This window comes from Poecilia mexicana, unplaced genomic scaffold (genome assembly GCF_051168715.1).
Source record: "Poecilia mexicana isolate PSO_F unplaced genomic scaffold, ASM5116871v1 scaffold_12, whole genome shotgun sequence".
Lineage (NCBI taxonomy): Eukaryota > Metazoa > Chordata > Actinopteri > Cyprinodontiformes > Poeciliidae > Poecilia > Poecilia mexicana.
Window position 1 is genome coordinate 1,059,028 of NW_028263381.1, and position 142,784 is coordinate 1,201,811.

At 40.9% G+C, this 142,784-nt stretch overlaps 8 protein-coding genes and 1 long non-coding RNA gene across 19 annotated transcripts; 5 read left to right on the forward strand and 4 right to left on the reverse strand.

The window, feature by feature from the left end:
- Positions 1-7,402: 7,402 nt before the first annotated feature.
- Positions 7,403-18,732, reverse strand: gpat3 (glycerol-3-phosphate acyltransferase 3). Its single transcript, XM_088010710.1, has 13 exons — positions 18,592-18,732; positions 17,682-17,853; positions 17,499-17,565; positions 14,280-14,568; positions 13,899-13,973; positions 12,902-12,991; positions 12,354-12,447; positions 12,171-12,286; positions 10,822-10,877; positions 10,660-10,745; positions 10,454-10,582; positions 8,718-8,797; positions 7,403-8,273 (listed from the first exon to the last, which is right to left on the reverse strand). Exons 2-13 carry the CDS (start codon positions 17,823-17,825, stop codon positions 8,138-8,140), a joined length of 1,362 nt encoding a protein of 453 aa, XP_087866836.1. The 5' UTR covers positions 17,826-17,853; positions 18,592-18,732; the 3' UTR covers positions 7,403-8,137.
- A 1-nt stretch (position 18,733) lies between these two features.
- On the forward strand, positions 18,734-23,756 carry abraxas1 (abraxas 1, BRCA1 A complex subunit). Of its 2 annotated transcripts, none has more exons than XM_088010711.1 (9): positions 18,734-18,856; positions 19,929-20,019; positions 20,209-20,245; positions 20,368-20,434; positions 21,777-21,973; positions 22,047-22,166; positions 22,242-22,326; positions 23,101-23,218; positions 23,292-23,756. In XM_088010711.1, the coding sequence occupies exons 1-9, from the start codon at positions 18,734-18,736 to the stop codon at positions 23,543-23,545; spliced, it is 1,092 nt and encodes a 363-aa protein (XP_087866837.1). In that variant the 3' UTR covers positions 23,546-23,756. The 2 variants fall into 2 exon arrangements, with proteins under 2 accessions (XP_087866837.1, XP_014865738.1); XM_015010252.2 differs by lacking the exon at positions 18,734-18,856 and adding an exon at positions 18,891-19,043.
- Positions 23,757-23,943: 187 nt separating this feature from the next.
- Positions 23,944-25,901, reverse strand: mrps18c (mitochondrial ribosomal protein S18C). The gene is made up of 6 exons (XM_015010253.2): positions 25,745-25,901; positions 25,591-25,637; positions 25,438-25,521; positions 24,490-24,547; positions 24,356-24,415; positions 23,944-24,088 (listed from the first exon to the last, which is right to left on the reverse strand). Exons 1-6 carry the CDS (start codon positions 25,884-25,886, stop codon positions 24,012-24,014), a joined length of 468 nt encoding a protein of 155 aa, XP_014865739.1. The 5' UTR covers positions 25,887-25,901; the 3' UTR covers positions 23,944-24,011.
- helq (helicase, POLQ like) lies at positions 24,036-35,315 on the forward strand. Of its 3 annotated transcripts, none has more exons than XM_088010709.1 (18): positions 24,036-24,136; positions 27,132-27,744; positions 28,046-28,224; positions 28,473-28,673; positions 28,763-28,835; positions 29,082-29,179; positions 29,777-29,875; positions 30,087-30,232; positions 30,315-30,554; positions 31,866-32,007; positions 32,196-32,300; positions 32,697-32,901; positions 33,020-33,177; positions 33,261-33,359; positions 34,375-34,548; positions 34,624-34,737; positions 34,827-34,961; positions 35,127-35,315. In XM_088010709.1, the coding sequence occupies exons 2-18, from the start codon at positions 27,285-27,287 to the stop codon at positions 35,217-35,219; spliced, it is 2,721 nt and encodes a 906-aa protein (XP_087866835.1). In that variant the 5' UTR covers positions 24,036-24,136; positions 27,132-27,284; the 3' UTR covers positions 35,220-35,315. The 3 variants fall into 3 exon arrangements, with proteins under 3 accessions (XP_087866835.1, XP_087866834.1, XP_014865735.2); XM_088010708.1 differs by lacking the exon at positions 24,036-24,136 and adding an exon at positions 26,419-27,019; XM_015010249.2 differs by lacking the exon at positions 24,036-24,136 and adding an exon at positions 26,419-26,947.
- A 6,641-nt stretch (positions 35,316-41,956) lies between these two features.
- LOC106931867 (transcription factor 7-like 2) lies at positions 41,957-66,243 on the forward strand. 7 transcript variants are annotated; one of them, XM_088010715.1, is made up of 13 exons: positions 41,957-42,850; positions 43,005-43,251; positions 43,328-43,397; positions 46,851-46,987; positions 55,074-55,151; positions 57,875-57,992; positions 58,182-58,266; positions 59,293-59,367; positions 62,370-62,492; positions 63,200-63,389; positions 63,830-63,937; positions 64,023-64,071; positions 64,941-66,243. In XM_088010715.1, exons 2-13 carry the CDS (start codon positions 43,078-43,080, stop codon positions 65,432-65,434), a joined length of 1,701 nt encoding a protein of 566 aa, XP_087866841.1. In that variant the 5' UTR covers positions 41,957-42,850; positions 43,005-43,077; the 3' UTR covers positions 65,435-66,243. The 7 variants fall into 7 exon arrangements, with proteins under 7 accessions (XP_087866841.1, XP_087866838.1, XP_087866840.1 ...); XM_088010714.1 differs by having other exon boundaries at positions 41,958-42,906; XM_088010712.1 differs by having other exon boundaries at positions 41,957-43,251.
- A 3,269-nt stretch (positions 66,244-69,512) lies between these two features.
- Positions 69,513-72,565, reverse strand: LOC106931868 (caspase-3-like). Its single transcript, XM_015010244.2, has 4 exons — positions 72,197-72,565; positions 70,941-71,104; positions 70,694-70,808; positions 69,513-70,585 (listed from the first exon to the last, which is right to left on the reverse strand). Exons 1-4 carry the CDS (start codon positions 72,420-72,422, stop codon positions 70,272-70,274), a joined length of 819 nt encoding a protein of 272 aa, XP_014865730.1. The 5' UTR covers positions 72,423-72,565; the 3' UTR covers positions 69,513-70,271.
- A 4,640-nt stretch (positions 72,566-77,205) lies between these two features.
- LOC106931871 (uncharacterized) lies at positions 77,206-83,812 on the forward strand. The gene is made up of 9 exons (XM_015010248.2): positions 77,206-77,497; positions 79,930-80,005; positions 80,086-80,217; positions 80,453-80,576; positions 80,737-80,797; positions 80,870-80,916; positions 80,989-81,064; positions 81,715-81,819; positions 82,361-83,812. Exons 1-9 carry the CDS (start codon positions 77,445-77,447, stop codon positions 82,773-82,775), a joined length of 1,089 nt encoding a protein of 362 aa, XP_014865734.2. The 5' UTR covers positions 77,206-77,444; the 3' UTR covers positions 82,776-83,812.
- Positions 83,813-86,721: 2,909 nt separating this feature from the next.
- atp6v1b2 (ATPase H+ transporting V1 subunit B2) lies at positions 86,722-97,629 on the forward strand. The gene is made up of 14 exons (XM_015010245.2): positions 86,722-86,925; positions 87,872-87,927; positions 88,234-88,332; positions 90,532-90,625; positions 90,713-90,790; positions 90,933-91,072; positions 93,092-93,193; positions 93,781-93,878; positions 93,961-94,084; positions 94,163-94,313; positions 94,389-94,471; positions 94,668-94,772; positions 94,852-94,981; positions 97,359-97,629. Exons 1-14 carry the CDS (start codon positions 86,754-86,756, stop codon positions 97,493-97,495), a joined length of 1,569 nt encoding a protein of 522 aa, XP_014865731.1. The 5' UTR covers positions 86,722-86,753; the 3' UTR covers positions 97,496-97,629.
- Positions 97,630-106,805: 9,176 nt separating this feature from the next.
- LOC148155931 (uncharacterized) lies at positions 106,806-108,032 on the reverse strand. 2 transcript variants are annotated; one of them, XR_015764772.1, is made up of 3 exons: positions 107,878-108,032; positions 107,404-107,572; positions 106,806-106,872 (listed from the first exon to the last, which is right to left on the reverse strand). It is a non-coding gene; the product is annotated as an uncharacterized LOC148155931 (long non-coding RNA). The 2 variants fall into 2 exon arrangements; XR_015764773.1 differs by having other exon boundaries at positions 107,404-107,577; positions 107,878-107,982.
- Positions 108,033-142,784: the final 34,752 nt, after the last annotated feature.

Consider the following 142,784-nt stretch of genomic DNA (forward strand, 5'->3'; position numbering starts at 1 on the left):
GTTTTCCCTGTTCAGTAAAACTAACATTCAGCAGCATTAAAACATCATCCATCAACATTGTCCTGGGGCCCGGGGCCATCCCTGGCAGACAAATTAAAAAGTATTCATTTTGCAAAGAAGCTGCGCAGCGTGCTGCTCCAGTGGACTCGTTTTTTTTTTTTTTTTTTTTTTTTCCTGAATCGCTTCTGAGAGGGAAATTGGAGCCGCTGTTGCTTTTTGCTCTGCTGGAACAGTGTGGAGGCAGAGGAGAGATGAACCTGGTCCCCCGGAGACTGTGATCAGGAGCTACAGGCCATGATGGATGACAGTCAATGTGAACTTGGCAAATATGAACCTGGATTAAAACCTAGCCTGGTAATTTTCTTACAAACTTCTATGGGAGATAAATGCCTCCGCAGCTTTTAATACCACAGCTTCCAGGTATTTTACGGGGCTTGCTTGTTTTTTGTGTGCAACTCATTTCTAAATCTTTCATTAGTACATTTTTATTTTCATCTTTTCATTTTGGATTTTTTGTGGTTTGTCTCAAATTGACTGTGTTGTATACTTTTGGTTAAAATGCTAAAACTGCCATGCTCAGATTGGTTTATGCTGTTTGTTTCTAATAATAATCTCAGACATATTAAAGCACTAGCAGGAGGACATTAGGAGGACGGTCAACAGGAAGTTCTTGTCTGACACATTTCCAAACAGTGAAAAATAATAAAGGGTAAATGCTAAAGAGCTGCAGAAGCACAGTGGATTCTCCCAGATTATTGTTGGTCACCATCTGGCCTCCTATAGCAAAACTTTTTGTTATTTCATCAGGTTTTGCATAAGAAGGCAGCAGGTAATGCAGCATCATGGTTATGCTTTCTGACTCTGCGTGGAAGATAAAGGAGAAATTGTCAAAACACTTTTAATCAAGGAAATTTGAGCAAGTGTCAGCAGCCCCGACACCACTCCGATCTGCAGTGTTGTGGTATAAACTGGCTGAATGGAGATGGATAATTTTCTTCTTCTTCTTCTTCTACCGTCTGTTGGAATCTCACAGATGGCAGTATCATTTACCGCACAGGCTGTCGGTTGGATTCGGGCCAGACATGTTTTTAATACAACTTTGATCATCTGTATCTTTGGCTGCCTGTCCAACGTTGTGGTCTGTCAATAATTAAAAGCTGAATTCAGCCAATAAATTGTTCCGAATGATCCTGTTGATTTTTTTTCAGAAATGATGAAAATGATCTGAGACACAGGGAGAGAAACCAGTTGAAGAGCAGAAAACCCAGTCACTAACACAACGATCTGATTCCACAGATACTGAACCGTACTGCTGCCTGAGACATCTTACATCAGGTATAAACAAAGCCCGAACAGCCAAACATAAACATCCTGACAGAGAAGCGCACATAAAAATGTCATAGTGACATTTTATATTCTCAGTGTTATTTATTTATTTATTTATTTATTTATTTATTTATTTATTTATTCATTCATTCATTCATTCATTCATTCATTCATTCATTCATTCATTCATTCATTTATTTATTTATTTATTTATTTATTTATTTATTACTGTTCTGGTAGATACATGAATGTGCTTTTTTATTTTTTATTTTATTTTGAATCTGGTGTCTTTTGTGTTTTTTGTAGTTTTTCACAGTGTAGATATAAAACTAGCATAAACACATGCTATCAGCACCGACACACAAAGTTTTACTAATGATGGAAAAAAAATTCAAATTTTTATGCACCACTACTACAGTGGAGTCCCAGAACCCAGGAAATTGAACTCTGTGGTTTCTTGAGAGCCCTTCAAATAATGCATATAGCTGCCTATTTTGGTAATAACACCAACTATACCTTAATATGAATTAGTACTCCAATACATCCCACCTGTGGTGGTGTTACAGGAAAAGCAGAATGAACAAACTTCAGGTCGCATATAATGATGGCATGAGGATGCTGCTTAGGGTGCCGCGATGGAGTAGTGCCAGTCAGATGTTTGTGAATGTCAATGTACCAACCTGCGCTGCTGCTCTTCGAAACATTATGCACAGATGTATGTGTAGATTAACAGACTCTGCAAACAGCATCATTCAGACTTTGACCAATCCTGTTCAAAGCTCAGTGAGATTCTTCTCCAGTTTGGCGCTTTAGTTTATATGTCAGTGATTGATTATTTCATTATATATTTTTATTTTTCTTTCTTTTTTCATTGTTCTTGTTTTGTCTGTTTATGGACCATAATTGTGTCTAAATAAAGAGATTGATTGATTGATTGATTGATTGATTGATTGATTGATTGATTGATTGATTGATTGATTGATTGATTGATTGATTGATTGATTGATTGATTGATTGATTGATTGATTGATAAACCGTAGAAACAGCCTTGGAAGCCTTGGGAAGCAGAAGCTAACGTCCACACTCATTCAAGGGAACTGATTGGTGGTCCTGGACTGGCCTTGCAGGCCACCAACAGCATGTCAGGCAGCATCCTGCCTGCGTTTCAGCTCCCTAAGCTCATTGTCTTTAGAATATTTATGTGCCTATAGAATATATAATACTGTCCCTTTACCGAACTTTTGTTGTGAACAGTAAGATGAAGTTGGTATTGGCGCTCAGGCAGCTATTGGGAAAAGTATTTTGGCCCACAATGTTTTTGTGACCATATTTAAAGCATCAGGGGTTTTTTTCCCAAAGGACACACATGGAGCACAACATAACCACCCCAGAAAGTTCACATGGAGACCAGTGCAGGTAGGTATCGGCCACGCTGGCCAGCATGGACGGAGGGGTGAGGAGAAGGCGGAGGAGGCCATGTTTAAAGCTCAACATGTATTGTTCGATGTGACACGCTCAATTTATCATTAGTTGTGAGGGGAGAACGGATGAGTACACTTTCAATTTAGTTCCGCTGCTTTCTCCATTCATCATGCCTCTCATCATCCATCATTTCTGCAGCTTCCCTCCACACTGAACACACTCTCATCAGTTTAATGCAATTAATCTTAATGCTGAGATAATTCCATATTAATGAAGCAGGACTTTTATTTGATTGTTGCTTTGATGAAGTCGTGTCTGCAGCAGCCGCGACAGCATGCGTGTTGCCCAGCGAGCATGAAACTGACAAGGTTTCTCTGTGTTTCCTCCGTGTCATTTCTCTGCTGAGGTTTATGTATATTTCCCAGAGAGCCGGTGACGCTGGCGCCTTCTGTCTTCATACAACAAGTCCTGAGAAATTGGAAAAGTTGCAGCAATAGATAGGAGGTGACCTGGAAACAAAAGCAATCAAGACTCCAGGAGGGAGGGTTGGGGGGGGGGGGGTGTCTGTGGCAGCCATCAAGCTTAAATTCAGCCGTGCTGTCAATAAAAGAAGAAATAGCTTCTGAGGCACGGGGCTGAGGGCAAAGAGGAGTCTGCAATTTCACACCTTCATGTACCTTGCCGGAGGACATTTTTCATGTGCCTTCACTATCTCATTCACTAAAAGCCAGCCAACAGTTTGTAGATGATTCCTGGGATAACAAACAGGAGGAGGACTGAACGTGATTGGAGGAGGAGGTCAGAGACTCACCTCTGCCATCCAATCATTGCATCATTTTTTTTTCAAGACAAGAAAACTGGAATTTAACCACAAATCAATCAGTATTCCACTTGAAGAACTTTCAACTCAATTGAAGCTCAATCAGAGCAAAAGAGATCAATTCTGACCAATTAAAGCCTTTTTGGTTAGAGAATGCAAAGAGAGGCGGGAGGGGGGACACTGCCGGTCTCACGTTTGGCCCTTCTGGTCAGAGGCTGCGTCTGGTCTGAGGTCAGTTTGTGCCACTGGCATATCTCTGTAGCAGAAGTCTGAAAACTGGTGCATAGCACCAGGTGTTTTCATCCGCCTGAATTTTAGTCCATTCCATCATCCTGCAGAATGTGTTCACTTGTTATTTTCATTTTTGCACATTTTAAACCACAAGATGTTGTGGACAAACACTTTAAAAGGGCATCATTATATATTTTCAAGGCACTTAATGTCATTTTATAGCACAAGCAAGTAACCAAGTTATCTTCAGTGGTTATAAAAATGCAGTGTACATAAAACATGACTTTGGAATTTAATGTTTTGGAATTGGGCCTCTGTCTCTTTAAGAAACTCCACTTTCAACATATCATCACAGTAATGGTTCTCCATGATGCCATTAACAACCATTCTTAGGAGCGTTGGACTGAGAACTAGTTTGTATGATCAGATTAGCAGACATGCAGTTCCACCAGATATTTGCTAATTGCTGCTGCTGCTAGTCTGGAGGAGTCGAGCTGGGTCGGCGTAACAGAGGGGTGCTGTGTGAGGCAGACGTTTGGATTGGAGACTTCAGCTCCAGGGAGGAGCTTTGTGGAAAGAGAAAGTGTTTATGCACCCGGAATGGTTGCCATAGAGATTAGAGGATTTCTCAAACATGCATGAAAGAATCAAAGTTTGTTTTTGATGAGGGAATAACATTATAACCTGATGTAAAGCTAAAAAAATGGATTTTATATATTACTCTCCTTTAAATGTTGAGTGAAATGATGGGATGGCATCTAGTGGCACAAACTGGAGACTGCAACCAACAGCTGCAGTCCAAAGCCAGAGTTTGTTGTCAGTAGAAACGGGTATGATGGGTGTGGATGAAGTGGATGAAATGCCTTAGCATGAAATTAGCATTAAATGCAGGTTTGTGTTTAACCTCAGAGTTAAACAGAAGCAGCAGCACAGTGGGCACATCCCAGGACTTGTATTGATCCCTCCCTGCAGCTGCATTGTACCTCCTCAGCATCACATACATTACCACAGAGGCACAGAATAGATGGCAGAACAATGTATTTAAAGGCATTACACTCCAACTAATGGCAAGTCTTAGAGGGAGCCTCAGTCATTTACCCTGTGACCGCTCACTTCCCAGCACAGCACCATTTAAAATGATGTCCTCTGCAGACTACACTCACTTGGATTCAATTTGGAAATGTATTCATATTTACTTAGTGTACCTGCATTGCATTTGTATGGATCAGCCGCGGGTAAGAGTAAAATTGAAACAAATCGAATTAACATATTGGGACAGACGGGGTGGTTGTATGGAGTCCACAGTCGGGGTCACTCCAATGCCTTTTATGATGTCCCTCTGAAATCTATCTGAATCACATTAAATTGGACATAAAGATGTGCAGACACATACATCACAGTAAATGGTGTGGTGCAGCATCGCTCGCCAAGAGTCCCACCTCAACAATCGGGTTATAGAACCGGCTTTAGATCCTATTAATAATTCACAATCTTGTTAGGAGAGAACAAACATTTCTGTTCAAGCAATTTGAGTTGTGGGATTGTTATTACAGGCGGGCGGATGAAGAGGAGGAGGAGAGGCTGTGAAATGTAAGCCTGCTTGTGTGTGGAAGAATAACTCCATGCTATTTCACACTCTCTGCTTTCTTTATTAAAGCGCCGTCACAGTAAACATGTTGCCACCGGCGCTGATCTGCCGCTCTCTTCTGTCTCATCTAGCATCTCCTTCTCACAAGGACACCAACAGGTTTTAGTCCTGTTCAGGGGGACCGACTCGGCAGACATCGCACATCACAGCTGGATCCATCCAACGACACTTTAATGCACAAACACGGCTTTTAAATGGATCAGGTTCTGTTGCCTATTTAATATAAAGCTCTACTGTATTCAGTTTATCAACAGATCTGATAATAATTCTAATTTATCATTCCAATTACTATGAAGTCATGTATCTTGAAAAAATAATTGATGTGTATAAAATATGTCGATTTTTTTTTTACTGTATTGTTCTTTCTCACCAGAAGCAGGTTTGAAGCATTTCAAATCCAGTGCCACCTGATTTATATTTTTTAGTAATAGTATAAAATTCAAGGCAGTTTGATACATAGTCAGATCTGTCCTCTGACCTCTTCTCTGAGTTTTTAAAAAATATCCCATTCTCTGACCTGTAAACAATAAAAAATAAAACAGAATTTAAAACATGATACCGAATGTATTATCATTGACCTTGACAGCGTATTTCATGAAATTTATGGATTTATAACAGCTGTTCAGTCAGGTCTGCAGGAGGCAGGTTTTTCTGCTGTCGTTTCAGTATTTAAGGTTTAAATTCTGTGATTTATTATTATTATTTTTTACAGTACATGTACGGTTTGAAGAGTATTATGATTTATTATTGTCACCATTGTAAGTAGTTTACAGCTCTATTACTGTTTTCTTTTTAAATCACAATATTTTAAATAATTATCTCCATGCTGCATATTGTTTTATCACTACTGTGTTATTTAAATTATTACAATTATTAAAGATGAACTAACTGGCTGTCATAATTAAACTGAATTTAATTTCAAGGTGATTTAACACTCATTGTATGAAGTGTGATTGATATATGTTATATTCAGTCACTGGACAATTACATTGTAAGGAGCTCTAATATTAATGGAGAAAAAACATTTTATGTACCAAGATTTTAATTTAATGTTCTGGGAATACACAGTAAATTGATTTTTTTATGCTGTAAAAATGCTTAGTTGCAACACCCCTGAAAGGAAATATCTCCAGTAGAGGATCCGTTGTTGACAGCGTGAGTTTAGGATTCTTGTGTTTTAGAGGAGCAGAACCTCAGTCAGAATGAACAGATCTCACTGTCCCTTCAGTGTGTTCTGGATTAGAAATCCTCACATTTCTCCAATCAACCGAACTCCTTCACAGACAATGAAAAATCATTTAAAATCATACCGATGTAATTTTTGGTTAAAATATCATACTAAAGGTTTGACTAATCAGAAGCTGCCATTTTAAACTGCTGATATGAGATTGATTTTTAATTTAGGAAATATTTCAAAATCAAGGAGGCTTATATACAATAAGTATAATTCTCATGTTAGTGGTAAGTTTCTAATTGAGCCGTTTAATGTGTCTTAGTAAAAAGGTTTTGTGATGATCGTGTTCAAGTGGAAACTCTGAACTCTTGAGGAAAAACACAGAATTCCTGTTTAATTACTATTTTTAAAATCCTGCTGTTCACTTATTGAGCTACGTAAGAAAAATCTCATCAGTGTTTTACATTTTACACAGTTTGGATTTCTTTAAGAAGCACATAAAGCCTCCTGTTTGTTTTAGATTTAATGGATTTAATCTTTATGTAATTTAAATGTTCAAACTGGTAAATCACTGGTACTGTGTATGCATTTACTGTAAGGTACTTAGTGATTTTTATCTTTGTTTTATAAATAACTTTACTTAATTATGATTATCATTAACATGGTTCTGGTAACATTCTGGTAATCAGAACATTAAAAAAGGTTCCAATATTAAACATTCCACATATTCCAAGTTTGTGAACCAAACATGTAACTATCTGAAAAAAGAAATGTCAATAACTCATCTCTTTCACCTTTATTTTTCCATTTCAATCCCCACAGTTTTATCCTTTCTGCAGTGCAGGCTTAAAATTCCAAAGTATTTGCCATATTTAAAAAGTGTGAAAATCAAAACTATTCTCTTTAATTTGCACAGAAAATCATGAAAAAGGAAAGAAGTCATTTTTAAAAAAATCCACAATCCGTTGGACATTCCTGCAGTTAGGAATCAGTGCTGAAGTACCGTCAAATATGTGACGTTCGCATGAAAATGTAATGTAAAAAGAATCAACCAATGAATGTAGAATCTTTCAGTGAATGATGGATCTTTAAGTTTCTTTTTGTTATAAGAAATATTTTTTTTTTATTTTCTGTTCTATAACTACAGCTCTATAAAAATAACATCCCACATTCTCACAGAAAGAACCGTCGCCGTGGTGACACTGCCTGTAAGAGAAACAGGACAAGTCCTCCAATCCAGGGAGGAGCAAGACAGAAAGACTATGTTATCACACACTGCTCCCTGCTGGTGGATGGACATTACTGCACACACACGCATATACACACACATGCACACACACACACACACACCCCCCACACACACACGCACACAAAGTACATACAAAACATTTAATGAAAACAAAAGCCTGGTGGAATATTAACACATTCCTGTCCAATGGAACAGTCAGCTGGAGCTTCTGATACTTCATCAGTTTCCAAGCTAACAGCTGATCACATGTTCTTCATTGATCCAGCATTATTGATCCTCTCTGGTCTCACTGCATGTTTTTGTGGTTCTGATGTGGTTTTGTCCCACTATGATGTTGCTGTACATCTTCTGCTGCTCCTCCTTCAAGGAATCCCTCACTTTGCATCTCTTCAGTCCTCCATCCCTACAAGAAGCACATTCACAGCCCGATGTTTAGAACCATTCAGCTTAAAATGGCTGCCACCCCACTGTGAAGGTTTGCAGTTCACAAATACATCACATTTACACTGAAAGGGAACTTTCCACATGTGCATCTCTGTTAGCCTCTGTGACCTTCTGACCTTCCTGAGCTCTAGCCACATACGTCTCATGAGCTGGATGATAATAGTCTGTCTTCCTTTGTGAGTCCATCTGTTCACACCAGGTTCTATAAGCTGCTTTATTTCCTGTCTGCTATTCTCTTTCCCTTTATTTCTTGTCATTCAAAACTTTTCAAAACATTTAATCACTTAGACAATTTTCACTAATGCAACTAATGCAACTCATCCCACAGTTGCAGAGTGGGATGAGTTAAGGCCAGAGAATAGATCGGATCTAATGAGTGTGTTGAGCGGAGGCTTGTCCTCACCATGCCAGGTCCAGCAGTCCTCCCTGATGAGCAATGACAGACTTGACTCTGTTGGCAAACTGAGCTGCATCCTCTCCATCCTGCTCACAACACATAAACAGTCAGTCAGAACCAAACACTGCAGCTCAGACCCACAGTAGAAAGAACTGGGCAGGTCTGGATGGAGACTTTCATGTTGGATGATTTTTTGCACAGGAGATGTGGTTTACCCTTAAATCAAGTAAATTCATTGAAATCAGTAAAATTATAATCACACATAGCTGTATGCTTGGATTTCTTATTAAGATATTGCAAAACCTATTTTGTGACTGATGGTGAAAAAGTTCCATCCAATTTTAAAACTCTTTCAAAAGTGGACCAGATAATCATACTTTGTTGATGAGTAACAACAAAGTAATACAATTCGTTTTTGGTTTCTGCATCTCACTCTGAGAAGCAAACATGCAGAGAAATAATTGTGATTGGTTTAGAGATCTCTGCACTGCCTGCATTTGTAATGAGTGTTGTGTATAGTTTAAAGAGACAGTATGATGTATTTTCCAGGCACATAGTGCTATTTTATAGCACCATTAAATGTGTGAAGATGATTTGACAGTTAACTTTAATTGTTATAAAAATGTTACATATATCAAATATGACTTAAAAGAAATGTGACTTTGTAAATTAACACCATGAAATTGGGCCTTTGTCTCTTTAAAAACTCCTGCTCTGCTCCTTTATTAACCTGTTAATGTTTCTACCAGCGTTGCTCTGAGAAGTACAATGCTGGTCTTCTCAGTAGCTCCTACAATGAGCTCAGCAGATGCTCAGTTCCAGCAGCTGTTAACTAATTGCTGCTGGCTAGTTTGAAGGAGTCCACATGCCCACTTGGCTGCTTTGTGATGTGGAAGCATGGAGGCTTGGAAACTACAACTTAGAGGAAGAGCTGCTTCCCTAAGGAGCTAGGTCAGAGTTTTGCACAGCTGAATGGTTGCCATTGGAGATTAAAGGATTTCTCAAACATGTATGAAAAAATCAAGACAACACTCCTGATGAGATATTAACATTATAACAAAAAAGTAAATTTTACATGATGCTGCCCCTTTAAGGCTCGGTGATTAATTTAGCCTGTATTCAAATAGAAATCTGGTTCTTCACAAAAGTTCAGTTTCTTAATACACTCTATGTTACCATGTAGGTTATCATCTGAAATTCACCTCATTCTGAGGTCTATAAACGTTTTTGAAAATGAACATCATTGCAAAAATCTACTTTGCACTCCGCTTCAGACTTGTCACAAAATAACCTGCTAGCACCAAGTCCATTGTTGTTATTTCGAGGCAAAATGAATAAAATTGTGCCAATAAATTCTCTAACATTCTGAAATGTTTAGAAATTATTTTCATCGCAAACCCATGACAACAGGTCTAACAGTGAAACAGTGAAGTTTGTAAGAAATATCTGTGGCTGTGAATCTTCACAGAAGGACAAGACTGCCACCTACAGGTCAAAATGAAATGTACACTAACATGTCCAGGAAAGAATTAGAAGAGTGTTTACCAGCCCTGACATTACATTCATCTGCAACTTTTTCATTCATTATATCTTTATTTAAAAGACACACTATTAGATGAATAATTGTTAATGTCTGCAATGATTTTAAATAGTGAACAAAGGTGTCAGTTAGCATACATGTTCCATTCAGTTTGTGATTGTGCTCACAGCCAGTATGATGTATTGGAAGGAGCATTGAGTACCTGTATGGTCATGGGAGGGAGATACCACACATTGACCACTATGGCCCAGCTGGTCATCATGCGCAGCAGGTAGCTAACCATGTTGTATTTGCTGCTGTTCCAGAAAGCATCCCCGAAGCGACGGTCGTACTGGAACAGACACAAAGCAAACCAATTCACTTCAACCTGAACCGGAGAACCAGGAGAGTCCAACTGGTTGTTTCTACCTTAATAGCTACTGGATAAATGGTTCCTCCGATTTCAAAGCTTCCCTTTTTGAACATCATGACTGAGGTGTTGTTGACACATGTTCCTGTTGGAAACAAAGAGACAGACGTCACTAAACCATGACGATCATCTTTATGTGCAAAGTGACATAAGACTCAGACCTTCAGGAAATATGAGGATGGGAAGTTTGGTCTTTGCAGCGACGTGATGCCTCAGTCTGCAGAGACATGGATGTAAAGCCCCGAGTCATCCTCACAACAATCAAACAATCTTAACATGATTTCAGTAACAAAGCAGATCTCCTCATTGTGAGTTCTCACAGAGCGCCTCGACCTCTGGTTCTTTGGTGGGTTAAATAAATCCTGAATCATCTTTAACAGTGACCACATAGTGTATTCTTCCTGTAGTGTGGTCACAAAGCATGAGGGTGACCAATCATGTGTGAGCTGAACCCTTATGCTGAAGGCATGACTGAGAATGAGTCATCCAGTGTGATAGTCTGAGCTGAACTGGGAGTCTGGGCTGACCGCTGGATCGCATGCAGCTCCTGCAGTCTGTGTTGTCTTCAGTGTGACTTTGAGGTTTTAGTACACTATTGCTTAGCTGCCTTTATCTTTTTTCTAGCTTTGTTTCATGTACTTGCAAGTTTTTATTTTGCCTTCCTTCAATTTCATGTTCTTCTGTTTAGCACTTTGGTCATCAGTTCATTTCAATTCACTTTGTTTATAGGACAAATTCACAACAACTATCACCCCAAGACACTTTACAAAAAAAGTCATTTCAATCCAGTCACACATGCATTCCAATTGATCCTAGTTATCAAACAGTAAGCTCAATTAATTATTCAAAGTGGATTCAAACGTTTCTAAGGAAACCCAGCAGATTGAATTGCAGAATTCATTCCTCCTGGACCAGCAGGGGGCGCTTGAATTATGTTGCTGACTTTACAGCACGAGCACGCATGGAGCAACAGTGGACAGGAAAACTGGCAAATGGACTGTACTTGTATAGCACTTTGTTAAGACTGTCCTTTGGCAAAAAACGCTTCACGTTACATTCAGTCATTCACATGCTGATGGGGGTGAGCTGCTGCTGCATGTGGTCACCACTGCCCTGCAGTAGTCTGACAGAGTCAGCACCAGACCCTCTGACCAACACCAGCAGGTAAGGCAGGTTAAGTGTTTTGCTCAAGAGAGATTAAAGGATTTCTCAAACGTGTATGAAAGAATCAAGGCAACAGTCCTGATAACACTGAATGTTTAACACATAATCTCATCTGACAGAAATTCATACATGTCCTATTCCTTACTCTGAGTGGGAGGGGCTAATGCTAATGCAACAGCTGGACTCAGATTGAGACATCGATTGTCTGCCTTAGTTTTTATGTCACATTGATCTGTAGGACATAAAGTCCATTAGTTGTTCTGGCTCTAGATGCGTTTTTTTTTTAGGAGTTCTTTCTAACTAGTTGTCATAAAACTTCTTATTGTCATGTGAACCTAGTCGTCACCTTCTGGTCACTGTGTTTCGGTCCTTCATCTCCGATCTCTCAAACCAGACGTGGGGGCAGGACCTGACCATGGACTTCTGAAGGATACCCAGCAGACCTCCATGAGTCTGTCCGACCTGTGGACAAGGTGGCATTACAGAAGGAGTCACAGACTCACTGATTTTCCCCAGAAGTAAGACTCACCATGGCGTAGCAGCCATCATTGGCCAGGATCACCACGTCGATGGGGGTGGTGTGGTTCGCAACACATATTCCTCCCTTCTGAGGCCTGTTTTCTCTGCAGAAACACCAGCACACAGGCCAATGTGGAGCTCACAACACTGAGTAGAGCAACAGCAATTCCTAACTTTGGAATTTCCAAATTCAAACTGTGCATAGTTCGTGCAAATTCTTCTAAAGAGCCAGATTATTTTAGTTCCTGGTCTGAAAAAAACATTTTCATCACATCAACAATAAGGCATGGGAAAAGAATATGAGTCTATATGCCTGAATACTATTATTTAGCATCTAGTTTCATTTAATTTTAATAAGAGCATAATACATTTTTATTATTAGGCTGTTATTCTATCAATCATTTCATTTCACAAAATAAGAGAAGAAACTACACGGTTTGAAATCATTTGTTATTTAATGTCTAAGTTTAGACTTTGTTCTTTAAACTCTACATTTTGCAAACAAACAACTTTAAATGAAAAATACAGCAACGTGTTGGAAGTTGGAGTGTGACTGACTTGTTGTGGTAGTGGATGGTAGCAGACAGTCCTCTGGCACAGATCCTGTAGCAGGTCAGGTGGACCAGCTCACTCAGCCAGTTCTTTGCACTGATACGTAGAAAAAACACAGGAGTATTGGGAAGGCTTCAGAATACGCTTTAAAAATAGAACACTGCTATTCAAAGCACTGTGTCAAAATACCCATCACACTTCTGACTTATTGTACATTTTACAGCTCTAAACCTCATTGTATTTTATGTGAGAGACCAACACAAAGCAGATATTTTTACAAATACAAATCTTAGATGAATTGCCAGCAGTTATTTTCAGCCCACATTCCTCTGATACTGGTAAATAAAATGTGAAACCAAATGTGATTTACGTAGTAAGTAAAAAGAGTGTATATGTTTGTGTGTGTGTGTGTGTGTGTGTGTGTGTGTGTGGGTGTGTGTGTGTGTGTGTGTGTGTGTGTGTGTGTGTGTGTGTGTGTGTGTGTGTGTGTGTGCGTGTGTGTGCGTGCGTGTTTGTGTACGAGGTGTTTATATCCTTGTAGGAACCTATTTCTGTCTACAATGTGGGAACCATTGCTCCTTGTGGAGACATTTTCTTGATCCCCATGAGGGGAAATGTTTTTGGGTTAGGGTTTAGGCTTAGGACTAAGGTGGGGAGGGTTAGGGTTTGATATAGGGTTAAGTATGTGACGGTTAGGGTTAGGCAGTAGAAAATAAATCCTTAGATGCACCAACCTGATAGAGATTTGCCCCTATAGGACCTGCAGCTGTATGACAGCAAAATGTGTTTCTACAAAGTATTGAGTCAGTGGGACTAAATTCAAATGCACACCACATTTTTCAAGAATTTATCTGAAAAGAATTTGCTCTTTAGAAATTTGTTTTTAATCACATTTCTATGGTATTTTGTGTCGGTCAGTTGCATAAAATCCAAATAAAATACATTAAAGTATTTTATCATTTTACAAGACACTGAAATGATGTGTTTATTTCTAGTATTTTACCTGCTCTCAGGCAGAAATCCAACCACACATGTTCCAATCACCAGCCAGGAGATACCGGTAGAGGCCAGAGCAATCCTGCAGAAAATCACATAGTCTTCTAACAGATTCATGTTAAACTCCTCACAGATTGAAATTTGTGTTGAAATACTTGTTTTTTTTCTGATTTATAACAGAGAAACCCCTGCAGGTCTGTCAGAGGAGTTTCAGATCATTTGCTCTGACATTAAGCTCCATACCAAATAATAAACCAGAATATATTCCTGTCATGACTCAGACTTTGTGTTTGTTCACTGTCGGCCAGAGGAAGCTGAACTCTTCGCAGCTTCTAGTCTGATGTCTGTCCCAGCCTCTGGGAGGCTGATCTGTGTCACACTGACTGACCTGAAGGGTAAGAGGACGCAGTATCGCACAAACACTCCGAGACCCCAGATGATGGTGAGGCGGAGGCTGATGTAGTAGAAGTTTTGGTTGGTGCGGGTCAGAAGGTTCCAGGAAGCCAACTCCTCTGAGGAAAATCTCTGCGTCACCTGGTCCTCCACAATGCTCTCCAGACCCTTCTTACAGAAATACACACCATCACTCAAACAGAAGGCCCCTGCCGCCTCAGGCCGAGAGCACCGGAGCTGCCACATCTCCTCCTCCATGGACCCCCCCACTCGCTCTATGATCCCTGCAAGACAACCAGCAGAACCAGAGGTAGTTCTACCTTCATGTCACAGCAAGAAAAAGGTCATGGAGTTTTGACTTTAAGTTATTAGATTTTTATGGGAAAGCAAATTGTTTGACATATTTTTTTCATCATCACATGATTAAAATTATTAAAACAAATTTTCATTTCAAAAACTGTTTAAAGCCCAGAGGTGGACTAAAACCTCCACTGAGGTTCAGCAAGACACAAAGTTAAAAAAATAGAAAAATGCAGTAAAGATCCAGTGACACTTGTTTAAGATGCAAAGTTCTTTAAAAATGTCTAAAATCTTTAGACAAATAAAAAAAAAGAAAAAACGCACTAGCTTTTTCTGAAGTTACAGTGGCAGTTATGAACAGATTGATACTGGTTGATTCACCCTGTTAAGAACATCTCATACCAGCTACCAGCAAGACTTTATACTGACAATGCATCAGTTCAGACTCATAATGGGGGTTTTTGCACCTGATATGGCATCCGGTCATTTACATTAGTGCAGAGTCTCAACGGCACTTCAAGGGCCCACTGACTGCAGGGTCCAGTTCCCTTCCAGTTCATGCATGACGACGCTTGTGGTCAGTTTGTGCAGATAAGGCAGTACTTAGAATGCAGTTGTAAATAACATAAAGGGTTGGCTTAGTGACTTTATTTCCTATCACTTACTTTCCATAGTCTACCCACAGTCTATTCTAAGGAATTGTATTTATGGGAAACCAACAAATAACACTGGCATGCAGAGTGCCATGTAGTTTACTCAGTAACTGGAAGCTGCCCAGGTTCTGCGTCTGCAAACCAAACCCAGATCATTTGGACTGATGATGCTTATCTGTCCAAACTGTTACACCAACTGGCAGCTGTTGTGATGTGAGCTTATTTTGCAAAGACAGGCCCTGCTGTCATGTTGGCCAGAAGTCCCATTGTGGGTGTTTCCTGGTTAAATAAAGTTTAAATAACAATAAAAAAAAGTCATTTTATAAAACTACTGGATATTTCTTAGGCTTATTTGTTGTTTTTATGTTGACTTTTGATCACAGAGTAAACCACCAAATACAACAAACTTCACAGCACAGATGTCTGCAGCTTCAGCTCCCTGCATAGTAATACACAGAAAGCTCAATATGAAAACAATAGTTGGTAATTCCTCACACAGCTGTTTGTGTGCTGGGAAAATGAAGATGAAATGAGATTCAGGCAATGTGTAATGTGTAATGTTGACAGCATGTGGAGGATCATGAGGCTGCTGACCTCATGTTTACCCCCACAGGCACAGCCGAGTCTCCCTCAGCTTCCTGTTTTCTTTTTCATATCAGTTTTTCTGAGAACTAATTAAATGAATGGGATGGACAGACCTGAAGCTGAACTGAACAGTTCCAGCCTGGGCATTACGGTGACATCATCACACCTACACACCATGTCCACAAAGGATTGGCTATAACATAAAGCTTTGTGTACTAATAATGTGCTTTTACTTCAGAAGTCAGAGAGTAAATACTTTTCTGTTGTGTAAGTTCAGCAATGTCGTACAGTGGATATTCTCACAAACAGATGGGTGTTCAAGGCTGCAGGTAAGATTAATGATCATCTCTCTGCTTGTTTGTTTTCTCAAACTTATTTCCAAAAATAAATGATCGCCTCAGGCCAGGAGGCAAATGTGAACATTTTTCACATTTCACTACTCAGAAGGAGTGCTTCACTGTGTTTCAGTGTTTCTTGGTGTGTGTGTGTGTGTGCGTGTGTGTGTGTGTGTGTGTGTGTGTGTGTGTGTGTATGTGTGTGTGTGTGCATATGTATGCACACGCACACACACACACAAATTCAGCTTAAACAAACACATGTGTGTTTAAACTGAATTTGATCCCAGTCTGCTCTTTGGCTACCGTTACCCAACCTGCTGTTGCATCATCAACATGAGACGAGCCAGAAGTTTTCCCACACTGAGCGACAACCCCAACATCAGATGGTGCAGCTGACCAATGGGCAGTCCCGATTCTCTCTCATAGCGTCACATGATCTCCATGTGTTAGAAAAACAAATCCTTCCTGCAGCAGAACATTGTGTACTAAAGCCCAAACAAGAATCTGCCAAAGACCGCCTCATGTAGGATCAGCAGCAGAACTTCTCCACATGTTGCAACCAAAGTTTAAGAGTCCCACTGCAGAGGGAAACCTTTTAACCCAGAGCAGAGCTCCTCCTCTAGCGGAGTGATGTTAGAACACAGTGAAGAACGTAACTGAGAACTTCAAACAATCTGTTTTAATAAACTTCAATCTTACACTATTCATTTGTAATATTCATTTAGCGTTATCATTGCTATTTTCAAAATTATTTGTTATTTTAGAACTTACTTATTTTCTCCCTGTATGTCTAGGTATTTTGTTCCATTTTCAATGTAATTTATTTCGTCGATAGAAATTAAAGGTTATTCCTGCTGCTTAGAATTTATGGAATTATTAAGTTTTAATTACATGACCTTTAATATGTAATAAATTGCTTCTTTAATCTGATATAATTTTGTATTGTTTTATCATTATTTTGTGCATTTTTCCAATTATCTTCATGTCTTTGGTTATTTTTAGTGTTTTATTGATATTAATTCTTCACTGGTTCTCTCCTTTTCCCAAGCTTTTTTTTTTATTATTGTTTTTTATCACTGAAGTGAGGTAACTCCTGATTTCTACACTAGTTATTTGGTTCTTTCATCCAAGTCCATTATTATGTGGAGCATATTGTCACAGTCAGCAGGTGACAGGTGGGGGACAGGCCAGTCCATCCCAGCAGGAACATCAAAATCAGACAAGCAGATGTAGAGTCACAAATCAGTCTAACATATATATTTATGACTGAGGTAGAGAATCTGAATATCTCCATAAAAACAAAAACCTGCATAGCTCCTATTGGTGATCAGGACTAACCTGTATGCAGAGGGATTGGGGCGCTGGGCTGCTCCTGCTGGCCCCTCTGGATGCGTAATGTGGCCCACTGCAATACATTAAAGTTTTTTCAGATGATTTTGAACAACACACTGCTGCATGCTTAAACATACACACACAACTTTCTAGTGAGGACTCAAACAGGACTGAGAATAAAAACATTACCTCAAGTATTTTGACCAGAACCTGGATGTAGACTTCAGTTACCCCCAGAGAAAGGCCAAACATGGCAGGAAGCATGATGAAGAACACCACCACGAACATCCACAGCTGGAAAATGATCCCAGCCACATACAAAAGGTTCTCCATCACCGCGGCTCTCAGGTCACCTCATCATCTACAAACCAGTAACCATCCTTCTCAGTCAAACAAGCTAACTGCTGTGACTCATTAATAATCTTTTCTCTCCTCCAGGAGTAATTGGTGCAAACTAGAAATGGTTCTATTTACAAAGAGCTGGCACATCTTAAATGGGAAGCAGAGAGGATAAGTGGGGGAATTACAAGAGGACCAGAGCTAACAATGCTGCAGAATGCAACTAGTGAGGCTAAACTTAGTGTGTCTGCTGACCAGAAGCAGCTGTCCAACGCTAAGGTTACTGCCTGATAACACATGAGGACCTGAGGACTCTAACTGGTCCATTGCTTCTTAAAGCTTAACTTGATGCCCAACTGTTCCTGTAAGTGAGTATGAAAATACCTAAACACACACGCACACATACGCATAACACACACAGAACTACTGCTGTTATTCCTGATTACTGCGACAGAATATATTACACCCCATTTGATTTTAAACTTTTAAGCGTCATTTTAAAGTCATTTTACTATTAATTTAATAAACAGGACCAAAGGAAGGTACGATACAGCTCAAATATGAAATATTATTGTTTCTTTAAATTCAGAAACTTTTGAGGACTCAAAAGCGTCAACTGTACACGTGCATTTACTGTACACTAGTCAATAAAACACAAGAAATAATAAGTTATACATAGTTAGGTAAATGAAAGTCTGACAGCGCAAAAAGTTTAATAAATGACATGCAGTGACCGTCCTGTTGAAAGAAGAGGACTTACTGGGGAAACGTTGCCCAGAACCGCTCCATGATTAAAACAACCGAACCGAATCTGGCAAGCACTGGCAGAAAAAAGCATGTGTGAATGTAGCAGGACAGTGGATGATCCTTCAGCGTCCAGCTGATCTGAGCAGAACCTCTGGATGTGTTTGGTCCACGGAGAGAAGAACGATAATACTTTCCCTTTGGGCGTTATGAAATCTGCAGCACGTCAAGATCAAGAAACCCGGAGTAAGACAACTCCTTGTCTTACATACTCCGGTACGGTAGGTGGCGGCATATAGTATTGTGGCATACCGTTATGTGCATGGAAGTAGAAGAAGAAGAAACAGAAGAAGGCGGCTGTTTGGATTTAATATATAGAGAGGCATAATGTCGGAGCCTAGTGTTCGTATTTCGGGGACTGTTTTAGCTTCTCTCATGTTCCAGCATGTTAACAGCGACTCAGACGTGGTGAGTACGTCTTTTAGAACTTTTACAGTCGTGCTTTCCGAACCCTGCTGACGATGCGATGCTGTTTCTAGTTATGGCAGTTGGCAAAGAGATAGCAAAGTTAATGTATAGTCAGCTGCATTTAAACTGCCCTATTTGAAACTTAGCGTTCTGCGGGGAATGAAATGCACGAGAGCATTCAAAGCTGCCCCGGTGACACTGAAACCCAGTTAACACACCAGACTCTGCTCAAGTATTCTTGAAGTTGAGGAGTAATGCATTTACAAGTAGAAAATGCATACTGAGAAACTGATTAAGTGCATCAGCAAAACTACTGTGCACTGTAAATATATTCGGCATACATTTAGTTTCACAGTGAGATTCAGAGGGTCATTTTTAACTTAAATCTTAGCCCTGTTGTGATAGCAGCACTGGATACAGTGATACTCGTAGTTTGGGCTTTTAAAGCTTTTAAAGGCTTTTAAATTGAGAGGTGTTTTTCATGGTGGAATTACATAACTGTAATTATATATTTTTAAAAAGGGCATAATGAAAGAGACACGTTATAATTTATAGTGATTTTCTTTAATCCACACAGGGTCAAATATACAGTACATTTAACTGTATGTTGCTAAAGGGTCTGGAACATTAACAGTATAAGACGCCTATATTCTAATTTAGTGGGCAGAGCAAGAAAGAACTCTGCAGACAAAAGTTATCTGATCACATAAGAGGAGCAGTTAACATAAACCAGTAGGAGAAATAAGTCTTCCTGCTGTTGCAGCACATCTCTCTATCATGAGTTTTTTTGTTCATAAAACCTTGAGGAGCTACTTCCTGCAGCAGAGAGCAGTGCATGCTGGACTGCAGCCTGATGTCTGCTGTCTGCTCTCTCCTCTCTGCCAGGAAGGTTTGGTTTTGGGAGAAAGCAGCTTCCATGAACAGGTCACCATCAGTGACTCCCAGTCTGACCACATTCACATTGAGGAAATATACAGTGAGTACCCACTAGTGCAGCACCATTATTGAGTCAGGTAGGACTGCTATTTGTCTTGGTGTGTTATATCCACATGTTCTGTATACAGAAAAATTCTGAGAATGTGATCTGAACTCCAAGAAATGTTCAGCTGTGTGTAGAGCTCAGCAGTTGTGTGTCATCAGTGTGTGTAATGTGTTTGTCTGACAGACATCCAGAAGCATGTCGCCTGCCTCAAGCTGAACATGTGAGTCCTGCAGATCAGCCATCAGCACAGTGTTGCTTTTACTATATATGTGTGTGTGTGTGTGTGTGTGTGTGTGTGTGTGTGTGTGTGTGTGTGTGTGTGTGTGTGTGTGTGTGTGTCAGTCTGTACAGCAGCTCTGGGGAGGTGAACCTGGATGTGCTGCAGGAGATGCTTGCAGATAACAAGCAGGTAGGTGAGGGATGGATTCAGCTCACTGTGGAAGGTTTGGTAACATTTCTGTTTTTATATATATATTTTATGTAGCATGATGTGTTTAATGTGTGACAGTTCTAGCACTGTTGCCTTGCAGTGAGAAGGTTTTGGGTTCAAATCTTTCTGCATGGAGTTTGAATGTTCTCCCTGTGGATGCATGGGTTCTCTCTGAGTACTCCAGTTTCCTCACAAAGTCCAAAAACATGACTGTGAGGTTAATTTGGGTGTTTAATATGTGTGGCCTTATCATCTAATGTGTAGCATTCATTTAAGATTGTGTTCTACCTTGTATTACTTACCTTATTATCAGTCTTGCAAAAGTATTTCTACCCTTCTCTGTGTAATTGGCTCATAACGTCCACAACACAAAGCTGATCTCCCTCCTGTCTCAAAATCAATTTTGCCACATATTCTTAGTTGAAGGTCTGACCTTTGACTAGGCCATTCTGCCATTTTTTGGTCTGTCCACAGTCGCTCCATATTCAGATGAATCAGAGTTCTGTGAGGAGTCCAAAGCTTGGGATCTAGTTTTTTATCCTAACCTCCTCCCAGGTCCGTCTGCTGGGTTTCTTAGTCTTTATGATGCTGACTGTTTCCTAAAGAACCTCTGAGCAAACAGAATAGCTGCTTCTGAGATAAAACTGGACACAGCTGCAGTTAATATCTGAAGGTGATTTTATTTTAGGGCATTAAAATAACATACACATGCATGCTGCACCTTTCAATTTTTTCTTTACCAAACCCCACGTTTGCTTTCATTGTTTTTCAGTTTTGTTGGTCTTTCACATTTTGTCCAAATTCTCAGTGTTTAAGAGACAAGAATGTCTTATTATGTCATTTTAAAGTGAGAGTTGACTGTGGGCCTAATGACATTAGCAATGATGGATGTTTTCATGTGTTCATACTCAGCAGGATTGAACACATTACGCATCAGATTTTCACTTCTGATGTTGATACTTAGGATTTTGCCCTGTGTCACTAACACAACACTTGAAAGTAAACTATATAAAACATAAGAATGTTTTATATAGTTCCGATAATGTAGTTAGGTGATATATAAATATTATGTAAAAAAATAAAGGATGACGTCACTCAGAGCACTAAGCATAGAATTTGATTGAATAGATCTGCCTTGTTGATCAGGCATATTGTCACCAATACCTGATCTGAAATTTTTTTCGTTATCGGGACCAGTATAGATATTAATATCACATCAGGTCATCTTTACCAGTGCAGAATGAGCACTCTTTGTGTGATGTAGTGGAATGACAGGTGAGGTGTGAGTGTGTCTCAGTGAAGTAGAGTGTTTGTGGTGCAGGACAGTGTTATCGGCTGGTACCGGCAGCGCCGGCACTCGGAGCAGCACATGACGTTCAGGGAGAAGCTGGTCCATGACAAGCTGAAGAGCGCTCTGAAGAACCCCCACATGATCTTCCTGCTGCTGACGTCCAGTAGGGTGACCCCCACAGACTCCACCCACCGCATGGAGTACTCCGCCTTCACGTCCCGCAGCAGGTGACGCTCGCTCCAGTGGGACAGGTCGGCTCGGTGCGTTTACTCAAGGACTGCTGTCCTCTGCTCTCTACAGGCGCTTCGTGAACATCCCGGTGCTGGTGACCAACCTGGGTCTCCTGGAGCAGCAGGGCTACTGGAAGGTGTCCGCTCCCTGCTCCGCTTCAGGCTATAGCCTCACCATGAACAAACACGGGTAGCTTTGCTCTCATGCCGGCCCAGACGGGTGGCAGCTGTGCTCCTGCTCACAAAGCTCCACCGTCTGTTCCAGGTCCAGGTTCTTCTCCCCCAGTGGGCTGTTGAAGGAGGTGGATGAGATGAACAAGATGAATGACTCTCTGCAGGTGGAGCTGCAGGTGAGGGAGGAGTGAAGGCGCATATAAGGGTTCCTACACGGTCTGGAAGTTGATTTATTTTCCCATTCTGGATTAGTGTGGAGAAATATTTGTATTTCCAGAGTGTGATTCCATCCACACTTCCTTTATTCATTTTTCTCCACCCCATTTTCTTTTTTCTCTGTCATTCCTTACTTCCTAGCTTCTATCTGCTCTCCGCTCCATCTGTCCCATTTTTCTTTTTTCCCATCCATTTCGTACTTTTTTCTTCCCTTTATTCTATTCAGTTTATTTATATAGCAGCAAATCACAACAAATGTCGTCTCAAGGGATTTCACAAAAATTAATTTCAATTAAATCCCCCATACATTCCAATTGATACCAGTTATCAAACAGTTAACAGTTGTACATTGAAGTAGCTTACAAAGTGTCTAATGAGACCCATCAGGTTGCATCAAATCATTGACTTGCAGGATTCACTCCTCCTGGATGAACATGTAGAGACAATCATTTACATCAGGGATGGGCAACTCCTGTTTATTTTACAGAAATCCCTCATACTGAGCATGCATATGGCAACAGTGGAGAGGAAAAACTTCCTTTAACAGGAAGAGACCTCCAGCAGAACCAGATAAACTACACTTTATTCTTCTTTCTTCCCTTCTCCTCCTTACTGTTGTATTTAAAGTTTGAGTTCCTATGCTAATCTGACTGTGAAAGTCTTATGATTTGACATGGTGAGTATATGGGAGCCCTGTGTCTTCAGACTGTCTTGCTGTGTGTGTTTGTGGACAGAAAGCGTGCAGAGAGGTGGAGGAGAGTGAGCGTGCAGTAGAAGCGCTGCAGCTGGAGGTTTCAGCCCTGAGGAAGAGCCTCAGAGAGAAGCAGCAGAGCTCAGAAGGAAAAGTTCCAGGTAAGATCCAGATCCACCAGCAGGTGCTCCTGCTTCAGCTCCAGGCAAGTCCTCACGCTGTCCATTTCCATAGGAACCAGCAGCCCAGTTGAGCCCAGGAACAACCAGCTGCTGCTAAAGGCCGTCAGAGCGCTGCTGGGCTCCTGCCCTCTCTTGCTCACTCAGAGGCTGTCCCTGCAGGCCTGCCCTGTCCCCAGCAGAGACACAATGGCAGCAGACTCAGACAGGGAGCAGGAGCAGCCTGCCCTGCTGCAGGACGGCCGTGGGACGAAGCAGAGGGGCGCGCTGCAGGGCAGGGGCAGGAAACGGAGGAGGAACAACTGCTGACTCAGCAGGGGAAATAAATAAATAAAGCCTAAATAAATGCTAGGCTTAAATTAACTGCAGAAATCAAATATGTAGATATGTTTTATTTGAAAACATTTTTCATTTGAGTATTTTCTAAGTTCTCAAATGAACAAATGTTACAATATGTCATCTGGAGATGGTTCAGAATAATTGTTTTTCGGAATTTATTGGAATAAATTCATATTTATAATGGTGTCTCAGCCATATTTAATATTGACTTCTTCCATGGTTTCTAACTGCAGCTCAACAGGTTCTGCTTGATGGTCTACAGTCTCCTCATTGGTCCAGAACCACTAAACATCCCTCTGAGGACCAGAACGTGGGTCACTCTCCATCACATGTCTCAGCAGGACAAAAAGGGGAAAGGCAGGAAGAGATGGTGGACATTTTTAAGTTTAATACAAACAAAATCAGCTTTTAACTTTACACACTGGGAGCTGATTCTCTAATCCAGATGTTTGATGCTGCAGATCCTGGGATCCTTCATGAACTCGGGGTATTTGTGTGTCACTGGCATGAAACCTGCAGGTGAACAAAAAACCCCGACCTTCAGCAAAATGAGGAAACAATGTGAGTAAAGCAAACTTTCTGGGTATATGAACTAAATCAGAAAATCCATGGAATGAGTTTTATCAGAACACCACAGCAGACCGGATCCATCACACTGCTGACACGCAACCATCAGCTGCTCCTGCTGCCAACCACCTCATCAGATGCTGGCACCATGTCTGTGTGTGTGTTATTCCAACCCACCAGTAACACACTGGGAGAAGCTGAAGTCTAACTCACCTAGTGAGTGAGCCTTCTTTATAGCTTTAGAGATCTCCTTTTGCTTTTTCCCACATAATCCTGGAGGACAGAGAGAGACACTGTGAGTGGCAGCAGCCTTCAACTCTGGAGAAGGCTGAGCAGCCGCAGCTCACCTGTGATGTGTCGGCCGTAGATCCTGCCAGTGTGAGGAGAGACGAACTGAGACAGAAGCTGAGGGAGGACAGGTGGAGATCAGGTTACTGCAGCACAGTACAGCCACTGGATCTTCTTACTAACAGAAGATCCAAGTAGAGTTGGAAATGTGAAACTGACAGGAAACAGAGCCTCAATAAGACAGCCGTCAGTTCAAACAGTATCGAGGGTTTATTTTTATTCCTGGTGACCAATGGATTAAGTTAGGTTTAAAACTTTGAATCCAAACAAACTGGAAGGTAATAAGAAAGGAAACATTCTAACAGAGGAAATAGAAAAAAATAGAACAAACACAAGATGACAGAAATGGGAATCCATGTGAGCAAACTATACAAAACTAGGTGAAAGCAATCTGATTCATGTACAGATGGGCCCAATCTAGAAACCATCAACACCTTTCAAAGAATATGATTGGATGAAAGCAGGATTGAGTTGTAAATCCTAAACTAAATAAATAATGGCTAAACATATAATGGTTTTATTGATGCCATCTAAAAGAATCAGAGGGATAAAACTGCTGAAGGTCTCCATAGTGATAGTGCAGGGATGAGGTCAGTCCAGATTACTGAGAATCTGTCCACTGAGCAAAGAATGCTTCCTTCAGCAAATACAGGTCAACTTAATGAAAGGGCAACATGGATGGATGGTTGGAACTTTTAGCCTCGGCATGAAAGCTGCCAGCTGAGCTAAACACTGGATGATTCTATCATTTATCACACTGCAGGATATAGAAATTGAACTGTTTCTAAACACCAATTATCCTCTAAAGTTATGATTCCACATTTTCTGGCAGGGCTAGAGTTTTTAGAGATGTAGGTTTAGATGAAGGACGTGTGCTCCGGAGGAGCCTGAGAGCCAGCTGTGTGTTCCTGTTTGCAGCTGGAACCATGAGGCGTTCACTGACCCACCTGGATGTTTTTAAAGTCCACAGTGACGTTGCAGAGCATGCAGCCTTTTTTGGACTCTCTGGACAGATTCTCCACTTTTAGAAGCTACACAGAAAGACATCCCGTTATTACAGACTCGTATTGCAGCCACATAACAATCTACCAGTGTCTTACAGCGTCATCTTTCGGCAGGACTTCAGCGGATGTGAGGCTCCTGTGTGCTGCACAGAGAAAACAGCAGCCCGTTCACACTGACAAATGTTCCGTTTCAACAAACAGGCTTTATAGCTTACACCGCGGAAACCAGTTCAGACTGACAGATACTCACATGTGCTCCTAGGGAGATAGAAAATAGCCTTTAGCCTCTGGAGCCCTCTCACGCACAACATTTTGACCTGACACAGGACAGGAAGAAGCTCCGGGACGACGGTAAACGCGGGCAGTGTCACTGTGGTTCCGAGCGACCACATTTCCAGTTTTAATTAAAATTTATAAAGGTAAAAACCTTTTTTTGTTAACATTAAATATAATGGATGTATGTCTTTTTTAATATATATTTTTTATCAATAATTTCCATCAATCGATGACGATGATTGATAGATTATATATGATCTAATTTATAACGGTCCGTGTTTGCTGATCCAAAAAGACAAAATAGAAAACTTCCCCATAGTTACAAAGGTTCAAACAAAAAACACCCTGTGTTAAAAAAAAATTGCAGAGAGAAATTGTATGTGTCTGTAAAACATTTTAAATGAATATCTATAGTAAGTGGGAAATATATTGAAATCGAAATATTTTTAATCACCAAAATCTAACCAGTTACAACCCAAATAAGTTTGATTTACCTTTTAATCTTTAATTAACTATGTTTACGCCACTGGGTTGTCTATCAACACATCAACAACAGCACGATTAGTTTGGCAAAACACCGTCCGTTCTTCCAATAATCATTGTAAGAGAAACATGTTATTTTAGCGGACATATGAAAACGGAAGTGACGACAGATTTTCGTCTGTTTCGCTCTGACGTCAGCAGTTATCAGTTTGAATGTGCTGAGCGGTTGTTGCATTTTATTTATACTTTCAGGCTATAGCTGCACAGTTCCAGTTACTGTCCTTTAACTTTTTAGAAGGGTATTTTTTTAAAATGTTATTGCCGTTTAGTTTGTTGTGGGAACAAAGTGAGAAGTGATTACAGCTAACTGTAGCTGTCTACACCGCATGTTGTAGCGTTCTCAGTTCATGTTAACTAATTTTCCGACAGGCCGGAAGCAGACATTTATTGTCGTGTATGCTCCAGAGTGCCTCAGATGCGTTAGTGACACCGGGCCCAGTCAGGGATGAGCTGCGGGAGGCTCCACGTCAAAATTAAGCGAGTGTGCGCGAGGAAGAGATCCCGAAATGTTTTTAAGACTCACCTGATCCCTGTCCGAAAGCAGGGGAGAGGAGGAGGAAGAGAAGCAGGGTCAACGCCATGCCTCCTTTCCAGGAGGAGCAGCACCACCATGGCAGAACATAGAGCTGTGGAGGTACCGCGGGGTTCTGTGGGATGGACGTGTATTTACTCTACCAGTTATAGCATGGAAACTCGACAAAAACAAGTCAAAGATTTGTTCTGTTTGCACAACAGTTCAATAACATTGGTGACTTGCTTGTTAAAAGTTGTACATTTCTAAGGCCATTTTTACCTCTCTTCTTGTCTTTTGGTGGCAGTACTGCAGCGACAGTGAAGATCTGTTTGGTGAATATGACAGCATCCTGGAGGATACCTCCATCCTCGCAAAGTTGGAGGAAGCAGAACAACATGAAAGACTGCGATCAGAGAACCTGCAGAGTTTCAGGACTCTGCAGCCTCCTGGAGACCCCATGTCCCAGTCCCCCAAGGGCCCACTCACTGACTCGGTGTTCCATGAGCTGGAGGACAAGGTGTTTGAGGACCTGCCACCCAGTCAGCTGCAGTTTCAGGAACAAATCCAAGATCAGGCAAAGAAAAGCAAGATGCAGGTTCAAAACAAAACCTCTACGCCTTCTCACACTGAGGCTGCAGGAGAAACAAACTCTGAGGATGGAAGCAGGAAACACAGCAAGGCAAGGAGGAGTGTGGCAGACCTTCTGAAGAAGACCATGCTGGGGAACGCAGCGACTCCTGTCGGTGTGTCTCGGACAGCGTTGCTGAAGGAGGCGGTTATTTCTGAGGAGATCAGTGTCGCCATGCAGGCTATGGAAAACATATCAGCTGAGACTCCAGACCTCGGGCCATTCTTTGGACTCCCTAGCAAGGTCAAAGAGCTGATGCACAAGCTGAGAGGAATCCAGAAGTTATACGGTGAGAATAGTGTTCATCAAGAGAGTCACTACGGGAACTGTAGCATACTCATACATCACTGAAATACTGACACTTTTCAGTCCCTCTGGTTCATTTTTGCCAGGCAGATGAAGATCTTTGATTTTTCAAAATACTCTTGTAGAGGTTCACATTTCCAGCAGTCTGCAGCAGAAACATATTTATTAAAAGCTGCAAGAGGGATTTCAGGGTGCTACTGAGCTCTATATTTAATGCCTCCAATTAGCTACAAACTTTACAAAATAACATAGCATCTATCAGCTGATCTGCTTTTGTGCATCAGACTGGCAGGAGGCGTGTCTGAACCTGGAGTGTGTTCAGCAGAGGAGGAACCTGATTTACTCTCTTCCTACCAGCGGAGGGAAGACCCTGGTGGCAGAGATCCTCATCCTCAGAGAGCTGCTGTGCAGGAGGAAGGACTGTTTGTTCATCTTACCGTACATATCACTGGTGCAGGAGAAGGTACTTGAACACACCTCCTCATTTCTGGTGAAAATGGCACCTGCCACAGTTCCAGTATACACAGATAAAAAAAGTAAAGACATGAGCTGGTGACTTTTAAGTTGATTTCTTAGTTTCAGTGAACTCTTAATGTAATAAAATCTGACAAATGCTTAAAGAATTAAAGCTCTTGACAGGAGTCAGATTCATCTTAGACTTTTGCTCTTTTTCCCCCAATCTGTGTTTATATCTCCATCGGGCTTTGCCAGGTGCGTGGGCTGGCTACCTTTGGCCTGGAGCTGGACTTCATGGTGGAGGAGTACGCTGGCAGCAAAGGCAAGTTTCCACCGGTGAAGAGAAGAAACAAGAGATCCCTGTACATCGCTACCATAGAGAAGGCCCACAGCCTGGTCAACTCGCTGATAGAAAGCAGCAGGCTGAACCACCTGGGGCTGCTGGTGGTTGATGAGGTGCAAACTCTTCTCAGTTGAGAGGCAGCTGAGGCGAAAGGAAGGAATCAGAGAAAGTTGACTGCAGGGTTTTTCCTGTTTTTTTGCAGCTTCACATGCTGGGTGATGGCAGCAGAGGGGCTGTGATCGAAATGACTCTGGCCAAGGTTCGGTACATGAGCAGTGAGTGGCTTCTTCTGTCAGACATGATCAAGTTAATTAATCCTAGTCCTCACTCGACAAGTGTGTTTTTCTTTGTTTATATTGTTGTTTGCTTTTTTTTTTTTTTTTTTTTCATAACTGCCCCATAATTATAATGCAGTTGATGGAGACTAAATTCAAATTCTTTTTGTCCCCACAAACTTGATGAATGAAGTTGATTCTGATTGTAATCAATAATTGAATCTAAAGTACTCTTCTGTTTTTCAGAAGCAACCCAGATTATTGGAATGAGCGCCACCCTGGGGAACATCAAGGACTTGCAGATGTTTCTGGGGGCAGAAAATTACACAAATGACTTCAGGCCAGTAAGTGAACAGTGTAGAGTCTGAACAATGTCTCCGTCAGATCTCAGGATTGTATGAGTGCGTTTGACTAAAGTCAACTTGCTGTTGGTCTGTCTGACTAACAGCAATTGTCAACAAACCCAGATAACGTGAACCTCTAGAAGCCCGACTCAGCCTTTCTAATCGAGCTTTTAGAGTTTCACGTTGAGCGTGTGGAAGCCTAGCAAGCGGTGAGGCTTTTATACTTGATGTATAGGTTGGTGCAGTGCTTACAGAAAAGAGAGCCTTCATGGAGGGATCATATACAGGTGAAGCTGCTCTGCAGGAACTTCTTCCAAATGGTTCCAAATAGAGCATGTGCGATCTGATCCAAGTTAGAAAAAATGGAGGTTCAGGTAAGTCGTAGTGTCAGTCAGCAGGGTCAGGCCAACCCCAAAAACCTAGTTCAATGTCAACTATAAACCTATCTTAGCCTGTCTTTGCTCTCACTGTTAATGATATAAAAACAATCATCTTAAAATAAACAAACATCCTGTCGCTGGCTCCATGGACAGAAACAGTCAGTTTGGTTCTGTCGAGCAGTCTCTGCATTAGCTCCACTCTGCTGTCTGTTTCCAGGTTCAGCTGAAAGAATATGTCAAACTGAATGACACCATATATGAAGTTGACCCAAAGGAGGAAAACTGCTTCAGATTCTCCAGAATGCTCAACTATAAAGTGAGTTTGGCATTGATCAGATTGTGTGGAATGGGTTGTCATGGAGGAGTTATTTCTGCCATGTGACTGACTGGCAGTCAGCAGCATCATCTATGATGTAGAACAAACCATCCGTGAAGGATTCTCAGTTTTTAGATCAAAGGTAGCAGGACGAGAAGAGCTGTGAGGTCGTCAGTAACGAGGTGAAACCAGATTCTCTCTCATTCTGCAGTACTCCAGCTCCATGCAGAAGATTGACCCAGACCACATCATTGCCCTGGTAACAGAAGTTATCCCTCTGCATTCATGTTTGGTCTTCTGTCCTACGAAGAAAAACTGTGAGAATGTTGCAGGAATGATCTGCAAGTATCTAAAGGAGTGAGTGAACTGCTCCACCTGTTTGTGCCATGCAGCCATGCATCCACTCGCTGCTGCTCAGACTTCCTGCTTCTCCCCTCAGAGACTTTCTGCAGCACCGTGAGGCTGAGAAGGCCGTCCTGCTCCAGGAGCTGAAGGCCAGTGGGAACGGCTCCATGTGCCCGGTGCTGAGGAGGACCGTGCCCTACGGTGTGGCCTATCACCACAGCGGCCTCACCGCCGAGGAGAGGAAGCTGGTGGAGGAGGCCTACTCCAGGGGCGTGCTCTGCCTCCTGGCCTGCACCTCTACCCTGGCAGCAGGAATCAACCTGCCAGCCCGCAGGTCAGATCAGCTTCGCTTCTCTACTTAAACCCTCTACAGCCTCCTGGGCTGCTGCACTCTAACTGACTCGCTTCATCTTGCTGCTCTTTGCACCTCTTCTGTTTTAATTCCATGTTCAGACAAGCACAGTTACCAAAGCAGCTTTTTCTGTTCATGTCCAGAGGCTCACATGGTGTTTCCCAAGGATAGCGCCGTTATAGTGGCAGCAGGTTGGAGCAGCTCTGCTACCTTAGTTCTGCCCTGTTCATCATCCCTTTGGCTGAGGCGTTGCTGGTTTGGACAATTATTCCTGGATTTCAGCAGTAAATCAGCCCAGATTTCCTTAATGTTGGTAGATGGTGATCAACTGATGTTTTCATGTGAAGGCGATCTCATCCAACGAGCTTATCTACCTCAACAAAGATCTACAAACTAGACACTGTCCTCTTCTGCTCTGCAGTGAGAGTTTTGACTGACATGCCCTGATTTTAGGTCACCAGGTCATGTCTACATGTTTGCAGTCACCAAACTGGTGCTACCTCAGCAACGTTTTTGCTATGCTTAGCAACAAATCAGACAAAAAAATTGTTTCGGCAGGTCAGACTTCTTAAATATCAGCAATCGTCAATCAGCCACAAAGCTTCAATCGGTACAGTCATAATTATTTCCTCTGGTTTTGAATGCAGCAGGAAGGATCTTTGTTCTTAGTTTTTTAAATTTTGGTCAGTAGCTGCAATCTGTAACCATGACAATAAACCGTAGTCTATTGGTTTTACAAATGGGAGCCACTGATATGCATCTAAAAATAACACCTGAACTGTGACCCCAAATCGCACAAGAGTCTCTTCCATCCATCATAATGGGGAGGATCATATCCTGTTTCTGCCTGGTTTGCTTCTTCAGTTCTAGAGGAGCTGAAGAAGCAAAGGAAATGGATTAGCAGATATTCCTAACAACTGATGGAGGCAGCAACAAATGTTACTGTGGCATTTTTTCCCTGCTGTCCAGAATTTGAGCTATTACTATGTCATAACAGTCAGGAGACTATCATACAGCAACAGTCTTTAGTCGGAGACTACTGCAGATTTGTTGTGAGACTGACTGCTACCAGGCATCCTTCCTGCCCACAGCATCACCATCCACAGCAATTCCTTGAGTTTATTTAGATTATATGAACTACAACACTTAATTTCCCTTTGGGATGAATAAAGTATTTCAGAATGAAATGTTTGCTTTCTTGCAGAAGGATGGCTCAGTGAACTGTAGTTTCAGTGGCGACTCAAAACTAAACGAAACAATAACAGGAATATTTCTGTGGCTGTCTTCCTGCAGGGTGATCCTGCGCTCCCCTTATGTGGCCACGGAGTTCCTGAAGAGGAGTCAGTACAAACAGATGGTGGGCAGAGCAGGCCGGGCTGGGATCGACACCATCGGGGAGAGCATCCTCATCCTGCAGGAGAAGGACAGGAGCATGGTAACGTCTGACTGCTTTTTATTAGACATGTTCAAACTTATGTAAGGAAATATGGAAGAGCTGAAGCGTCGCCTGCTCTTCAAGTCTATCAACTTGCACTGGAACCTTCATATGCTTAGTATTGTTGCTTCAGTAAATTCTTTATGGTTGCGGAGCTGTAAAACCCAAAATTGTGGTTTTATTTTCAGGCCAAAGAGCTGGTGTGTGCCCCCATGGAGAGCTGCTATAGCAACCTGATGCAGGACGATGAGAAAGGCATCCTCAGTCTGATCCTGTCACTGATTGGATTAAATGTAAGTGTCTCTCCTTTTGTTTCCTGTCTTTTCTTTTCTCTTTTTTTGTCTGCATCTTAACACACACAGTAAAATCACCTTGGTGCAGTTCTGTCTTTTCATTTTTCTTCTAAGGTCTGTTTGTGTTTCTCATCAGCTGTAGTCTTAATGTCAGGAAGATGGGTGTCTGCATGTGAGCAACAGATCCAGAACACAAAGTTCCATCTCTAACCAGACATACACCCAGAGATGTTGGCAATGAAGTTCTGATGACTTTATCTCCATTTAAGACTTTCTTGCTTCTTATTCTATATTTTGACCTGTTTTCCAGTTTGGATTTCTGCGTTCCTTAGAAAAGAGGAAGAGGTTGAGGCTGAGGTTCATGGTGTGTTTGTGAACTGTGTGGTGTTGCTGCAGATCTCCTCGTCGCTGCAGCAGGTGGAGCAGTTCCTGCATAGGACGCTGCTGTTTGTGCAGCAGCAGCAGCTGTGTGTGGAGCGCAGCCTGTGGGACACCGTCCAGCGCTGCGTAGCCACGCTGCAGGAGAAGGAGCTCATCACCATCACAGCAACACACTCCCCATCGCTGCAGGTCACCAGACTGGGCAGGGCAGCGTACAAAGGTAAACCAGACCTGGTCATCAGAAAACCGTTCTGCCTGCATCAGCACACTCTGAGGGGCGCTTAGATACACACACCAGCCAGGTGGACCATCATCTGATGTGTGTCGTTGTCCTGCAGGCTCAGTGGATCTGTCCTACTGCTCTGTTCTGTACAAAGACCTGTTGAAAGGTCTGGAGGGGCTGCAGCTGAGCAGCCACCTGCACCTGGTCTACCTGGTGACCCCCTATGATCTGGTCCCTCAGTGCAACCCTGACTGGATGGTTTACTTCAGACAGGTAGCCAGCCAGCCTCCATCAGATGTCGCTCAGCAGCCGGCCTCAGTGCTTCCTGCTGAGCGACTGCTGCTTCCTGTCTGCAGTTCACCTTGCTGTCTGCTTCAGAGCAGAAGATGTTTGCTGCTGTTGGAGTCCCAGAGAGCTTCGTGGCCCGGAAGGCTGCAGGACAGACGGTCAAGAAGGTAACGGGGGTCAACATGTTACCATGCACTGAACTGAGGATGGTGAATGATGTGAGGCCCCTGGGGGTCCATGATGTCAGAGCAGGAGCAGGTGGTTTAAGCAAAGCCTGTGAGTAGGGAGAGAGGGAGGCCTGGGGATGAGCAGCAGCATTGGAGGGATCTAAAAATATCACATGATAGTGTTAGTTAATGGGAAGACAACAGCTGTCAGATTTGTTTAAATGATGCTCACATAATGTCATAGTTCAGATAAGCTTCCAGGGAAAGAGTGTTAGGAAATGATCCTGAAATGATGAGGATATTTCAGAAGATCCAGTGGATTTGCTTGAATTCAGAATTCTCATCAAACTACTCCTGGAAGAAGGTTGGTGATGAAATTCTGGGGTAAATAATCAATGGTTCACTTATTATGGATCATAGGTTGTATAATAGAAATAGGGATATTGTCAAAGGTACCAACAGAATAAAAACAAGCAATAATTTGACCCATTTAAAGAAAAGGAAGAGGTCGATCTGAAATGTGTGGTTACAGACACACTGCTTTAACTTCTCAGTGAAGTGATGGAAACACCATGGACTCGATCTGAAGTCTGTAGTCTGACTTAGAAAAGTACAGATAATTAATGAGGTTGTAATTGTTGGATTATTTGAGTTTAATCATCTGCTTTCCTGACAGAATGTTAGGAGTAGTCATTAGGAAAAGGAGCAGGATATTCTGGTGTATCCTGTAGAAAATGGGGCACCTCAGGGCAGTGTCTGGAGTCCATTGATATTTGATATAATTTTTTTATTTTTATGAGTCATTGTGGAAAAGAATACAGGACCTCTGTAATCAACTAGGAACAGTGGAAGTAACAAACTTTTTTCAAAAATATGAGAGAGGTAAAGTTTGGATCACGTTACAGTGTCCAAGTCAAAGTAAAGACCTGAGCCTAACTGTGAATCTTTATCCAAAATGAGTGCTTTGCACAGAGGAATGGTGTGTAGCTGTGTTGGCTGCCTGTCTGCGTTGCAGAGCGTGGATCTGGTGGCAGTGAAGCGGATGTACCTGGCTCTGGTCCTCTTCTCCCTGCTGAGGGACACTGACGTGTGGGCCGTGGCCGACCGCTTCCAGCTCACCAGAGGCTTTGTTCAGACTCTGCTCAGCTCCGCCTCAGCCTTCTGCTGCTGCGTGCTGCACTTCACTGAGGTACCACCGCCTCACTGCCACAGCTAGCATGCTAGCACATCATTTGTTTAACATTTGTCTTGGTGATGCGTTCAGGAGCTGGAGGAGTTGTGGCCATTTAAAGCTCTGCTGCTGGAGCTGACCCACCGCCTCAGTTACTGCGTGAAGGCCGAGCTCATCCCTCTGATGGAGGTGGCCGGAGTTTTGGAGGTCAGGACCAGCTGCTGTCTTTGGAGGCCCGCGCCGTTCTGCCACGGCTTTACCTAGAGGCGCTTTGCTGACGTTCTCCTTCTGTGCAGTTCAGAGCAAAGCAGCTGTACAACGCTGGCTACAGGACGCTGAGCCACCTGGCCAACGCCGACCCTGCCGTCCTCTGCAGAACACTGGAGCACCTGTACCAGAAGCAGGCCAACCTGATGGTGGCCTCAGCCAAGGTGAGGGTCCCTGTGGAGCCAGGCTGAGGCTGCTCAGTCTGGAGCAGAGGCCCTCTGCTTCAACGTCAGCCTCAGCTCTGTAAGCTAGGACAGCAACAGGGTGCTGTGTGAAGCTGTGATGGTAACCTGGCTGTGTCTGTCAGATGATGCGTTTCTGTCTTCCAGATGCTCCTGAATGAGAAGGCTGCAGCTCTGCAGGAGGAAGTGGACGAGCTGCTGACCCTGCCTGCAGACCTGCCACCACAGCAGCTTCTCTGAAACACAACGTCTCAATGCTACATTCAACTCTTGGCCTGTTTTTCATAGGGTTTTTTTAATCTTAGGTTTTCTTATTAAAATATTAGGTCATACAAACTCTGCTCTGTGCTTTATAAACTGCTGCAAGAGCTCCCTGAGTGGAGAAATATCCTCCTGTTTCAGGATCATTCGGATGAATTTCAGCTCAGGCTGCTCTCATAAAAGCTAAATATGCAAAAAGAATTAACATATAGCGAGATGCTTTTTGCGGATGATGTGGTCTGCAGCTCTCACTGGAGCGGTTTGCAGCCGAGTGTGAAGCGACCGGGATGAGGGTCAGTGCCTCCAAATCAGAGGCCATGGTCTTGAGCCGGAAAAGGGTAGAGTGCCTTCTCCAGGGCTGGGGGGTGGGGGGTGTCCTGCCCCTATTGAAGGAGTTTAAGTATCTCGGGATCTTGTTCACGAATGAGGAAAAAATAGAGCTGGAGATCGACAGGTGGATTGGTGCATTGTGTCTGCAGTGAAGCGGGCGCTGTACCGGTCTGTTGTGAAGGGAGAGCGGAGTCAAAAAGCGAAGCTCTCAATTTACCAGATGATCTACGTTCCCACCTTCATCTATGGTCATGAGCTTTGGGTCATGACTGAACAAATGAGGCCACTGATACAAGCAGCTGAAATGTTTCCCTCTAGAGTGTCTGGTCTCTCCCTTAGAGATAGGGTGAGAAGCTCGGTCATCCAGGAGGGACTCAGAGTAGAGCTGCTGTCCTTCACATCGAGAGGAACCAGTTGAGGTGGCTCGGGCATCTGGTCAGGATGCCTCCTGGACGCCTCCCTGGTGAGGTGTTCCGGGCACGTCCCACTGGGAGGAGGCCCCGAGGAAGACCCAGGACACGCTGGAGGAACTATGTTTCTCAGCTGGCCTGGGAACGCCTTGGGGTTCCCCCGGAGGAGCTGGAACAAGTGGCTGGGGAGAGGGAAGTCTGGACCTCCCTTCTGAAGCTGCTGCCCCCGCGACCCGACCCCGGATGAAGTGGAAGAAAATGGATGGATGGATGGATGGATGGATATAGTGAGATGAGCTTGTGCATTCTGTGCCTTTCTAGAAGTGATCACAACACATTTTGTCACATTGCAACAATATTAATGTATTTTATGTCAGACCAACACAAATTAGAGAATAATTGTGAAGTGGAAAGATTTATTTCTTGTTTAATCACAATTGCGTCCAGTGTGTATAAACTCAGTATAAATGCAGCTGGTCTCTGATGGCCTCATAGGTTTGCTAGAGCAAACAGCATCATGGAGACAGTGAACCCAGCAGCTCGGGTTCTAACTGAGGGTCTTCCAGAGCTCTGCTCACTCCACCTAGTGGTGGGAACAGGGTGTGACAGCTGGAAACCCACCAAAGTATGCTGGATGAAGGACAATGTTGATCAGAGAAGCCAGCGATGCTAAATCTGGAGGAGCTACAGAGATTCACCGCTCAGGAGTTAAGAGGACCATTCATCACAACACAAAGAATCCTCAGTCTGTTAGTCTCTATTTGTTCTTACCTCAAATCATTATCGAGGCTGAAACTTAGAGGTAAATGAACATTTGGACCTTTTTGTTTTGCATTTTGTAATTTATCTGAAAATGTGCTATATACATAAAATTACCTTACCTTGTGACTGGTTCTGTAGATAGAGCTGCCTTGGATAAAAAGGGTGTCAACGTTAAAGCTTTAATTTATGAATTAAAAAGGGGAGAGGGGGCAGGGTGGAGGATTGCAATTACAATAATGCAATGAGAAGTGGACTAAAAGGTCCAAGATGCGGGGCACAACTAATTTAGTTTACTTCTATACTGAAGATCTTTATAAACAAATTTTTGTTAAATCCCTCAAGACTTTAGATAAGTGTTATGTTTCCTCTTTGTTCCTTTTAACTTCAGTACTTTATAAAGAAGCACCTTCTCTGCACATGGTACCGATTAAATACCCAAATACCAACCAGTTGAACTGTGGCAACTCTTAATGCCAGAGCTACTTTCTACTGCAATTTCAAACCTGGACATTGATTCCATCATTTGATAATTGTATATATTTGTTTTCTTGTCCTTCGCAGCAGGATTTTCTAATTTGTTTCTTTTTGAGTTTCTGAACATGATGCTAAAGCATCAGCAAGCTGCAGTCTTCATTAGGACAAACTTCTGTTGCTCTGCCTTTTAATCTGGCCATTTGGGATTTTCTTCCCGTTGGTATAAAGGGATTGACAAAAATTGAGGACATTGCATGAAATTCAATGTTAGTTAAGGAAAGCACAAAGCAGGAGTGAACAACTGACTCAGCCAGGCAAAGCAGGCGCATTTGATGATTCACTGGATGAGCATCAGCATGTCTTTAATGAAAGTGTGAAACAGCTTTTAGAGTTATTTCCTTTAACTACAGCTGCAGCTGACAGTTGACTAGAACAGCCAAACTTGTTGCCTGAACATAACGTCAAAATGAAACTTGTTGCCATTGGTAACGAAAATCTGTTTTCCCTGGCTCTGGCATCAGCATCACCACGGTGGGAAACAGTCCACTGTGCAGCTTTCAACTGCACAGATTCTGTAGTGATCCTTAGATCTGGAAGAGAAAAAGCAATCCCAGAGTTAGAGCCCATGACCGGCCAGGGGGTGGGGGACGGTCAGAGGCTGGTCCAGCTGTCTTCCTCCAGCAGCAAACTTTCACTACAGCTGTCTATGATCTCACTGCTGGGCCATTTTATTCACATCCAGCCACAGTTTTCTTCACAGATGTAAAAAAAAAAAAAAGCTGCTGCTTAAACCCCCACCAGGAACCAGGAACAACTTCAGAAGGTTTAGAGAAATGAATGTGGCCTTGGATGAACAGTGACACATGAAACTATCTGACCAGGTTTTATCACATCAATTATCTCTACTCAGCAAATAGGAATTGAAAATGCAGGACCAGTTAAAGGAAGCCCGCTGCATGATTCCACTGCTTAGATGCAACGATGGGGGTTTGGAAGGATATACTTGATCCCTCTTGGAGAGGAGATTCCTTCTTATACCAGTTTCTCACATCCCATCCTGTTTTACAGTCGTTCTGCTGCAGAGCTGCTGCTGTGTTTTGGATCATTGCTCTGCAGATGCACCCAGTTTGGGTTCAGTTTTAGCCATTGGACAGATTACCTCAAATCTGACTCTGGAGTGAGATGTGCACAAGAGAACCTCAATGAACTGGGTCAGAATTCCTTTACAACACTCCAACAGACTGTTGGCTGCAAGCTCTCACTTCTCATGCTGGTTTTCAGAAGCTATGGAATCTTGAGGTGAACTTAACATTTTTTCACATTCAGCTTGAGCATTCTGGCTTGATTTAATAATGTGGAGCTGAGGTTGTGTTTACAGCAAAATGAAAAGTAATAAGGAACATATCTAGTTACTGTTGTGAAGAAGAGTTTTCCTCTTTTGACCTGTGCAAAACCAAAATATGCACTGATGGTAAAATGGAGAATTGCATTAAGTATTGACCAAAGCTGGTCAAACATCCAAACAAATGACTGAAGGTAGCAGATGGAGACTGCAAGGACCAACTCAGACATGAACTCTTACCAGGGCCGTGGAAAAAAGACAAGCCACTGGAAAAATCTTACAATAATAATACAGCCAAATTTTATAGCATTTTTTCAGATACTCAAAGACAAGTATGGAGAAGTTCAGCTGATTCTAACAGGCTGTAAGAACTCCCCATCCCAGAATGCTTTGTCTTTACAATAGGCTTTTGTGATTTGTTTTCTGTTCCTCCATGGCTGGATGTCAGAAATCCCTCCCAGTCCTGCCTGTGTTGAATAAAAACACAGTTCCTTCACAAATAAAAAGCAGTTTTATCAGTAGTAACTTCCTCTGACTTCACTTCCAATCTAATTGTTTCCACAGACAGTAGCTTCATTCAGAGTTTCTGCTACACCACCTCTTTACCCCAAACTCAGAAGTGTTCTTTGTTTTCCACTCAGCCAACAAGTATGAAATGCTAAGAGAGGGAGAATTAGCACATCTGGATTCATGACTACACCCCGGGTCTCCAGTTTCACTTCCACCATTAGGAGCAGGAAAAGGGGGTTATGGACCTGAGACCTGCGAACGTTCACGGTTGATTTAGAGGGTTCGGCTTGTGTAACGCCAGAATTCCATCTCATTCCTCAAGGGTCTCTGCAGCCCTGTCTGACAGGCTGGAGGAAAAAAAAACTTTGTGCACATTGAAACAACCATTGTGCTCCGATGCTGCACACACACCAGCAGCTGTGTATATCGGCAGGAGAGGATTATAAAAAGGCTTCAGTGTTTGGCAGAGCTCCAGTCTGTGAAGATCCGTTACCCTGGGAGAGACGGGGAAGAGGCATGGGGTGGCCGCTGCATGTCTGCTCCGTTACAACCTCAGACAAGAGGCGACAGAGTGACCTCTTCATTTCAGACAAAAGGGGGGAAACTCTGTTTGGGCTGTGTGTGTTCAGATGGAGATAAAATTCCTGAATAGAAACCAGAAGGACCAAACAAACAAGCAGAACAACATGACTGGTATCCATGACAACTCCAGATGTTTTCAGCTCCATCATGTTCTGGTTCAAAACACCCACTAAAAGGTTTGGAGGACTTTTGATCAGAGCTTTGCTCCCCTGAATATTGGCCTGTCATCACCATCAAATGTGAGCTCATGTACACCAGGTGGCCCTCCACCCCCCCACACCAACATCATTGCCACTTGTGCCCATCCTGTCTTCCTACCCTGGATAACAGTGGCTCAGTAGGTAGGAGTTCAGCCTGTAACCGGTGGGTTGCTGGTTCAAACGCTCCCTGTCTGACTCATTGTTGTGTTTTTACCTTGTCTGCTGGTGGTGGTCAGAGGGTCCGGTGGTGCTGTGTTGCCTCTGTCAGTGTGTCCCAGGGTAGCTGTGGCTACAGTGTAGCTCACCGCCATCAGTGTGTGAATGAATGACTGAATGTAGTGTGAAGTGCTTCAGAGTCGTCTGGATTAGATCAAGCATTCTACAAGTACATCATTTACCCACCTTTACATACTTCAAATAAGGAACTACCAAAAGTAAAGAGTTACAAAAGATTACATTACATTACATTAAAACAGTTTTTCTAAATCCTGATCTTCAGGGAACACTGCCCTAGAGGAATTCTAGTCAGAATTCTATTAAATGTAACATTTCTATTTATTTAGAGATCAAAGGAAGTGACATGTTTCATTGTTGGAAAATCTAGTTTTATAGATATGCTAACAGTCATAATGAAATGTCTAGGTCAAAGGTGGACAACATCTAAACCATTCGGGACACCAACCAATAAGAAGTGACTTTGAACACCACTTAGTTAGCCAATCAGCTCCTTGGGTCCCATACGTCCTCCTCTGACTTTATACCAATATTTTGAAGCAAAATATTGGAGCATAAATTAAGGTTAAATCTACCCAGAACATCCTATTGTTTTCAGCTGCCAATTATGTTTTTTATATTGAAGATGTCCTGGTAGTACTTTAGACCAGTTTTAACCATATGCTTGTTATTTTTCAGGAAACACCAATTTTTTGTATTTTACTTTTTTTTTATAGTGGTTTCCATTTCTAATTTCAGCAGAAAAAGGGAAAAATAATTATTAAAATCATACTGAATCCTAAAAACCCCCAGATTTTTAAGATCTTCTCATTTTAATAATAATATGTAAACTATAACTGGCAGCAAACTGTGACCTCATTTCGAAATGTAATCTGAGAGAGTCTGAGCTGCACAAAGAGCAAACAGGAGAATGTTCAGGAAGAGAAGAGAGCTAACAAAGAAACACAGAGGGTGAGTTACGAGGTAATGCATCCTAATTGCCGCCAGGATGCTCTCTGCATGGGGCCCCAATTGAATTGTGAGTGGGACCAGTAATGGCTATGTTTATGTGCTCTTTGTCCTGCAGCAGGACATATTTGTGCATCTTGCTGCATGCTGCACCTCCTCAGTGAGGCAGCTCTCAGATATGGGCAGCAGGATGGGCTTATCCGTCTCATTTTGATAAAAAAAAAGACAGCTGTGGAAAAATGTCAGTAAAAACTAAGAAGAAGTGCTGAAACTTTTAAAAAAATCTTTCCTTTGAAGACATAGAGTCTAGCGTCCCTACTACCAACCTAAGTCTTGGAGTTTGGAAATCTTATTGAAAATTCCTAGTTCCACATTCTTGTAGACATTTTTCTACAGATCTTCAGTAAAACGTCTATGCTGACTGAATGAGGGAGCTCCAGCCTTGTGCCTGATGATGTAAAGGAAGTTGTGATTTGAAAATATTTTTTTTCTTTTCACTTTCTGCCTTTCAGGAATTATGAACATACGCTCCCCTGCACCTCATGAATGGTCTCATTTGGCCATACAAACATAGCACTACATTTACCATTTTTTACATTTCCTACATATTCATTCAGACATACAAAAGTTTAGTTGTAAATTACCAAACAATATAAATGGTGTTAATCTTAGATCATATAATCTTAACATTAACCGGTTTTTAAAATGTAATTCTTCTCCCATTGTCTGCAGTAGATGAACTGAGTCATTTCCAAGACAAAATACTTCAACGGTATTCGCAAACATAAATTATGGAAATTTTACAAATGTCAATAACATGCAAAAGAAACATCACTGAAATCAATAACTTCCCTCAGATCAGATCTACCTAAAACATATTCTGCATTATCTGTAGTTGTTATTGTCTTTCCAAATTCCATGAGTGCAAAGTTGTCTATTATTTTCCTGTTCAAAATCTGCTGTTCTCACAGAAAATTATTTTTCTGAATCAAAATATACGTATTTTATTTTTTATTTTTATTTTTTGCAGTATTCGTTTTAGGAAACTTAAAGAAACAAGCCTGCATTTACTGTAGTGACCTGCGTCCTGGTTGGTGTTACTTCAAACTACTTCACAGTCACGTAGGTCATAAGGTCAGAAAAATGTGTAACTGCTGCTTTAAACTCGAAAGGACATTTTTTTTCCCATCTAAACTCCTCCTCTCCTCCTTTCTTTGCCTCCTTCGCAAACAAACAGTACCAACCTGTTGGCCCTGATGTGGGATCAGTTTAGTAATCTGTTCCTCAGCACGTGGAGCCGTGGATCCTTCGCTGTGCTGCTCTCAGATCAGTACCCCTCACCCCTACACTTTTTCCCTCCCCACGCGCGCTCTGATCCGACAGCAGCTCCACTCCGCAGCCTTTTCCTTCCACTTCCACTCCACTTCAGAGACGCCAACCAGGCTGGCTGTTCCTACGCCTCTGCACCCTTAGAACAAGCAATCTGTACGGGAATAAACACGGATTAAATCACTGTTTTGGGGATTATGCTTTTTCCAAATTGGACTACAGATGCGGGAATTTAATCAGAAGGAGCCTCGACTTTTTCCAGTAAAGTAACCGTGCAGCAGAAGTGGACGTAAACTTTTTTGGACTGGGCTCGGTTTTATAATGTCAGGGCTTCTGAGTGTGTTATGAGTGGCTTTTATTATTTTTTTTTTTTTCATTTCTTATGAGAGCTGTGTTTTATATGGACGGTTTTCCAAGTGGAAAAGAGAGAGAGACTTCCACATCTCAGGAATTCGACGCCAGGAACTGAAGGGTCCGTGAACGCCGCAGGTAGCTAGCTAACTTGCTCGAGACTTTTAGGATTGTTTCAATATCTCCTGATAGAGGTGAGAAACATAATAGGCCTAATTGTACTCAAATTAAGGCTCTGAGCTGTTCGGCACACAGCTAACGTGAGCTAAATGCTCTGTGTGAGCTTTTCCAGGGTCGCATTTTGTTTAAACCAACTCGGGTCTAGTTCAGCCTCCACCATTAGCCTCCGCGGCTAACGTCCCAACATGCCGCAGCTGGGCAGAGACGGAGACGACCTGGGGGCTAACGATGAGTTGATCGCCTTCAAAGACGAGGGGGAACAGGAGGAGAAACCCAATGTGTCCTCGGAGCGGGACTTGGATGATGTCAAGTCGTCCCTAGTCAACGAGTCGGAGACCACCAACAGCTCTGACTCGGAGGTGAGTTGAGCAGAGGTCCGTGAATGCTTCCCACTGTGCTCCGGGTGTCTTCATGCTGCTGTGGCTCTGTGTGCAGGCAGACAGGCGCCCCAAGCCGCATCCAGATGTTGAGAGCAGGGCCAGGCACGGCCAGCTGTTTCAGGAAGGTAGGTAGCAGCATAGCATTCCGGACTATGATGCTTCTAGCGGTAAAAATTATATGGGACTTCTTTATCAAAGCAATAGTTTATGCAGAGTCTTAGATCAACAGTTATGAGCTGCAGTTTGAAATTTGAACTAAAACATTGAGGATGCTAATAATTATTTTGGTCATGAATTATTCTATCAATTATTGTGAGGATGAATAATTTAATTGGAAAAAAATGGCCACATTCTGCAGATTTTTAATTTAACTATTTATGCCCATTTACATAAGATCATTCATACATTAAAATATGAAAATAAGCAAATAATGCAATTCATTTTTAAATAACATAATAAACATGTTATTGACCAAAATGCAATAACACTATTCCTTTAGTCAACATTTGATGGTTTGTAGCAAAGGATGCATCTGCAGCTAAAAAATCCTTCTAGCATCAACTCAGACCTTTCTGCTGGTCTGAACATCAATACAAAGTAGTGCTGATATGGTGGTTATCTTTGATTAATAATTCGATAGCAAGTGGTGCTTAATAAAGGAATATTATTTTTACAGAACTTGAAGGTAGGTCAAACAAAAACTGTTACTTGAGGAGTTTTGGGTTGGACAGATGTATAGATTAAGTTTTTTAAATGCAAAATATTTTTGTAAAGGTTTGCTCTTGTTCATTCAGCAAATTGCCTTTTTATGAGTCTCTATATTCAATTATTTAATTACTAAATTGATTGACAATCGCTTCAATACTCAGTTATTCACAATTAATTCAATGAAATGTTTCCGCCCTGAAAAACAAATTTCTCTGCTCACGTCATAGAACTTAGATATTTATACAGAATTTGGGCCTGTGCTTCTGACAGATTATGGGCATGGTTGGAGATGGACCAATAAGAACAGCAGATTGTTCCCTTATCAGCTCAGTGATCTTTGAGATATATTTATATATTTTTTGGTCAAATTTTTCTTTTATTTCAAGGTTATCCCATACAGAAGCAGCATCTCTTCTTCAAGGAGGCCCTTACAAAATCTAAAATTAACATAAACATGAGTTTAAGAACTCCTGCTATTTCCTGCTAACAAATCCCAAGAAAAAAACAAAAAACAAAATTATAGCAAAATCTAGACTTATTTCATATGACTGAGGTGAAACTTTTGTGTTCACAGCCGAACAGATTTTAAAAAGAAACTGGAAGAAGAGTTAAAAGGAAAAGGCATCAGTTCATGGATGAGTTCAGTAGAAATCAGATAAAACTTAGGGACATGCTTTGATAACTAAAAGTTCGCCATCTTGTAATTCCTGTGTTTTCTAACTCTGCAGCTCACTTTCTCGAGCGTTTCAGTCTTTAGAAACAAACTGGCCGGAGCAGTCAGGCTTCAGCACAAACAGGAAATCGGCATCAGCTAGGAAAAGCCTGATTTATACGTCTCTAGCTTACACTTTTCTATTCTTGTTAGGCTTATCCCCTGACATGTGTGACCATTGTACAATACAGAGGTAATGAAAATAGATTTTGCCTTGAGAATCTTTTTGTCATTTTGTTCAGCCCTAAACCTTCTGGGCCATATTGAACCATCAACTCCTGCTGTTGCCACTCTCTAGACATTCCTCCAGAAGAAAGTGTGAATATCCTGATCAATCCAGGTGTAGACAGTCAAAGCTCCGGGGATCGTTGATCATCGACTGATTTTTGAGTGAATTAGAAATGTTGAATGGGTTGCTGCATTTCTGAGGCAGCAAACACACAATTCATTTAAAATTTCTTCCACCTTTCCAGAAGGTTTGAAGTGATTCTACATAAGTGAGCATAGTCATGGTGACAGTCATTACTTTTGGCTGAAACTGACAGCTTAGAAAACATTTTCAGCACAGCATCTCTGGTTAATTCTCAGACATCCAAAACATTAGAAGGAAGCGCTAGCATTTTTGCATTCATTACCTGGAAGGGAAAATGATAATTAAATGTTCATTCATGTTGTCATTGTCATTGAATTTTAGTCCTAATTGACGTTTTTATGTTTTTCTTTTTCAAACATTCATTCTATAGTTAGTCAAACATGTAAATACAATGGTTTACAAAAGTATTCATAGCCTTTGAACTTTTCTATATTTTGTCACATTCCGACCACAAACATCAATATATTTCATTGGAATTTAATGTGAAAGACCAACAGAAAGTAGTGTACAACTGTGAACTGGAAAGAAAATATATGATTCAAGACTTTTTAGTTTAAAATAGGCTTAGGCTATAAAAGGATTTCCCAAGCTTTCAACATCTCACTGTTCAATCCATCATCTGGAAATGGAAAGAGTCTGGAACAACTGAAAGCCACATGAACTTCCAGGCCGAACAAGCAGAGCTCTGATCAGAGGTGCAGCCAAGAGGCTCATGGTGACTCTGGACCAAATGTAGAGATCCACAGCTCATAGGGGGAGTCTGTCCACGGGACAACTATTAGTCATCACTGCACACATGGGGTCTTCATGGAAGAGAGGCAAGGAGAAAGCCATTGTTAAAAGAAAACCATATGAAGTCCCGTTTGCAGTTTACCAGAAGTCATGTTGGACACAGCAAACGTGTGGAAGACAGAGCTTTGGTCAGACCAGACCTAAACTGAACTTTTAGGCCAAATTGCAAAACTTTATGTGTGGAGGAGAACTAACACCGCACATCACTCTGAACACACCATGCCCACTGTCAAATAAGGTGGTGGCGGGATCATGGTCGGCTGTAGCTTCTCTTCAGCAGGATCGGGGAAGATGGTCCAAGTTGATGTACAGATGGATGGAACCAAATAAAGGAAGAAAAAAATGTTGGAGTCTTAGGGCTGGAGACTTTGGTGAAGGTTCAGCTTCCAACACGACAAACACCCTAAACTTAAAGCCAGGGTTACAATGGAATGATTTAACACAAAGCATAGTCATGTGTTAAAACGGCCCAGTCAAAGTCCAATCCTAAACCCAATCCAGAATCTGTGGCAAAATCTGAAAGCTGCTGTTCACAAACGCTCTCACAATGCATCCAGTCTGACTGAGTTTGAGCTGTTTGGCAAAGAATGGGCAAAAATTTCAGATCAAACCCTGAAGGCTAGGAGCTGCAATAGCAGCAGAACCTGGTTCACAGAGGATTGACTCAGGGGGCTGGATACTTCTACACACTGCACTTTTCATTGTTTTTTATTTGTAAGAAATGTTTTGAATTATAATTTAATTTTCTTTCTACTTCACAGTGGTAGACCACTTTGTTGGTCTTTCACCTGAAATCCCAATGAAAAATATTTGTTTGTGGTTGTAATATGAGAAAATATAGAAAAGTTTAAGAGGAATGAATACTTTTGCATGTCACTGTCTGTCCATCAGATATGGAATCAGTGTTTCTGGGTCTAGATTTAATGTTTCCCAGAAGCCCTGTTGAGTTATTGTAGCAGGTTCCCCCAGCTTAAGGCTGATGTTGTTCCTCAGGGCCCCGGAAGCAGCATGACACGGGCCTCTTCCAGCCTTCTCCGTATGTTGGCTATCCCTTCTTTATGATCTCGGACCTTGGGAACCTCTGCAGCCCCTACCTCACTAATGGAGCTCTGGCCCCAACCGGCCGGACGGTAAGTCAGCACCAAACACTGATCGGCATCCTGATGGCCACACTGCTTCATTATGTCTCTTGTTTGGTTGTTTTTTACTATTTGTAGACAATCTCTAAAAAAAACCCATACATTTTCCTTTACAGTTCAGTTAAACACTTTATTCATCCCAAAGGGAAGTTAAAGGCTGTCATGACTCATAAAGGTTCTTCAAAGAGTCGCTGTGCAGGGACAGGATGTCTGCAGCAGGCAGTGTTACAACAACTCTGAAGAGACCTCTGATTGAAGACTGTCAGTCTGACGGCTATCATGACCTGCTACTAGTTCAATATCTGGGCAACAGAGACAATATTCCACAGTGACATATTCTGGATGACAGTGGAAGCTTATTACAATTTTTCTTGATTGTTTACATACATTTTCTGAAAGGACGCTTCATACTCTCAGAACTCAACACGCATATCAAAAACACACACACAAGGGGCAAATCCCTCCAATTCTCCTGCAAGATGAAACTTTACATTCAAAACAATGTTCTGTCTTCTTAAAATTGTATTTTGCTTTCAGATTCACACACAGAGCCTCATATGATTAGACATAAGCACCAGCTGAAGACTGATGTGCTCGGTGTAAAACACTCCATCATAATGACTCAGTGTTACACTTACTGCACATAGTACATGCAAGTGTGTTGTAAAATATTTTAGAATATTGTTTTTATATTCGGAACACACAAATACACAGTAACAAATCTTATGTTTTCCATAAAAACAATTTACACATTGTACATCCCAACCAACACAAGGTTGCACATAATTTACTGTAAACTATAAAAGCAAACTATGCTGCCTCCTCTCTTCTGTTTGGGACTGACCTCACAATGTTGGACAAGCAGTAAAACATCTTGGCATGAAAAGCTACTGCTGCATCTTCCATAGCTTGTAGAAGGACTAGGTGTGTGTGTGACAGGTGTTTGGCCATGTGATGAGCCTGTGCGCATAGTAGGGCAGTTGATTTAGGATTTTGAATGATAGTGTGTTCCTTGTGAAAACAAGAGATTTTCTTCATGAACTTGGTGCCAAATGCAGGAAATTGTGTGTAATGTTTTGAAAAAAAGTGTGATTTACAACTGCAGTTTCAGTGTAAAGTAGGAATTATACTTGCAGAATTAGTTCAAGGGGTTGGTGCATGAGTTACATGTTGTCATTGTGTCTCAAGTATCACTATTTGTGTATAAACAATCAAGAAAAACTGAGATAACCTTAAACTATGTGTGTGAACTTTGTTACGTTTTCACATTAAATCCTCATGAAACACCTGAAGTTTGTGCAGGAAAGGACCTGGAACATGAAGAAGTTTAAGCAGTTTGCAAGGTTCTGTCATGTGTGGATGTTCTGGCATGGCTGTGAAGTCCTCAGGGACCTGCTGGTTAAAAATCTTATCAGAAACCGACGACACTAAAGGGTGGCTCAGGAAGCTGAAACCTGTAGTTGCTGCTTCATATTGCAGGGATATTATATTTTAGCAAACTGAGGCCCAGACACCACCGCCTGCAGGTCTGCTGTGTACAGTATGTGCACTGTGTGTGTGTTTCTGACCTGCCTTGTAATGGTGGCGTGTTAGACAGGCCTGGACACAGCCTGCCTGCATGCCTGCCTCCAGCAGGAATGAGTTCTGATTGCGTCTGATTCTCTGCTGCAGATTAGCTGCTGTAGCTGCCAGGTACCAGGCAGGATTTGCAGAGTGTTGCTCAATTTCCCGTCCCTACAGCGTTTTGGAGGATAAGCTTGGATTAGGGGCCGCTGTCTGATGGTTTAATACATCTCTGCTCTCAGCCATGTTTAAATGTTGCCTCTGTGGAAGTGGGACAAGTTTCAGGATGTTTAATGTGAAGTGTTACAGCAAAGGAAAGTTTGAGTTGATGACCTCAGGGAAAAGTTTAACTGAAGTTGTCAACTCACAGTTAAAGCCACACATGACGCTGCAGCTGAAGCTTTTAGACTCAGAGCTTCAGGCTGTCTTTCTTTTTCCTTTGCGTGTTTGTTTTGGAAGTCTTGCCTGTACTTATTTAAGCCACACACACACACACACACACACACACACACACACACACACACACACACACACACACACACACACACACACACAGGTTAAACACACAGCCCAGCTTCCTCACACAAACACCTGCATTCCTCAGCTTTGTAGCAGCCATCCTTTCTCTTTCTGGCTCATTGTTGTCCGTCACAGAGTCTGAATGGTCTTTAAGCCCTCTGTGTATCCCAGCTGCTGGCTTTATCAGCCCGGTTTCTTTAATTTTTCTTTTAATGTTGGGTGATACTTGCATGTGAACCAACCTTACCCACCAATCTTTTCTACCACCAAAAGGCTCTTTGAGGGCTGTGTATAACAGCAGCCTGTCTACTGTTGGCTACTCTGCTACTTTTTTCTATACCTAGTTTTACAGAAACAAATCTCTAAAGGCCAAAATCAGTCAGGCTTTTTAAATATTGATCAGTCAGAAACCAGTGCATTCCTACTTTAATAACAGCGATCAGTCTGCTATCAATAGCTATTGAAGAAGTACTTGAACGTGTCCTGAATATGTCTAGATATTTGACAGAACATTCCTAAAGACAAAGTCTTGGAAATGTTTTCTATTCGTCTTTATTATTATGAACTGTATTTATATATCACTTTAATAAATTCTTTTTTTATCGACTACATTTTTCTCTCCGTCTTTAACTATCATGGATGTATTACTAAGCTCAGTGTTATGCAGCCATGGGGGATATTTCCCCACTGACAGCTAAACCAGAGGGATGGCTGATTTGCTGCGTGTCAGGACCAGGGCACCAAGCTGGTGGGCCAAGTCACATTCATGACCTTCAGCACATCAGACATCTTTGCCGCCTTGCAGGCTTTTGTGACTTTTTTTCTGTGTGGTGTGTGTCTGGTTGAGGGAGTGTGTCTACTCCAGATAAGGTTTGATTACTAAATTAGTTGATTATTTCAGTAGTGGATTCATTGTTTCCACTACTGGCCTTCAGCTCGGCTGTTTTCTTGGTTCTGGTGTTGGTGATGGACCTTCAGCAGGCCTCTGTGGGACGTGATGACACGCTGTCACTATCATTCATTCACTGAGGCCGTTGTTTCCTCTGAAGGCTACAGTCAGCCTCAGAACCAGAGTTGTTCTGCTGTTTATCAGACCTTCTCAGAGAGGAGTCGCTCTCTGCCTCCTCAGACTGTTGGGAGTGTTTATGGAGGATGAGGAGATGGAGCTGCTATCTCAAGCAGAGTCTTTGTAAACAAACCTCTGCTGGTTGCTCGCTAGCTGAACTATAATACAGACTGTTTATTGTGCTGATGGGTGCAGGCAGGAAGCAGGAGGCGGCGTACAGAGACGACCTGTCTGCTCACTTCGCCCTCCTCCCATAACGCCCCCCGTGCCCCCCGCCTCCTCCCCACAGCGCCGCACGCCCCTGCAGGTCAGGGACTCATCCGACAGGAAGAGCCTCAACACTGAGGGGCGTCTGCTCATGATCCAACCTGTAAACCTGCTCATCACTTAAAATGCCGTCTCTTTAGAAAACATGCTGGTGACATGTGGTCATAGTCACAGGTGGGACAACAGGCGATATGAGTCTTTATTCCAGATAATGTGGCCGAAAGATCATAAACAAAATAACAATAACAATAGAATGTGACCAACAGTAAATGGCTCTGGACTCTCAGTGAAATGATTCCTCCTCATTTTTCCACTCTGACCCCTGTTTTATCTCAGGTCATTGTTGCCTGATGCACACTTCCTTGTTTATGTTGCTTCACCACAGTGACACGCGACTCACACCAGAGCTAACAATGTTCAGCTGTATGTCTGAATTATTTGACATCTGACCTGATCTATGAATCATTTCTTGTTGATAGTTTTTCAATATTCTGCACAGAAAGTAGACGTGGCCGTTACAGCAGCATGATGGGCTGAGTAGTAGGGCTGCACCGATTTATAGTTTTCTGGCCAATCACCAATCTTTAAAAACCTGACCTGCCCATTCCTCCGATTTTGGCCACTACTGATGGTCAAATACAAGATTAACTCATATTTTGGGGACTGTAGCACAAATTGACAAAATCTGGCATATCAAAATCTCAAAATCTCATGGTTTTTGAGCCATAAAAACTGAGATTATTCATCCATCTATTTATTTAATTTTTTATTTAACCCCTCACACCTCCTAAAATATTTTAGGTTAGCAAACATTGTTGAGGGTGAGGACTCTGTAAATCATTGCAGATCCAAAACATAACACAGGCCTATAAAACCCTCTATTATAATAAATGCAGTTTTTATTTGGAGGGCTGCAGATGGAGGTAATGGGAGGATTGACTAAATTTTAGTTTTCTTTTGACTAAGACAAACATTAAACATTTGCTTTTTAGCCAAGTTGAACAAATCAGTCATACAGATTTGGGGGACCCAGGTCAGGATACACTATACTCTTTGCTTGGAATGGAGAGCAAACACAACTGATCCAGGGGCCACACTTTGGATACTCCTCATTTAGGGCCACTTGGTGGCAATCCCAGCCAGAGCTGACTCCCTTCTTCAGCTAGCTCCTCTCATGTTAGTGGTCGAACATCATCTCTAAATCTTTTCAACAGTGACGCCTTCCCAGAGTTTTACAGAGTCATAGATTTGATATAATTTTTTGCTAAAAATGAGAGATTTTAAAATCTGCAAGCATCTGTCCCACTCTGAGCCATGGTAAATTGTCTGTAGTTGTATATGGTCATGTGCATGTTTAGTTTGGTTGTATTTACCCAGAATGCCTCGTCTGTCTCCTGTTTTTGGAGTGGCCACAAAATACTTTATTATTATTATTATTATTATTATTATTATTAGGTCTTGTAGTCAGGTTCGGGTTCAGGTTCCAGAAGAGGTTGCTGCTTCCTGCTGATAAATCTGTGACTTTTTCTGTTTCTGACTCCAGAGACATTTCAGTCACTTTCTGCTCCTGTGTGTGTTTAGATGCTTCCTCTCTGACTTTGGTCTCTGATCCGGTGGCTCAATCCATCTTCAGGAAACACTCCATTAGTGTCTGACCTGATAGACTTGGTCGAGGAAATCATTCTGACACTAGAGTCACAAATTCACTACCTAAGGCAGATCATCAGGATTTTCCAGATTTTTCCCTGAACTCCTATAGCCGTTCTCCGCTGGCCTCTCATTGGTCTGTTGTGGAGAACCTGAGCTGTTTGCTGCTCGTAAGCAGCAGTAATCCCAACAAGTTTCCCCTGAGCTCAGATCCTTACCCGAGGCTCAGTAATGGGTTCATAGTGTGTGTGTTTGAGTGGAGCAGTGTTGTGGTGTTTCCAGCAGCTGGATCCAGTTAGCGCTGATCCTCAGCTTCCTCTGAGCGCTGAAGCAGGGGCCGGGCTACAGACCGGCTGTGTGCAGAGGCCGGTCTTGTTGCTCTGGTGTGGGGGCGATGGGAGGGGGGTCTCGCTCATTCATGCCTAAATGTTTATCTGACGTAGTTCCAGGACTGATGAGACTAACATGGTTTGGTGTTCTTGTTTCGAGTCCTGCCCTCCTAGTCATTAGTCCAGAGATTTGAATTTGATGCTGCTGCCTCAACGGATGACTCAGAAAAGATGGCGCTCTCAACAACATCCTTGAAGGATTTTAGCTTCCTCAACAAGTCCAGTCTGTTGTCCAGATGAACATAGAGGTATTTCTATTCCTCCACTTCTTCTCCCGTGATGGAAATAGGGTTTGATATAACCCTCCATGCCTCCATATGAGATGCATGGAATACTGTGCATTTCTGATCAGAGATTATGCTCTGATGGAAAGCCTTACTTTTTTTTTAAATTAATTCCAATATCTCTATGATGTACTCTCTGTTTAAAGTGCAAAACATCTGCACCTAATGGTTGCCTAATGTTGAGGCGAATCCTGGAGATGATCCATACTAGTGGGCCATCCTGCTCAGTGTTTTAATTGTAGTAACTTAACCAAAACATAACAGCACAGCCCTGCCTCTTTCTCTTTTTTTTGCATTTGTTATTTGAATTGATGACTCAAGTAGCTAAAATCTTCCTCTGTTACTTTCCAACCATGGTGAAAGCTGTTAAAGCATTTTCAGTATCACAAATCAAAAATCCATATCCCAAAATGTATAAATAGCTGAAAGTGTTGGGTTAGAGTCAGAAGGCCTCCCTGCCTTGCTTTGGTTTATCTTCTGTAAGTCAGGGTCAAAGGTCACAGTTGAGAGCCTGTAGGCGTCACTCACAGCTGAAGGAGCACCAAAGGCCTTTCAGCAGACCCATCTCCACCCAGCAGCCTGTTCATCAGGACCATCAGCTCTGAGTTCTTATCTGCAGGCAGCTTCCTGCTGTGGAGGCTCAGCATCGATGAAGGGAGGTTGGGAGGGACAGTGGGGAATGTAAACAAGTGACAAATGAAGAGGAGAGGAGGACACTTAACTGCTTTATCTTGTGTTAGAATCCCAGAGCCAATATTTGCTCGTCTTGAGGCTGGTCATTTAAAGTTCCCATCATGCCTTCTGCCTCTGCTCCCCACAAGTCATCACCTTCCTAAAGTCTGCTTACCTCTGTTACTGGGAAGCCTGACAGACCCTTCCCTTTATGAAGTGGAATAATAATATTCACATGGTTTAACAGATCTGAAAAGTGTGGCTTGCATATACCAATATCTGAGTCATAGTATCGGCCAACAAAGAAAGATGGTGATTAATTGACTTAAAATGTTTTTTTTAAAACAAATTCACACATTTACTGAATTAATTATTAATAAATTAATTTGATAACTCAGCACTAGTGCAGCTCACTTAAATGCATAAACATGTAAAAACAACTTTAATTTGTTCATTCAGTCACACCTAGGGGCAATTTGGAGAGGCCAATTAACCTGACATGTTTTTGGACTGTGGGAGGAAACCGGAGTACCCGTAGAGAACCCACGTATGCACAGGGAGAACATGCAAACTCCATGCAGAAAGACCGGGACCGGAAATTGAACCCAAAACCTTCTTGCTGCAAGACAACAACTCTACCAACTGTGCCACTGTGCAGCCCGTAGAACAGCCAATGTGAAGTAATTAATAAAGAAAGCCTGTAACTGTTGACAGGTTGTCAAAGTAGTCAACAGGTTGACTACTTTGGTCAAACATCTAAAAATAAACTAACAAATATTTCAAATGGTTCAGAAAGTATACTTAGGAATTCTAAATATAATATAAAATAAATAAAGCATAACGTCACTCAGAGCACAAAGCATAGAATTAGACTGAATAGATCTGCCCTTATGTATTGGAGACATTGTCCCTGATGCCCAATTTAGAATTGATTTAGATACAGATGTTAATATGGGATCAGTGCATTTATGACCTGCATGTTTTGGGAGTGTTGCTGCAGCTGTCCTGATAGAGACTGAAGGTTTTTCTATTTTTTTTTGTAAAGCTCAGTCAAAGTGGACGGAGAGCTACTGTGAGCATCAATGGTGCAAGTCCTGCCACAGATTCTCAACTGGATTTAGATCTAGACTTTGACTGAGCCGTTCTAACTCAAGTAATCTTTTTGATCTAAACCATTGCTTTGTAGTAGACCTGCACCGACAGCAATTTCCTGGCTGATTACTGATATTTAAAAAGTGACCTGCTGATTTGTATTTTGACTTCCAATAATGACTTTTTTTTTTTTTTTTTTTTTTTTTTTTGCTTTTTGTTTTTGTCTGAATGTTGCTAAATGTAGCAAGAAAGTTGCTGAGTTAGCAAAAGTGGAGCGACTGCAACATGCAGACATGATCTGGTGGGCCAGTCTGTCACTCAAACTTCTCTCACAGCAGAGTAAAAGAGGGCAGCAGCTGATTGATAGACCTGAGATCAGTAGATAAGATCAGCTTCACATGCAAGTATCTGCCGATCACTCATCTACCAACATTAAGGATATTGGTGCCAATTTATAGTGGTGCACCCCAACTTTGTAGCTCTGTCGGTTAGCCAGCAATGGCTAAAATCGTCTGAATACAAAAGTGCACCATACCTTGACAATAAAACAGCTGATGGCAGCTTCTGTCTCCCCGCAGTACCTGCCTTTTCAGTGGCCTCTCCTCGACATCCCAGGAAGAGCAGCTATCAGAGATTCTGCTGCTCCCACACACCTGGTAAGACTCTCCCTCTCTGCTACACACACACAACTTGTTGGATTTCCCACGTTTTTATGCTGCTATAACAGTAGAGAGGATGTGGAATGTTCAACAAACATCATGCACAAATAAGGTGTTCACTTTATCATTTACTTTAATCCAACATTCCAGTACTTTCTCTCTGCCTGAAGAAGGCAGTGAATCTCCTGACATGAACTGTTTATTTACCAGTGAAGAGAAATGACTGAACTGTCAGCAAAAAATCTTGTAGGTTCAGTGTAACATGACACTGAACAAATGAAAAATATTCAACTATTTTTCATTTTTCCAATCATTTGATATTTCTCTCTCAGACTGCAACCCAACTTCATCTATTATTATTATTATTATTATTATTATTAACTTTTTTCATCCATCCATAGGGCTGTCACGATAACAAATTTTGCTGAGCGATTAGTTGTCTAAAAAATTATTGCGATAAACAATAATATTGACTAATAATGCATGCGATTTCCTGCCATAGATACACTTTATTTTCAAAAGAACACATAACACTGGAACTGATGAACTAAATAAACAAAACAATCAAAAACAAAAATAAAATGGATTCTCAGTCTCCATTAACAAAAAACGTACTTAAATAAAATCTAAACAACATAAAGCCAAAGTGGAAATAAATACTGCATTCAACCAAAAGAGTGCAGATTATAAAGTCTGTATACTATATTGCCCTTCAGTAATCACTAGATTTAGATAAAGAAGATGGGCACATCCGACTACCTAATGCAATAGTTCACATTACACGATTTTTTGCCCCCATTTTGCCCTTATGATAATCTTAGAACGTTCCAAGATTGTCCCTGGTGATTTCCTAACCGATCATCCTGCAGTGTGATTTAGATCTTCGTGGCTCCGATCTAAATCAGGGGTTTTCCCCCGACTGGGAGTTTAACGCAGCCTGTTGAATGTGACAGGTAGCCAATCAGAAAGCCGGATTCTCCTCCAGCTTTCTGAGGGGAAATGGAGGGGAATCCCAAACAGCTGACACAGCGCAACCTGAAGTCCAGCAACATTGGAGATGATATGTGGAAACAACATTAATGTTTATTCAACAAGAATATAGAAATGACAAGGAGAGGAGTCGGAGCCAAATTGCTACCGCAGTTGATAAACCCGGTAGGTTTTCAGCTGTTCTTCGTTAACGTGACATAAAAAGGTTATAATGATTTTCATTCAGTCAGAACTTTACGGTGACTCTAGCCACATGCATCACAGGTAGATTCTAGTAAAACATTGATTAATGCCTGGTTTTAAAATTAGTTAACTGGACTTGTAGCCATTATTTTGTGCCCATGTGACTGGAGACCACACGGCACGACGAACCCTATCATGCGATTAATTGATATATCGTTTATCGTGACAGGCCTATCCATCCATCCATTCATTTTCTAACACCCTTGTCCCTTAGTGGGGTCAGGAGGGTTGCTGGTGCCTATCTCCAGAGAACGTTCCGGGCAAGAGGCTGGGTCACCCTGGACAGGTCACCAGTCTGTCGCAGGGCAACACAGAGACAAACAGGACAAACAACCATACACACGTACACACACACCTGGGGACAATTTAGAGAAACCAATTAACCTGACAGTCATGTTTTTGGACTGTGGGAGGAAGCGGGGATCGAACCCAGAACCTCCTTTCTGCAAGACAAAAGTTCTACCTACTGTGCAGCCAATTGTTATTATTATTATTATTATTATAGTCACAGTTCTGATTAAGAGATTTTTTTCCCATCCAGACGTGTTTTTCTCTATTCCTCTCAGCTATTCCTTCTGATCTCTGCGGTTCACCAGAAACGTCCCACATCCAACATCGGCTCTTAAACCTCGTCCAGATGCAAAACAATATTTCTCAATCAAGTTTAATTAAGAAAAAAAAAAGCAAAATTGGAATTGATACTACTTTTTATGTCCTCTATAAAAAGCTAGTTTTTCTATCATTTGGTTGTTCAGATTGTTTGACAAAGATGAAAAGATCAACCCAGAAATTAGTCTATTTTACAGTTTCACCTGTTTGACTGTAAACCAGGATAGAGTGCAGTTAGTTGACAGAACGATCCACATTCTTCATCAGTGAGCCACTTTTGTTCCTCACTGCTTCATCCTATTTGATGAAGCTTTAGAAAAGTTTCTTCTGTGAAAAACGTTCACACAGCATTTCATGTTTCAGTGAAGTCTGGATGTGTAGTCGGAGCCAGGAGCGATGGGATTGGGATGTGATGAGCTTCACTGACACGAACTGCTTTCACAAGTTCATAATTCATAATCATTATAATCTTCAGCCATTGTTTATGTCCAGAGAATTTAGTTTGACATGTGGAAGTGGCACAGGTCAAATCTTTTTGGGGTGAAAAGATCAGACAATTCAGACTGCAGTGAATAAACAAATTTGAGTCACACTCACCTGATGTGTGTGTGAATGTAATAACTAGACTAATTCCACACAGGTGGATGTTTGACATTAAAAATTAGTTTTGTTGTTACTTCTACCATGTCTGTCAGATGAAATCCGTTTGTGGTTAGTGAAAGGAAATGAGTGTGAAGCAGGTTTTCTGGGCTGCAGCTGTTTTACACTAGCAGCATTAACCTGATCAGTTCCAGATGACGCTGATGGATTGCTGTTGGTGTTTCAGCAACAACCCGCTGAAACACCAACATGCTGAGCTTCCTCTGTCTCGTCTCCAGTCCAACAGCGTCCCTGTGGTGCAGCATCCCCACATGACCCACCTCCGCCCCCTGCTGTCCTACAGTCCAGAGGCCTTCTCCCCTCAGAGGGCGTCTCCTGGCTTCTCTCCTGAGCCTGGTAAGCAGCTGCTGCCTGCTTCCCGCTTCCTGTTGCCTACTTCCTGCATCCCTACTGCCTACTTCTGGTTTCCTGCTTCCTACTTCCTGCTTTCTCGTTCCTGCTTCCTACTTCCTGCTGCCAGCTGGCAGACATCTGCACCAGGTAGTCTCTCCTGTGTGACTCTGATCTGTTCTTCTATTTGGGAAGCAGGAATGTCGAGGAGCCCTCACACTGCCTGTTATCCTGTGTCTCCTGGAGGAATGACTCCCATCCCACACCCACTGGGCTGGCTGTGAGTAACACACACACACACACACACACACACACACACACACACACACACACACACACACACACACACAGGCCTTGTGATCCTGTCGATGTTAATAAAGCATGCCCCAAAGCATAGAATTGGACTGAATAGATCTGCCCTTATGGGTCGAACACATTGTCACTGATACCCAATGCAGAATTGTTTTTTTAAAATATCGGAACTAATACAGATATTAATATTGTATTGGTACGCCTCTATAAACACCATAAAATGTTGTACTGAGTTTCTCTGTGCATGTGGCCCGTCCCTCACTGTACTGCTGGGCGGAACAGAACAGAACCTGTGTGTTCAGCCTGACTGTTAAATGCTCTCTCTGCCCGAATGAACTCATCACTGAGACTGGACGTAGTGAAGCTGGAGTCTGGCAACAGCATTGACACTGCAGAGCAGCGATCACATGGATATGATGTGTTCGCTGATCAGAAACACTTATTATTTTTGTCTTTCTGTTGCCTTTTGGATTCATCCCCAGTGTTTCTACAGTACCCCTGTTTCAGCCGTAGGGGGCTCCACCCCAACACATCCATCTTTATCTCCATTACTGAGAATGTTGAGCACCAACCCACTCTGCTAATTATAGAGGGATTTTAAAAGGTTTCTGGATACATTCAGTTCCTCCATTTAACTGCTGTTATGCTGCCATGTCTTTATCATCACATGCCATCCATACCAGCTTCCACATCCTGCTCCTCCACACCGTGGAGTTCTGTTTCCACTGGACTCGTTAAACCTGTCGGACATGCAGAGATTCCCCAGCAGAGTGTGTTCGTGCAAGCCAACACATCAACCTGCTGCTACCTTGATCTGTGACTCAGTAGTCTGCAGCTGGTTGAACTGTGTGTGTGTGTGTGTGTGTGTGTGTGTGTGTGTGTGTGTGTGTGTGTGTGTGTGTGTGTGTGTGTGTGTGTGTGTGTGTGTGTGTGTGTGTGTGTGTGTGTGTGTGTGTGTGCGCGTGTGTGTGTGTGTGTGTGTTTCTGTCTGCAGGCCGGGACAGCCCATGTATCCCATTGCGGGGGGGTTCTCCCCTGCGGCTCTAGCCATGAATGCCTCCATGTCCAGGTATGAACTGTAAGCTTCTGAATGATGCTGGATTAATCTGTCCTCCTTCTCTTGGTTTGTTTCAGCTTTGTCTCATTAAATCATGTCTGATTGAGAGTAGAGCCCAGTTTCCAGCAGCTTTTACACAAAACCTAGACTTCTATCTCTGCCATTTATCTAGCTGTTTACAATTCCACTAGATCCGATCCAGCAGATTAACTGGATCTGCTGTAGTGTTAAATGTCTGCCACTAGAGGCCAGTCACCGTACATGTTGACAGTACAACATCCACATTGCTGCAAAAGTCAAGTAATGTTTATTCTTTTTTATAAATCATTTTCTGAGAAATAACTACATATTTGGTGCATATCTACTTAGAACAGAGGCTGACTATTGATCTCCAAAGATCTTATTTACCATAAGCACACAGTATGCACTGTACCTTTATTTTTAAACTAATTTTGCTGGTTAAAAAAAAAAGTTGATATTTATAATAACTGGCCCCTGGACTGAATTTTCTAAGATTATTTTGTGTTAAAATGATTGAAAACCATCCGATTGTTTCATAGAGATCTAGATTCAAACTCTCTCAGATGACCACCTGCAGCATTTAATAAAGTTCCATTAAAAATAATAAATAATTATAGGTATGCTGCTAATATAAGTTATGATGCCTTTATTTAATGCTACCTTTTAAGATAAAAAGTACTAGTCCAGGTCTGGTAACTGATCCCCCCACCATCCTCTGGGCAGTTTTCACCACTGGGGTCAGGTCCTTTTGTCCTTTACTGTGTCGTTGCCATAGCGCTCAGCCATACTGAGGCAGGAGTATGAGATGATGTGGGAGGTCTAGTCAGGAGCCTGGTAGCAGCATTTTAAACAAACTGCTGCTGGTCCAGGGACGTTCTGTTGAACATGTGTGGAGTGCATTACAGTAATCCAGATGAAAGCGAACAGAGCTCAGTTTAACAATAGTTTTTCAAATAACAGCAACAGAACTAAACCAGATATCTGACATGATTTCCAAGCTTAAAACCGGAGTCAAAGGTCATCCTAAGATTTTGCCAAAACACCAGGAGGCCCAATGGTCATGCTTTGTCTCTACAAATAGAATTATCAGTAGGAGGTATCTTTATAAGATGACTGTATAAAGACCAGAAGGGAGCAGAAACAATAGTGCCACAATATTACCCTGTGTTCAATCTACAAGTATGAGGACAGCTGGTCAGCTGCATCCCTAACATAATCAGTACAGAACATTTCAATGATATTGCTACAATAATAAACTGAATCCATGAATTTGCCAGATTATTTTCATGTCCAACTTCCTTCCTACCTCTGAGTTGTGATTGTTTCTTCCTGTTTCACATGATTGCACACATTTTGGGGTCAGAAAACTGACACCCATCTCTTAGTGTCAGTTAAGTACACTCTGCAGCAGGTAGCTTAATGAAACATGACCTGCAAAACTGTGGGTAGGTTGAGCCTGCTCAATTAATTCACGTGAACTGAATATTAATTTGCGTTAATCAAATATTTTCCGTCTTTGACCGGTTGTTTTTTTTTAAACGACGGGAAAATTTAAAGCCCATCGGTCATTTGACAGGTTATAATTAACACCCATGACTGGTGCACATGGGCAGACATTATAGACTTAACGCAAAGAGTTCATCGCAGAGGCAACTAAAATCAGTGAATTAAAAAAAATCCTTTCTAAATGTGTCTTTCTGACCAGAGCTGACAGCGTGTTGAAGAGTTATGGACCGGACCCTTTGGCGCATGACTGATTCAGCATTAAATGGCGCGTTTAATTCAAGTCTCTAGTGCATACAGAGCAGAAAAAAACTAAAGAGAATGCAATGTTGTGTTAATCCATTTATGGTTTAAACAGAGGAGCCGGCAGTTTATCTTTAGAAAATGAATAAAGGTGTATTAATAACATTTAATTAGACCGTAACATGCGCAGTGTGCTGCAGAACCAATGTGGACGCGGCTTCGCCGCTGCAAACAATTAAACTTAACTCATCCTGCGGTTTCAATAAAAGGAGCCTTCTTTGTTCGCATTACCCTCCCGCGCCCAGAAGGAGAGCGGCAGACGTAACATTTGTCCGTTTCGTGGAAGCGAAACCACGCAAAAAGATCATCGTAAAAGCACACGTCCGGACCGCACACGGGGTAAAAAAACTTGCTGAGTTCAATTGATTGGTTTGGATCAGACAGATTCTGACTGATGGACTAGCACAGATTTCTCTGCAGATGTGACTAGGAGCAATTTGTGAGGCACTGTGCGTTCAGATCTCAGCTGGTGAAGTGACCGTAATTTAAGTGGAGTCTTTAATTTCATTTATTATAAGTTATTGGGGCCACAGTCAGTGGGTTTTGTCACTATGTAGAAAAAGTTAGATGCGTTCATCTGCTTTATGTGTGATGGGATCTGGTTTCAGTTAAATTAGGTGAATATTAACTAAACCGCATAAAAATGTGGCTAACTAGCCTATATTAATATGATTATCATTTGACGGGTAAAAATAGTACATGACCAATTTTTTTTAATACTGTTGGTAAAGATGATGGAGAACAAAAAAGTCTAGTCCGACCTCTGCTGTCAGCCTGTGTTGCTGGACTCTACATTCCCGTGTTTCTGAATGGAAGAATTTCCTGATGGATGAGTCATCATAAATCCTCAGTACGGCTGGCTTGTTTTGCTGTTAGGACACCATGATGACAACTATCTCCATGGCTTTTATGAGGCAGTTTGCGTAGCTCTGGGCCGGTCCGGTCTGGTCATCAGGCTGAGTCACAGCTAATGAAAGGTTCTTGGTGTTCCAGGTCTGCTTTAGGACAGAGCTGAACCATGAAGTTCTGCCGGTAATACTGGGTTCTAGTTGTGCTCATGTTTATCTATTAATTAGATAATCAAATAACAAAATGCATTATTTAATACTGTTATAATGATGTAGTTTTACCACTGTGTATTGATGAGGTCAGCAGGGTTTGATGGAACGCTGAATGCTTCCTTGCAGTCTGGTGTCGAGTGGCTTCTCACCACGTTTGGTTCCGCCCCCCCAGACGTCGGTTCCCCACCCGGCCATCGTTCCTGCATCAGTGAAGCAGGAGCCTGGAGCCAGTCACAGCCAGCAGCCTGGGTAACAACAACCACACTGTGCAATGTTGGGCTGGGCGGCAAATCCATTTTATCCATCTGTTGAATGTTCCGTTTTTGAAGATTTCATTTTTTAGAATATCTGGATGTTTCCACCAGTGCGTTCATTAGATTTCCATCTTTAAAAGTGATGTCAGCTCACCCAAAGCAGTCATCTTGCTTAACATCTTGTTTGGCGTGTTTTACAGCTTCTATGTATCTCGACTCTGAATTCAGGTCAACCCACAGAAGGAATGTTTAAAATTAAAACCAGTTTTAAAAATATTTTTTAGCCTTTGCAATTTTTTTTCAAACAGGCAGTCTTATGTAAAATTAACTTTTTGAGTTTTCCAACATGTTATAATGTTATTCCCTCATCAAAACACACTTGGAGTGTAGCCTTGGTTCTTTCATTCATGTTGGAAAAAAATTCTCTAGTCTCCATGGCAACCATTCAGCTCTGCCTAGATGGACCTAGCTCTGCCTTTGAGGCTCAGCTCCTCCACAGAGCTGTAGTTTCTAAGATTCCACCTCACAGAGCAGCTCTCCACCTCAACTCCCCCACTCAGCTCCTTAAGACTAGCCACCATCAATTGGCAACCACCTGATGGAACTGCCCTCTAGTGAGTTCATATGAGCTATTTCTCAGTGCAATGCTGTTAAAAACTTTCAAAGGTTTAAGAGGAACCATGTTGTGATGACATCCTGAAGGTGGAGTCCTCTGCTCCCCTGCAGGAAGCCCCCCTCCACCTCCGAGCACGACCAGGAAGAGGAGCGGAAGCCCCACATCAAGAAGCCGCTCAACGCCTTCATGCTCTACATGAGGGAGGAGAGGCCCAAAGTTGTGGCTCAGTGCAAAGTGAAGGAGAGCGCCACCATTAACCAGATCCTGGGCCAGCGGGTCAGTCGCTTTGTTACTAGACATTATCCATAGAAAAAAACGCCTTCAGGTAACCTGTACCAAATGGTCAGGTCATCAGGCTGAGTTACAGCCACACACACACCATTCAGCTGTGTGTGTGTGTGTGTGTGTGTGTGTGTGTGTGTGTGTGTGTGTGTGTGTGTGTGTGTGTGTGTGTGTGTGTGTGTGTGTGTGCGTGTGCGTTTGTTTGTAATACCAGGGGAAACCCTGTTTTTGGGTCGGGGTCAGATTTAGGGCTAAGGTATGAATTGAGTTTTGGTTAGGGTTAGGTATGTGATGTATAGGGTTAGGAAAAGGGTAAAGGTAAGGTTTAGGCTGTAGAAATGAATGGAAGTCAATGGAATGTCCCCACAAAGTTAGCAACACAAACGTGTGTTTGTGTGCTGAATTAATTACCCTCTGTTACCATGTGTTCACAGTGGCATTCGCTGTCAAAAGAGGAACAAGCCAAATATTATGATCTGGCTCGCAAAGAGAGACTGCTGCACTCAAAGCTGTACCCCAACTGGTCAGCCAGAGACAACTATGTGAGTAGACTGACTGACTGCTGAACACACACCATCATTGTTGAACACACACCATCACATCCTCACCTGGCTCATGTCTGTGCAGGGGAAGAAGAAGAAGAGGAAGAGGGTGAAGAGTGAAACTCAGCTGGAAGGTGAGATGACATGTTGCTAGGTTACTCAGTCATTGTATATTGTAGAACATGGCTCTAGAGATCAGATGTCTGTTTTGGGGTTTGTAAGTTGTGAAACTCATGCTGTGTTCTACTGTAGAGACAGGGAGATTAATTTGGATGTGAAACACCTTACTTTTTTGTTTCTATGAAATGATACAGTTTATTTTTCCCCATCTAAAGTCTGGCTGCTTTTAAATCCAAATCAAGTAACAGTCAAACAAAAAGATGAGGTTCTAAACCTGAGTCAGGGAGGCTCCTCATCCAGCATAGCTTCTGTTCCGAAAGCACCAAACCAGAACAGCAGCTGCAGACCTCTCACTTTCCCCAGACATTTATGGGTTTTGTGTTCATGTTAGTGACAGGATATTTGGGACCTCCATCACACAGAAACACATCTACCAGCTATGTACCGCCATAATGTGCTTGTTGTGACCAAGATGATGTGAAATTTATTTCCGGGTTCATCTGTAAAGCTACAAAGGGGCTAAGCATCACCTACGGCAGCCCGATGTGTTCAATCTATCTGCATCAGTCTCCACTCCACCTGTATGCAAACACCCACCGAAAAATCTGTCGTACTCCATTTATCACGTCAATCATTATAAGGATGCTTATTGGTCCCCAGACAAACAATAAAAACCTGAACATTATCATTAATCGCAGCAGACTGGAGTTTTGAACAGGACTGGTATGAATGATGCAGCTTCAGCTCAAACTAAAGCAAGCTACTTCCTGCGTCAGTCATCCAGTTATAAGAGTCATGGAGCTGCTGTAACCTGGATCTGACCTGAGGTTCCAGCTTCACCTCTCTCTCTCACACTCTGTGTGTGTGTGTCTATGTTCCGCAGTTGCTGCAGCAGCAGATGACTTCCCTCCACAGCTAAAGAAACCTCGAGAGGAGACGCCACACACACACACTCCGCTCTCACAAGCTTCACACACACGCCCTCACCTGACGCATACACACACAGTGTCTCATCTGACACACACCCAGCTGTCCCAGGCCAGCCCTGCCTCATCCCTGGACTCCCCGGCGACCCCCACCACGGCGCTGGCCTCGCCCGCCGGCCCGGCTGCCACACACACCGAGCACACACACTCCTCCTACAGCCACAGTGGACACTGCTCCCCCTACGGCGAGCAGCTACAGCCGCTCTCCCTCACCACCAAGCCCCCCCGCATCACCCACTCTGTGGGCCGCAACGCCGTCACCCCAGGGCCCCCCACCCCCTCCTCTACAGACACACCCACCTCCTCCCCCCCCACAGCCTCCTCCAGGAGCTCCCCTCAGCCACTGTCTCACCCCTTCTTCCTTCCCCCTCCCACCTCCTCCCACCGATGATTCGTCTCCTCTGAACAGCCAATCAGCTCAGAGGATCTGAAACATGAAATGTGCCTCTTTCTACATCCTGTAAATAAGCTTTTTTTATTTTATTTTATTTTATTTTATTTTTTTAACTTTTTATAGACTTGTCATATTTTATACCAGTATGAAAAGGACATATTTGGTCAATATTTGACTGCATCTAAAATCTGTATTTTTGATTATTTTTTTGACTATTTCACTTTTTCTACTTTCTTACTAGGAGGAAACAGTTTTTATGTGAAGGTGAGGATTGGCACAAGAGTTTTTCAGAAAAGTTTTTTTTCACTTTGTAGTTCTTCATGTTAAGCTAGTTGATTGTTCTTCATGTTAATAAATTCACACAGAATACAAACATGCTCTCATTGTTTTGGCATTTAGCCAATAAAAAAATCTCTTCAGTTTGGTAAGCCTGACTGCCTAAGAGAGGAAAGATGGCTTTGTGAGGGTGGAGTCTATCAAAGCAAAACAGACTGGATGAACAACCATTGAGATATTAAAGTAACGATGAACCTAACACTTTTTGGATGAACTGGAGAACCCAAGAATCTACTGGTAGAACATTCTAACTATGAACCTGAATCTTAAGTGTTAAACCCAAACTTCTGCTTCTTCTGCCACCAGCTTCGACTGCAGGCCTCTATATAGCATCTGTAAGGATCTAGTTTCTATGGAGACAACCTGTTGTCTATTTCCAGTCTGTTAATTAAATCAGGATGTGGTTAAGCCTGTCATTCATTATAAAGAATAAATCAGTCGTATGATTCATTAAAATAGGCTTAACAATTGTCATGTGCATGTTTCTTTGTTTTCTTTGTCTCTGCCAGAGAGACTGGATGACGAAGGTTTTTCTCTGGAGCGTCGGTCTCAACTCAACCCTACCCTATATGTTTCCTTAGCTTTGTGGGGAGTGAACTTTGACCTCCATTACTAGCCAGGTGCATGACCTCATACCAGGCTGTAGCCCAGTGAGGAGTAGCAGGCCAGACAAAATCTGCTGTGTTTTTGTTGCTAGCTTGCACTTTTTGTTTACAAAAGTCCTGTCAGTTTTCCCCACCTGAGACACTCTGACTCTGAGAAAAATCTGAGTGGCCTAGTAAAAATCTAGACTTAAATTCAGTACATGTATTTTAGTATGATATTTAACACACATATTCAAAAACCTTAAAACATTGCTATAAACAAAGTGGGCCAATGCATGGACAATTATCAAATGTGATGTCCAGATTGGGACAACTAGTTTAGGAGGAAATTAATTTTTCCCATAGAACCTGGTGGTTTTGGGCAGTTTTATTTATTTGTTCATGTTAGCTTTATCCCAAAATTAACATTTGTTTAGCCTAACTTTAAGTGAGACAAATAAAGGAAAATCACAAGAGATCTGTAAGCAGTGAACACCTTTTCACAGCACTGATCTTTTCCTGACAGACCTTAAATGAATTCTTGTTTCAGGTTAAGGAGCGACTCATGCTGTTGTGTAAAATGTCTGGTGTTTCTCATTTATCTGAGCACACTGAAGGAAAGAGACACTTGCGTAATTCAAACAACTCCGGAGCAGAGTCCACATAAGGAAGTAGGTGGAAATAAATGTGTGTTCACAGCTTTCCATGACTGATTTAATTTGGCTCCAGACGAGAGGAGAGCCAGTTCAGATGGATGAAGCCATGGTTGGGTGGAATGAGGCCAGGGACGCGTTTGATAAGGTGAAGCTTGAAATGAAGGCTGGCACTCAGTGGTAATCAGAAGATCACTTCTTCCTCAGGAACCTAAAACCAAGACTTTTCCCTCACAATATTTCCTGGAATCTTCCCAAAAAGTAAAAAATAAAGAATTCTTATGTGGTAGAATCAATCGGAGCTACAGAACAATGTTAGTCATATATTTACAGGAGTTTTAGGATCCTAGCTCAAAATCATCTCTTTTCCTACTGAATATCTATACAATTTGGATAATCTATTTGTTGAACATTTTGAAATGGGTTGAGTAGCTAATGTGAATGTGGAAAAAACTTCATATTCAAATATTCAATTTTATAATTCTGCAATTTATTTCCAGTTGTTTGACTTTGCATAGAGCCAGATAGGGCCTTCTATAAACCATGTGTGGTTCTTCATGAAAGAACAACAGAATCTCTGAAAGATGTTTGGTTGCTGCATTTTTCCAACATGGTTCAGAGGCAAAATTCATTATCATCTTAGACCACATGCTGCTTCATCTTCCCATTCAACAGATGATCAGTGTTATAGATTCCTGGACTCATGGAGCTAAAATCAACTCTTCTTCTGCTCCAACTAACAGCTGGGCTGAGCCAGTCTGGAATCTCACAGACGTTTCTTTTTGAAGTTTCAGGTTGTTGCCATATAAATGCATCACCATCTGAGATCACAGCAGCTGTCTCTCTCTGGGTTCAGGTCTGCACATTCTGCAGAAACAGCTTTGACCAGAGTAAACCTAAATTGCTCTGGATATTAAGAGGTTGTTTTTTTTTCTATCACTTTCACTCAAGTAATTCATATCTAATGGACTTTGAGCACTCTATTTCCCAGAAGTCAGCAGACATTCAGTAATTACTTATGTATTCCCCACATTGCAGTTATTGTTCTACAAGCATAAAAAGTAAGTGCATCCATTTAATATGTTTTTACTCATTAAGCTTTTACTATGTTAGTGTTTAGACCTCCATTAAGCAGTGTAACTTTTCCTGTTTTTAACTGGTCATCTGTGATGTGACTGGAGGGCAGCGCGATGTACTGCACCTGTTACAGTCTAATGATCATCTTCACCTCTCTTTCTGCCACTCAACATGCGACCTGCTCTTCTATTTAGACTTTAATAAGTATACTAACAGAACTTTATCACGTGTTTTGGCTTTCTCGTATGTATTGCAGGAATATGAAATGCGCCACAGAAGTCTGAATCTGACCGAAACATCAAGAGAGTAATTTTGACAGCCTGAATTTTGGGTCGGACTTTTGCTGCAGATCTAAACTCTAGCAAAAGATGTGTCTTTAAATGAGTAATATGATAAAGCATTTAAAGATTAAACACTCTATTACATTCTGCATTTATGATTTGTTAAAACAATTAGAGGAATTGAAGGCTGAGAAAGAAGAGCCACCCTGTTCTAAATGAAATAAATTAGTTTTCAAAAGCTATTGTGTGAGGTAAGTGCCAGATGGCTGACTACTTGGTATAATTACTCTGATTGAGCAGGTGCCTAAATGAAGTAAGTGTGCTTGGTCCGGAAAGAAACTGGTTTTGGGACTTAATACATAACATGTGTGCCAAATCTTTCTGATGTCAATCTACTCTGTCAAATAGAGATGTGAAAATAACTTTGAATGTTGGATAAAGCCTGTTTGATCAGGATTCATAAGAGATGGGAGATGGCCCTCTAGTCTCATCTTCAACAACCTAAAAGTATATTTACATTGATAAGGCTGTTTGACCTATATGAATCCATAATTTTCTGGTTTGCAAATTATTATTATATATTAATCATAGTATTGGGAGCATAAGTCTTAAAAGAGAAAAAGGTGACTCCTCAGGGGAAAAAGCACCAGGTCTTTTCCTTCTTTTAAGAATGATGTCACTGCGACATTTAATACTTCCTTGATTTTAGAAAATACCGTCTCTCTAACACATTATCAACATTCTATCTGAAGAGTAACAATTCAGCTCACTCATTATTTCACCTGAAATGGACTGAAGTTTCCCAAACCTCTGCTGACAAGTTGTGCTGTGTGACACCTCTCTTAGATAATCTTGGGGAAAAAAATGAAATAACAGACACTGAACGCTGCTGGTCATCTGAAATCTCTGCCAGCAGGCTGAACTGTTTCTAAATCACAAAACTTTCAATTTGGGGATTTTCTGAGATAAGTCAGACTCTGGTGGAGGTTTGTCAGTGTTTAAAGTCCAACCCCCAAATATATAGCTCAGTGTGGAGAGGGTTTTGACGAGACAGTAGAAAACAAATTGGAGAAAAAAAGAGTCTGAGCCATAGACTCGTCCAATAAGAATAAATCTCCAAGTTAATGACCCAAGGAAAGAATCCTTCAGGGTTTTGTCCACTTTATTTCTCTAGCTAATGGAATATGACATTGATTTAGGATGACCACACCTTAACTGTATGTGCTACAAGATGAATAGAAAATAGAATAGAATTATTGTTTTCAGTTAGAAAAGTCAGTAAGAAAAGATAATGAAAAATAGAAGTTTTTACATTTTACTTTTAAATATATTACAAGTAAATAACTTTCTCCTAATTAAATATATAATATGTATGTACATGATGTAGGAAGAAAAAACTCAAGGTTTCCTTTACCAATATATAGTTTATATATACAGTTCCCACTTTATCTGTTGTCACCTGTTCCATCCATTTTCTTTACACCCTTGTCCCTTAGTGGGGTCAGGAGGGTTGCCTATCTCCAGCTAATGTTCCAGGCAAGAGGCAGGGTTCACCCTGGACAGGTCACCAGTCTGTCACAGGGCAACACAGACAGGACAAACAGCCATGCACACACACAGACTCACACCTAGGGACAATTTGGAGAGGCCAATTAACCTGACAGTCATGTTTGTGGGAGGAAACCAGAGTACCTGGAGAAAACCCACACATGCACAGGGAGAACATGTAAACTCCATGCAGAAAGACCCCAGGCTGGGAATTGAACCCAGAACCTTCTTGCTGTAAGGCAACAGCGTTACCAACTGCGCCACTGTGCAGCCCCTTGTGATGTTCCTGATCATGCTGATGTTCCTGAAGATGAGCTGAGTCATGTGCTGAGTCAGCATGCAGGAGAACTGCTCGCTAACTTAGTGAAACAATACGTTGTCTAGTATTCTGTGAAACAACCAATGATGTGGCAGATATTGTCTCCGCTTTCCTGTCTTTCTCCATTTCTGCAAACGGGAACACATCTCTGGTCAGTCGTGTCAGAAAGCATGGCATCTCTTTCTTCCCGCCATACTTCCTCCCTTTGGACTCGAAGGTGTAGGCAACCCTGTGGGAGAGTCGGGTCATCAGCCGAGTCAGCTCCAGGTTAGAGTGACCCTCCTCTTCCAATAATGAGCAGAACGTCTGCAGGAAGACTGATCCAGTGAACTTCATGAACGCACCATAACCTGATGGAAAAGACAAAAGATTTCTAAACTGATTCATTTATGTCAGATTTCAATTTTAATAGACATCACTGGTTGCTTCTTTAAGTTGCAGTCTAACTGATTATTCACCTGGTGCTGTGGCGAACATCACAGCTGTATCCACGGGAACAGAAAAATAGTGTGGGAATCTGCTGACTGATGAATCAACCTCCACTCCATCATCCAGAGCGCCTCCCCGGCACGCCTGCATGGGTGGAATGGAGATGCATCAAACCAACCAAGAAAACATCAGTGTGAGAAGAGATGAAGTCTTCTGTAATTCAAATGAAATCGTCACTGTTGTGCTGTTTGTGTGTCACTAAGAATAAAGGCATACCTGTATGAGGAACAGTTTGGTCTTTTTCTCCATGCATTCATTATCAAAGTATGTGAAGACACGAGACAGTTGGACAGGTTTCCCATCCGATCCGAACACGCAGCCCTCCTCCCCGTGAGACGACAGGACAGCCAGGAAGCAGTCCTTCACGGGCCGCCTGCTTTCTGAGGCAACGCAAACAGCCATCATTACAGACATTACTGTCAGTGACTAAGGGAGCAGGTTAAGCAACAAGCTTCATGTGATTGTACACAATGTTAAAAATGCACCTTTCTGTGTAACAGTCACTGAACTGTGTTTAATCAAAGGGGGTGTTGACAGAGAAACAGGCAGCAGGTGTTCGTACACTCCTCTTTCATTCATCTCAATCAATAAAGTTTTATCTATTAGTGATAAAAAGCAATAAACCCAGCCTGAACACAGGTTTTCCTCCTTCTTGGTTCTAATGACACATAGTTTTCTGATTCAGTGTTAGATAATCCCAACTGGAAAACTTGCTTTTCAATCATGTATTATTGTTGTGACGATATTTGACAATGTAGCTGTTATAGGCGACATGTTCTATATGAGTCCTGAAGTTTTTGTCTGATTTGATTTTTTCAATAAGTTGCCAAAAAGAAGACTTTGGTTAAAACGTCCAATCAGGTTCTAAATATTCTGTGGAAAACTTTTTTCTGCTGAGGCCATTAGATAAGACGTTAAGAAGGTTTAATGGAAAACTGACAGATCAGCACATTTCACAGACCTGCTGGTTCAGTTATTCTAGACTGGAGCTCACTAATGCAAAACTTTTTCCAGGATATGTGGAGCTTTGAGCTTCGGGACCTTAAAGTTTAGCTCTAGCTGATCTTTGAAGGGATGGAACCTGAGCCATGGAGAGTGGTTGTTCTCAGACAGCTTTATCAACACATTTCATTTTCTATATAGATATACAGCTCAGAAAAAATTAGAAGATTTCTTGCTAACATGATACAACACTTTTTAGCTCATTTTGGAGAAGCTGCCATGGGAATCATCAGTCAAGGGATAACGGAAACTGAAACTAGGTTTGCAAGGTCCTTCAGGAAAACTGTCTGTGAGTCTGAGAGCTTTGGTATTGGCATGACATCTTTTTTCTTGTAATAGTGAAAAATTTACATGAGTCCAAATAAGAAGGAAAACAAAGAACGCCCATTTGCTCCCTACAGAGTTAAACAAACCCTTCTGGAAATGAATGAATGAATCTGACAGCTCAGAAGTTGACATTGATCTGTTACCTTCAGAGAACAGCTTGTAGATTTCCTTGCTGCTTGGGTCCATGTGAAGTTCCACCTTGTAGCCCAGTTTAGTGAGGATGCGATGGAGCTTCTTAGCGTCACAGTTGGCCCCCGGCCTCCTGCCCAAGGGAACCCCATAGTCAAAGTTTGCCACAGACACCAACACAGCCCTGTTGCACTCCTCTGGTCTGTCCATGACTCCCTTCCACATTGGCATGTAGTTCATGTGAACTTCTGTCTATCAGCTGGGATGTGTGCAGTATCTCTGTTAGACTTTGAGTCTGTGCATAATTCTCCTTTTAAACTCTAGCTCAGCTATAAATCCCTAATTACGCCTCTTTGATAACACACCTTGTTACCTTGTAGGTTGAGTTGTGAAGTCACATGATTTGAAATTTCATTGTTGCAACATTTACTCTTCCGGAAAGCGATTTGCTCCACCCACAGTTGTTATAAATGCTGGGAAGCAGATTCCTGTTTGTTCCATCTGATTAACGTTCATTTAGTCAAAGCGTCATTCAGGTGTAAACGTTCTGATCTGTCAGAACATGTTAGCAATCAGTTTTGAGTGGAATACTGACGTTGATGGAAAAATGAAACAGAGGAATCTCGTTGTTCCAGAATGTCTGTGTCTTTTCTCAGACAGTGAGGCTGAGAAAAGAACACATCAATTTTTCCCATTGTATCCTAAAGAACTCACAGTTCTGAAAGGGTTTCCTTCCTGATAAAGTTCATAGTTACGGTTCTGGTGGTTGTGCTGCTCCTGGGTGAATCTGGGGGCCTCCCTTGGCCCCAAGACGGTGGTCCTGGTCATTATGTCCCAGGGTTCTGGTTCAGTGTGTATGCTGGCCTCTGCCTGGACCTGGCTCAGGGGCCTTTGATGCATTTGTGGATCTTGGGGGATCTTAAGCTGGTGGAAAGGTTTCTACCATCCCATTGCAGATGCTCTCTGCTTTAAGTAGTTCATTATGTTTCTGTTGGTTCACTTATGAATACATTGGAATACGCATAGAAGCTATTTCACTTTTTTTTACAGGTATTTCTTTGGTGTTCTTTTTGGGAGAACCAAACATTTACTGCTGTTACAGCCACACAAATTCAATCACACTACACACAATAGTTCACTCAGTCTCACCACAGTCATATTTGGATTTCTTTAAAATTTAGGATTTAATTTACAGAATGACTGGCTTTTGTTTAGAATGCAACACACTATAACACTGTATTCTAGAATAAGTACACACATTTTAGTTTACACTGTTATATGTTTTGCTTGATTTAACCTTTGTTTTGAGTTACCTGAGTGCTCCAGTCCTTCAGGGGAACAAAGAGGTGGAGAAAGCCTATGGAGACTGCATACTGGTCCACACCGCAGGAAGGGGAGGGGGGATTCTCTAATGTTAGTTTCAGTTAGGTTTTTGTGTGTTCTCCCCTTTGTGTCTTCTATGTGGCCTGATCACCCTGTACTTAAGTTTCCCCCTTGTCTCAGTTAGAGAGGTCTGTTTGTTTGAGTTGGTCTGAATTGAAGTCTGTTACTTTGTCCTCTTTTATGATCCCAACTTTGTCTTTTTTATTATTTACCAGAGTTTCTGTTTTGGGTTAAATAAAAACCAATTCTTTTTTATTTTAAACTTGTGCCTGGCTCAACTTTGACTGCTCAGTCCATCACACTAGGTATGATAGCCAGAAGGAATTGTGGTTCCGAAGGCTTTAGGAATCTTTTCTGTTGACAGATGGTAAGCAATTTTTCCATGTTAAGTACAGCTCCTCTAGATGTGCAGTGCACCATTTTTTCCTCAGATTTAATTTCTTCTGACACCTCTTTTCTTCTTCTTCTTCAAGAAAGAGGTGCTTCTCGTCAGACATGCTGACGAGAAGCATGTCTTCTCTTCAGAACTAGAAGACATGTCCTGACCACACAGGAAATAGGACAATCCAGACAGGTGAGAGGGAATCCCAGGCAGCTTGTAGATCTGTCTTATTGTTCTCAGTAGACTTCAGTTTAGTTTTTATGGATGTACAAGGAAGAAAATCTAATTTTGAAAGTAGAAAAGCAGATTCAGATTTTTGTACAGTAAGTAAAGTAAGATGCACAATGTTTTTTCCTGAAAAGTTGGTAAAACATTGTTTCTGATCACTCAAGGTATAAAGTATTTTTTCACCTGTTTTTTTTGTCAGTGTGTCAAGAATCTAGAAGTTGATGGAATCAAGAAAGTTTGGACATTTATGTCTTAGTATTGGCATTAACTGAAACCTACCTTGAAGGGATTTTGATGAAGTCTATCCTCTGACCATGTGGCAAATCAATGTACTGTTGATAAAAAAGGGAACCATTATAATGAAGTTATTTAAATCTAGAACATTTTCTTGAACTTGTTGGAGCTGGAATAAAAGATGCTGTCTCTTGAAACTACTGGAGATTTACTCTCCAGATTGTAAGGCTTAACATTGATGAAAATCAAGGAAGTGTTATCAGAAGATAACAAAATACTAAAATATGCATGTTTTAATGGACTTTTAACACCTGATGAAACAGACTTTTTAAAACTAATGTGCATTAAGTAACCTCCCTGACCGAAATTACTGATTTATTTTGTGAATTTTACATGGTATTATTGTATTTAATGCTTTAGTATCTATTAATAATTCTGTTCTTTCACATAAATGTCATTTTTGTTCAGTAGGAGATTATTTTCCATTGTTTTGTGCATTGTTTTATAATAAATAATTTGTTTATAATTCTCAGTGAAATTTTGGAATCTTTTAGAATATGTTTCACAAAACAGTTTATTTTTGTATTTCATGGCGACCTGTCCAGGGTGAACGCCGCCTCTCGCCCGGAATGGTAGCTGGAGACCAGCAACCCTCCTGACCCCACTAAGGGACAAGTGTGTATAGAAAATGGATGGATGGATGGATGGATCATAGACATCATATAAGTAGACGCCTCATGGACCCCTGAGTCGTACGTAACAGCGTCCGCCATCTTCTATGTGGCAGCAGGGCGATCGGAGCTCCTTAAGTCCTGTGCTGTGTGAACTTGTTTCAACTGTTTTACGAAACAAACTGGATTCATTAGGATTACTTCCCCAGGTAAGGATGAAAGATCAGAATCACTTGACTTTTCAGCCAGAAATTCGCTTTTAAACAACCGAGAAATATTTCCTATGTAGCTTAATTGGCCCGAAGTAACCGCTGATTGTTAGCTTAGCAGCTAACGTTTTCATACTGTTATCTAATGAGAGAGAGCTGATGAGAAACCGCTGTTAGAGGAGAAGTTCATTAAAAACCAGAGGATTTAGTGAGGAAAGATCAGTCAGGGTCAGAGCTGGAGCTGCTGTTCTTCAGTCTGTTTCCAGCTCAGCTTCACCATGTCGGTATTTAGCTATAAAGATGCTACGAGTCAGAGCCCAACATGCTGAAAATGTCTTTTTCTGAATGTGAAAGAAGCATATACGAAACATATCGTATGTATTTTCTATTACACTTTTGGATAATTTCTCTTTTATCCTTGGCTTCAGCCTGTGAACCAGGACGTCTCAGAAGTCATTGAGTTCTCCCAGTGTGACCAGCAGACTGAAGCCTGTGGCCAGTTTTCCCAGTATAATAAATAAATATTTTATTCTTTCACTTTTTGTGTATTTTTAAATATCTCAATCTGAAGTATTAGTGTATTAATGTAGCTTATATAATGAAATAAAAAATAATTTACTCTGTTGGAATTATTTTCACTCTTTGCTGTCAATAGCAGAGTTGACATACTGTAAATTCTCTGGAAAAAAGTAAGAAAAATATGTAGTTTAATGTTTGACAATGACTGATTTATAAATCAAAAGTCATTTCTCAATAACGTATAAAAAATAAATACAGGAAAATTATTTGTTTCTTGTCTTGAAATGTTAAATGTACATTAAACTATGGAATTATGTAAATATATTCTTCAATAAAACACTGTAAAAGTGTGTCTGTTCATCAATGTTAATATAAAAATTTTCAGAATCGTTTCTATCAAATAAAACATTGTGCTCTTTAATTCAATTGTGCTCTTTAAAGTTAGAAACGCTCTCTTTAGTAATTTCTTTGATTGCCAAATATATTAATGTGTGTGAGAAAATGTGTCAATGGCAGGTATTAACTTAAAATCTTAAAATACTTTGTAGAACAGCACTTTATCAAGTTCAGTTTATTCACTTGTATTACCTTACTGGCACATATTCCACATTCAGTAAATATGCACACACATATTGTGTGTGTGTGTGTTTGTGTGTGTGTGCATATTTGCTCACACACAAACAGTTCTTCAGCAGAAAAGAGGAGAAAATTAACCTTACTGTTCAAGACTATATATATATATATATATATATATATATATATATATATGTATATATATATATATATATATATATATATATATATATATATATATATATATATATATATATATATATATATATATATATATATATATAATTTCTTATATATTATTCATATATTTGTTATTTGAATAATAAATTTTTTTTATTTGTTAACTAATAAATAAATTATATATTATATATACATATATTTTATTATTTAATATATTGACGTCTGTTTGTGTGCATATGTTCATAAATGTTGATTACTGTATATATAAAAACAATTTATCAAAATCAATTGTATTATAGGTTCACATTTATTTTCTTTATTCAGAAATTACAATTAAAATATAATGAAAAGCCATAAATGTTGTCTTTGGTGATTGTTTAATTTCCAAATATATTCATGTTTATATGTGAGTGGGTCGATGACGAACATTAGCTAAAAATACTTTGTGGAATGGCATTTTCTGAAGTTCGGTCCATTCATTTGTATTAGCTTACTGGCAGAGATGCCACATTCAATATGGCGGACGCGATTACGTATCGCTGCAATGTCTATGGATGGATGGTCTCATGCAGTCCGTCTAGGGAGCAATATTTCATGTTTTCCACCAGGGGGTGATGAGGCATCTGCGGTTTCCTGTGACGTCAGTTAGATGCGCCCGCAGTTGTTCCACGGCGGCTGAGCTCAGTTTTACTTTTGACAAGCTGGAGGCTGTACATCATTACTGACCTTTTTGCTGGACAGACAGAGCAGAGGACAGACAAGACATAATGTCTGTTAGAGTTTTAAGAAGAATGTGCTCTTGTTAGGAGCTGGTCTGTCTTCTCCATGTGTTTCCAGAGTTTTACGTGGTTTCATAGTCTTTTATAACAATTGTAGTGTTTTAATGGAACGAGAAGACATGTCCCGACTGCGCAGGAAGGAGGACATCCCGGACAGGTAAGAGACATTTGCCCGGCAGCTTGTAGACCTGTCTCATTGTTCTCAGTAGGTTTTAGTTAAGTTTTTATGGATGTACGAGGAAGAAAATCTAATCAAAACTGAAAAGAAACCAACAAGCTTTCCTCTGTTCCTGTATGAGAAATCCATATCAATTCACCAAGTTATTAAAAGAAAGAAAGGAATAAATCAGGCAGCAGGTCAAATACTGAAACATCTGATTATTTTAAATTCAGTAAACTTATCAAACTAGGCCCTCCCACCATTTTTGTCAAGTAAAATCATCTAACTATATTTGTGTTATTCTATTGACCATTTTAGTTCTTGACCCCTTGGTGAGCAACTGGAAAAGGTTTTTTGTAGCAACATGTTGAAGACCGCTGGGCTAACAGGTCAATGTCTAGGAAGCAGAGATGGTATTCCACACTAACATGTCCTGGATGACACCATCAGTTGTTGCTTTCTCACCTTATTTGCTTTGCTGCTGCTCTTTAAATTTATGCCTGGTTGTGTGGTTGAATGCCAGGCAGATGTAGTTGGGTTATGATGGATGGAAGAGATGGTTTACACTTCTTCCTTCTGTCTCTGCTCCATGGAACCTCCTGATCAACTCCTCTTAGATCTGGGCTCGTAGTTCAGGTGTTGTCTGAACGTTGGAGATGCTAATCAGCTGCTGTACAGTATCCAGAACCAGTGAATTTTAGTCCAAACATGAAACGCCTCAACCCAGGCACTGATGGGCTAAAGTCTAGAAAAAGAACTAACCACAACTAGGCCTGTAGCAAATTTTGCTGAGCGATTGTCTACAAAATCATTGTGATAAACGATAATATTGTTTCAAGACTTTTTGACATTGATTTAATGGAAATGACTAATAATGCATGCGATTTCCTGCCATAGATAGATACACTTTATTTTCAAACGAACACATAACATTGGAACTTATAAACTAAATAAACAAAACAACCAAAAACAAAAATAAAATGGATTCTCAGTCTCCATTAACAAAAAACGTACTTGAATAAAATCTAAACAACATAAAGCCAAAGTGGAAATAAATACTGCATTCAACCAAAAGAGTGCAGATTATAAAGTCTGTATACTATATTGCCCTTCAGTAATCACTAGATTTAGATAAAGAAGATGGGCACATCCGACTACCTAATGCAATAGTTCACATTACACGATTTTTTACCCCTATTTTCCCCTTAAGACAATCTTGGATCGTTGGCCGATCTAAGATTGTCCCTGGTGATTTCGTAACCGATTATCCTGCAGTGTGTTAGGCCGCTCCGATCTAAATCAGGGGTTTTCCCCCGACTGGGAGTTTAACGCAGCCTGTTGAATGTGACAGGTAGCCAATCAGAAAGCCGGATTCTCCTCCAGCTTTCTGAGGGGAAATTACGGAGGGGAATCCCAAACAGCTGACACAGCGCAACCTGAAGTCCAGCAACATTGGAGATGATATGTGGAAACAACATTAATGTTTATTCAACATTTCGTACAAAGAATATAGAAATGACAAGGAGAGGAGTCGGAGCCAAATTGCTACCGCAGTTGATAAACCAGGTAGGTTTTCAGCTGTTCTTCGTTAACGTGACATAAAAAGGTTATAATGATTTTCATTCAGTCAGAACTTTACGGTGACTCTAGCCACATGCATCACAGGTAGATTCTAGTAAAACATTGATTAATGCCTGGTTTTAAAATTAGTTAACTGGACTTGTAGCCATTATTTTGTGCCCATGTGACTGGAGACCACACGGCACGACGAACCCAATTGAACCGTTATACCTAGGATTTCTGTTGACTAATGTGTCTCTCAGGTTTGCGCTGGACATTGCACTAAGGAAATGAGGAAGGGAGGGTCAGTGGAGGGCACCGGAGTTGAAAATTTTTTTATTCAGTGTCATCAACAGAAAAAAAAGACAGGAAGAGACGATAAAGCTGATAATTAAAATAAGGTCGATAGGTTTAATTTATTGTGCGATTAATTGATTTATCGTTTATCGCGACAGGCCTAACCACAACTAACGTAACAAAGCTGCTCCAACAGGCTGCCAACATGAGTGGTGCCATTCTATACATAGACATTGAAGAAGAATTAAGCTGGCAGACCTGTGGCTCTTTGTCTCTGTTTTATGGGATCTTTATAAACAGTTTAAATATATCAAAAAGTTGCTTTGAAGAATTCAGCAGTAATCAGCTATGGGCATCATGGTCCTTGTTTAACAGATCTGAATGTTACAGACCTGGTAGTGGAGCCCGTCGAAATAAATCTGTGAAATAACTGCTTGCTACAGACCTGAAGCAGAAGCTGTCCTAAATATTCCTAAATATTATCTGCTTTGTGATTTGAAGCACACTAAGTGACAGTCATAGAGAGACAATCATGGAGACAGACAGGGTGACTGTGGGTTTGTGTCCAACAGGTGGCAGGACTACACAGCGGTGGGGAAAAGACTGAAAGGAACTCGCTTCATCGCCTTCAAAGTCCCTCTGAAGCAGGTCAGTAGCGTCACAGTGGATTCTGTGGGAACAGAAGTGTGTCTGTTTTTACCAGTGACACTCTGTCTGCTTCTGCTCAGGATTTGATTAGGACGCTTCCCCCCTCCGAGGTGTTTGGTCCCTGGGAGCTGCTGGATGCTTTGAAGGAGGAGAACCATGAGCTGGGGCTGATCATTGACCTGACTTTCACCTCACGTTATTACAATCTGCAGGTAAACACACACACACAGTTGTGTTTTCGTGACCTGTGGGGACTTTACATTGACTTTCATTCACTTTTTACAGCCTAAACCCTTACCCTATCCATCACTAATACTGACTTGAAAAGTTATAAGTCCATTAGTCTCTTACTTCAACGGCCCCTGGGGATGGACGTGTTGTGAAGCTGCTGAACTTGAGCGGTGTGTGTGTGTGTGTGTGTGCGTGTGCATGTGTATGTTTCTGCAGGACCTTCCTCAGTCACTGCTGTGTGTTAAGATCTTCACAGCTGGCCATGAGGTTCCCAGTGACCAAACCATCCTGAGCTTCAAGCGCGCTGTCCACAGGTTCCTCCGAGACAACCAGGACAATGGTGAGGGAAGAGCTGAGCAACAAATGGACAATAAAATCAATAACTAAAGAGCTGGTTTTAATGAGATAACTTTCTAAATAAAAGTTGACCTATATGAACATTTATTTCTGTCCTTGTTCATCTCTTTTTCTATTTGTTTAACCACCAAGTTCTCTTGCAGACAAGCTCATCGGGGTCCATTGTACCCATGGACTGAACCGCACCGGCTACCTGATCTGCAGGTAGGTTCATCCGGACCGTTGCAGTGTGAGCAGGAGCCACAGGCCGCTCTAACCGCTGTGTGTGACCTGCAGGTATCTGATCGACGTGGACGGGATGGACCCGGCCCAGGCGGTGCAGCGTAAGTCTCATGCTTTCAGACCCCAGCAGGAGGATTCTGTGATCGATCTCACTCTGCTGCTGTTCTCTACAGTGTTCAACTCGTCCCGGGGCTACGCTATCGAGAGACAGAACTACCTGGATGACCTTCAGCACGGTCCAAAACGGAGGTGACACATCATGTCCTTCTCCACCAACCCAACAGTCTGCTCTCACTTTCTGATCAGCTTATTAAACCTGTTACCATCCAGACAGTGATGCTGTCATACCACCAGGCAGTGAGAACAGCTCTGACCGCGGTACACTGGTAGTTTAGGAAGTGACCGCACACATCAACAGGTTTTAGTTTTACAGAAAGATGAGTCCACTCATACTGTTCTAGCTTCTGTTTAGTTTTTTAATTCTCTGGAAAAGCAGAATAATGGCAATTTTCTCAGCCGTTCCAAAGCAAATTTTATAGGCGCCACCTAGTGGCTTAACAAGGTAATGCTTCACATCTAAAGTTCCTCATCCCTCATTTCCTGTATTATCTCTGTTAGCTAAAAGAACTGATTTATTGACATCTGGAGGAGAAACTGTTGCTCTACACAGGGAGTAGCTTGGTGGACCCACTCCTGACCCCTGTGACCCCTCTCACCCCTGGATCATTAGGGACAGTAGTTGGGAAAGTGGAAACAAAGTTTACTAATCTAAATGTTGGAAGCTTGTTCTGTGTTTGTTAAATTGTACTGAAAAATTAAACGTAAAATCTTCTTCATGCTTTTGAGTGATTTTTATTGGATGATTGCTGGGTGACCATCTGCTCTGATTGTTACCACAGTAACGTGGGCATGGAGGAGTTTGAGCAGGAGCCACAGAGAGGCCAGGCCGTCCAGCGGCCGCCTGTCGCAGCTTCTTTCAGGAGAGTTCACCGTGACTACTACAGGTACATCCTATATCCCTTTATGGACATGTCACTGTCTCAGTTTCCTTGAAGCAGGTTGCAGTAGGAACATCAGGAGCTGCAACACATTCCTTCCCACCGACTCAACTCAACTCTGAACTGCTGACATTTTACTGTAATTGTGAAAATAAATCTTAAAATGTGAAAACATTAAAAACACATAAAAAGTTTTTTAACCTACGATTTCTGCTAAAATGTAAATAATTAACTACACTATTCCACTGTAAACTGTCTTCATACGAAAGATTTAAACATATTTTAATAATCCAAACACAGATGATTTAAAAAAGCTATGAACAATGTCAAAACTAAATGTCATAAAAATATTTTTAATATGCCTCGTAACATTGTTCTTAAAATGTAAATATTAATTATTGTTTTAATTATTATTGTATGTGATAATATAAAAAGAAATTCAATAAATGTTTCATTTATCTATGAGTAAGAAGGAAATCCTGAAGAACAAAGCAAATATGTTTGTAAACATGAAGCAGTATTCATTGTTGTTTTATGAATCCTGCAGGTCACATCGGCGTGGAGGACCGAGCCACCGCTCTCACCCGTACCCCCCTCAACCCGCCCACACACCCCGCCCTCCATTACTCGCCCGCCCTCCATTACTCGCTCAGCCTCCTCTGGCTCCTCCACCAGCCTTATTCCATCCCTACAGATGGGCCCCTCAGCCCCAGGCTCAATGGAGAGCCCCTCACTCAGACACCAACAGGTCCAGGCACCCCCCTCTACCTGACCCACAGTGGCACCCCTCCTTTGCCTTGCTAGACAGAGGTGGAGCTCTACCCAACCTTCCTCACTACTCCCCCAACTGGACATCTGTTGCTAATGGAGACAGATCAGCTGACAACAGGAGCAGACCAAATTTAAGGAACCCGGTCAGAACCTCCCAGAGACCCAGCGCTAACAGATACGATGGCTGTTAGTTACCAAGACAAAGCAGGTTAAAAGCAGGTTAAAGGGGAGATAACATACAAAACCCATTTTTTTAGCCCTTAAATTCAGTTTTTTTGTGTAATTTGAGCCTCTAGTAGTGCCATGTGCAGTTCAGGTCCAGGCTTTCAGACTGTCCTCACTGTTTGAGCTAAACCTAAAATTAAACTCAGTCTGTTCGTTCAGATGGATCCCGTCCACAACATGTGGTCTCACCAAAACTCCCCAAAAGTCAATTCAACTGAATCATAAACACACATTCAAGGTTAAGTTCAGTTTATTTTTCAAACTGGTTGAACAGTTTTCTAAGGAAACCCAGCAGATTGATTCCTCCTGGACCAATATGTAGTGACAGCACAAACGGAAATGCCTTTTTTAAAGAATTCTTTTAACTCTAGTCAAAATTATTACATTTTTTCGACTCAAGTGGTTTTTTTTTTGACTCTAATGGCCTTTATTTTAAAGTGTTTAGACAGGAAAGGAGGTAATGAGAGAGAGGGGGAAATGCGGCAAAGGTCACCAGGCGAGGACCCATATGGGTTGTGCTTACCCCTTGCACCACCACCGCACCCTGAGTCTAGTGTTTCTAGTTTAATTTCTTTGACTCTGCTGGTTTGTATTTGAAGGGAAGTGTGCAGGGAGAAAGGGGAGAGAGACATGCAGTAAGGGACCCAAGGATGGGACTTGAACTCGGGACAGCTGCATTGAGGTCTCTGTATAGTTAGAGCATGGCGCCCACTCTAAACACTGCGCCACATGACGCCCTGGAAAATGCCTTTTTAACAGGAAGAAAACTCCAACAGAACCAGAACCGAGCTCAGTATGAGTGGCCATCTGCTGCAACCGACTGGAGGTTTGAGGAGACGGCAGAGACGACGTTAGCTGTGTTAAGATCAGCACAGTTCTGGCTGCTGCTGTCTTCACTGTTTTTTGTTTTTTATCTTTAAATCAGATTTTTTATTACATATAAAGACATTCTTTTTACAACTCTTCCCCCAAATGATCCAAATAAAACTTTATTTCATTGTAACTTTTAGTTTGGCTTTTTGTGTTATTTAATGCAGCTTCAATGTCATTTTGGCGAAAACCCTTTAAGGATGTGTTTCACTTTTTGTGCTGACAGCAGTGTTGTGTTCAAGACCACCTAACCCGAGACCAAAGCAAGACCAAGACCAGAGTGTATCGAGACCGAGACAAGACCAAGACTTTTAGGGTCCGAGACCAAGTCAAGACCAAGACCGAGGGAAGTCGAGACCAAGTCAAGACCAAGACCAGCGGTCCGTGCTACATGACACAATAAAATGTAAAATATGATCGAAATTGCTTCTCAAAATAATCTGAAAGATCCATATTCCCATAAAAACACCTAGATATTAAATACTTAATACATTTTACCAATATTAAATATTCCATTTCTGTGCTAAAATGTGTGATGGTCTTGTGCCAAGCCTAAAAACATAACGCCCTGGACATTTGCCCATATTGCTCATATAAGAAACCACCACTGTTGCACCATTAAACATAGCAATTGAGGCAATGCCCTGACGGTAAATAACACTCAACTATGAACACTGACCAAGGAGCAACAAGCAAGAAGTAACCAAACAGAAGGCGCTCATCGTGACTGTTTTCACTCTCTCTCCCAGTACATGAAGCCAGGTAGTCTGACACCATGGCAAACATTACAGCTGCCACTTTGAACAAAAACAATCAAAGAGCAATGTGCATGCTCTGCGTGCTCTTTCGTTCTTGTGTTATTTGTTAATTTAAATATCAACGTACATAATTAAATAATGATGCAGTGTACACAGAGCATTACTATAACAAAGAACGGGTGTTCTGTCAGGTCAGATCGTCATACGCTTAGCACGAACTCACGGTGTTCTGTCATACATTGTCAGATAGTCGTACGCTTAGCTCAGACATGTATACGCTGTCATTACCATATGATTTTATTTAATCAGCAACATAGAATCATGACGTAGATCATTATTAACAGTTATTAACAGTTGTATGGCATCCAGCTGCAGCCAGACTTGCTTTAAACACACTTTGAAACCACGACAACGCATGTATATCTATCTAGTTATCATATTATGTCATATTATAAACAATTTAATGACTTATTTTCATCATAACTTGTGTATACTGACAACTCCACTGACGGTTGGACTTAATGCGCATGCGCTGGCATGGTACGCACTGCATGTATGCTATTCTGACAGCGTATGGCTATCTGATAGAACACCGGCAATATCTGTCAGACACGTCATTACCATAAGATTTCATTTAATCAGCAACACAGAATCATGACGTAGATCGCCATACACTTTGTTATTAACAGTTGTATGGCATCCTGACTTAGCGGTTAAGTGAGTTTTACACAGGCGTGTGTTGTAGCTGACTCCAGCTGCAGCCAGACCCAGCTTTAAATACACTTTGAAACCATGACAACACATGTATATCTATATAGTTATCATTGAAAACAATTTAATGACTTATTTTCGTCATAACTTGCTGCGTATGGTGAACTGACAACTCCTCTGACGGTCGGACTTCTTAATGCGCATGTGCAGGCATGGTACTCACTGCATGTATGCTATCCTGACAGCGTATGGCTATCTGATAGAACAACGGCTCTCAGCGACACTCCAGTCCTATCTAATAAGTAAAGAGACGAGCAGATGAATCGACTGTTCCTGAATGTCACATCACTATATTGCAGACTTTTGGACATAGCGTTGTCCCATATATGCGACAAGTCAGTCAACATCTCCACACAATAATTCAGCGCAGTGAGTGACAACTTTTTTTCATCACAATGCTTATGTGTGTCTATACAGCTAGCTTTGCTAACATCACGTCAACGGATCTTACCTTCTTTGAGCTACTTTTCTAAGTGACGAAAAAAGTTAGACATTGTCTCCACCGTCTGTGAAAGCGAAGCGCTGCTGAGTTAGCTGTGGCCATCGGATTTGTTATGATTTATGCAGCAATATTCCATTACTGACGATTAGACAAACATTTTCTGCTGCTGAGAGAAAACCACTGTGCATGTCTCAGAGCGCCGCGTGCGAGTGAAATGTGGGGAGGGGAGGGGAGGAGGAGAAACACGTAGTTGCTTGGATTTTAATTGGTGCTTTTTGCATCCACTGAAAACAAAGATGTTAACAAATAAACTGGACAGTATGCTGTACGTTTAGTGATATTTTCACAGTTGCGGTCTCGACTGGTCTTGCAGTGCCCGAGACCGAGACAAGACCGAGACCAAATGCGGTTGAGTCCGAGACGAGACCGAGACCATCAGAAAAGGGTCTTAAGACCGGACTCGAGACCAAGACCGATCTCGAGTACCACAACACTGGCTGACAGATCCCATATGTTTCCAATTATTGTATGTGATCATCTCAGATACACATGAATCTGTTTTCTTTATAATAAAAATTAATTTTTTACTGTATTTCTGTTATAACCTGAGAAGAAATCTTCAGACAGTTCTGGACACCTGGAGAAGAACAGGTGAGAGCCAGCAGCGGCCTGCTGGACAAAACTGTATGGGTGTAATGTAATTTTACAGCTGGAAATTACAGATCAGGCTGAAACCTGGGTGTAGTGATGAACTGTGACCTCAACCTTCAGACTATGTCTCAGGTCTTCTGGATCTGGATGCAAAGCAGTCCAGAACCAAAAGCAAGAAAGAAAAGAAAGCGGACATTCTATTCTGGTAAGACTTTTGCACACAAGTAAGTCACACATAAATTTCAATTTGCAGTTAATTTAATATTTTAAATATATAAAACTATAATAACATTATATGTATTTAGAAAGTTTAACTGTGGATGAAAACACAACCAGATTAGAATCTGTTTGCCAAATATAAATTACCTTTTTATGAGCTGCAACTGCTGCGGTGTGCGCATGCGCCTCAGCTGTCACGACTCGAACATCGCTGCGGTTTCTGCGGTGGAAACATGGCGATGAGGGCGCTCAGAGGGATGGTGAACGGGGCCATGAGCGAGTTTTCATCGGCCGTCAGCGGGAACAGACCGACGGCCGCCGCTCCGGTCCACCCGGCCGCCGCCGCCGCCTCCAGGGAGCATGCGATGGCTGTTAGCCGGGATTACATCTCCCAGCCCCGCCTGAGTGAGTGTGTGGATGTGTGTGATGATGCTGTTTGTGTCTGACAGCACAGGAGAAGGTCAGAAAGGTGTCAGTCACTGAACATCATCTGTTAACAGCTGATACAGAGATGAATCCTTTGCTCACTTTTGTCTTCCTCTCCTAATTTTTCCACCTTATTCAGACCTTTTTGGAGGCAGTTTGGGGATTAAAGTGACAGTAAACATTACAACAACTTTGTCTCAGTCAAGGAATGCCAAGGCTACTTTATGCTGGCCACCGGTTTTATGGAGGTTTTGGGGCAGAATTTAATCTTTGCCGCCTTCCCCCCAGTGTCCTGAACATTACCAAAGCTGCTGGGTTCATAAAGCCAGATCTTTGCTCATATTCCAAATGCAAGTCGAAAAATGAGAAGGATTTGCTGTTCACTGCGCTGTGACCAGGCCAACAACTATTAGTGATAAAATTGATTTGCTTGCTGACTTCAATAATCTGAAGCTTTTTATTTTTCCCAGTGCTTCATTTGTGTCAGCATCTTCTGTCATCCATATTGATTCCCTTCAGTTTGGCAGTTCAGAAGTTATTAACCTCAGTCCTAATCTATTTTCAGACATGTAAACTATTCTGGATTCAGACATTAAACAGCATCAGCATACAGAAAGATCCCCATCAGTAGAAAAGAGTAAGATGTTGAAGTGATAAAAAACAGAGAATTTTCTAAACATTGGCCATGACTAAAGCTTGGCCACAAACAAGACTTTTAAGTGGAAAATGACCCCAGGCCTACAACCAGATTAGCTCTCAATATTTGGAGTGGCCATCAAAAAGCCCTCAAATATCCCATAGAAAATCTGTCTCCAGCACTGAAATAAATTCAGAGAATTCTAATCGACTTCATGTCAGTAAGAAAAAACATTCTGGTTTTTGAAGACAGCTGTGTTTCACTGGGTTGCTGCTCTCTGTATTTCAGCCTATAAAACTGTTTCTGGAGTCAATGGTCCTCTGGTGATTTTGGATCAAGTCAAGGTAAGAAGCAGAGATGTGTGTAGAGTCTGGAAACTATTATTTTGTCCACATTAATCCAACTACGATTAGACTCATGTCTGCAGACACCTGAAGCCCAACTCACAATGTTTCACACCAAAAGTTTGTGGTGATTCAATGGGATGACATCTGATGGGTTTATACTGCAGAGTTCATTTAGAATAAAATATAAATGTCAGGATTCTTGAGTCTTTGTCAAGTCATGACATGTCAGGACTGTTCAGTTGGTTTTGATATGGAACATGCATGGTGTTGTTAATGCTTGTTGGTCATGTGTCACTTGAACAGTTTCCAAAGTACGCTGAGATTGTCCATCTCACTTTGCCTGATGGTACCAAGAGGAGTGGGCAGGTGCTGGAGGTCACTGGTTCCAAAGCTGTGGTGCAGGTGAGACTGACATTTCCAAACCTTCCAAACAATTCAGTACTTTGTGTCTTAGTGGGAAATCTTAACTTATCAGGTAAAACTAAAAACAGAAAAAAAAAAACCTGTACAATAAAAACATGTGCTTTAAATGTTAGGATGTTAAATTTATGTCTAGTTGCCAAATGTTAGTTATTTTACTGTTTTATGCTTTTATTGTTCAGTTGACTTTTCCTTAAAAGGTACAAATTAGTGATAGTTGAAAGAAAGTACACCCCCATCACTAACACCACTGGACCTTAAAGTTGGTCCTCTGCTGCTAATTAGTTGAAGAATGGTCATTAGCATTATTCCCAACTATAAAAAAATAAATCATTATACAGTATTAAAGATTATTGCTACATAATAACTGACCTGAAACAGGAACAGTCTCATTTGATTTATTGTGAGATAATGATGGAAAAAATGTCTTTTTATGGTGTATGTAAACTTCTGGTTTCAGCTGTATAATATTATACAGAAAAAAAGGTAATAGCTTCAGTACAGTAATAATATTATTGCAGAGCCATTACAACATGGAATGTTTATTTGGAAAATAGTAATTGTGCTGGAATTTTTTTTAACAACTCCTGAGTCTGTTTGTATTCATAAATAATGGGAACATTAAGGACAACCTTTGATTATTATAGCAAATCCCCTCTTAAGTCTCACTGTCAGAGCAACGTCCAGAACAACATCAATAATTCCCAGACCAACATGAGGATCTTCAATTCAGAGCAGCAAGTCAGGAAAATACAGCACCAATATCTTCTAACAGCCATTAAACATGGCGGTGGAGGAGAGGTGGTGATTTGGGTTTGTATTGCAGCCGCAGGATCTGGATACCTTGCAGTGATTGACTGCAAGGTGTCCATGAACTCTCAAATATCCAGTGTCTGCAACAGGGAGGCTGAAAGAGAACAAAGTCAAAGTGTTGAAGAAAACAACCCTGAGGAAAAGCTTATAAGCTCTAAAAAGTCTATTTGGGCTGCAGTTCATCTTATGGACTTATTTACATTAATTTCACTTAATTCTTTTGCTTTTGCTATGACAACTTACTTTTTTGTGTTCATTTAACTCAAAACTTACAAATCTTTAACCTAAAGGAACTTTTCACTTTGACTTTACTTAAAACAGTTCAGTTCAACGCCAGTTTTGTATCCTGTCTGACCAACTCAATTTATTATGATCATCCAACTCAAATCATTAAGTCCTTCCAACTCAATTTGCTAAGTTTTATTACTTAATTCATAAAGGGGTTTAACATGACAAATTTAAGTCATTCTTACTCAAATTATTTATTTTCTTCTAATAAACATTTAAAATCTCTTTGACTTAATTCTACAGAAAGTCATCTCAAACTTTTAAGTAGTTCCAAACTAAATTTTAATATTCTTTTTACAGTGTCCTTTAAATACACAAATCTTTTCCTTAAATGACCTTTTTACTTTGACTTTACTTGAAATAATTAAGTTCAATACCATATTTGTATCCCTCGTCTGACACCATGACTCAGGCTCACCAGGACAGATTCCCTGGTAGGCGACCGTGGCTCTGTGGGTAGAATCACCGTCTTGTGATTGGAAGGCTGTAGGTTTGATTCCAGCTTCCTCCTGCCACATGTCAATGTGCCCCCTTGGCAAGGCACTTAACCCTAAGTTGCCTACTGATCTGTGCATTAAATAAATGTGTGAATGTGACTCTAGTGTAAAGTGCTTTCAGTGGTCAAAATGACTGGAAAAGCGCTATATAAGTTTATTTACCATTTTTGAAGGAAACTAAATGATTTGAGTAAGACTGACTTAAATCTGTCATCTTAAACATACTTAATAAATTTGTTAAAAATAAATTAACAAATTGAGTTGGATGATTATAATATATTGAATTGGTTAAACTTAATAAATTAAGTTGGATAAACTTAATTGAATTGCTTGTTACCTATAGAAGCAAAATAGTTGGTTCAACTATTTTCTTTTTAGAGTGTAAAAGTCCCACTGATGAAAACATCAGAAGACATCAGGACAGCCAAAACCTTCTACCAAAAAATGAAGCAAAATTTTAAAGAAGATTGGGCCAAATTGTCTTCAGTAAATGAGACAGACTCCCTCATTACTGCATTTCTCCCGCTCACCTCATTTGATAAGCTGCCATTCTGCTGTTTGTATTTGTCCAAATTCTCTGCAGGTGTTTGAGGGCACTGCAGGCATCGATGCAAAGAAGACCAGCTGTGAATTTACTGGAGACATCTTACGGACGCCTGTCTCTGAGGACATGTTGGGTACATGTCTTCGCTCTCCGTTCAGCCATATTTAGTCAAGTGTTTTTCCTCTGAGACAGCAGAGCAGCATTTTTCATACGTTTTCAGGGCGTGTGTTTAACGGTTCTGGCAAACCCATTGACAGAGGACCGGCAGTGCTGGCAGAAGACTTCTTGGACATCATGGGTATGTGTGTTGTGACTTTTAGTTTTCAGAATATTCACTCAGTGTAAAATGCTGAAGTGAAGACGGTTCCCTATATTTTCTAAAATCACTGTGACACAGTCTTCCTCAGTGTGTGTGTGTCTCTGTGTGTGTTGTTCCACAGGCCAGCCCATAAACCCCCAGTGTCGCATCTACCCAGAGGAGATGATCCAGACCGGCATATCTGCCATCGATGGCATGAACAGCATTGCTAGGGGACAGAAAATCCCCATCTTTTCTGCTGCTGGGCTGCCACACAATGAGGTACACATGCATTCACTAACATGATGTATTCCCATCTCAGAGCATCAAAGCACCTAAAAGATTAGATTCTGTCCACAAACTGACAGACTTTCTAAGGTGTTAACAAAATGTGTGTGAGTCAGGCAGAGTTCATTCTGTAGATGTACCAATCAGACTTCTATTGGCCCACACCGAATTCTGGTTTTCCTTGAGTTCTGGCCACTGATTCTGTTTTTAGAAGGATAGGTAGTTCTTTATTGATAACTCAAGACACACACACACACGCACACGCACACACACACACACACGCACGCACGCACGCACGCACGAATGCACACACACACATCACTCAATGGACAGATAAAAATATTGACATTATCTAGAACACAAATCTTGAGGTAACGTTAAAAACTCTGACAGTTTCAGAGAGAAAAGACTTCCAGTCCTCATTAACACTTTGGAGCTGCTGTGACCTTTGGCTGCTCCTTAGACTGTCCACCATGTCCATAAGGAGAGAGTGAGACATTGTCCATCTTCTTCAGCTTTCAGTCTCTCACTAACTCGTCCAGAGCTCGGCCTCATTCCTTCAGCTGACTGAGCCTCTGTAGTGAGTTTATTGAGTCTGATAGAGTCCTTCACCTTCACCACTGCACTATTATGGCAACTTCTATGTTTTTGTGAAGACTCAGTAATACTAAAATCAATCAATAATAAAATGTATTCTTATGCATGTGCAGATTGTTAAAAGTGTGACTTTTTAGTATTAATACATTAATTATTTATTAATTATTAATACAAAAAAATTCCCAGTTTTCAGAACTAGTTTTTTCATTGAATCAAAGTTAACAGAATGTACTTTTTGAACTGTTCTTCATCAGAAAGAACAGGACGTAGATCTGTAGCACAACTCTGGGATTTCTAAACCCATCGTTCTCTTTGACAGAGGCAGAAAGCTCAAATGGATAAACTTTTATTTAGTATTTTCATATGTTGCAGTTACTGATCAGAACAGGATCTGATCTTTGACATTGTGATGGACCGTTCATCTGTCAGGGCCCATCAAGCTGCTCACTGCTCATGGTTCTTTTAATGAACCAAACAAAAACTGTACAGCCTCAGGCTTCTAACCAGACTGAAGGACAAGTGTTTGAGAAATACTGCAGGTTTTATTCTAATTGACTATTTTAGCAAAATGAAGTTAAGTTTATGGCCAATAAAAATTGAGGTCATTATTTTGTTCCAATGCAAAGTATTATGCAATGTGAGACATTTGTAAACAGTTCAGACTGTTTACAGATATATCTGAAAACATCTTAAAAATTCAACAACAGAAATAAAGCAAAATAAAAATATTTAAAAATTATAAAACAAAATCCTACATCAACAACACATAAAACACAAATACAAATAAAATGGGAAAGTTAAAAAGTTAGAAATGCCAAAAGTAAAAAAGAAAAATCAATTTCAGGCTAAACTTAATGACATATGATAAATGATGGAAAGCTGGCTCCACATGATGTGGGCTGGCCCATTCAGGACCCAAAGTGTGGTCAACAGAATCTCAAAATAAATTCTGAACTGGAAACTGAACCAATGCATGAAGCTGCATGTGGTGGTGGTGGTCTGCTGCTCTTTGGTACCACTGAGCTAACTCCCTGCAGCAGCATTACCCAAAGTCTTCATTTCTTAACATTCCATTAAAGGGGAGCAAAAATATCAAACATGTCTGTCACTTCAAAGTTAATTCTTACTAGTTCATATATTTCTGTCAGCTTCTTATTTCTTCTGTCCTAAATATCTAGACTCTGTTTTCCCTGTGGATATCTGAGATGTGTAGGTTCTGTTTAATTACTGGTTGTATAAAAACTGAAAGAAAGTTAATTTCCTGTCTGTTGATAAATTCATTCATTGTCATTTCCTTTGAGATTTTATTCATATGAAAAATGTTTAACATTCTTGTCTCTAATTAAGGTGGAAGGTGAATAAATCATCTTTTCCGAGAGTTTGGAACTCATTTCCTTTTTTCCCTGGTCTTGTCAGATCGCAGCTCAGATCTGTCGACAGGCCGGTTTGGTGAAGAAGTCCAAGGATGTGATGGACTACAGTGAGGACAACTTCGCTATTGTTTTTGCAGCCATGGGGGTGAGATCCTGATCCTGTTTTGTCCCAGACTCACTCTGACTTAGACACCCTGTACTTCAGGGCGTTCACTCTCATTCACGTTAAATGTTTCCATACTGTCTGATGCTACAACCACCAACATCACTGCATTTTATTCTGTTATGTTCTAGACACAATTGGCCCTTTTTCGTTGTTAGCTCCAGCTGCACATAGTTCTACTCATTCTCTCCTCCAACAGAATCTGCTGTGTTTCCACTGAGAACCTGATGGATGAAGTTCTGGCTTGAAGCCCCGCCTCCAGCCACCCTGACCCCTAACCTTTACTGAACTGAGTTAACATTAGTCATGCTAAAGTGACAGTGTTTCCATTAAGTAAATGTATTTTCGTAATTTCAATTTGCACAATTTTACAGTTAATGGAAACACAGCTACTCACATTTGACTGAGAATACTTTGGTGTTTTTGGGTTTGGCCATTGTACTGCATAGTGCTCTTCTAGTCATACCAACCACTCAAAGTTAATCTAAAGCTGACATATCTTTTTAAATTGATTTCTGACAGATTTTTGACACGGCTGTAGAGTAATCGCATCCTTTCTCTCTCCTCAGGTCAACATGGAGACTGCCAGGTTCTTTAAGTCAGATTTTGAGGAAAATGGATCTATGGACAATGTCTGTCTGTTCCTCAACCTGGCCAATGACCCCACGTATGGCTTTTTCTCTCAGATGTGTTTGGATGTTGGCTGTATAAATAATGTGTAAATTAAGCTGAAGTCTTGGTTTGTGCAGCATTGAGCGAATCATCACTCCCCGTTTAGCTCTGACATCAGCAGAGTACCTGGCCTATCAGTGTGAGAAACACGTCCTCGTCATCCTCACTGACATGAGCTCCTACGCCGAGGCCCTTCGAGAGGTTGGCCATGTTCTGCTCTAGCATTCATTCTGATTTAACTGCAGGAAGTGGAACCGGGCTTTGGATGTTCTCTCCCAGGTGTCTGCTGCCAGAGAGGAGGTGCCGGGCCGCCGAGGTTTCCCTGGCTACATGTACACTGACCTAGCCACCATCTATGAGAGGGCCGGCAGAGTAGAGGGCCGCAACGGCTCCATCACCCAGATCCCCATCCTCACTATGCCTAATGATGGTACTCCCTCTGCTAGAGCTCAGCATGGTGGCAGTTCCAGGGCTACCACAGACTGATCCTTTCTCTGCCTTTCAGACATCACCCATCCTATTCCTGACCTGACCGGTTACATCACTGAGGGACAGATCTATGTGGACAGACAGCTTCACAACAGACAGGTAACATCTCCTCCATGAGACAGCTGTACATTCTCCCACATTTCAAACAAAACTTTGGTTTTTGTTCCATTTGATTTGCAGTATATAAACAAATGGATTAGTTTCATGTCAGGTTTCTTTTATTATAGACTGAATAGAATATTTTAGCATTTTTTTAAATTCTTCTGTCCTCATCTTCTTTTCTTCCTCTGGTCAGATCTACCCCCCCATCAATGTTCTACCATCTCTCTCTCGACTGATGAAGTCTGCTATTGGGGAGGGAATGACCCGCAAAGACCACTCTGATGTTTCCAACCAGCTTGTATGTTCAAATCTCTCCCCATTCTGCACAAACAAGACCTTTACTGCACTTTGCTTAACCTGTGTGCGTGTGTGTGTAGTATGCATGCTATGCCATAGGGAAAGATGTCCAGGCCATGAAGGCGGTGGTGGGAGAAGAGGCTCTTACTGCTGATGACCTGCTATATCTGGAGTTCCTTACTAAGTTTGAGAAGAACTTCATTTCCCAAGGTGCAGTGATGACCAGATGTTTTGTGTTCTTATATGAAATATGTGTGTTTGAAATCAAAAGTGAACTTTGGGTGTAGCGAGGTCTTGTCAGGAGTTCTGCTCAGCATTCACCACAGTGTCAGCTGTTATTATGATCCCTGGGTAGAGAAACAACGTCTGTAAGCTTGATAAACTGTTGTGTCCGTGCTGGAGAATCTTACCTTGTAAGAAGTATGAAAAAATAAAGCAGTTCTTGAGTTGTCCTCCTGGGGTGACTAAATATAATAGATTGAAAATTGTCTCTTTTTGTAATATATGGACCGACTGTTAGCAGCTTAAATTAAAGCTAGCATCTACTGTACCTCAGTAGATGCTAGTTTTACTGATGCTGAAGGGCTGATTTAGTTTTTATCATGTGTGGTGGTTGAGAGGTGGTGAAGATGAACGCAGGAGACCCAAATGATGATGAATTTAATGATGAGTGTAGCCCAAAAACAGTCCAGTCAGGCAACACGGCAGCAACAACAGCACACAGCTAATAACCGGTAGCAACTAACAAGGGGACTGAATACAGGAGCTAAGGCTAACCAGGACTTTAAACAGTGCGACTGGAGAGCTAGACGTACGACATATGACAACGATCTGACAAGAGACAAAGACAACAGGTGGACTTAAATACACAGGGAGGGTAATCAAGGAATGAGACACACCTGGGAAGCAATCAACGGGGAAGATGCAGAGACAACAGAGACTCACAGGAAGGAAACTGAACACAGAAAACCCTAAAAATAAATTCACAGAAACACGGATAATGACAGTTTTTTCACAAGTTCGGACTGCAATTGTCCATTTCTAGTTCAAAACCTAAACCACAACTCAAAGATAATATTTTGGTGTTACGAATGCCTCAGAATTACACAAGTAATAAAAAAACCCAAACAAACAAACAAAAAAAACAATATAAGAACCAGTCACGCCTCAGCAGGAATAATATTTAAACATGGATTCACAAAACTAAATTTCAGTTCCTTTCTTTAAATATATGGGACTCCTTTTCACAAATATTGACACTATCTTATCCTGTGTCCTTGTTTTGAAGTCATCATGTGTGTATTTTCTTGGCTCATGAGCTTTACATATGGAGAATATGGAGAATACCTCCATATTCTACAGTTATTTATTTCCAATGGTTGCTGTAAAGCTCAGCTAGTAACTTGTTTAATTCAGTTTATATTTCACAGCAATCCAATTCATATCCAATTATGATAATAATTTAATATATATAACATAATAAATTAATAAATATAGATAGAATTTGTTGCATACAGTCAAAATTGATCTCATTTTTAATTCAGTGCAGTCCAGTCAAATCATATAATGCCAATGCAAAGTTCTGGGTCAACGTTATGCACTGGTTTTACTGGTGCAACAAAATTGTCCAACTGCATCACATTTAACTTCTTAGTTGTACAAGGTTATTTATTGATTTATTCTTTGTTTTTTTGGTGGATTGGTTGGCTGGTTGGAAATTTTGTTGGTGTTTTTTTGTGAATTATTTGTTTTGTATCTTTGAATGAAATTGGCCAAATTTTAGTTCCTAAAAAGATTTAAGTTGCTTTTTATGTGATTTTGATTTGAACATAATTTTTTAATTTAAGGATCATATTGTTCCTCTGTATAAGTTATGTTTCTCCAGAGTTGATTTTATGACCAACCTCAGCTGGACTCTTTGTCCACTGCCTGTGGTGATCTTACTTCATCCTACTCATTTTCAAGCATGTTAAGATTATTGTATTACAAAAACCTGTCTTTTGCATTCCTTGTTCATGTGTGTCATTTTATACCATGTTCGAAATAATTCATTCATTCATTCATTCATTCATTCATTCATTCATTCATTCATACATCTCAGTCCCAGTGCAGAGCTCTGGTTGAACTGCAGCTCTACTTCACCAAGAGTTTCATTTCAAAACAGTGACTGATGGGGAAACTGGAAACAAGCCTTCAGAAATCACCCTCCTATTTTTTTATCTGCCTTCCTAATAGATTTAATGAAGTTGAATTTTGAAGAAAATCCAGGAAGTTTAACCAAAGCCAGCACTACCTTGATGGAAGTAAACAAATCTACTAGGTTACTATGTGTTCTTAAAATATGGTACCACAAGTACATCAGAGCAGTGATGTGTTATGTATAAGGATAAGTTCTCTAGCTCTAGTGAGAGATCACAGTTGGAGCCGTTCTAATGACCTATTTCACACCGACCTTGGAACAGTGTAGTTTTGAAATGAAACTTCATTCTAAAGGTTTAAAGATCAGAACCTGATTAGAACCTGTACACAGACCAACAGAATGCTGGTTTATTTAACATGTGCTGTGTGTGTGTGTTTGTGTGTTCAGGAGCCTATGAGAACAGGAGTGTGTTTGAGACTCTGGACATCGGATGGCAGCTCATGAGGATCTTCCCCAAAGAAATGCTGAAGAGAATCCCTCAGAACACCCTGGCTGAGTTCTACCCCCGAGAATCCAAACATTAGCTACACACACACACACCCACACACACACACGCACACACACACACACACACACACACACACACACACACACACACACACACACACACACACACACACACACACACACACACACACACACACACGCACATGCACCCACACGCTCCGCTTCCTGTCCTCTCCTCCGGCTGAGGCCTCACTCTGTAAATACAGTGTAGTGTTGTGATGCTGTAACAATGCTGATGCTCGCTGCTTTCATCTGATGTTGAGGGTAAATCATCCCGGCATAAACAGGAAGAGAAAAAGACCAAACTGGACTTTTAGAAGTTTGTCTCCAGAGTGAATGTCAGGAGCTTCCTGTGGAGAAGAATGTGCACACATTCAATGTGTCAAGAAAATGATGTGGACATGATAGCAGCCACTAGAGGGCGCACACGGCAGAGTTTAAGTCCATCTGAGGGATCGGTTCTGAAGCTTAAGGGAACACCATTATTTACTGAATGTCTACATCATTTCTGTCATCGCATGAAGGACACTGAGTGCTTTGTGTGTTCCACATGTATTCTTTCTGAGGCATAGAAAATCTGATTAGTCAGAATGAGCTAAAGTTGAATAAAAATACAGAAAGAAAAACGCAGAAAAGGAGCAAATCATTCAGTCAAACAGTTTAATTTTGATAACTTAACCTTAATTAAACTCACCTTGTTCAGTTTTGCTCTTCTAACTGAAGCATTTAAACTTTTGATTAGACTCTCTTCCCAGTTGCAAACATATCCTGTATAGATGGGTTTATAACTGCGATCTAGACACAGTTGTTGCTGTGTATTGTTGATATCATTTTGTAAATTTGCTCCATTGTTTATCCACGTCAACTATGACAGCTCACATAAAGGAAAGCATGAAGAATGCTTTATTATACCAAATAAACAGGCCTGAGCTTCTCAAAAGCTTCTGAGGATTTTTGATCCCCATAAAAATTCTGCCTTTCAGCAGCTTTGTCAAATATTTAATATATCACAAAGAAACTGTATGTTGCTCTGAGTTTATATCAGCCAGCTAGATGGATGCATTTTAATGCTCATATCAGTATAAAATCAGACAACAAGCCGCCGATCCATTCATGGATACAGAGTCCATTCCTGGTTCCTTCAGCTTTTCTTGACAGACTCTTGTTATCGAGGTGTCAGTCAGAACAAGCTCTGATCCATATTAAAGATATAAGACAGTCTGAGCTGTGCAGCTCCATTTCCCTTTACATATGACAGAAAAACAGGACAACATGCATTTACCATGCAAACAGAGAGACTGGGTTCTGGAGACAAACCTGCCTCATTTAGAACCGGACCAGAGAGACCTTCATGTCTGTAAGCAGGAAATTGACACCGGTGGAGTTATGGAGCCACTCCTGGTTTATTGTTGTTGACAGGTAACTGTGGAAAAAAGACTATTTTTCACTGATGTATTTACAAGCTGCAGTTTTATCCCAGCCCAGATTGTAGCTGCAGAACTGATCAACTTAACTTTAATTTATAATTCTGTTAACATTCCTTTCAAAATTAAAAGGTTCTCCTTAGTTTGTGTATGGTTAGAGCACACATTTAAGATCTGATGCGACTGACACAAAGTCAGCTGATACCCTGGGCTGTCCCTGAATAGATCATCAACAACATAGAATGAATGATACATTTAAAAATGTACTGAAATAAATTTATCTCACCTCAATTTTTTCAGTTTTCTTTTTTTTTTTTGGTGGAAATCTGTTAAATGTTCAGTTCTGTTCTCAGCGCCCATTGTGTTTTATTTAGATCATATAAGATATGAAGAGAACTCAATCAATGAAACTAAAGTATAAAATGTCTTCTGGCCTTTTAAAAACGTTTTTAATTCAACTGCCTTTGTTTGTGAGTCCAGCGGAGTTAAGATCTGTTTGGAAACCAAAAATATTTAATAAGTATTATAGGTAACACTTTATTTGAAGGGGGTTGAATAAGACTGACATGACACTGTCATAAACATGACATGATCATTACTGATATAAATTTGTTATAAAAGTATTACTGATTGCACTTTAAAAATTAGGTAACTTTATGTTATTAAAGGTAAAGTTTAAACAGTAATGACTTCCTGGTTAATGTCAAGTTGTCATAACAAAGACATTTTGAATAATGTCAACTTTGTATTAAAAGTGTCATAATTTACCGAATGACACTTTATGACAACAGTCATAAATATTCATGAAGGCTTATTCATGTTCATGACAGGTGTTATGTCATGTTTATAACAGTGTCATGACAGTCTTATTCACCCCCCTTCAAATAAAGTGTTACCGTATTATATTATATTATAAGTGTTATAAAGGTTCCTATGTTCCCTTCAGACCATGAGCTGAACTACTGTGGATTGTATTTGGGTGTGAGCGGTTGACATTGATTGTAAACTCAACATGTTTGGTGTGTTTCATTGCTGTTTTTATATTGAACATCTGCTGCTGAGGTTTAGTTTTCTTATAGCTCCTTCAGCTTGTCCTGTGATTGGTTGGATGGTTATATTCTCCATCAGCAGTTCCAACTCTGTATGTATTTCTGAAAATATTTATTTTTCTTCAGATTTATTTATATCATCATTTAAAAACATTAGATTTAAGATCAAGAGTACATTTAAAGGTTTATATATATATATATTTATATGGAAATTAAAATAATTCCTAACACTTTAAAAACAGAGCTGTGTTGTTAACCTGAGGGATTCAGACTGCTTTGTTTCTGCTGCACATTGATTGGATGGTGTGATGGTCTGATTGGAGCTCTTTATCATTGTTTTAGTGATTATTGTTCTAGTGGTCCTCTTAAACCAGACATGCCTGTATTGGCAAAGCCATCACCTGAAGCTAAGCTGCCTGTGTTTTAACAATACGCTCCATGTGTTGGAATGTTGAATGTCTTCAGGTCATGACTGTGTAAAATGATGTCTGTGTTCCTGTTCTCTGTGTACTAGTCGTTTTAAAATCCCATTCATCTGTGTAAACTGTGTTTGTGTTTATGCGCTGTGAGCTTATTGACTGGTTCAGTAGAAACTGCATGCGTTGTTACTAAATGTCTCCTGTCGGTGCCTCGGGTTTCATGTCTGATGTAAAATAAAAGCTGCTGCCTCAGTACTTCTAGTGGCTTTTATTATCTGCATATTTACATAGATGGAACTGGATTACATGACAAAATATGCCATGTGCAATATTTCACCCTACAAACCCAGATGTTTAGAAAATATTTTGAATATTTTTGTTTTTACCATGGCTGTGTTTAAATGTACGATATGACATGAAACATCTATATTTATAGCCAGATGTGTACAAGGTTTTACATTCATTCATCTTTTCTTACAGATGCATAATCTGACCATTGGAAATGAAGAGAAACTCAACCTTTCATTTGAGAAAAGGGTTCCTCATGGCTCCCCTAACAATTCCTATCAAGTTAATCTGACTCATTAGTTTATTAAAACGTATATTCCACTTATTTAATGTGACCAGAGAATTCATTTTCACTAGATTTCTTTTAGCCAATCTTTAAGCCTGGAACAACAGGAGAGCATATATGGCAGATTGTGAAGATAACATCTGCAAAAAAACACCTTGAGAAGGTAAAGAATTCCTTCTTCAGAATGATTTCAACAGCTTTTATTTCTATTTTATTAGACTAGATATAATTTACTTTAACCCAATATCACTACACCTAAATAATAGATCACTTTGCATTCGCAGTCTTTACGCTCACACCAAGGGAACTTTACATCATTTAAAATTTAAAGTCTTGGGTGAGGATTTATATTTTTTCACTTCTTTATCCAGATATTTCAGGTTGCTGTTTGTCCAGCTATTTTTCTCATATTTTTATTTTATTTTGCAGTGTTGGGCAGCTGACTAACTGAAATATTGATGTCCCAATTTTTAATTATGCAATTGGAATAGAACTGAGCTGAACTGAAACTGTGATTTGTCGACAGCACTGCGAAAAAAAATGAAATGATCCATGTGCTATTAAATTTGGAAAGTATTCATTTGTTTTTGTTTAGTGCAACACAAGGGCAAATAGTGTCAACAGACAGTCCCAGAACAGAACCAAAACAGAACCAGAACAGAACCAGTCTCCTTTATCAGGTCGTTGAGCCTTTTTAGGTCCCTGGTTCTGATGCTGATGCCCCAACAGATGATGGCAGAAGAGATGATGCTCTCAACAACAGACTGATAAAAGATCTGAAGCATCTTGGTGCAAACCTTGAAGGATCTTAGCTTCCTCAAGAAATACAGTCTGCTCTGTCCTCCATCAGAGGTCCCCACTCCTGTCCTCAGGGCCCACTGCCCTGCATGTTTTAGGTATTTCGAATTTACTACACCTGGTTTAAATGAATGAGTGATTAACGAACTTCTGCAGCAATTTCAGGAATGCATTAAAGTTAATGCAATCATTTGATTCAGCTGTGCTGGAGCAGGAAAACTTTTAAATGATGCAGAACAACTAGACCTGAGGAGCAGAGTTAGTTTAGGAACAGCCCAAAAGCAGGTGTTCTTACCAACAAACAAAATGTCTCATATTATGAGACTATGAAAGTAGGGTAACACTTTATTTGACGGGTATTGAATAAGACCGTCATGACACCCACATAAACATGACATAACACCTGTCATGAACATCAATAAGTCTTCATGAATATTTATGACTTTTGTCATAATGCGTCGTTCGGTAAATTATGACACTTTTAATACAAAGTTGACATTAGTCAAAATGTCTTCGTTATGACAACTTGTCATTAACCTCACAAAAAATTTCTTCATTATGACAACTTGTCATTAACCAAGAAATCATGATCTAACATAATTTTGTCATAATAGTAGGCATAATGATTTAATTATGACACCAGCAAAAGCTTTAACAAAACAATGATTAATATTTCCACTCCCTGGAATAAAGCAAAACAAGAAGGAGAACCAGTAAAGATTTCAATAAGCTTTATTACACTGTCAAATGATTTAATAACAGACTCATTAACAATTTCTCTTATCTCAAGTAAAGTGGAACAAATAGCGACAGTTATGAAAATGACATTAAGTGTCATTACAGTGTCATTAATATTAACTTTTAGCCCAAGTAAAGTGACATAAGTAACAACAGTTATGACAAAGTCATTAAGTGTCATTACAGTGTCATTAACCCTCTGATGCATGAATTATGAATCCCTGAGTCAAGATTTTTTTTAAATCTGTTTTTACTCTTCTTGGGGCATTAACAAAACAAATATGAACTTTTTATTCAAAAATTTTATTTTTTCAGGAAGTTACAGAAATGTCCACTACAGTGGACTGCATGCACTTCAGCACTCAACATAGAACAGTATGAACTTAACTGAAGACTAATTTAGTCTGAGTTTGATCATATATCCATGACCACTTATTCCATTGTAGGGTTTGAAAAGCACTTGAACATACTTTCATACACTCTAACATCCTATAGCCCTTCTGTTTAGTCCAAACCTAGAGAACAATCTTCATCAAACACCTGCATCTTCAGAACTTTTCTCTTAACTTCTCTCCTAACTAATTTCCCTAACTCCTAGGCTACATGAAAATTGGCAAAGCATCCAGGGCACAGTGCCACATGGCACTGCATGCAGATGTATTTGGTCTTCCTTGTGCATGCGGCATCGTGGCATCTGTTTGCATTTTTGACTTGGGTGAGCTCGGGCCAGTGATTTCCTGTGCTGAACCTGACTTCACTGGGTACTTTCGTCCAAGGGCGTAGGTTCGGTCTAAGTTTTGGTGGGGACCTTGACACCCCCCCCTGGCAGCACAGTGAAATGCCCAAGAGCACCGAACATTTTTGAGAAGGGGGGGGGAAACCACATTGGCTTAATAACCCCCTCCCCCCAACCATAACCATATCATACATCTTGTGTATACAACCAGATACAGTCATACTCAGCAGATCAGTTCAAGAACACTTTACTTTTTCCTTTACAAAATTCAGCAAACGTTACAAGTAAGATCAAAAGAAATATCCTCTGGATACAGCAAACACAATTGCAGATAAGAAGAAATCAATAATAAAATAAAAAAGAAAAAATATTACATAATTAACAGACCTATTCACATTCAGTGCTGACCTTACTAAACACCGGACTTTACAACAAATGCGTTGCGTGATAGATATCTAACTTATGGGTCCACTCACTGTACTTACAGCCGACGTAGCGAAATAACTTCTAATGTCTGTCCTTTTCTTTTTTGGTGGCGACATGGTCTCGGAGACTCAGAAGGAGACGCGTGTGCCCAGCTAGCCGCCGCCTTTGGCAGCTAATCAAAGAACGTCCGACGATTCAACTGACTCCCCCTCTCCCCACCCCCCGACAGCACCGTTCCGACACGGTCTCGGAGGCTCATAATAAATGTCAAACTAAGAAGCTTCCGTTCCGCGCACCGCCTGTTGCTGCTAATCAAAGATCGTAGATCCACGTTCTTTGAGCCAATATGGCAAAAATTGGTCGGGACTTTTTCATATCCCGTGAATATTGGTCGGGACATGTCCCTACCGTCCCCACCCAAACCTACGCCCATGCTTTCGTCACTGCTCTGCACTTTGCTGGAGGTGGGGCTCCACTGGGTCTTCCTCTTCTGTTTTGCTGAACAGAGCCAGAATTTATCAGTGCACGGGCTACAGAAGCTTTGAAGATGCGGAGATTCATCTTTTCCAAACCAGACATCAGGTGGAGTCGCCAGGCATTTACAACAGTCACATCCAAAAAATGAAAGAACACTCTGATGTACCACCGCTTGTTTCTACGTCTGTGGGGATACATTGCCACACACTGGTCAACAAGATCCACCCCACCCATGTGTTGGTTATAAAGGGCCACCGAGTAGGGTCTTTGCACACTGATCTTGGTTTGTTCTTTCTTTAGCCATCTTTGGGCCGTGTCTTCAGGGGACTGACCTGCACAGGTCGATGCCATGTGGATGACTGAGCTGTCAAGCCAACGTGTGACAGTGATGTTACTGTTTGTGCTGACAACAGAGCAGGCTCCTTTACCTTCTTTTCTCAGTTGTTTTTCACTCTTGTTTCTGACTCGCTCCTTTCACTCTGTTTGCTCTGCATGTACCTGTGCCATAGATGCCTAGGTCTTTCAAGGCCTCAAGGAGTGGAATGCTGCAGAAGAAGTTGTCAAAAAACACCTTGTGGTTTTTGTGCTTTATGTCATCACAAAGGCGCATCACTAAATCTCCAGCCATTCCCAAACCACTGCTCTGACCCCTAATTGCTGAGCCCTGGTACACTTCAAATCTGTACATATAACCTGAGGACCCTGCCCTGACCCACACTTTCACTCCCCAGGGTTTGGGCTTGTTTGGTATGTATTGCTTGATTGACAGTTGGCCTTTGAATGGAATGATTTGCTCATCAATTGATTGGAATTCTTCAGGGTTTGCTGCCGCCAGGAATGTTTTCTGAAGTGTACTTAGCACTGGTGCTATTTTGAAGAGCCTGTCTGTGTTTGCTGGTTGGTAGGTATAGTTATCCACAAAGTGCAGATAACTCAGAATTTGCTCATATCTGTTTACAGACATAGCATCTGCAATTATTCCAAGACGAAGGCCATCCTCACTGGACCAGTACATCCGTGTTCTAGGATACCGAATGTACCCCATGACCATGTTGATCCCTAGAAAAATTTGCATTTCTTCGCTTGTCACTGCCAGATTTTCTTTCCCTTTCTGCAGCGCATACATGTTGGTGTTATGCACGATCTCATCAATGAGATCTAAGGGAAACAAATACCTAAAGAAATCAATTGGTTCTCTTCCATCAACATTTACCCTTTTTTCTCCTAGAAAAGGTGGCAGGTCTCCATCAAAGTTATTGTCTTGGACTTTCCAGACATATTTGCGGGGTTGATTGTGGGCATGGCCCTTGTGAACATTTCTCTGAGTTGGTACCATGTGGACATTTTCCTCAGTTCCCTCATCTTGCTGACCTCCCTCTGCAACCTGTCCATCATCCTGGCCCTCATCATCTTGACTTTCAGCATTCTGACTGTCTGCATTTCCTTCATTATCCGTATCTCCTATATTTCTAGTGTTCTCTGGTAGCCACTCCTCATCACTGCTGTCACTATACTCACCATCAGAGGAGTCGGAGGGAATTTCCTTGACTATTCTATAGTGTTCCTTATTCTTTGCTGCACTTGTGGTCTAAAAGTGTGAGAAAATTATAATTTTACTAACACAAACTACAACTGTTCTGCATAAAAAAAAGCATATTTTTTAAAACTAAGTTATAGATATACTCAAAATGAATTAAATTACAAGCAAAACAGCTATAATGAAAGGTAAATCAACTACATGACTTATGTTAAAAATATAGTCAGCGATGCATGATGTCCACTGTGTTGGACACATGGTTAATCACAATTTCCTACTTATGTGAAATAAAATTTTCCAAACTAAGTTAATAATATTGTTACTTAGATACTCCTGCATGTCAGCGTATTTTTTTTTACCTCCAGGATTCTCCTAGAATAGAAGGATTGAGAGGATATTCCAGGAGTGGTCATCGAGTGTGTCTGTCTGCCAGCCATCTTGGACTCCAATGACATTAACTTGTAGTTACAACAACTTGCCACTGAATTAACCTCAATGGAGGGGAGCAGTAGAGAGCATTCTAAGGACTGATATGCAATTCCACCATAGAAACCACTGCATTCAGGAAACAATGACTTTTAAACAGCTGTCCACTGTAGTGACCGCTATGCACCAGAGGGTTAATATTAAATGTTTCTGCAAGTGAAACTTGTAACAATTATGATGAAGTCATTAAGTGTCATTAATATTAACTTTTACCTCAAGTAAATGGAAACTAGTAGCAACAATTATAAAGCTGTAATTTAGTATTACAGTGTCAAATGTTATGCTAACAGAGTTATTGATATTAAGTCTTAACTCAAATGAAGTGAAACATACTGGACTACTTATAACTACCATCATAACTGTAGAACAAACCCTTTGTACATTGGAATAAAACAAAAGATAACTTGTTCTAAGATTACAGAGGGTTTAACATCTGGTCAGTATATTGTTACTCTGAAATGCTGATTGAAAAACTAAAACAGAATTACTTATTCTTTAACTTAAGAAAATAGGTTCTTTCAACAGTAACATTTTTTGCTTCATCCATCTCCATTATATCCTTCCTGTAATGCTCTGAAAATAGGAGATCTTCTTCTTGTCTTCATTTCCAGGAAGCAGCTCTTTGAAGGTGTCCAGAAATGCTCAGAAATTACAGCTGTTCTTGCGAAAGCCTTTTCATGAATTCAAACTTGGTGAATCTCTTCAGTGATGACTCAATTCATTGTGGTCACTTAAAAAAAGAACAAAAACAAAAAACAATGTCATCATATCCCAGCATTTATTTAAATACCATTTCAAAAATGTCCCTTGCTGCTCACTGTCAGAATGGTAGACTGGCAGACAAATGCCTAGTTAACATGACTGGTTGTTATAAAGTGCAATACAACTATTTCTTAATACAAGTAGCATAATAACTGGAGCTGAACAAAATTATTCTGATCAAATATTTGTCTGGCAGAAATTCAGACAGACTGCCACTGTTATTCGAATGCATCATTTAACATATAGTTTTAGGCAAATGAATGCATCTTTTTACTTAATGAGCATTCTAAATTATTTCTAACCAGATACTCTAACTTAGGGTTGTTTGCAAGAAGCTTATAGATAAATAAATAAATAGATTTAACACCAGTTTTTAGTTGTCTAAAACATAACTTATTAACTCAGCTGGTAAATGTTGATTCCTGCTCCCCATTCCCCACTTACCTGGCTGTCCCACCCCACTTCACAAGGTGAAAATATTAACACAAAAACAACTTACCTAATTTTCTTGGGGAATATTTCATCTGCTTCTTTCTCTTTGGTCAAACAGGAACTTCTTTCTCTGGTGGCTGGTCCTTATTATCATCCTCCACACTCGTAGCATGTCTTCATTAGCCAACTTTGTCCTCCCACCATGTGTCCTTAGGCTAGCCTGGGTCTTCATGTGGCTAAACTTGCCAAAGCAAAGAACACAAGCACTGTGTCACATCAGCCAAGTTGCTAAATAATGCAAATGAAGGATAATTTTGACTAATATATTAGCTTTTAATTTGCTAGATTAAAATTGGAGGGAAAAACAATTTGCCTGTCTTTAAAATATGTTTAATATTAAGGGCTAACGTTACGGTAATGGAGTTTAATAACTTTAGCTGACATTAAGGTAGGATTGGCTTGAATTGCTCATAGCTAACATTAAAGAGAAATAGATGTTATTTTCTAAAAAAAAAAGAAGTAAAGTTAATAAGACACATACCTCATATGTATTAGGTATCAAACTTCAGCTTCTTTTTAAACAGGAGGTCTGGCCGTTATAACTTGTGTTAGATTTGCGCCACAATATGGAAGATTTCTTCTTCACCAACAAACTGCACGCCTGTTCGTGCACTGCTGCCTCTCACTGGTGGAGATGGTGTATTGCACTACTTAATTGTGTTTAGAAAAGGGGTCCAACCGACCCCACACACGTAAAACTTAATCATTTGCCACAGTCCTCTACGTTTGCTTCAGTCCTTGCACGCACAAGGGTTAAACAGCCTTAAATAATGTTTCAAATGCTATGTTCGTAAGTGCTTTGTAGACATCTTGCTGTAAAACTTTAGGATCAATTCAATCAAGAAAATTATCATGGCAGAGCTATATAATATTACTACATAAAGCTAATTTTTAAAGTAATACTTTTATTTAAAAAAATTATGTCAGATCATGATTTCTTGGTTGTCACAACGAAGACATTTTTGGCGAAGTTAATGACAAGTTGTCACAACGAAGACATTTTTGGCGAAGTTAATGACAAGTTGTCATAATGAAGACATTGTGAATAATGTCAACTTTGTATTAAAAGTGTCATAATTTACCGAACGACGCTTTATGACAACAGTCATAAATAGTCATGAAGACTTATTGATGTTCATGACAGGTGTTATGTCATGTTTATGTGGGTGTCATGACGGTCTTATTCAATACCCGTCAAATAAAGTGTTACCGAAAGTAGTTTCAGGTAAATAACACGGCAAAATCTGATGTTTTGTTGTTGCTGTTAGTTTTCTGTCCTAAAGCATACTAGCAATGGCTATAAGGGGATACATTAGTAATGATCTTGAAGATTTCACTGGAAAGGTTTACAAGTTAGTTTACCAATAATCTACCATCCCTCACTCTTACAAGAGTCCCTGCTGTTCATTCTGGGCAGTGATCTGCCTGCAAAATCAGATTAACGTCTCCAACGCAGGGTTCACAGAACATGTTAAACTTCATGACAGCTTAATTAGCAAAAGGTCTGACTAATTTCACTTTATTTAAAAGCATTCGCCCTGCAACCAACTTTCAGGTTGCATGTGCTCAAAATACCAAAGAGCAGATATTATTTGCCATATTAGCTGTACACTAGCTGTCAGGGACGGTGCTGAGGGGGAAATAATGTTTGTTTTCTGCAGTAAAGTCCAGTCACCTCGCAGCAAAACACTCCTGTATAAAGAAGCATGCTGGAATAAAACAGGAAGACATGCTTTCTGTTGGGATCCTGAGGTTTGTCAGCTTTTCTCCACTAGAGGGAGCCTGAGACCTTCCTCCTTGGCGTCTGCACACCTGTCCTCCATCTACTCATTTGGAGGCGTATAAGTGGAGGAGGATGCTGACGCTTCTCTGCCAGAGTGTTAGCCAGTAACAGTACCGGCTTACCTTGAGCTGCTTATACCTGGATCTGTCTCTAGATTCTGACCCTTCTTGTCTCTGTGTTCACAGCTACCCTGGTCCTGAGTTATCAGGTCAACCACCAATCCTCGAGATAGAACCGACCTCACCCCTCAACCCGCTGACCAGCCTCTAGACCCTCAAGGTCCTTCCCCGGTCCAAAACTCCCCCTGAACAGGTATAATCCTCAACAACTGCCTTACAGCAAAATTCCTGGATCCTGAATAATCATCTCTGTCCTCCCCTAGTTGCCCTGAGATTTGCCAGACGAACCAAGGATTCCATTTCTCATTATTTGTATTCATTGTAAATAAATCACACTGTTGTATTTCCTGTCTCTGGAGTGTTTCTGCATGTGGGTTTGGAGACTTGACACCAACATGACACTTTCATTTCCAATGATAGACCTAACAAAAGTGTGGAGCTCCATGTTATTGTAACAGTGCTGCAACTGCTATTTCATCATATGAGAACACATATTGTTTCTGTGTGACATCAGGACTGGGTCCACCTAATCTGGGATGCTGATTTTGTCTCCTCTTGTTAAACCCATTGATCAGGACAGGACAAAATATTCTGTCGTTTCTTGTCATTTTTCCGTTATAATAGTCATTTTTGACTGAATCCTAAATAACCTTCAAACTAAAAGGTTTTGTTCAGAAACTGTTGGCAAAATAATAATTATAATATTACTGTATATAAAAGTGATTTAAAAAATCAAGAGGGAATTCAGTATTAATCACAGCGGGAACCTTCTGGCCCATATATTTGCCAAGAATCTGTTCTGATTATGCTACATTATGTTTAATAATGCACAAATGACCCATGATTATCACAAAGTTATTATTTCATCAGTGTGCCAACACAGCTAGTCTTTGCTTTAATCAAGCTTTGAACTCAGGGCGTTCAGACTGAGGAAAAGTCCTTTTTAATTGGAGTCTTATTGTGAAGGAGTTTAAAATGAACCGTTTTCCTCTCGGTGTATTAAAGGTCACCAAACATTCACCTCTCTGAATGGACATTCTAAAATTCAAAACAAGTCTAGTCAAAATGTTTTACAGCAATCGACCAAAGTGCTGAACAATTAATGAAATTAATAATAAATTAATAACCTATAATAGGTATTCAAATTAATAATATAAATATGCATTTTGCTTTTGCAGATAACTGTTCTGCTCAGATAACTAAACTCCGCTCAGCTGAGCTTTCCCTGCTTATAACTGCATGTTCTCTCCAGGAAGCTGGATCACAGCTAAGCTGTTTCTGTATGAGGTGAAGGATCTACTGCTGCCATGACTTCATGCTTTTCTTTAGCATTGAACGTATTTGCTTTTCTACTTACTTAAACCCCACTGAGTCTGGTTCTGGTTCTGCTTGAGGTTTCTTCCAGTTAAAGGGAGTTTTACTTTCTGCTGATTGCTGCAAAGTAAACACAATGCAAGTGGCAGCAGAGTGCTGCTCATACAGGCGGAGTGATTGCTGAAAGTTATTGGCTTAATGATTCTACTGAGTTTCCTCAGCAAGGAATCTTTTGAATAGATGATAGATGTTCTGCATTTGGACAGCACTTTATCAAGCACTCAGACATTCACTCATTCACACACACATTCACTCACTGATCATGGTATGCTACATTATCTTCAACCAATTTAAACTCAACTTGACTGCATTGTTGGATAACCAGGATCAACTCGAGTGTATTGGTTGTGAATCTGTCTGTAAGATTGGATTAAATTTTCAATTCTATATTTATTTTTGTGTAAAGTGCATTGAGACAACGTGTTGTGAATTGGTGATATCTAGATGAACTGAATGAAGCTGAAAATATGAGAGCAAGAATGAGCTGAGTGGTAAAGCTTCCCGTTTGGATCCATGAGTGGGATTTATGTTTATTCAGCTGACAGATGCTTTTATCCAAATCAATTTACAAGAATGCAACAGTGTATAGATACGGAGAGCCATTTCAGGTCTCTATATTTTGGCTTTTTTGGCTGGAATGGCTCTCCATATACAGTCATAAGGCAAAATAATAAAAGGTCTCAATGATTAGAACAAAGAAATGTGGATCCTTGTGGTCAAGAAAAACTCCATATTCTAACCCCACTGAGAACCTGTGGTCAGCAGGAGGAGAAACAGGAAGCAACAAATGGTGATCAACTCCAAGCATCATCAGTTAGGATGTGGTTGACAACTTAATATGTCAGAGTACACTACAGACGGGACGAAATTGTGCTCATAATAATAATAATAATAATAATAATAATAATAATGTGAATGATTATTTGCATCAGGCACCAGCAACCCTCCCAACCCCACTGATGGACAAGGGTGTAAAGACAATGGATGGATGGATTATTTGTATCAGAAACCTTTGGCCAAGCTTGTAGATCTCCAGGTGACCACAGAGGGGTGCTGTGGTACTGTGATGGATTACCCAGGTATTGATCCTGCCGTCTCATTCTGAAGTCCAGTAATAAAACCGAAGGTGAACGAAGATGATGATGTTCACTTCTCTTCCATCTCAGATGCTCGCAGCGTCTCCCAAATACCAGCAGGTCATGCGTGAAAGTTCAGCTGAAAGATGAGAGTCGGCGTCGGTTAAGTGCCAGCAGCATCTCGTAGAGACCTTATTAAAGATGAAAGCAGCACTTTGAATGGCTGCTAAACCCAAACACTGGTCACAAACTCTGATTGAGGAGTTCAATCTGAACTTTACATGCACTTAGATGAAACAGCTCTAAAATGACTCCCATGGAAGATTATGTTTTTTTTCCTGCGTACAACAAATTGTTTGACCCTCTTACAAGACACCGAAACAAGGAATTATTACCAGTGTGTCTTGATTATCTGATAAATAAAGAAGTGAAAATAAATAATTTGTTTATTCTTACAACAGCAACAGCAGAATTGGTTGTTCCACCAGAGAGAATGATCATATAGTCATGACTTCAGCTCAGGGTTTAACCTGAATTAGAATCACAGATGCCTTGGAGCTTTTCGTCAGCCATTCAGCCAATTTAAGGAGAACAAACAAGCTGCTGGGTAGTTTGGGAACATTGTGTTCACCACACTAAGCATGGAGCAGAAAAAGCTAAAGCTAGAGCTGTCTGATGAGCTCCAAATAAGAACACAGATCTCTATGTTAAAGCTAAAGTCCAAATGTTATCTACAAGGAGCTTCATGTTCCTGTGACCACAATCAATCAATCAATCAATCAATCAATCAATCATGTTTATTTGTATGATAGTGCAAACATCACCAATCAACCTATTGATCTCCTGCTCCATTTTTCCCTCATTTGTGAACAAGTTTCAGAGATACTTCAACTCCTCCACTTGGGGCAGGACGACTTCCCTGACACAGAAAGGCACTCTAGCCTTTTCTGACTCAAGACCATGGTCTTGGATCTGGAGGTACTGATCCCCATTCTGGTCACTTCACACTCTGCTTCAGAAAAAACTACAGATCCCGATCTGATCAAGCCAAAACAAACAAATATCACACATTCACATCTGCAACAAGCAGATATGCGATCCTATGGTACCAAAACGCATCCCCTCAGTCCCTTGGCTGCACCTAGAAATTCTGTTGATAAACGTTATCAAAGGGCAGCCTTGGTGGACTTCAGCTCCCACCAGGAACTAGCCTGACTTACTGCCAGCAATGCCGAACAAACTTTGACACGGGTTATACAGAGACCTAACAACACATATCAAAGGACCAAAGGGCCCAGTACCCCATACACCCAGAGCACCCCTCACATGGTTCCAAGAAGGACACTGTCGAACACCTTCTCCAAGTCAAAAGCAACAAATTTTGGTTGAAGATTAGAAGGCATCTGCAGCCATGCATCACTAGCTGTGCATCATTATGTAGTACAAAGCTACATGTAGCTTTGTAGCACAAGGCATCATCCAGAACCTTAAGGCCCTCATCCTTAAGGAACCAATGGCGAATCTCAGCCACCCCCTTGCCACAGTGAAAGAAATACTGGTGGGATTAAAGAGATCTTCCAAGTACCGACCTACTGGCCCACTGTCCTACAAAGTCCAGAGTCGAGGTAGTGGTCCATCATCCCAACTGCAATCAGCGTTGGATGATGGACCAGAATTGCCTCGAAGCCAAATCCTCCAAACTCCTTCCACGCCCAAGTACTGATGCTTGTATGAACACACAGCTGGCTATAATGTCCTGGGAGAATTTCAGAAAATATAATTGGTAATCGAGAGATTATGTGTTGTTTTTTTCAGGATAAATATCCTTGAGCTTCCATTAAAATTTGCTTGAAGATTGGAAGGCAACTGCAGCCGTGCATCACTAGCACAGAACCATTTGGTAAAATGTAACATTCTCAGAAGCTCGATGGCATTTAGTGGCAGTTCTTGGTGGGATTCAAATTGATGGAACTGCAGCTGAATAAGAAATGGAAAGAGCTCTGAAAAAGACATCTTAATGAATTTGTGTGCAGATGTTGAGTAATTCATTTGCTGTGCATGTTGTGGACTAGATGTGCAGAACCAAAACCTTTAAACATGTAAATATTAAACAAATTACTGGACAACAAAGTTTCTGGATTATATAACCAGAAACAGTTTAGTTATTTGTCTTAAAATGTTAATAATTGGAAATATGATTTTAAAAATGTATGAAATGTAATAACATGTTTTTAAATGTGTCTTTATGATGCTGTTCTTACCTCGTATGATAGAATAACAATAAAAAAACAACCACAATACATTTAGCAGATTTAATTCCCTTAAATGATGTATAATTGTGCAGCCTCCACAGGATACAGTTCAGTTGTGCCAGTTGATGAAATCCACTTCATTTGATGGGGAGAAACTTCACACCTATAACAGTATAGGGTCAGAGGCTTGGCTTTCTTTTATTTACTTTTTAAACCTATTTTTATCTTTATAATGATCCAACATAAAAAAACAAAAAAAACAAACGAAACATACATTTTCCATAAATCCAACATTTGACAGGTTTCCCCAGGAGAGAATGCTATTTGGCAGAAATTCTGCTGCTTGAATTTCTATGTGACTGGGCATGACAACCTCAGGAAAACGCTCCCCTGAGGCCTGTTGAGTTATTTGCAGATTCAGAAAGTGTGGTGGATTGTAGGTTTTCTGATGTCAAACGCAGAAATGAAAAATAAAAAAAAATAAAAATAAAAATAAAGAAGATATTGCCATTTAAATGTTTGGCTGTCTGGAAACAAGATTAGGGATAAAATAGGTCTAATCTATTAGGCCTATTTTAGGCCTAACCTGAACAAGCTGTTCAGGTTGTAGCTGTTCAGCAAACCTGAACAGCTACAACAATACTTTGCAATGCTTCCTTCCCCCATTTGAAATCTGGGCTGCTGATCCAACCCTAGATGAGTGGAAGATAATATTAACTACAACGTTAGACAATGTTTTCTTTCAGCCCACGGAATGACATAAATAATTATTTTATTTTAGGTATCACAGGTACTAGATACAGTTAGTCAGCAAGGCATGCAGCTCTGCTCAGACCCGCCTGGTTTCCATCATGTCTTGCAGGGCCAGGCTGCAGAGGCCCAGACCTGCATGCTGGTATCATGCTATGTATCATGACCACTTTCTAAAAACAACTGAAGTTCTGAAACTTGACAATGAGGAAATAAAAAGTACTCCTGCAGCCATGAATTCCTCCGATCATATAAATAATTCTGCTGTGTTTTCTGAAGTAAGGATGTATGCCTGTTAGCTTCAAGATGTCCAGTTATTATTGGAAATAAATTTATGGTTTGATTCGATCAGTAGCTGATATTTATCCCCTTCTGTTTGGTTTATCAGTTCTTTTCTCTGGATGAAAATAAGTCATAGTTTTGAGATGAAGCTCCTGGGCACTTTTCCCATGTAACTGATCATTACACTGGTAAGGAAACAAATTCAGGTCAGATTGGTAAATACATTGCTTAATTAATGATTAAATAAATGAGGCTGATATATTTAAGTGAGCTCTTTTTCTATGCATCTGTGTCTTTATTCTGGAATTCTCCCAGTTTAGGTTTATCCTCTTTGCATTGGATTAGTTCCTGGCCAATAGTAAAATGCAAATCTTCTTCTAGCTTGTGAGCCTGTTCACCTGTGTGCTCCAATGCTGCCGTCCTGTCTGCCCATCCGTCACTCTGCAGCGATGGGTGTCGAGGTGAGGCGTCAGTTCAGGTCTGCAGGGAGCTGCATGTAAATCAGCTGGAGGTTTGGGGTGGCAGTTTTAGATGTTTCCACCCCATGGGTCAGCCAAGTGTTAACCTTCCAAAGTGCGAGTGGACACGTGTGTCTCGTGTGCACAACACAGTCAAGACACACTTAAATACCTGCTGGCAGAGGATAAAGGCTTCCTTGGTTTCTGTTTATTTTTGCTGTGAAAAATGCAGTGAACTCTTTAGGTAGTTCATTACCATACAATAAAGTCTACGGTAATTATTGATGTTAGAAAAATCATTCAGAGAAATGTCTATGGGACACAGAAACGGTTATGGTTAAGAGAAAACTGTTCCACGATGAACTCAGATATTCTATATTCCTTCCATGGATTAGAATTGTCTCTATGTAGACTCTATCAACTTCCAGATACGAAAATATGGCTGATATTTTTCATCTATGAGCCGGTTTAGTAATAATAATCTGAGGTAACTCTCTTTTAGCTTTTTTAAAATGCATCTTGACAGTGCAAAAAAAAGAGGAAAATGTTGAGACTTTGAGTTACATTTCCTTATAAAGGCATTAATACATATTGAACATTGTGATTTCAACCATCATGATAACACCAGTGTCCTCCTGTACCCATTCAACTACATGGAAGAGTTCTGAAGGTGACAAGGAGTTAAAACCAAAAATGTGATTGTATTTTGGAAAAATATTATATTATAGGCAAACAAGGAGGATGAATGAATGAGAAATGGGATCTGGCTCTGTACTCATACAGCACCTTACCAAGTCCAGAGGACCCAAAGTTCTTCACACTGCAGTCATTCACATAATTATTATGGTTCTGCTATGAAACAAAATGCACTACTGTTGGCTTACATATAATCTAAACAGTATGTTAAAGCTTTTGACTGTAATTTTACAAAAAGCTCAAGGGGTCTGAAAACATTGGCATATTCTGTACAATTTGATCAAAATGGTTTCAAAGACTACATGGAATGCTGACTTTCATCATCTCCACCTCAGGGGAATATCCTCCTCTCCTCCTATGCAGACTGACAGGGAAGTGAATGAGTGAGAGTGATGCCGTTATGCTGATTGACAGTGGCAGCTCTGGTTCTCTACACTGCTTTGATTGCTCACAGTGACTGGCCTTGTGCCACCCTGGTGCTCAGTGACTCATTCAAAGTGGATGTGGATGGAGTCGCTGCTGGAAGCTGTCTGTGGATTCTTGCAGCAGACAGTGTCACATGGTGCTGCAGGGATGTCGCAGCATTCTCAGTGGAGTTTCTGCAAAGTTCCTCAAGATTTAGACAGGTAGTGGCTAGAGCTTATATACCAGAAACCTTTTTGTCGGTTTGATCAGAACTATAATACACACACTGGTAACTGGCATCTTATTAACCATTTACCATTAACCATGTAAGATCTTTTGCAAGGAACTCTCAATGTAATAACAAAAACAACAATCTAACAATCAGGTTTTTTAACTGTGAGAGGAAGCCAATGAAAGAGCACAGATCAGGATTTGAACCCAAGACCTTATTGATGAAACACTGTTCAGCCCTGATTCTAATGTATGGATACCAAATATAATTAAAAGATTTTACTTTTAAAATTTCTGTTTTTTTACCCTGATTGATAATTATCTATTTCTGTTGGTGGGGACCACTGAGATGCTTCCCCTGCCCTCCCTCCATGTGATCTATGTTCTACCAGAACGATCCAACAATCCAGCGGAGAGGGTTTTAGAAGGAACACGGTTCAGGTGGACGGCCAAGAAGATTTCCATTGGAAGAGTTGAGGTGACAGAGCAGAGGACAGAAGAAACTGGGGTATGAGCGGTTAGGCAGTTTGGAGAACCCAGGAGAACCTACAAATGCATCAATGCTTATTCTTAAACTCCCACCTCCTCCGAGACATCAGTGGTAACAGTAGGATGTAACATGTTATAGACAGCAAGATTTCTATGTGATTAGGATGGAGAAAAACATACAAACAAGACAACCAACAAAGGCAAAATGACCAAAGGAAATGAAACGGGTCAAACCAAAATTATTAACAATACGACAAAACAAGACGGAATAAACAACAGGAGAAAATGAAAAGTTAAAAGTGTATGGAGCGATCTGAACAACCAAAGAAAACATAGAAAATACACAGCTGACTCTCTGTTTCACTCTTAGCCATCCTCCTCATTCTTTTTGCCAATCTGCTCTTTTCTGTTGGTTTGTTGTCCTAACAAACCCTCATTTGCTGCTCCATCCCTAAGGACAGCAGTAGGCTCATGTTTGAATAATGGCAGATAAAGGATGGGTCACCAAATTTGTGTGTGTTTATGCATTCATGTGCTCTCAGCAGTCTTTTTTGCACCTTTCCACATCCATACATTTTTGTGGAGGAACAGGCTGGAGTCTCTCCAGTGTATCTGGAGTTGGACATGTGTTGGTGTGTTGAGGCTTCTTGTCACTTACAAACACTCCAACAAATCCATGAGGCAGAAACACTGCAGATAGAGTTCAAAGGGATTCATCCAGCATGTGACAGATACAGAAAATGGATTTCAGCGCCTGTCAAAACAAACAATACTTTTCTGCTTGAGGCTCAGAGAGAGACAGCTGGAGGGGGCTGGAGGTAGATGAAGGATAGTTCTGAGCTACCTCACCTTAAACTTCAGTTGTGCTCTCTACATGTACAGGTCCAAACAGATGATTGGCTGGACAAATATAAACTAATATAAATATTAGTTTATAAAACTGTGATTCTAATCTACTAGGAGTATGTCTGAGGTAGTTGTTGCAGAATCCTAAATCCCACTGAAGCTCCTGGAACAGACCAGGTGGATTCGGACAGGAACAGCCTGTCTTACAAACACAAATGAATGTCATCGCAGTGTCAGGCAGAAAAGTCACAAACAATAAAATCTTAAAAAGTACGGTTTTGGCTTGTCTCTATTATGCTGCCAAAGTAATGATTGTGTTGCACCTTACTGTGCACGGTGCTGCCATGGAGTATGATAACACCAGCACCACAAAATGTTGAAATAAGAATCCTACTTGATTGGTTGTCTGTGCCCTGGACACTGTCTGCAGGACGCATTGAGTGAGAATATATTTTCAATATTGATCTAAAATCAATCTTTGCTCAGACTGTATTGTACAGTTTGAGAACAGAGACACTATAAAGCAAACTGAGGTCTCAATGGTTGGAGGCCAGAGTACTCCACATTACATTCTAAAAGAGATAAAGACAAGCATACATTCATGCATTCATTCAAAACCATCAGATTCATATTTTTATGGTAACAAATACTGCATTTGGACATTATGTAAAGATTATTTTGGCTTAAGTTTAATGAGTAAGGCCGTCTGCATGAGCATCTTGGTCAGCCACTGTGTAAATGTATATCTGAGTTTTCAAATGTTTGCAAAAAGTTGCATTAAACACAATCCTGAAACCACATTCATCATGTGAGTATTTCATAATAAATCCAATAAAAACGATTTCATAGTGTCTTAGGTAGCATTTTCAGTGACTTTCAACTATTTCAGTCATTTTAGCACTTTTTAGAAGTTGTTTGGTTTTTTCAAGTGTAACAGACACTGAGAGAAAAGAGAGGGAAAAAGAGAAAAAGCAAAGGGACAGATACTAATATACTAATACTGATAGATTATCTCAGAAAACTGGTAGACTGGATTTAGTTTCAGCTCCTTAAACGACCCTGAGGCTAAACTTTGAACAGAAAGAAACTTCCAGCAGAACCAGACTGAGACCAACACAATGCTGACATGAAATGACTGCAGAAAAATACTGAAGGTTTAAAACGATTATAGTAAATAATAAAAAATTATAATAGTCCAGCTAAGAAGCAACATTTGCACAGGGAGGTTTCCCTGCATCACTCTGAGAGGATATTTATACATAATTTGCATGGTGGAAAGAAGGACGTCATGGGAACCTTTAATACTGGATTTTAACAACATGACAGATCAAGGCACTGCCAGAAATTAAATCAGGCTGATAAGGCTTTACTACGGAAGCGCATTGCTATCATGCAGTAAAAAAAAATTTTCGATCGCTATCTCGTTATAACGAGATACGTATCTCGTTTTAACGAGTTACGTATCTCGTTTTAACGAGTTACGTATCTCGTTTTAACGAGTTACGTATCTCGTTTTAACGACTTACGTATCTCGTTTTAACGAGTTACATATCTCGTTATAACGAGTTACGTATCTCGTTATAACGAGTTACATATCTCGTTATAACGAGTTACGTATCTCGTTATAACGACTTACGTCGTTATAACGACGTAAGTCGTTATAACGACTTACGTCGAGATAAGTCGTTATAACGACTTATCTCGACGTATATAATTTTATCTCGACGTTATTACGTCGAGATAAAATTATCTCGTTTTAACGAGATACGTATCTCGTTAAAACGTATCTCGTTTTAACGAGATACGTAACTCGTTAAAACGAGATAATTTTAGGTCCAGGAAGTGGCGGTATTATGCTAGGCTAGTACAGTGACTAACATGAATTGGTCAGGTTTCCCTTCATGTTTGGTCTACAACATGTAGAGATACGGATGCTGCTTTGCACTGTGGTTAAAACCATTAACAGCATGCCTACTCTGACAAGATCCTAAACAGAACGGGACTGCACAGAAGGAAACGTCAGTCCGGTCCTCTAGCTGTAGCGGCGTTCCTGACTGTCTGGATCGAAGCTCAAGTTGGCCTCCGATTGTAGCTTCTGATTTGGGAAATGGCTAAAGGGAGATTATAACGGAGGCTCAGACGTATTTGCTGAACAGTTTCTGTTCAGATTTTATTTTAACAGTACACTTGCTGAACAACGGCAACGGCTGTTCGTAACCAAGCAACCGAAATCAACAGAAGGCTCGATAGTGGCAAAAGACAAAACTAGATCCTGTTAAGCATTCTTCAAAATAAAAGACTTCCTCTCTCCAAAATAAATCATAAATCAGCAAAAGCTGAATGGCCTCCTTTAAGCGTCCTGAGAAACAATCACCTAATGATCCTGATTCATAAATCTGTACTCGGCTTGGCTCCAGCATACTTAAACTTTCTTTTACATAGATCTGTTAATTCCCATTCTTTACGTTTTAACAATATTTTTCTTTTGCATGTTCCACTTTTCTGAACTGAAAAATGGAAGCAAGCTTTAGTGTGATGGCTCCTACGGCCTGCAATCAGCTCCAGTCTGAAATAAAGATGTCAAAACTGGTTCCACTGGACTTATTTCGAGTGATTCTTAAAAACAGACGAGATTCTATTAAACAGTGTCACTGTTTTTAAATTCTTTTCTACTGTTTTACACTTCTGCATATGTATTAATTAATTTTATTTTGTAACCAGGTTGCTGTTGCAGACTTCTACCCAGGTCCCTCTTGAAAATAAGATAAGATGTGTATCTCAACGGGGTTTACCTGATAAAATAAAAGAAATAAAATAAAAAATAAAATAATATTTGTCAAATATTGGTCAAAGATTTTTAATATTTGTCGACAAACAAGGAGCAAAGAAGAGACACCTCTCCTTTACCATAGGTGACTTAAAATAATGTCTTCTAATGAAGACAAAGAGGGTAGATAAAGATTATTGTGTTGCTTTGATAAAATAAAACTCTGAACTTGAAGATAGTTATAGAACTATTTTGTAGGAATATCATGTTTGTTTTTAATTTCTTCAAGTTACATAAATACCTTCCCAGGAAAAAGATCAGACACTTTAGCTATATCCTTAGCAGTTTAAATCCTGCTCTACATGGATGAACATTACATCAGATAGTTGTTGCATTTCTCCCAAATAATCAAGTGTTTTTTGCCAGATCATCATTGTATTTTTCAGAAATGGGCATTTTGTTTGCTTAATTAACCTTTTCCTGCCTGATGAGTACATGTACAAGTCTATAGCAATAGAGATCCAGTGGGACACAATAGTAACCCATGCCGGGGGCTGTTTGGCAGTAAAGTAAAACATTGCTGCCCTGATCTGGGTTGAAATAACATAATAGGTTTGATAACGGGCTCTTTGCACCTAAGGCGTTGACGTCACATCTCCAGGAGCTAATGCGGCTCACTTTTTTCCGCTTTGAGTTACCATGACTGGTAGAAAAGACTAAGTCATATTTCAGATGCAAAAAAACAATACTATTAACATTGTTGTCTTCCTAATATAATGGGCTTTTAAGTTTTCGTTAATTTCCAAGCGATCCTGAATTAAGAAGATGGCTTGTAAATATCTGTCGCTACCAGTTGAAGCTAACGCCGCACAGCAAAGTTTGCAGCCTTCACTTCACTCCGGATCAGCCTAAAACTACCGGGGATACTGATGGTAAATAAAGGAGCCTCCCTGAGTTATTTCCATGGAATCACTTCTATATTCAGCCTGAAAGAGTTTATGGGAACGAGAGAGCAGACCAGAGCCAGACAGCCGAGCAACTGATCCGCCTGTACATCCTGCTGTAAACACCGTCCTATCTGAGCTCTTCACAAGAAACATGCAAAGGTAATAAAACGAAATAACACGGAGACATGAAGCAACACGGTCATATTTTTCTAAAAGCAGCAACTTTGAACCTGAACAGCTGAACCAGATCTCTGACACCAGAGCTGCGCTACTGTTGTTGTGCTTCGTCAGGCTTCGGAAGTAAAAAGCCCGAACCGTAACCTTCCCGTTAGTCTGTGACACTAACGACAATAAACACACATAATATACTTGAAAATAAGATAAATACATTGTCCGTTAGAATGTTTAGATACTGAAATAGCACATTTTACAAGAACAATGTCCGAGAATATTGCCTACTAGCATAAGCTAACGTTAATGCTAGCCACAAAGTTTAAGTAAAACTCACCTTCGTGTCAGTGAATGTATAACGAGGCGAACATCTAAAACCTTTCTCCAGCTGACTTGTTGGGGCTTCGGATCGATGTACAAACCTTGGCCAAGCACTGCAAGCACCTAATGTAAATGATATTTGTATTGGATCGGAAACAATCGAGCCGCTTTACCCCGAACGCGGAAGCTGAGGTGCAAAGAGCCCACTGTTAACACCCTCTGTCATATGGCAGATATAAGAGAGACAGTTTCATTCTCGGGCGTTTACCATTTAAGTGAAGTTGGAAAAAGTTATATTTAGCTCCTTAAAGAAGAAGGAGAGTGAGGAAATTGAAACTGATTGGAAAACATATAACAGTGATTCTTGAGAATAGGGACAAAACAGGTCCTATGGATAAAGCATGAAATTTGAATAAAATATACACAAAATATATTTTTTTCAAATATCTAACTAAACTAACCTGGGTCATGTGAGCACAACAATGTATATTTTTCTTTTTTTTTGCTGAATATTTTTTTATTTTAAACATTGTAGTCGGTGGATGATGCCTGTAAAAGCCCTTGTCCAGGAGCAGAAATCAATACATTCTTATAGTTTAAAACAATTAAAGAAATACTAAAATTATATATTATGACAATTAAGTATAAGTAGTCATATTAATAATTATAAAAGTATCGATAAATTGAATTAAAAATAATTTTTAGATATTTTCCAACTCCGTTGAAATTTGTCCTTAGTTTTGTCAACACCGTCAGAAATGAAAAGAATGTAAAAAAATCAGGCATTATTGGGGGGCACCAGAACTTCTGAGGACCCCATGACGTTGTCTTTTCTCTTCCTTTGCTAGGAGGGCTAGTTAGCTCCGGTTAGCTTAAGTTATTCTTTAGTTTTTTCTTCTGTTTTATTCCTAAGTTGTTTGTCACAACCATGATGTGTCAACTCCATAACTGACAATTTACAAAACTGTGATGAAATTTTGCGAAATAAAAGCTTAATTTTGGTATAATGTAAAGATTTCATGGACCTGACGAGCTAATATGGCCTCCTTCAGAATAACATCATATAAATTGAGGTAGTTTGGCATTTCGTCAACTCCGTCAGAGTTTTTCTGACTCTTTCAGTGAAATTGTTGTCAAATCTCACTTAATTGTGCAACTAATTCATTTTAATGTATTTTACATGAATTGCATTACTTCACATGTACCAAGTTTTTCATTTTACTCACTAGTTTGTCACCACCTTCAGTTCTGTGTCAACTCCGTCATGCACTGTGAACTCCATCAGATGGACTTTTTCTTGTTTTTTGTTTTAAATAATATTTATTTTATTTCTTGAGAAGCATTTGTCTGTAAATTGAGTAAAAATATCACTAATGGGGTATTTTAAAAATCATTTTAGATTTATTTTTGTCAGATGGTGATGACAAAGTTTTGGGTCAGGTCGATTAAAAATGTAATTTTTTTTTTTAAAAATTCGCAACTGGGAGCCTGTACCTTAGCATCTTCATATTTTCTAAACATTATTTGTCATATTTGGTTGAGAAATAATTAAAAAAAATATGGGAAAATTAAAACCCATTTTGTCCCTATTCTCAAGAATCACTGATTAAGAATTTTGGCAATATTGTAATTTTTATAATATTGATGTGACCAATTAAGGAGATGGGTAGTGTTGAGATGCTTTACCAAGGCCGAGAAAGAGTCACACGCTGTTAGACAAAGGGCCCATAGTAAAGAGTTACATTTTTTGATTCTGTTAGACACTAAAGCATATTTCTCACGAGAAACAGAAACTCATCAGGCCACAGAGACATAGTGTGATTTCAGGGAGTGTCTTCAGTTCATATAATCAGCTACCCTCCTCTTTCTCCTCAGACGCTGCACAGACTTTTTTAGAAACTCTTCTCGGATGTAATGGTAAAGCGTCTCCTTTCAGCGCTGAAAGTTAATAAAATAAGTAAAGTCTGAATGCTTTTCTTGGCTGATTTTATGTTCCGTGTGTCAATACAAATTATGATTCATCGATTGAGATTCTCGTTCTCAACAGTAGCATCTTTAACTATTAAACTTTTAAAGCTAACATACTTAGACACTTCCGACCTGGAATAGATTATTCATCTCTGATGCTATGTTGCATCACTATAAATCGGAATCTGAAAAGTTGCGGGCATTATTATCCCAGCTGATGGATCCTTGTAAGCCACACAAAAAGGCAGGTGCTCTAGGACAAAAAAGTGAAAGAAAACAGAAGGTTAAAATAATAACCAATATTGTAAATGTGATAGGAGTTTATTTCTAATGCACTCCAGATGCAAAAATATTTTTAAATCTCTCATTACTGAGGTTTCAATTCAGATAAAGATTTCACAAATCACAAACTAGGTTTGAAATATTCTGCCATTAGCGTATATTAGAATAATCTACTCCAGATTTGAAGTGTCAATGTATGTTCGTTTTTAAAGCAAAACAAATGATTTCTTAACATTTGTATGTTAAATATAATTTCCATGATTAGTTACTTATTTACAGTCATATGTCAAGTCATATGTTAAGTATAATTTACATGATTATTATTCACCGAATTTAACTTGATTGTACACCATTCCAAAAGGTGACGTGAAAAATAATTAAATTCAAAGCTTTATGTATGATTTATTTTGGAGAGAGGAAGTCTTTTATTTTGAAGAATGCTTAACAGGATCTAGTTTTGTCTTTTGCCACTATCGAGACTTCTGTTGATTTCGGTTGCTTGGTTACGAACAGCCGTTGCGTTGTTCAGCAAGTGTACTGTTAAAATAAAATCTGAACAGAAACTGTTCAGCAAATACGTCTGAGCCTCCGTTATAATCTCCCTTTAGCCATTTCCCAAATCAGAAGCTACAATCGGAGGCCAACTTGAGCTTCGATCCAGACAGTCAGGAACGCCGCTACAGCTAGAGGACCGGACTGACGTTTCCTTCTGTGCAGTCCCGTTCTGTTTAGGATCTTGTCAGAGTACGCATGCTGTTAATGGTTTTAACCACAGTGCAAAGCAGCGTCCGTATCTCTACATGTTGTAGACCAAACATGAAAGGAAACCTGACCAATTTATGTAAGCCACTGTACTAGCCTAGCATAATACCGCCACTTCCTGGTCATAAAATTATCATGTTTTAACAAGATACATATCACGTTTTAACGAGATACATAACACATTTTAAAGAGATACATAACACGTTTTAACGAGATACATAACACGTTATAACGAGATACTATCACGTTTTAACGAGATACGTATCACGTTTTAACGAGATACGTATCACGTTTTAACGAGATACGTATCACGTTTTAACGAGATACGTATCACGTTTTAACGAGATACTATCACGTTTTAACGAGATACGTATCACGTTTTAACGAGATACTATCACGTTTTAACGAGATACTATCACGTTTTAACGAGATACGTATCACGTTTTAACGAGATACTATCACGTTTTAACGAGATACGTATCACGTTTTAACGAGATACTATCACGTTTTAACGAGATACGTATCACGTTTTAACGAGATACGTATCACGTTTTAACGAGATACTATCACGTTTTAACGAGATACTATCACGTTTTAACGAGATACTATCACGTTTTAACGAGATACTATCACGTTTTAACGAGATACTATCACGTTTTAACGAGATACGTATCACGTTTTAACGAGATACTATCACGTTTTAACGAGATACTATCACGTTTTAACGAGATACTATCACGTTTTAACGAGATACGTATCACGTTTTAACGAGATACGTATCACGTTTTAACGAGATACTATCACGTTTTAACGAGATATGTATCACGTTTTAACGAGATACTATCACGTTTTAACGAGATACTATCACGTTTTAACGAGATACTATCACGTTTTAACGAGATACTATCACGTTTTAACGAGATACGTATCACGTTTTAACGAGATACTATCACGTTTTAACGAGATACTATCACGTTTTAACGAGATACTATCACGTTTTAACGAGATACGTATCACGTTTTAACGAGATACTATCACGTTTTAACGAGATACGTATCACGTTTTAACGAGATACTATCACGTTTTAACGAGATACTATCACGTTTTAACGAGATACTATCACGTTTTAACGAGATACGTATCACGTTTTAACGAGATACTATCACGTTTTAACGAGATACGTATCACGTTTTAACAAGATACGTATCACGTTATAACGTGATAGCGCTCGAAATTTTTTTTTTCCTGCGTGATAGCAATGCGCTTCCGTACTTTTCCATTTTACTTCAGTTAGGATTGTCAAAATAATTTTTATTTGCTAAATTCCTCAGCAATGAGAGAAATCAATTTTTGTACGACATCAGCATATTTTCTTTATACTAATCATGAAGGAATTTTAGCTCCTTCATCACGACAGAACCTGTTCAGTTCTTCCTACAAACTTTTACAGTGCCTGAGGTGTGGGCTTTGTGTTGGATGCTTCTAAAACACTCTGCTGTTTACGTCCGTTGGTTCGTAATGTACTGGCATCCTCAAGTCAGTGTCTATGTGCAAGATCCAATGCGTCCAAGCTTCAACTTCCAGGCTGATGTATCCACCAGCTTTAGGTTTACCAGCCTCTTATTTTTCCTCCAAATGTACAGATGGTTAAAATACCCAAACACTTTAATTTTAGATTCATTACACCTCAGGAAAATGTCCATAAAAATGTTATTAAATACATTTTAAAATTCTAAAAAAAAGGGTCATTTTCTGTAATGTCAACTGACTCGTTGGTTTGGTATGATTTATTATCAGAGCATGAGTATTTCAGTACAGTGTCTGTAAATATCTTATTTCAAACAGTAATGAGTCAAGGACAAAACCTTGAGGAACACCTCTGTTAATGCATGGAAGATTTATTATCAAGATGAACAAACTTGGATCTGTTAGATGTGATTTCAACCAGCTCACTCCTTGTTGAATTCTTTTCAATCTCTTTTTGATTCAACCTGAGACACTAAAATAAATAAAGGATTTTTCCTGCCCTCTGTGTTGTTATCCAGGTGTAGCTGTGACTGACATTTTGTTCTGGTCACTTTCACTCAGACCAACATGGATGCTTGGTCCAGGTCAAGTTTTCTTTTTATTTAGCTATTGTTTTCTAGTTGAGTATTGCTTTATAAAACAGGGATCTGTGTCAAAAGCCAGCCATTACACACCCTAAGTGATCATAAAGAAAGCAATAAGTGTGTGATAATGTGTATAAGCAGACAAAAAAAATGGTAGCTTTTAGCTGCCAGACATGTGTGTATCCAGCCAAGTCACAACTGTATTTGTGTAAAGAGTCTCGCTGGGCAAATTGCAGTTTAAAGAGGACAAGGGCATAGCTGTGATGATGTGTGTGTGATGGTACACAGTTGTTTGTGCATCTGTGTGCGTCTGTGCTGCTCTTGGGGCTGGAGGCCTGTGATTGATGCTGGCAGGTGTTCGTCCCCTTACACGCTCACTGACATCTCATTCCCATCCGAGTCACTCAAAACCGAGGCCTGCGGGAAGCCGCCGATCGCAGGCTGAATGCTAACCAAGACAGACCTGCATGCCTGCTCCACTATCTGATAAGAGCACATGCTGATGTGACAGAGAAGGATCAGAGCTGGCATGTTCTCACCTCAGCTCCTCTGCAGTCACTGGCCAGCGGAGAGCCCAGATAAAGGGAACGAGGTGGGGGGACATAGAGAGGTGGCAGATGATGAAGTCAGCAGGCAGTCGAGCGTAAATTTGGAACAGGAGACAGAGAGTTAAGACAGACGACATCACTGTTGGAAAAATGCAGAGCTGAAAAAAAAATCACATTTTCCAAGACAAGCCGTTTATAAAAACACCTGCTAACAACGTCTATGTTTTCCCACTTCTTTCCACTGACTATTGACAATTAATGGTCCATAATATTTAATATTCAAAAGTAAACCAGAAAGTGTTCTTCCACTTCATGATTCACAAGAACAAGTTCCAAGTTCAGTTTGGATATGTTAAATGAAGAATTCTTTGATTTGTGTTCACTGCCTAACCTCTAAACAAAGGTCACAGCTCCAACATGCAGAAAAAGAAAATGGATTAAAATAAAAAGAGTTTGCACATGAAGCTTCTGCTGCAAAATGACTTGGAGCGTCAATCAGTCACTCTCGGAGAGAAGCCACTATGGAAATAAATGTTGACTAAGGTTTGTGTCTAAAGTAGGTGAAACTGGAAAAACTGACATTTATCTAATACAAAGAAGACTAGTAAGATGAATTAACTGTTGAAACTTAAAGGGGACATATGATGCAAAATCTTGTTCTTTAGCCCTTAAATAAATTTTCTTGAGTTAAAAATATATTTAAATGTGTAAATCCTATAATATTGATTGTGATACTAATTACAAAAAGTTTTACAGAATTGGGTTGAACATTTGTATTGCGTTCAACAACCAGTGGGACTCCCATAACTTCACTGTTTGGGACTGAACTCTGTCCCCACAGAGCTCAGTTCATCACAAACTACCTGTGGAGTTTGAGAGTCCAGCCTGCAGTCCTGACCTCAACATGTGGATCAGCTTGGGTGCATTTTCTGTTCATGCCGGAAAGTATCATTAAAGCAACTGCAGGTCGGTCTGAAATAAATGCTGGCTGAGAAATGTGATGCCACCAGTTAAACCATAAACAGTTGTGATGAAGGGACAGACCACTGAGGCTCCTGTCCAAGGAATAACAAGTTACACTTCAAACCTCAATTATTCTGTCCAGTAGCAGAAACATATTTTTGACATTGGCTTAGAGGATTTGGCAAGTTCTTTAAATTGGGAAAACCTTCAATCTCCACTATAACACACAATCAAATGTATTGTATATGGCTGTAATAATAAATAAATAAATAAATAAATAAATAAATAAAAGAATACACTCAGTTTACAGTCACTAGGTAGGAGCTATAAGAGTTTAGAGGAAAAGCTTGCAGACAAACTTCAGAAATATAAAACCAGAGTAAGATGTATAGATGGGAACTGAGAAGATGGCAAGCTTCCCTAACAATAACAGCACAGCCAACCACCTGCCTGAACCTGTGTTCTATGGAGAATCCAGATGGAGATTTGAGTATTGCCACAAATTAGATTCAATTATTCAGCAAGGAAGTCACGAAACACACCAGAAATTCCACTTCTGTATAGCACACAAAGCCTGGTCAAACTCTGACCAGCTCAAATTGACCGTTTATATTTGATAACCCTTCAATGTGGCTGAATAACAGAGTTCTGCTGCTGATAAATTAATAATTGAAACCACCTTTGGAAAAATGCTTGTTATATTTACTCTGTTAATGTTTTAGAAACATGCAAGGGAGATTATCTATCTAATTTGACTGCCAACATGAAATTTGTAAGCGGTGACTGTTGATTTAAATTGTTTCTGATTGTGCTAACACTTTCCCTCACAGTTTTCTTCTTGCCCCTGCTTGCTCTTGGAAACGTTCTCTCACGCCAACGTCATTTGGGATGCTCACATCATTTGATGGATGGACACAATGGTTCATCTATAGGAGTGTTAATAGGACCAAAAGCCGTATAATTGCACACCAATTAACACTGACAGAATGACTAATGTTAGCTGCTCCCATTTGTGTCCTCTTCCCCTCCGCCTCCATCGCTCTTTTCTCTACCTTTTAGATGAGTTTCCTTTAACATCCTCTCCCTGAGCTCCCCCCAGCCGGCTGTGTGTGAATCCATCTATCCTGACCTCGTCCTCTACCTCACCCAGGTAGAGCCATGAGGGTAAAGCTGCTGAAATAGCTGTCTGTCTTTTTGAACATTTTCACTCTATTTATGCATTTTTACTGCCTCCACTCTTGGCTTGCTGATTATACTGTTTTCTTGTTTAATATGCTGATGCTAGTCATATGCATAACACGGGTTTGTCTCAAATAACTACTGAGCAGGCAAGCTACAGTGTGGGAGTTCCTGCTGATAAAAAATGGAAGCTTTTTAAAGCCCAGGATTAGAAAGGTGTGAAAGAGAAACATTCAGCAGAAATGCAAGGGTCTGATATGAGGCATGTAACTATATCAAAGGGATTACAGGGCTTTTGTTTCACACCAGGATTTTTACAAATATAACAAAAATCACATCCAACATGTAGTCCTGTCAAACCATCAGGACACTTTAGTTAGGATCCTGGGTTGTTTAGTAGTTTTAGACTTTGATTTATTTATTCTAGACTGATTATTCTGTGTTCCTTCTTCTCTTTGTTTGATTAGATAAGTCTTGTTTCTGTTTTACTTTAGTTCAATCCTTCTTAGTGCTTGTACTTATGTTTACTTCTCGTTTCTAGTTATTCTTAGTTACTCTAGTTTTATTATGTTTCTTAAATGCAGTTATTCTTTAATGTTAGATTTACATCCTGTTCCCCTGTGTACTCTCCCTTGCCCCCTGTGCCACCCTCTCTCTCCCACCCCTCAGTCTGTCGCCTGCTCTCCACTCACACCTGCAACCAGTTAACTCAGCCTAGGTTTTTGTCTCAGCATACAACCTCTTAGTATTTAATAACCTTATCCTCAGTCACTCCTTGCTGGTTTCTCTCATCTATTCTCATGTTATTCTTCTTGTCTGTAAAGGTGTTTGTTTTAATTTTTTTGTTTCATTCTCTTCCTCCCAGAGTTTACATTTGATCTATCTGAATTCAAATTCATTTCAAAGTGTCTTAGTTTACTTTTCATATTTTCTGCAGGTTAACTGTTGCATTTATTCGACAGAACTTTCCTATTTAAACAAGAAGCACCTCCTCGGTGCTGAGGCATTAAAGGGCCAGGCATGCAAAAAGTCCCAGGATAAACTCAGGTATACAGCCGTTTTACAACTTATTCACATTTGACTGATTGTGTGGAAATGATCTGAACTGGTAGTTCAGTTTATTTAATCTTTAAATTGATTTGCTTTTGGTTTTACTTGGTGCAAATTTTAGACAAAAAAACAAATCGTGGCCAAAAGTACAAGGAGGAACGGGAATGAGTGAAAAAGGAAGTACAGCACGCTGACATGTGGACATCTGTGAACATGGAGGCTTACTTGACTCTTATCTGTCACTGCATTAATGAGAATTTGCAGTTCTGTACCTCTGGGTTGAGAGTGCAATACTTCCTACAAAGTTAAACTGCTGACAATTTGGCCCAAGTCAAAATGGCCCAAGTCCTCCATGATGGAGGACTGGACAATAAGCTATAAACGTTAAGTGTCTTGTGAGCGTACTCTCTTTCAGGTTTGGACAGATTGAACATGAGTTTGAGGGGAGTGGACCACCAGGGAGGAGCTTGAAGGCTCAGTCAGAGTCTGTGGTGGTAGAGATGAAACTCAAGATTTGCTGAACATTCTTTGCAAGTCATGAGTTTCTGAATATTGTTGATGTTAATTCAGCAGTCAGAAAGTACCTTTGGAAGAGCTGAAGAACTGACCTTTTCAGGTTATGGAGGCCGTAAGGGGGAGCCGACTGGAGACGGGAAACGAGAGCCCCACGACATTCTCTCTCCAATTTAAGTGAGGATTATTGGGAGGCAACCAAAAGAAGCTGAGGACAACTGGAGTCTGGGAGGAGGGAAGCACAAAAAAAAAAAAAAAAAAAGGTGAGCAACTCCCAGTGATTATCTGATACCAACAGGTTTGGTTTTGTGTGTGTTACACTGAAGAGAATGATGGGCCGGGTCACTCCTCTGGTAGCACATTTATTTAGTTTAAACTGCAACAAGAAAATACAGCGGTTACAAATCTGCTCCGAGCATCTGCTGCAACAAGCTGTCCTCTAAGCACTGACGAGCTTCTTCCGCCCGCCAGAGCGTCACCCGCTGCCGCACACGGCGCTACAACAAATACACATACTCCCTACTGACATCACCGTACAACTACACAAACATACTTTCATTAACTCACTGAACTCAAATAATATATAAGTTTCGAACACATTTTAGAACACATTAAGCCGACCCACTGAGCCTACATAAGCGAGCCAAGCGCGAGCCATTAGCCTCGCTCCTTAGCCTATCTCCTTTAGCCTGGTGCTAACTGTGGCTCTACATCTAGTTCGGTAATGCAGCTATACTGAAGCACCTTTGTTCTTTCATTCCGTACCCATCGGAGGCTACTGGTTTTATGAGCTATGCATTCTAATACTCAGCTTACCTGCAACAAGAAAATACAGCGGTTACAAATCTGCTCCGAGCATCTGCTGCAACAAGCTGTCCTCTAAGCACTGACGAGCTTCTTCCGCCCGCCAGAGCGTCACCCGCTGCCGCACACAGCGCCCTCCGATGGTGAAATACAAACATTGTTATATCTAATAAATTCTAATGCTAGTTTCTGGCTGAGACTGATCATCACAAAAACAAAATTGGGGGGGCTACTAGTTTCGTGACTCGTGACTCACTTTCATAGTGCCACACTCTCCCCCACAAAATTAAATGTCTCCTGACATTTCTGGTTGCACAGTACATTCAACTATAGACTTGACACAGTCCCACAGCCCATGGTCTCCAGAAGGCATTACTCTCAATAACCTGAGTCTTAGTCACCTTGCAGTCCCTCTGAACCAAAGTCGGCTGACCTAAAGTGTCATAACTCAGTACAAGCGGTTTTTGACTTTGTCTATGGGGTCGCTGTCTCACAGAGTCAGTCTCACCTTTGTTGGCAGCTGAAATGTCAATCACTGCCTCACCACTCTCTGACCTCCCAAGGTCAATGTCAGGGCAATCCTCTTCGCTCTGTAGTGGCACATCCTCTTCGCTCTGTAGTGGCACATCCTCTTCGCTCTGTAGTGGCACATCCTCTTCGCTCTGTAGTGGCACATCCTCTTCGCTCTGTAGTGGCACATCCTCTTCTTGAACGTGAAGACTTGTTTCAGGCTGGAACGGCTCCGCCAAAGGGTTGAGTGAAGTCTGCCTCCGTCTCCCTGGAACATCCCTGAAGTACCACTGGTACGTGCCGCTGTAGTCATCATCTGATGTGTCACTATTTCCTAGATGTTGCTCTACACGTGGACGTCTTAGTTTTTTCTTTGTAACAGCCGAAGCATCTTTTCGGGGCTGAACAGTCTGTGTTGATGGCTTTTCAAGTGGTAGGAAGTCGCAGGGCAGTAGGAGGTTCCTGTGAACCACCTTGTCTCTCCCTTGACCAGTTTCAGGGCAGATTCGATACACCGGGCTATCATCTGCCTTTCTCTCCATCACTTTGTAGATCTGGTTCTCCCAATAAGATTGGATCTTCGCAGGTCCACCTCTGGGAGTGAGGTTTCGGAGGAGAACTCTGTCACCAGGCTGAAGATCTCTCCCTTTCACTCTCCTATCATAGTATGCTTTCCCTCGAGCAGCTTCCTTGGTAGCCGTCTCGGAAGCTACTGTGTAAGCCTCCTGCATTCTCTTCTTCCAGCAGCTAACATAGTCATCATAGTCCACATGAGTTTCATCTTTCCTCAGATTGAAGAGCAGATCGATAGGCAGGCGAGGGGAACGTCCGAAGATGAGGTAATATGGGGCGTAGCCTGTTGCCTCGCTCTTCGTACAGTTGTACGCATGGACAACTTTAGCCAATGACTCTTTCCAATCCTCCTTCTCCTTGTCCTCCAGGGTCCGTAACATGGACAACAGAGTACGGTTGAATCTCTCCACCTGTCCATTACCCTGTGGATGATAGGGTGTCGTATGAGAACCCTGGATACCTGAGAGTTCTTTCAACCGTGCCATGAGCTTGTTGTCAAATTCTTTACCCATGTCATGGTGAAGTCTGGTCGGGAAGCCAAACTTGAGTGCAAAGTCATTGAAGAGCTTGTCAGCGACAGTTTTAGCTGCTTTGTTCTTTGTCGGGTAAGCTTGGGCGAACCTCGTGAAGTGATCCATGACAACTAGTATATATTCGTAGCCATGCTTGCACTTTTCCAGGTGGAGGAAGTCTATGGATACCAGTTGGAACGGGTAAGTTGACTGGATCGAGGTCAGAGGAGCACAGGTCTGCTTACTCGGCTTCTTCTTCTTGAGACACTCGCATTCTTCCGTAACAAAGTGTTCAATGTCTTTTGCCATCTGCGGCCAGTAAAACCTGTCTCTGATCAGGTCAAGTGTTCTTTCCACTCCTAAGTGGCCCATGTCTTTATGGAGCTCTTTGAAAACCAGGGGACGATAGGCTTTAGGGACCAATAGCTGCTCTCGGTGGGCTGTTTTGCGGTGCAGGATACCATGTTGGTCGACGTGAAGCTTCAACCACTGCCTGAGTAATGTAGTTACTGCAGGAACCTCAGACTTCACCTCGATCCTACTTGGTCTCCTACCCTGTGACTTGTACCAGAGCACTCTTGACAGGACCTCATCTGCTTCCTGGGCTCTGCGGATCTCGTCTGGTGTAAGAGGCTGATTGGTGTTAGAATCTTTGATCAACTTCAGAGCACTAACATGGACAACACCAATGCCTTGACACGGGTAACTCTGCTCCGCCACCACAGACTCCATAGATGCGCTTATGGCTTCCTGTCCCACTTCAGCTGTACAGCTCTTCATGTAACTGTCAATGTCCAACGGCATTCGCGACAGGCCATCAGCATCTGTGTTAGTTTTGCCTGGACGGTAGCGGATGGTGAAGTTATAGCTGGCCAGCTCCGCGACCCATCTGTGACCCGTGGCATTGAGCTTTGCCGTAGTGAGCACATATGTTAGCGGGTTATTATCTGTGTACACCACAAATGATGGTGCATGGTACAGATAATCTCGGAAACGTTCACATATGGCCCACTTCATTGCCAAAAACTCTAATTTGCCAGAGTGCAGGTGGTACTTTTTCTCTGCTGGACTTAAGGTGCGAGAACCATACGCTATAACTCTCATCTTGCCTTGCTGTCGCTGGTATAAGACTGCACCTAACCCAACTTGAGATGCATCACAATGTAACACAAAGGGCTCTGTAAAGTCGGGGTACCCAAGGACAGGAGGTCTGGTAAGTGCATCTATGAGCTGGCTCAATGTCTCTTGGTGGGCGCTAGTCCATTGAATGGGTGACCGTGAAGGTAAGTGGCCTCTACTTTTCTTCACCCCCTTCCTAGTCTTGTCACCTGGGACTGAAACAGAGTTCTCAGAGGATGGAGGACTAAGCAGGCTATAGAGTGGATGGGCTATGCGGGAGAAGTTGGCGATGAAAGGCCTATAATAAGAGAGAAAACCAAGCATTTGACGTACCTCTCCGACGGTTGCAGGTGTTTTTTCCTTTAAGGCCATCACCGGGGCCAGCTCTGTTGGATCCATTGTGTAACCCTGGCCTGTAACTAGCTTGCCCAAAAACTTGACACTTCTCCTGAACAGGTCACATTTCTTTGGAGTCAGCTTAACACCATGCTCCCTGTAACGCTGGAGGACAAGGCGGATGTGCTCTAGGTGTTCTTCAAAATTGCTGCTGTGCACAAGGTTGTCGTCCAGGTACGGAAGGCAAATAGTGTCTCTGAGACCTGCCATACAATGTTCCATGCTCCTCTGGAACTCAGCGGGTGCGGAGCTCAGGCCAAAGGGAATGCGCACCCATTGGTAGAGCCCCCAGGGTGTGATGAAGGCGGTTAAGGGGCGGCTCTCATCATCCAAAAAACCCTGGTGGTACGCCTTGCCTTGGTCTAACACTGAAAACCAGGAGCTCCCACCCAGTGCATCCAGCATGTCCTGAATTCTTGGTATTGGATGACGGTCCGGAACTGACTTGCGATTGAGCTCTCTGAAGTCACAACAAAGCCGAAGAGTACCATCCTTCTTACGGACACACACCACAGGTGATGAGTAGGGAGACCTTGATGGTGTGATCCAGCCTTTGTTAAGTAGATCCTGCAGATACTCTTTCACTTCATTGTGGAGAGGTTTTGGGACTGACATGTAGGTTTTCTTTACAGGACTTGTGTCATGAAGGGTTATATGCATTTTCAGGGAAGGGATGCAGCCCACATCATCACGGTCGTATGCAAATGCCTCACATTCTTCCCGCAACATCATCTTCACAGCTGTTTGTTGACTTTCTGTCAAGTGCTGAAGATCCACTGGTGGATCCCATGACTTCGGTCTCTGTTGAATGTTGTCTGACTGTGTGTTATTCGGGATGTGTGACTTTAACTTTGAACTCTGTTTTTCCTCTTGTGTCCACTCATTTACTTTTGTCTGGATGTCTGCTGCATATACAGTCTTTATTGGTTCAAGACGTCCGATCACTTTACGACTCATTAGATAAATGGTGTGGTCTGTGGTGTTAGTCACTGGGATGGGCACATATGGCACTTTTCTGTCTGGAATTTGCACCAGTACGTCACTGAACATGACGCCCTCTGGTGGTGAGTCAACCATGTCAGCTAAAAAGAGCATGTCTTGACCCAGAGCATGTGGACTAACATGTGCCCGTGCAAAGACTGTGGTAACTTGGTTTGCTCTCAAAGGCACTCTCTTTACTCCAGTCCTTACCACACCTGCCTCTGAGTCTTTTTTGCTGTTCTGCACCAGCCTGACAACATTATGTGCAGTTTGTACAGTTATTTCAAATGCTTTACTTACATAGTGTGCAAGTTGTTTTCTTCCACCTTTGGTCTTTACTTCTCTTCTGTTGACAACCGCCTCAATAACATTGTAGCCGATGATGGGATCACTGGCCACGGCTGGGTCACTGGCTACCAATATTGGCACTTGCAACTCACTGGTTGGGAAACAATCACTGTCTAGTCTGAAGCTGACTTCTATCCAGCCAGTGTAGGGGATGGTTGTGTCATTTGCAGCAAACACTGTGAGTGTCTCATTATCTAACAGTTCTGACACAGGTCTGACAACTGTGTGGGGAAGGTGGTTCTGCCGCCAGTTTTCATTTACAATGCTGGACTGTGCCCCTGAATCCCACAATACTTTGACTGGATGGTTGTCCATAAAACAGTTAACAGTACAGCGGTTTCCCACCAGGCTTACTAACCTTGACTTGTGTTGAGGGGGTAGATAACGAACTTCAGTTACAGCTGATAAGGCAGCAACTGGCATTTCATTGGAGGATGGTTGTGGGCTTGGCTGCTCTTTATGGGACCGTGGATCCTGGACTACTGCTGGTCCCACCTCAGTAGCCCTTCCTCGTTTCCCATCAACGGTCTCGGTGCTCGGCATCCACGAGAGTAGTGGCCCTCCCGCCCACATTTGAAACAGTGCATACAATTGTCTCCTTTTCCCTCTTCTCTGCACTTCTTACAGCCTTTTTGTCTTTGTTTTGGTGCCATGGTGTGGGGACTGGTTTCCATAGCAGCCACAAACATCTCTTTCATTTCTTTGCGAAGTTCTTCTATGATCTGCTGTGGGTCTGTTTTAGTCTCTTTATTTTTAACTGTTTTCACAGCCACTGTAATGGGGGATTCTTTGGGTTTCGGGTGGCTTTGAACAGGTGTCAGGGCTGTCTGGCACGCTGTTTGGAGCTCTTGTACCTTGGGAGTCTTGACTGCAGTGGACCTTCTTCGTTTCTCCAATCTTTCATTTTCTAGCTTTGAAGCTTCGTTAACTTTCTCAATCAATTCTTCATCTGTTATGGTCATATTACTTAGGAGAGGCAGCAACTGATACTTAATGGAGTCACTGAGTAGCCCAGTTTCAATGGAGCGGAGAAACTTACGCTGAATGGTGGTCCTGCTGTACAGTTCATCGGTCTCCTCATTTGCTGCTTTCCATAGAAGTTTTTCTTTGAGCTCGATAGCACGAAATACAAAATTTAGGGCAGTTTCTTTGGGTTCTTGGGAGATATTGAGAAGCTGATGGTAAAGTTCAGTGGGGCTATCGACTCTGTAGTGTCCCTTTAGTATGGTGAGGAGTTTGCTAAGGGTTAACCCACGTTTTATCTCCAACATGTCTCTTAGGGGCATTCCTGGACTGATGGCCCTAATTACTGCTTCAACTACTTCAACCTCTGAGTGTCCTTTTTCAATCCCATTTTCGATCTGGCGTACTAAACTGAGGTAGGACAGCTTATCCTTCTGCCCACTCTCTCCAATCTGCCCAGAGATTTTAAACTCCCTCCTCAATGTTACCTCCTGCAGAGTTTGTTTTGGCTCCGGTCGGGTTTTGAGTGGATAATCGGTTGCCTGGACTGAAGTGGTGCATGGAATAGTGTCCTCAAGGTCTATCTGTAGCACAGACTTTTTAAATGAGGTTTCATCTTCTGACTGACACATTACTTTACTTAGTCTCTGGATATATGTGGCTGTTTCTTTATAAAACTGTTCCACTTGATCCTCTTCTTCACTTTTCTCTATCTCATCAAACATGTCCTCTGCCAACCTGATGAGTGTCCTTTTGGTTTTACTTTGAGGCTCTCCGCTGTCCAGGCCGGAACACTTCAGTCGCCTGCAGACGTCCACGAGATGCTCTCTTTCCAACTGCCACAAGGTTGCACTCACTCGATCGCGCAGAAGCTGTGCTGCTTCCATCTTTTTTTCTTTCTGGTTCGTCTCTTGGGAAGGGAGGTGGTTGGTGATGGTGTTGATTCACTAGCGCCACCTCCTGGCTGGCTCGCCAAAATATGTTACACTGAAGAGAATGATGGGCCGGGTCACTCCTCTGGTAGCACATTTATTTAGTTTAAACTGCAACAAGAAAATACAGCGGTTACAAATCTGCTCCGAGCATCTGCTGCAACAAGCTGTCCTCTAAGCACTGACGAGCTTCTTCCGCCCGCCAGAGCGTCACCCGCTGCCGCACACGGCGCTACAACAAATACACATACTCCCTACTGACATCACCGTACAACTACACAAACATACTTTCATTAACTCACTGAACTCAAATAATATATAAGTTTCGAACACATTTTAGAACACATTAAGCCGACCCACTGAGCCTACATAAGCGAGCCAAGCGCGAGCCATTAGCCTCGCTCCTTAGCCTATCTCCTTTAGCCTGGTGCTAACTGTGGCTCTACATCTAGTTCGGTAATGCAGCTATACTGAAGCACCTTTGTTCTTTCATTCCGTACCCATCGGAGGCTACTGGTTTTATGAGCTATGCATTCTAATACTCAGCTTACCTGCAACAAGAAAATACAGCGGTTACAAATCTGCTCCGAGCATCTGCTGCAACAAGCTGTCCTCTAAGCACTGACGAGCTTCTTCCGCCCGCCAGAGCGTCACCCGCTGCCGCACACAGCGCCCTCCGATGGTGAAATACAAACATTGTTATATCTAATAAATTCTAATGCTAGTTTCTGGCTGAGACTGATCATCACAAAAACAAAATTGGGGGGGCTACTAGTTTCGTGACTCGTGACTCACTTTCATAGTGCCACATGTGCAATCCTGGGTAATAGGTTGACCTGAAATGTTGGAAGAGGAACGACAAGTATCTGAAGTTGTTAAACCAAGTTTTCATTGAGGATGTTCTGCTCACACTCTGAGTCAACCAGTGCATAGATCTGAAAATGGTTCTGGTTAACAAGAGGACAAGAAAACAGTTAGGAATCAAATTTCTTAACCGCTCATAGTCTACCAGTGGCCCTGACCAGCAGCACCAAAATGACTCAGCTGGCCACAGTACAGGCTCCTGTCTTCTCCTGTCTGCATGCAGCGCTGCTTTTCTTCAGGCGACTCACTGGCTTGGCTGAGTTGCACAGGTTCCTCTGTAGACTGACTGGAGGGAGCAGGGTTAGAAACAGACTGTACAAGAGGAAAACTGGTTGAGTGATGGAGCAAGTTTGTTTTTTAAAGTTTCCTCTGCTGCATTGCTAAAACTACAGAAAGCGCAGAAAATTGAAGTCATCATTAATAACTTATTCTGTTCTCTGATTGGCCTGGTAGAAAATTGACTGGAGAGAATCCAAGTGAAGAGGAGCGAGCCCAGACTCTGCTGGAAGCCAGGATTTCCCCCCCAAGTAGAATTAAACAAGAAAGCAGTTGCCAGGCTACACTAAGACTACATCATTAATAGCTTTAAGCTTTCTGTGTTTAAGTTTGAAAACCAGGTTGGAAAACCTGTAAGCCTCTTCCAGAAAAATCCACTGACCATACTGTTTTAAAGTATAGAGTGAAAATGTGCAAGATAATTACGGCATTATAATTAAGAACAAAAGCAACAGTCTACTGCCACTTTCTCAATATTTTTGACCCGCATTTTAAATTCACTCAAAGAAATACGATCAGGACTTTTAACCCTTGTATGTAGAAATGGGGTCCAACTGACCCCACACACGTAAAACTTGTATCGTTTGCCTCAGTCCTCACACACACAAGGGTTAAGTTTGTTTTTGAGATGATTCCAGGCTGATGGTGTGGAAAATGATTCTGTATGGACTGAGAGAACACGGAGCGTGATGACATCCTGGGATCAGAGGTTGTGACTGGTGTGTTTGTGTCCTCTATAGGAAGAAAAATATGAGGACAACAAGCACTGTGATGCTCCTTTGCCACCTCACAAGTGAATGGAACTTGTAAGATTGTGAGCGTCAACGATAACGCTGTTCCTGGTCTTCAGATTCCTCTTCCCCTCTGTCTGTTTGCAGATTTTATCAGGACTTTCTCCTCTCAGCTCCTCGGGCCGCCCTCCTGGAAACGCCGACATGAATTTCCCATCGCTCACTCCTCTGCCTGTCCGCCCTCCAGTGTCCATCACTCCACCCTGGAAATAGACCACCCATCCCACTCACCGGTCCCCTGCTGACCTCAGCTTCTGTGAATATGCTCACCGCCACCTGAACACCATCTCCTCTCTGTCAGCAAGAACCTTCTTCTCTAAAAAGAATCAAATATTCCCACAGTCCTCAGAAACATTTCTGTTAATTTCTTTGTAGTCCAAAAGTGACATTTGTTTTTTTTAAAATCATGGTAAAATACAACTTCACAGTTCTTGCATCAGATGGTAAGTCTTGCAAATAAATGGCCTCATTAACAGCAGCTCTCCACTTTGTGTGATCAAGTTCAGATGAAGGACAGTTCATAATAAAAACCATGTCCTGGGCTCACACTATGTTTAGCTCTCAGCCTCACAGTGAGGCTGAAGTCTTTCTGAATGTTCCCTCTGCTCACCATGCAGACAGGTGTGTGTGCAACACAAAGCAAACCCTTCTGACCTGCCCACAGGCGTTACTTCAGCATATGACAGGTGAACCTTCACTTTAGCACGTCACATCAGAATTAACAAAGCTATTAGAGCATACAGAGGTTTGTCTTTCATGAAGGGTAATGTGTTCCACCATTAGTGACAGGTTATTCGCTGAAGGAGAAACCGGGGGGTTCCTGGCCCCTCTCTGCAGGAGAAGAGCTGCAGATCCGCCTGCCAGGGTTTCACTTTCCATGCAAGGACACAACAGACTTTCAGCAGTCAAACTGCTATGATCTGCAAAAATCTGTTTTTAGTCTTTATCTTTATAACAAATGCAGTCAAATAAGATCAAGACAGACTGAAATCACACAAGTAGGACTGCCTATGTACTGTCTTAAAAAAAACATCTTCCAGAGTAAATTTCAGCAACAAGGCAGTTCTAAATACTTTAAACACAAGATCTTCTTAAATATTTAAATATATGACATTAGAGATGCAGTGGAAAAACTGACTGGAAGCTGATTACTAGAAGCTGGTTGTGCCATGATGTTGGGTGGGTGAGATGGATCCAAATGCAAACAGTCAGAGGCAGATCGTAGGTGAAGAATGTTTAATGAAAACTGATGAAACAAAAGAGCACAAAAAAAAAAACAACAAAAAAAAAAAACTGCCTGAGTTGCACAAAAGAGGAATCCACAACAGAAAGCCATCAGGATAAAAACATCCATAATGGGATTTAATAGGAAGAACAAGAGAGAGGTGAATAAATACTGGGAGTGTGAAGTTTGAAACAATAGACTAGACTAATTGAATAACAGGTTTCAGGTGTGAGGGGAGAGAAAGAAATTGCACAGGGGGCAAGAGAGAGAGCACACAACAGGAGAACGAGGAAAATGAATCTAAAAGAAACTTAAAACCAGACACAAGGAATACATACACATACTAAAGTAGAATCACTGAGAAAAGACTGGACTAAAGTGAATTAGAAACAAGACTCATTTAAACAAAATAAGGAATACAATAATAATGGAAGTAGAATGAAATAACCAAATTGCGAGGAAATCTTGGCCCAATTGTAGTGAAATCCCCCCGATCGTTGGACAGCACCGTGTGTAGAGTGTTCTGGTCAACACACTCGCCTCCTCAAAGTTTATATTCTCACATGTCTGTCTTCCTGATAGGCATGTTCAGGTCACAGTGATGGTATGTCTGCTAATGCATCTGAAGTTCATATATAAAAGCTGCTTTTTGAACTCAATCCTCTTGCTGGTCCTCTTGCACATTACCAAAAAGTCCTCGTGTGATCAGACGGTACATTCCTCTGGCCTGAATGTTTACTGATGGCAACTT

Coding starts and splice junctions, on each gene's coding strand:
- abraxas1 (XM_088010711.1), top strand. CDS start 18,734: ATGTGTTTGGTCCACGGAGAGAAGAACGATAATACTTTCCCTTTGGGC. Junction 20,246..20,367: donor GCCTGCCTCAAGCTGAACAT/GTGAGTCCTGCA, acceptor TGTGTGTGTCAG/TCTGTACAGCAGCTCTGGGG. Junction 22,167..22,241: donor CTCACCATGAACAAACACGG/GTAGCTTTGCTC, acceptor CGTCTGTTCCAG/GTCCAGGTTCTTCTCCCCCA.
- gpat3 (XM_088010710.1), bottom strand. CDS start 17,825: ATGGAGAACCTTTTGTATGTGGCTGGGATCATTTTCCAGCTGTGGATG. Junction 12,992..13,898: donor GGATTTCTGCCTGAGAGCAG/GTAAAATACTAG, acceptor TCTACGTATCAG/TGCAAAGAACTGGCTGAGTG. Junction 8,798..10,453: donor TCCCTCCCATGACCATACAG/GTACTCAATGCT, acceptor TGTTGTGAGCAG/GATGGAGAGGATGCAGCTCA.
- atp6v1b2 (XM_015010245.2), top strand. CDS start 86,754: ATGGCGATGAGGGCGCTCAGAGGGATGGTGAACGGGGCCATGAGCGAG. Junction 94,314..94,388: donor CCTCACTATGCCTAATGATG/GTACTCCCTCTG, acceptor TCTGCCTTTCAG/ACATCACCCATCCTATTCCT. Junction 94,982..97,358: donor GAAGAACTTCATTTCCCAAG/GTGCAGTGATGA, acceptor TTGTGTGTTCAG/GAGCCTATGAGAACAGGAGT.
- LOC106931871 (XM_015010248.2), top strand. CDS start 77,445: ATGGAACGAGAAGACATGTCCCGACTGCGCAGGAAGGAGGACATCCCG. Junction 80,577..80,736: donor CCGAGACAACCAGGACAATG/GTGAGGGAAGAG, acceptor GTTCTCTTGCAG/ACAAGCTCATCGGGGTCCAT. Junction 80,917..80,988: donor CCCGGCCCAGGCGGTGCAGC/GTAAGTCTCATG, acceptor TGTTCTCTACAG/TGTTCAACTCGTCCCGGGGC.
- helq (XM_088010708.1), top strand. CDS start 26,759: ATGAGCTGCGGGAGGCTCCACGTCAAAATTAAGCGAGTGTGCGCGAGG. Junction 28,225..28,472: donor TATCACTGGTGCAGGAGAAG/GTACTTGAACAC, acceptor GGGCTTTGCCAG/GTGCGTGGGCTGGCTACCTT. Junction 32,301..32,696: donor TGTCACTGATTGGATTAAAT/GTAAGTGTCTCT, acceptor GTGTTGCTGCAG/ATCTCCTCGTCGCTGCAGCA.
- mrps18c (XM_015010253.2), bottom strand. CDS start 25,886: ATGTGGTCGCTCGGAACCACAGTGACACTGCCCGCGTTTACCGTCGTC. Junction 25,522..25,590: donor TCCTGCCGAAAGATGACGCT/GTAAGACACTGG, acceptor CTTTCTGTGTAG/CTTCTAAAAGTGGAGAATCT. Junction 24,548..25,437: donor TGGACTTTAAAAACATCCAG/GTGGGTCAGTGA, acceptor GTCCTCCCTCAG/CTTCTGTCTCAGTTCGTCTC.
- LOC106931867 (XM_088010712.1), top strand. CDS start 43,078: ATGCCGCAGCTGGGCAGAGACGGAGACGACCTGGGGGCTAACGATGAG. Junction 57,993..58,181: donor TGGCTTCTCTCCTGAGCCTG/GTAAGCAGCTGC, acceptor CTATTTGGGAAG/CAGGAATGTCGAGGAGCCCT. Junction 64,072..64,940: donor GAGTGAAACTCAGCTGGAAG/GTGAGATGACAT, acceptor TATGTTCCGCAG/TTGCTGCAGCAGCAGATGAC.
- LOC106931868 (XM_015010244.2), bottom strand. CDS start 72,422: ATGAACTACATGCCAATGTGGAAGGGAGTCATGGACAGACCAGAGGAG. Junction 70,809..70,940: donor CCAAACTGTTCCTCATACAG/GTATGCCTTTAT, acceptor CCACCCATGCAG/GCGTGCCGGGGAGGCGCTCT. Junction 70,586..70,693: donor GATGTTCGCCACAGCACCAG/GTGAATAATCAG, acceptor CTTTTCCATCAG/GTTATGGTGCGTTCATGAAG.